This window comes from Amphibalanus amphitrite, unplaced genomic scaffold (genome assembly GCF_019059575.1).
Source record: "Amphibalanus amphitrite isolate SeventyFive unplaced genomic scaffold, NRLGWU_Aamphi_draft 000555F_arrow, whole genome shotgun sequence".
Lineage (NCBI taxonomy): Eukaryota > Metazoa > Arthropoda > Thecostraca > Balanomorpha > Balanidae > Amphibalanus > Amphibalanus amphitrite.
Window position 1 is genome coordinate 1 of NW_024882049.1, and position 144,179 is coordinate 144,179.

A 144,179-nucleotide genomic window follows, 5' to 3' on the forward strand; every position below is an offset into this window, starting at 1 on the left:
TTCCTCGCCTCTCCAGTCTTGCCATCCTGTGCCACCGCCGGCGGCCGGCGGCAGCTGACGCTGTCAACACCGTTCCGGGAGTCCTTAGTATGAGATTGCGCGCTGCAATCACTGGAGCCACCCGTGTGGACACCCCCCCCCCCTCCATACACACGCACACGCAATAACTCCCCCCGCTATGCGCATACACTGTGGAGGGGTCTGGCGCAACGAACACGATGTTTATCCAGAGCCGAGGTCGGCACTGTTATCATCCGAGGACACCGTGATAAATTTTAGGGAAGTGGAAAGCTTTCCAGCTCGCTTGGTAGGCATCCTTTGACGTAAAGCAGTCATCAACATGTTTCGTTGGTGTCGGTTCGTATAATAAAAAGATAGAGATAGAAAATAACTTCATCACTGATCTGTTTACCATTTTACTGTTCTACAAAGTTGAAACCTATAAAGTTAACCCGCGCACCGACGGGGGGCGGGGCGGATATCCGCCCCCCTCCTGAGGTTTTTCGCGGATAGCGGGAAAACCGCGGCGAAATTTGGTACGACTATTCTCTCATCAATTTTGCACATGGTGTGCAAGTTTGAACCTCCTAACTTTCAAGGTCAGGTCACCAGGTCACTTTGAATGACCCAACCTCAAGTCACTTTTTTTGCAACTTTGTCACCGTGCCAGAGCTACAGTAGATGTCGGAGGCCTTTGAAAGTCACAGGATGTTATTAGGTCATTAGTAGCTACAATTTGTATATCTCGGAATTTTGATGTCGGTGACCTAAGGTCAGGTCAATTTCGCGACCTCCCCATTATAAGTCAATGGGGGAAAAATCAACTCCCTGTTTTTACCACTAAAACGGGTCGGAATGGCCCCATATACCATACATGACTTCATATACGATCAACCTTCACTACCTTGAGGTCTGTTTTGCTGTTGGCCAGCTGTAAGGTCATGTGACGTCATCAAAGGTCACCAGCGGTTTTTTGCCAATAACTCCGTACAGGAACAAGGTACAGCCGCGTGGATGGTCTCATTGTGTTCAGCTCGTCAAGACGCATCGAATTATATACATGATGACTTCGAGGTCACGTGATCTGAGGTCAACCTTTGACCTTGACCTTTCGAGGTCAACATATATATCATTCGATGCGGATTGACGAGAGGATCACGGTGATGCCCTTAGTTTGTTCCTATCTTGACTAATTCGAAGTTATTCGAGAAAACCTCTCCATATCTAGCGCCGCCATTTTGACTTTTTCGACCCCTGTGACGTCATCTTTGACCTGACCTGAAAATGACCTTTGTAAAAATTGTAGACCTTGTCCGTGCGTATCCGATGCCGTTTACCGCTTGTCGCTATCTTGCTTCGTTCTCGAGATCTCAGGGGGGGGGGGCGGTCATCCGCCCCCCCCCGTCGGTGCGAAGTTGGCGCAGACCCCCGTCGGTGCGCGGGTTAACTATTTATGCATATATGCATGAACACTGGATACCAACTGTGTAAAGCAATAACTCATTATTTTTTTTTTTAATCAGCATTTTCTCATCGTTTATTCCAATTGGCCTCTCCGGATGCTATCAATCGTAGCAAAGCTCCTTCACATTGATCAGAGTTTTGCGATATTTTCATGAATGGAGTGCGTGCGTCGTGCAATCAGCAACACTGCTATCCTAATCTGACATTTTCAAACATCCTGCTCTATTTCCAGCGCCGTGTTTTATTTCTGTAGGCCATATATCAGTCACCTGTCGCGACGCTACGAGGTAATCTGCCGGGATCAGAGGGAATCTCCCGGCGTACCAGGAGCCTCAGATAGTCCGCTGCAGTCAAACACGGGACTTGTTCGGCTGAGCGGAGACTGAGCTGCGCTCTTATTTAGAATTCAGTGGCATCTTGCCACAGTATGGTAATGACTATCTATGCAAAAGTGTTTCGGAGGTGTGGCTCAGAGTGGGAAACCCCGGTCGTCACCGGAGCATGTCGTCACACCAGTGGACCCTGAACTACGAATATCGGACACATCTGTACGAGACGCAGGTCGCACGCCGCGCGGCCCTGGCTGAATACATATGGAGTATTTGCAGAACGTGGTGTGCCGCATGAGCATGGAATCAGAAATGAACCGCTTTTAGTCTAGTCAAGGATGTGTCACGTTCTTTGGTGCAATCTCGGTGCATCCATGCATGCGTAATGACGCATTTCCATGAGGATGGTCACTTGGCAGCCATGTCGCCTTTTAACCCGCGACCCACTGGGGGGGGGGGGAGCTATTCATAGCCCAGCTCCCGTTTTTCTGCAATAACTTCCAAACCGCTTGACGTATCGACACCAAACTTTCAGTACCTTCGGCTGCATCCATTTAACACCTTGTGTCAAAATATGAACTTCGTAGCTATCATAGGTCGGCCGGAAATGACGTCAGAGTGACGTCATGTTCGGCCGATTTCGACGCAAAACATTGAACCACGGTAATCGCTCCCAAGAGCTCAGTTTTTAAGATAGATCCAATCTTTGCATGAGAGGACTCAAAATAAATTGCGCTATCAAACTGTAATCTCGGATTTTGAAAGTTTTGAAAATTTCGAAAATTTTATATAATAAAGTTCAAAATTTATATTTTCATCTTTTTTTTCAAACATTTTTGACTTTTAGAAAAAACGAAACATATGTGCTAGAACGCATGCTTATGACTAACTGTAGCAAGTGTTAGCTAAATATCTTTAAAAATGGCCAAGTTATACGCATTATTGCAAAAAATCACAATTATTATTTTTTCAAATCAATTTTTCAGTACGTATTTGACATCGTAAACCAATATAAATAGCACCATCGTGCTCCTGAGCTCAAACCGCATCCAATAGACACCTTTTTTGTTGAAAAATTTTAACTTTAAAATTTGACCTTTTTTGACCTGAAAGTGACCTGACCTAAGCTAATTTCGACTCAAAATGACCTCGAATGACACAGACGACATCAAATTCAAAATCTATGGACTATATGGACCATAAAACATGTGTCACGTGACCGATGCATGATATAATATTTCCGTGACCTGTGATGACCTGACCCTGACCTGAAAATCAAAGTACAAGTTTGGTACCCTCAGCGTATCTAGAGAATCTGTTCACGAGTATGTATACCAAAAATGAGCCTGATCTGACTTGTTTGTTTGTTTGTTAATTGGGGCTTTAGGGCGCGCCGACTACTTAGGTCATTTTGCGCCCATAACGTCGTTTTAATAAAACAAGTGTGTCAAAAGAGAGAACCTCTTAGATACGAAGACTAAAAAGTAAAAGACTCGATATAAAAGAGCAAGGTAAGATAAAGCAGCGCAAGAGTGTCGTCCTAGACAACCGACTAGATGTAAGGACTAGAGAGAACAAATCACTCGGAAGTTGATCGAACGGATAAAGGAAAAGATGTCCCCGGATAAAACCCAGGGTGAGTCATCACCCAGAAGGTGGCGGATAGTGGTATCCGGAGCGATGCGCCCGCGGTAGCGTGTCCGGTTCGGTTCAGCGAGAGGACAAGATAAAAGCACTTGAGAGACAGTGAGAGGCATGGCACACCCATGCATGTGGGTTGTTCCTCTCCACGGAGGAGATAGCCATGAGTCGCGTACGTAACTATGACCAATACGTAATCTGCAGAGGACCACTTTCTGGTGCCTGTTGCTTTGGAAGCAAGACTGCCAGACTGCCAAGACTGCCCAGACTGTGAGCGTCTCCACAGCCTTCTCAGTTCTCACCCAGCACGGCCTGCAGGCTGTAGACCTGCAGGCTGCAATACCCGTCAGCCGACATACAGACCAGCCGGCAGTCTGCTCGACATTCTAGCTACTAATCGCGGCGACCTTGTCACTGGAGCCGGAGTGACGAGATGTCATTACGGCACTCCTCATGATTTTACCCGCCTGGCACTTCAGCTCACCGGGTCCCGTCGTTTCGCAGGCGCCGCGGCCCGGTACCGCAGCCTGAATCGCGTTGACACCGGAGCGTTCAATCACCAGCTGCTGAACGCTGACTGGGTGCCGGTTTACACGGCTGCTGGACCGGAGGAGAAGTGGTTTGTTTTGTTTGTTTTGTTGGGTTAGGCCCTTTCGGTCGACAAGACCATTGCAGAGCCGGAAGGATGATAGGAATTAGGGGGAGACATTGGTCTGGGCAGGCACCGTAGTGAGTCGCCGGGGCTGAGCCCGTCCAGAGGACAGGCCACTCAGCCCCAAGGCACTCACTGCACCCGGCTACGGGGTGCGCTCCCTCAGGAGCAGCGGTGCCGCTCCAAGGGAGCAGCCCGCATGAGATAAAGTTGCCTGTCCAGCCCGGAGGGGGGTTGCGGCGTGGAGGAGAAGGATTTCTGTTTCCTGAGGATAGAAGCACGGATAGGTGGGAGAAGTGGGCAGCGTTTGTGGGAACGTTTAAGCCGCTGCTGAACTCTGCAGCGCCCGTCAGACGGGTCCGCCTGCGGCCGCCTGGAGCGCCACCTGCCTCGCAACACACCCGCCACCTGCTGGAGCTCCGACGAGTCGCCCTCTCTGCCGGTCGCCGCCAATAATACAAGGAGCTGAAAAGGTCGTCACGCGCGGCGATCCGCGCCGACTGCCGACGCCACCTGCAGGAGCGGCTGGCTCAAGCGCGGCCCGGCGGCATGTGGAGGGTGCTCAAACCCATCATTGGCTCGAAGAAGGGCTCTGCAACGATCACGGGAGTGACGGCAGAGGCACTGAACAACTTTTACGTGTCAGTGGCGCCCCGGATGGCGGCGACGGTTCCCGCCCCGACCGCACCCGTCCACACACGCCTACCCAGAGTTAATACCGGAGGTCTCAAAGTTCAGCCCATCTCCATGGAAACGTTGTGGGTGATTGTTCAGGCCATGACGTCATCATCCTTTGAGAGTAGTGACGGACTCAGTTCGAAAATAATTCAAACATTTTTTTCTAGGTTTTGGTCATATCCTGCTGGATTTAGTCAACGCCAGTTTAACATCTGGCCGCGTGCCGGCGGCGTGGAAGCACGCAATTATCACCCCCCCATTCCAAAAGGGAAGTCGGCTGTATCTAACCCTGCCCAAACGCGCCCAATATCCATGCCTTCACGAAGATAACCGAGAGAACCGTGCAGCTGCAACTCACCGACTATCTGGAGTCCCACCACCTGCTCAGCGACGCTCAGCACGGCTATCGGAGGCACTACTCGTGTGAAACGGCGCTGCATGTGGTGTCTGATGACATACTTCGTGCCATGGACTGTGGCGAAATTACTCTCTGGGCTATGGTTGACTTATCCAAATGTTTTGACATGGTACCGCATGATAGGCTAATCGAAAAGTTAGAATTGTATGGCATTGATCATTTTTGGCTCTCTGACTATTTGAAAGGTCACACTCAACAGGTTCAGGTTTCTAATGGTGAAGGAACTGTCACCAGATCGACTGTGAAAGAAAACTCCGTCGGGGTGTATCAGGGAGGAATTCCATGAGCTGCATAAGTGCATACTGTGGTCAATTTTTGCTAACGATTTGCACTTACACATACCCGACACAGTGCGAATCGTTCAATTTGCCGACGGCACTCAGATCTGGACGATCGGTAAAAAGCAGGATCTACCGCTGCTAATTAGCAGGATTGAAAGTGCTCTCCACTGTATGCTTAACTGGTTTTGTGACGACGGGATGAAAGTTAACCCGCGCGGGGCTGGGGGGGGGGGGTAAATTTTACCCCCCCTCGCGAATTTTTGCGATATCTCAAAAACGGCGGCGCGCAGCGCCGCCGAACTTTCAGTATCTTTTCTTACATCAATTTGGCACCTTCCCTGAAAATTTGAGCGAAATCCGTCGGAAAATTTTTGAGAAATTGACGTTTTAGTGACGTCATGTTCGCCATTTTCGCCTCAAAAACGGCAAAAGTTCAAACGCCGCTAACATCTTCATTTTTAAAGGAATCAAGACGTAACAAAAAAGGTTATACGTAATTTTACTTTGTCTATCAAATGGCTATCTCGGTTTTTTGAACATTTTGGATTTTGGCCTAAAATTTTTCAAAAAACTGATTTTTTTGGGAAAATCATTATAAAATCCAAAATTTTGAGTCTATCGAAAAAACCGGAATATATGTCAGAGAAGTGGTCTATGCGCACCTACATACCAAAATTTAAAAGAATCGGTTCAAAAATGTGGGAGTTATTCAAAATTTTATGACGTCACGACACACAAAATTTTTGAAAAATGACTTTTTTGGAAGTTCTAGACCTCGTACGGAAACAAAAATAGCACCATTCGATTCGCCGTGAAAAACTGCATCAGATAGACACCTTTTTAGGCCTTAACAACCAACTTCAAAATTTGACCTCACTTGACCTGACCTTGACCTGACCTCGACCTGAAATTCATCCAGAGGTGGTCCATATCACTTATTGAGTGTGCCTATTGAATTCTATGAGTAAAATGACCCATAAAACATGTGTCGCACATGCCCTTTTCTATATTTTGTTTTTTGGTGACCTGACCTGACCTGACCTGACCTTGACCTTGACCTCTGAATGATATTGTATGCAACTAATATTGTCTTGGTAGCCTAAGAACATGTTTTGGGCGATCAGTCTCAGTCCATGACTCCATTCTTCGGCAACTACGATGCAAGGCCGATACTGTAGAAACTTGCAATTTGTTCCCTTGACCTGACCTTGACCTTGACCTCAAACTTTAAATTAAGTACATGTTTTTAGTAGTTCGTGATGAGAGCTTTCGATTGGCGTTTGAATTTTCCAAATCGGACCATTAGTTCGGGAGATAACAGGGGGGGTAAAATTTACCCCCCCCCCAGCCCCGCGCGTTCGGCTGGAGACCCCAGCCCCGCGCGGGTTAACGCTGAAAAAAAAAACAGAGTTCATGATTTTTGGTTCACGTCAAATGCTCAGAGATGTCCCCTGCGATATCAAAGTAAATTTCGTTGGCTCCACCGTTACCTGCTCAAACCAGGCGCGAAATTTGGGTGTGATTTTTGACAGGAACATGACCTACCAGCCCCATGTAGACCAGCTCGTTCCGAAGTGCACCGGTATATTGATTGCCTTGAACCAAGCGAAGCATGTTATACCCACTGGCACCCTGAGAACACTGATCACTGCGCTTGTCTTTTCGATCGTCCGGTATTGCATATCTGTATACGGTAGCTGCAACAAATCCCAGATTCATAGAGTTCAGAAGTTGGTCAACTTTGCTGCCCGTGTATTGAGTGGACGGCGTAAACACCAGCACGTCTCAGATGTCATCAACGATGTTGGCTGACTAACCGCGCGCGAGTTGTACCTGTACCACCGCATCATCGCTGTGCACCGACTCGTGACGCTACAGTTGCCCGCGCCGCTGGTTCGTACCATCGTCGGCCGGCCCGCCGCGCCGGTGGGGCCCTCAGACTCACCAGTGTGGGACCCTCAAAAGTCACCAGTGGGTGGCCTTCAGATGCACAGGTGTTGGTTGGGTCCTCAGAGCTGCCGATACAGGGCTTAATTAATTTTAATAGGCACTGGTGTAGGCACTCAGAGTTGGGGGTGTGAAACCCTCAGAGACACCGGTGTGGGCCCTCATAGGCGCCGATGAGGGCCCCATAGTTGCCATTATGGGGCCCTCAGAAAAATAAGTGTGGGACCATCACAGGCGGGAAATGCCCCTAGAACTCGCCCCTCATAGGCCGGTAAGGACTCTCGTAGGCCAGTAACGGGCCTTTGGTGACCACCGAGGTGCCCTGAAAAGGCGCAAGAGGCGCTTAGAAGCCGGCGTGGGGCCCTTATGGAGATTTTAGTGTGGCTATTTAGGGCCCATGAGGTGCTCTAACGAGCCCCATGGGGCGGTCAGCGGTTTGACATTCAGCGGTCAAATGGCGCCGCAGGGCCCCTCGGACCGGTCCCTTTGAACCCGATGGAGGGGGGGGGGGGTACGTGTCCCCTTAGACCCCTAGCTACGCCACTGTTTCATATGCATCATGTCAGGTATTTTAGGCTCACCCCCCCCCCCCCAACTTGAAAATCGTTCCCGGGCCCCTGTCGATTCGATATCGAACAACAAACTTAAATGAAGGCATCGGATCGGGATATAAAAAACCTGGTCATGGACATTGGACATGGTCACAGGCAGAGCACGTACACATTAACCTTGAGTTCGATATCTGGAAAATCATGGATAATTATCCGGCATCACCAACAATTATTTGGTATTGCAGGGACCATCGATGCAATGTCATATTTTTAGATTTGCTCTTGCTTCAGTAATGACTCTTTTATTCGTTGTCATGTCCGTTTTGCACGGTGTCACCCTAAAACACCGAATGAGCTTGGTAATCCCGGAAAATTATTCCTGATTATCAGGCAGTAGAGACGGAACAACTTCAATTTAGGGGGGGGGGGCATTGCCGACTTTTGGTCCCATTCTTTCCATGCAACGCCCATAGGGCTTATATTAAAATGCCCAAATCAAAGGGGGGCATGGTGCCCCGGTGCCCTCCCGCTCCCCGTTCCGCCGCCTTTGTTATTGATGCCGAATGCACGCTTTGGGTGCGTTAATTTCGGAGGCGGCTACTCTCAGCGTTGGTGTCTGAGCACTACTACTTTGATTCGCTGCCGTGTCAGTAGATGTCACCAGGGTAGAGCGTTTTTTTATTATTAGGTACCTTCCTTCTCCCCCACCTTATTTTATGATCCTTACCTTACGATAACGATGTTTGTTCACTGCCTTAAGTGCCATAACCGCTAGAAGGGGAGGGTGGGGGGGTCGTACGGCCGTCCGCGTTATGAAAAAGGCCCTGGCCTGGCGAGGGTTATTTTCTTATATACAGGGTGCGCAAAAAGTTCTGGCAGATTTATGTGTTTCCACAAACGCATGTAATCGCAGCGAATATTGTCAACACTAGCACCAAATACCTACTGGTTTGCAACATTAAACCGAATACTTTCATTTCCCTCATCATCTCATGCTCGACATAACCCTCCTCAGAGGCGATGACCTTCTGCAAACGGAGGCGGAAAGACTCGCATGTCTTGATGGATGATGTTGGCGGGGTCCTTTGTCTCCCACGTCTTCACGATATGCGCCTTCAGGGCCTCCAGATTGGGATAAGACACTCCCTAGCCTGGTCTTGTGGACGCAATACGCTCTAGATGCTTTAGTCGACGGGGTTCAGGTTGGGTGACTGAGGGGATAATACCGGGTGTCCACGTCAAAAGTGTACCCAGACTTGTCTCCATATTTTATCTTAAAAACATCACACTCATGAACAATTGCCCTTGTTTGAGAGCCAAGGCAATGGCAAAACATTTGCTATGCTTTTCAACTGTGCTCGGCACTCTGCTGACCAGCGCGTGCCGTCTAGAGCAACTGCTCTATATGAGCCCCTTTGCGTCGGGCCACCGCCGGCAGACGGACCGTCTGGAGGTGGGTGATCGCCTGGTCAACCATGTGGGAAGGAAGGCGACGGATCTCGTCGCTGATGGCGTCTTTCAGCTCCTGGGTCGACCCTGGATTGCCGGCGTATACACAGTCCTTGAGAAAGCCCCGCAAGAAGAAGTCTATAGAGGGCCGAGGTCGGGCGAGTGGGGAGCCCATTCCACCACGCTTTTCAAGCTGATGTGGCGGTCAGGAAAGTGCTCCTCCAGGAATTCCAGCGACCGTTTGGCGGTGTGAGGCGGCGCCCCGTCCTGTTGAATTCATTCTTGATGGCGACGGATCCCGCGTCTCCGCTTCAGCTCTCGCCAGAATGGTTCCAGTGCCGCCGAGACGTAACGTTCTAGCGTTACGGTGTTGTTTGTCGCTCCCCTGTCGTCTTCGAAAAAAGAAGGGGCCGATAATGCCCCCTCCATGCCTCATTGCCACCCAAACCATTACTTTCTTGCTGTGCAGAGGCATGGTCCGAACTTTTTTTAGGCGGTGGGATCCCCAGTGCACGGGGCATTGTGGGATTTCACATGCCACGGTCCGTCTGCCGGCGGTGGCCCGAAGCAAAGGGGCTCATATAGAGCAGTTGCTCTACATAGACGGCACGCGCTGGTCAGCAGAGTGCCGAGCACCCTGTATCTCCTTAAAACGCCTGCACAGCCGTTATGTTGAGGCCCCTCTTCGTCATAGCCTCGGCGAGGAAGGCGTCTCGCCGCCCGAAGCCGGTGGGTGCCAGCACGTCGCCCTGCGCCAGGTAGGCCGACATGTAGCCGTAGGTGCCGTGCGTTACCACAGTGTGGTTACACTGGGCCAGCAGCGCCATGTCGCGGCCGGCCGAGCCGTCACCGCTGGAGCCGGCGATCACAATGTCGGGCCCTCGCAGCCGCTGCCGCACCCAGGACAGGTTGTCGCTGCAGACGACGAAGACGGGCCGTCGGTAGCGTCTGCGGCAGAGCTGCAGTGCCCGCATCAGGTAAGCCTCACCCACCAGCGTGCCGTCGTACATGAGCTGCACCTGTTTGGCGTAGTCGGTGCGCCGCACGTGGACACCGATGAACGTGCAGCCGGGCGGGCGGCGACACTGGAAGTCCGTGTGCAGCCGGAGCCGGCGCTGCGCCTCGTCCCGGACCTCCGGACGGAGACGCAGCTGCTCCAGCAGCTCCGTACGGTGCTGATCAAAGTGCATCATGTCGCACGGGCTGTTGAGCAGCAGCAGGGGGCGATGCGGTGGTCCGCCACCGGTCTTCACGTACTGGAAGTAGGACACCTGCCAGAATGCCGCGCTGCTCCAGGGGTGCAGGATCGGGTCGTACCACGGCACCTGATGCCGTTCCAGGCAGCGTGCGGGCAGCGTGGGCAGCTGCAGGCCGGCGAATAGCGACCCGAGCGAACGCTCCATCTCGGGGAGGATCCAGGCGGGTCGGGCAGCTGCCGAGTCACGCTGTAGCGCCCACAGCGAGCAGTACTGGCACAGTTTGTTTCCCAGCCGACCACCGGCGTTGATGGTGACAAAACGACCCTGGGGACAGCCGGGCTCTGGCGGGCGGCTGGGGTCCAGCGCTGTGGACGTCCACAAGACCAGGCAGACTCCCACCATGGTCAGGCAGACCACGGTGTAGCGAATATGTCGCCAAGTAGACCACATGACAGCGGCACCATTTACGTTCATAGCTGTCCTATTATGTCTTATCTAGCATACCTGGGGAAGACGAAACCAGACACTGCGAATGTAACACTGGCCACCACTCTTGTCACTGCTCACTACCCACTATCACTTTTCAGTCCCAGTCCCAGTTCAGTCCCAGCGCTGCGCGCGTGCGGAAGCGCAGGCGGCTCTCCTCACCCCACTCCCCGCACCTGAGTGACTGTGCAATTGAAAGTTAGCCAGCAGCGGCAGTGTGACGGAGTGATAGTGCCGATTGCAAGTGGACTTTGATACCGATACCACGACAAGTACTGCCTATCCGACCAGCTGTCGACACTGTCCGACTCACCTTAACGCTCGCCCTGGCAGGGCATTTTTCATAACACGGCCTGGCAGGGGGGGGGGGTCGATGCGACCCCCCTCGCGATTGGCTCCTACACTGTAAAAAAAAGTTTAGCACCATAGAGGTACTTTTCAATTGACTAATTTTCAGTACCCTAGCGGTGCTAAGCTAAGCATTTTATTCGTACTTAACTGAGATCTAGTTTAGTATCAAGGTGCTAATATAAGTACCCATATTTGTTTAGCACCCGTGTACTAAATGTAGTACCCTACACCTGCTAGACCAATTTTCAGTACCCTAGCGGTGCTAAACTTTAAAAGGTGCTAAGAATAGCATGCAGTTAGTACCTTCCGTACTCACATATGAACCGTTTTAGCGCTATTGTTACCCCACGACAAGTAGAATAATGCTAACGAAAGCATTGGGGCTGAAAGTAGAATATCTATACTAGTTAAAGCTGCTGCACATGAAAAGTTCGCAAAAACTGCTTTCTTTAGCAGCACATACTTTCACTAGTTACTGCAAAAAGGACTAATCAATTACCAAAAAGGAAATTGTGTAAGGCCGAAAAAACGTGCAAAAAAGGTTATATCCTAGATAAGTGATAACTACAAGTCTCAATGATTGTGTTTTGCATTCTGCAATATTCCCGTGTAAGTGCATCTTTCAATCATCCAACACATTATAAAATTAAAAAATAATAATGGAACATTTATTAACACTTCATATCATCTGCATGAAAAACAAATGTAAATATATACACAAACAAACGCACGGGAAATAACGAAAGGTCGCTCATATACCTGCACACTCGCAGTGACCGACGATTAACGCGAGATCGACTGGGGGAGGCGGGGGGGGGGGGGGGGGCGTTGAACCAACGTTCCGTTCATGGCCATAAGTTCGACCTCATCCACGACCAGACGGCGTTTAGTGATAGACGGAACCGGAGACCCCGTGTTGTTGTCGTAGTTGTCCTCCATTGTAAGTGGTAGTCGACGGAAGAACTGACCAGGCCCCATGCCTGGAGCAAAAAAAAACTGGATCAGTTCCAAGATTTTTTTTTTCTGTTGGGAGCTATTTTCGCAAACAACACAACTTTCCTTCAGACCAAGAAGCGCGATTTGCCAAAGTCGGAAGATGAAGCACTTAAACAATATAAGATAATGTCAAAAGATACAACGTGTCAGACTCACCAAAGTCGATCAACGTCGGTGTCGGTGGCATGTGTCGGTGGCAAATGCTCATGTACCACCCGGCCCCGGAGAACTTCACTTCACTTCACTGCACTGCTGCACTGCACTTCCCTCCACCTCACTGCCTCCCGGAGCAGGGGCACGCACTCCCATGCCACGCACGACGGATTCCACCGATAATAGCTGATTTAAGCTATCATTCCAGAGCTATCACTCGGTGGCATGTGCCCGGAGCACTTCACTTCACTTCATTTCACTTCATATACCGGAGCACGTGCACACACTCCCACCACGACCAACGGACTCCACTAAAATGGCGCAACACGTGGCCGGAAACAGCTGGCACGCGCATGCGCATATCGCTCTGCGCCGTCAAAACGTGCTAAAGGGCTGGTGATAAGACTCCCAGAGATTTGTAAAGCAGGGCTTAGCTACTTTCTTTAGCGCCAATTTCAAATTTGTTTCCTCTGTAAGCATGTCCGGTTCTATTGTGATACTAACGTAAGCACCATATTCAGCATTACCAACTTCTAAAACACTTAAAATGGTTCTAATTAGAAATCCAGCTTGAAAGAGCACTCACTGATGGACTGGGTACTAGCAGAAGTAGACGTTAAGCTCAGTAGAAGAATAGGTGATCTAAACTTATAATATTTGATGGGAATGTTAGCTATCATTAGCACAGTATTAGCACCATGCTTCTTTGTAAATACGTCGTAGGGTTCTTTTGACGCTAAAAGGTGCTACGAATAGCAGCCGTTAGTACCCCAAATGCTAAACTTTTTTTACAGTGTATGGCACCTAGAAACACCAAATTTGGTAAGTAGGTGGGTCCCCTTGAGTTCTCGCCCCTGTGCAAATGTGGTTGCTCTAGGTCAATATTTAGGGTTTTTTTTGGGGTATAAAAGTAAAATTTCGCTAAGAACAGGTCAAAAGGTTTTCGCTTATAACTTTTGATCTAATTAAGATAGAACAAAAAGAAAAGCACCAGTGAACTCAGCACGTCAAGGCGCGTCGAATGATATACTTTTTAGCTGGCTTAACCCGGCAGTTGCTGGGGTATTTCGCCACCCGCCATTTGCTGGGGGGGGGGGCGTTAAACGCCCCCAGCCGATAACTCGAGAACCAATAGACGCAGCGAAACGCGCGACCCGGCAAACGAAAGAACGCAATGAGGCGCTTCTGATGATTACCTTAAAATTTGTTTTCAAGGTCACGGGTCAGGTCAGGGTCAGGTCAAATGCACAAAAAAAGGTTTTTACTAATATCGGCTTAGAAACGTGATGTTGCATAGCTCGTTTGGCAAAACATGCCAGGATTGTTCGAAAGGTATCGTATTGTTACCGTGTGAGTGTCAGGCTCACACAAACAGAGGTCAAGGTCAATTTCAGGTCACGAATTTGAGGTCACTTTGGTTTAGATAACAAATTACGCCTAAGCCGTATGACACATGTTCTATGGGTAATTTTCGACGTAGAATACGATGGTGATGAGCATCTTCTTATGTGAGGCTTCTTTTTTTGTGCCAGGCAACAGCAAGATTGATAAAATATGCAAATTTTCATTCAGCGTCGATCGAAGCGGACAAAAAAAAAACATGCTGCTTTCCAATAGTCCCAGAAAATCAACACTGGCAGTCTTACAGGGCAGTCAAAAGAGTATCAAAACTCCGTGACTTTAGATACTCAGATTTTTCGCTTCTTTATGTATTGCATAACAGGAATTCACGTAAAATGAAACGCGATTTTCATGACTAACTTGATCTTCGTGACACAAAACAGTTTTGCGTCCTAGCACACACACACAGCGACACATTGCACAATAGCGATGATTTGGTTATACACCAAGTAACACAGCGCGAAAATAGTGACACGCACTATTTGCACAGTACGACCCAATTCCACATTTCTCAAGCCATTTGTATAGGTTGAGGTCATACGCATCACACCATCTACTCATTGACACAGCTGGTGCACACCATTTTGCTGTGCGTTCCGCACACATAGTTTCCACACATTTCACATGGCGGCTTCTTGGTGAGCCTGTTCTTCTTCTCCCGGAATCCTGCAGAGCCGATCAGCTCTCCTAGGCACTTGACACAGCGGCCCCTCGACGTTCGCGCTGGCCTGGTGTGTGTCTGGCGAGGGGCTGGAGCGCCCGTGACACAGGCCATCGCTGACAGTGTGCCGCTGTTCAGGCCAACAGGATTGGCCGTTCGCTCCTGTAGTCTTGGTTTAGCCAGACTCTGACCTAGGTCGAATATCATTCTTCGACGCACGCCGTTGCTCACCTCCGCCGCACCCTGGCCTCGGTTCATCAGCAGGATGGTGGTGCTGTTGACCTGGGCCACGCTCAGCATGAAGAAGAACACTGCCGTTGGCCAGCGACGGAGTGGCGGCTTCCCCATGTATCTCTCGATCATTGAGTCGATCACATCGACTCCGCCCTTGGTCGCGTTGTAATATACGCCCGGTTATATATGACAAGATATAACCGGTTTTTCCGCGACACTACGAGCGTCTTCTCTGGGGCGGCCCCGGAGCCGGGCCGGCCTCGGCGAGCAGCGTTCGGCGGCAGGCGGGCGGCCGCCTGCGCCCCCGGGCGGCAAGGCCGCTAAGGCGGCGGCCTCCTCTGATTGGTGGAGCGACTCGTGTCACGTGACGGTGACGGCGCGGGGTTTGAGTGCATTTGCGCGGTCACTCTGTTCTAAGCCGCCCGGTCTGACGCAAGTCAGCAGTGTTCTCGCTCTGAAATGTTTTTGCGTTTACTGCGGTCGTGTTCAGTGGAAACTGGAAGACATCAAGGGGAGTATAAGTTCGGTTTTATATCGTTGTTATATTGATTGACGAGGATGTTTTTCCTTTCGGGTTTTTTATGTTTATTTTTACTGGTTTGTTGTTTGTTAGTTGTTTGTTTTTATTTTCGGCATGAGGTTTGGTTATTTTTGTGCTTATGTTGTGCTATCGAGGTAAGAAAGGGGTCGATGAGCAATGGGTCGGCAAATGCCTGGTATTATAGGTTCTTTGAAGGTTGGATAAAAGAATGAAACATGGACTGCTAATTTGCTTGGTGGTGTTTTTCAGATTTTGGGAGATTGGGTGTAGGTTCTTGCTATGTGTAACATAGCTGAAACTGTTTTTTTTTCTTCTTCCCTGGAACGGAACGCCGGACTTTACCATCCTACACTCAGTGTGAGTGAAATCAGCTCATGCTTCTCGGTGTAGCAGCTCAGAGTGCACGGCCTGGCCGGCGTGGGGTTTTTGGTGGCCACGTGGTGTTGGCCGGTGGTTGGAGTTGGCAGAATTGCCGTTTTGTGGTGCCTGGTGTTGGTTGAACTGTGGTTCCCATACAGGTGAACGGTTACTGGCGTAAGGTGTGCCAGGTGGGTGTACCCCGTGGAGGTACGCCCAGGTGGGCCAGGTGGGCCTGGCCGGCGTAGGGTTTGGTGGCCACGTGGTGTTGGCCGGTGGTTGTGCAGAGAGTTGGTAGAATTGCCGTTTGGTGGTGCCTGGTTTGGTTGAACTGTGGTTCCCATACAGGTGAACGGTTACTGGCGTAAGGTGTGCCAGGTGGGCGTACCCCGTGGAGAATGAGCTGCTGGTGATGTTGGCTCTGTCCGAGCGTGTCCGAGCGGGGTTTTCATTAGTGGGTTAGGGATTGTTGATAAGGGTACCAACTACCAGGTGAGACTTGAGAGGGTAAATGGAGTTCATGCTAATGATACCCAATGCAATGGTATTGGTCTAAAATGGTATTGTTACCTGGTTAGGTTGGAGTGAAAGGTTAAGTGGGTGATATAGGTACGGAGGTGCAGAGGTGATAGTGGAAACCACTTGTGTGGTAAGTCTCGGGAGTCGGGACTAGGATATTTTAGATTAGATGGGAAATTATGTTAGGTAGTTTGGATGCACTGGCGATAATATAGTAAGTTACAGGATAGTACCCAAAGGAAGTTTTCACCCTCATATTTAAAGACTGCATTAGGTATGCCATTTTCTATAACGATGCAGTTTTATGGTAGCCCGTGATTGTTTTGCTCTCACTCTACATTGAGGTGCGAGTTAACTGTTTTCAGTTTTTTTTTTATGGTAGTGGCGTTTGTGAATCGTTTTTTTTTTTGCCAGAGTAAGGTGCCTTTTTGTCGTGGTCAATAAATAGAGCATTGCCTAGGCATGCATAAGCGACATCAATCATCATGGTAATGTTGGTATGCAATATGCATATCCTGCCGATGTGTCATCGCGCGCATTGTCAGATAAATGGCTCCAGTATGTATAATCCCTCCCGATACCCTCCTTTGATACGAGCTTTCGGCTAAAAATGGTTATGTGACACAATCCGTTTTTTTCTTCCATGGCTTGGTGGGTGGTTGGCATCCGACTCTGAACGGCGACGGATCGGCACACTCGGCGGGGCCGGCCCGCTGGGCCAGAGTCTTCTTTGGCCGCTGGAGGATTTCTTCACAGCTCCCGCGTCAGCTGAGGGAGTTCCGACCCCTCCCAGCTCATCTAGCTCCAGTGGTGCTGCCCGTGCTGCCTAGCAGGTCTTACGGGACATCGTCAGGTATAGGCCAAGGTGGCCGGGGTTTTGAAAGGTACGTTGTTCCATGTATGCCGGGCCCGGTACATATCTGTTAATGGAGGTTCTAGGGGGACCCGATAGGGTAGATAGTGAACGCTTGGGCATGGGCGATATCGGCATTTTTGTGGGGATATTTGGTTCCACCAATAGGAACATGAGGGGCAATGCTGGTGGAAAGTAAGATAGTAATAAAATTCTGATAAAATCGTTACGAGGCCTGAAGGTATTAAAAAAAAAAAATGAAATCTAGTCAACTCTAAGTTCAACGTGTTTTCAACCTTGGTTTGCTGCTGCTGCTGAGGCTTGTTAAATCGTCTATAACTATATTCAAAGCAGTCTGTTTCTTTGATTTTTTTTTTCTACTTGTCGCTATAGGATATGGGATGACCTTTCTCCTGCAATCAGCAAATGAACAATACAGGTCAGGTGCTATCAATAATAGGTAAAAAGGATTTAGTCAGTATACGTTGTTAGGACTGGGGTACCCCTCGGTGTCCCTAAATTGTATTTTGGCTGGGGTGTCTGAGGAAAATTCCTGGGGGCCCGGGAACGATTTTCAAGTTGGGGGGGGGGGGGGGGGGGAGGCGAGCCTAAAATACCTGACTTGATGCATATGAAACAGTGGCGTAGCTAGGGGTCTAAGGGAACACGCACTCCCCCCCCCCCCAATCGGGTTCACAGGGACCCTCGGGTCCGGGGGGCCCTGCGGCACCATTTGATCTGAGGCTTAACGATGGCCATATTTCGACTCGGGAGGGCCCCATTCGGCTCGTTAGAGCACCGCATGGGCCCTAAATTGCCACACTAAGATCTCCTTAAGGCCCCACTCCGGCCTCTGAGTCATGGTCCCACAATTATTTTTCTGAGGGCCCAATAACGGCAACTGTGGGGGCCCTCATCGGCGCTTATGAGGACCCACACCGGTGTCTCTGAGGGTTTCACGCCTCCAACTCTGAGTGCCTACACCAGTGCCTATTAAAGCCCTATATCGGCGGCTCTGAGAGTGAGGACTCGAATCCCTACCAAACACCTGCGCAGTGCGCATCTAGGGACCACCCACTAGTGACTTCTGAGGGCCCCACACCGGTGACAGGGGCCTCTTGCCGGTCACTGAGAACCCCCTGCCGGCTTGTAGAGGGTTCGCGTCAGCAGCTCAGGTCCCACACCAGTCTGTAACTGCTCCACACCAGCGTCTATGAGGGCCCACAGCAACGCCTGTAGGACCCTCACCGGCGCCTCTGAGAGAGTCACACTGGTGCCTCTCAGCGCCCGCACCGGCACCTGCATGACAGTCCCACACCGGTGCCTCTACGGGCCCCTTACCGGCGGCTCTAAGGGCCCTACGCCGGTGATTCTGAGGATGCTACCGATAACCGGAGGCGCCATACAGGCCCAAGGTGTCGCTGAGCTTTAATCCCTACCGGCCTTCCGTGGGCGCCACGTCAGTGCACTCATTGCCCCACACCCCTCCCTCACACCCGGAGCGGGTAAACTGTGTTATACCTATAGCAACGATTTTACCACCGTTGTACGTTATGTATTTCTCAGGGTTGGCTCAAAATGGTCCAGTATATGTATGTAAAAGCTGACCTGCCAAACTACCAATCAATCAGGCCCAAACCAGTGGGATGACAATAGCAGATATCAAATCGATACTGTATCGGCAGAAACCATTCAGATGGCAAGGAAAGGCCGTGTCCTGATAAGATATATAAAGGAAACAAGAAGGAAAGAAGTCCGGAAAAGGGAGGAAAGGTCCTTTCTCTCTGCCTCAATGTTGAGGGGGCGACGCCCCCACGGCTCAAGTTGGGGGGGGGGGGGGGGGGGGGCAAGCACCCCCGCTGCCCCCCCCTGTTCCCGGGTCTATGAAAATTTCTCACCAAAAAGGAATAGTGTGGGGTGGAAAATTGATGGTCAAATAAGGCCTAAAAAGAGTGAAAAAGGATGCGCGGCAAAATTTCATAAAAGGCTGGTATAATGTGGGAAGTAAAATGGCTATCCATCCATGCGAACGCTTTTTCTGGGTAAAAATGGGAGTGGAAAATGGGCTATTAAAAATTGGAGGCGAGTGAACAGTGATTTTCATTTGGGTGACGTTTCCCATGCCTTAATCAACAAATTTTTGGGCACTGGTACCCCTCGCCAGCATCAGGGTTGACGTCACTCACTCAGTACTGACTGAGTGTTGAGCTGTCCAGATGGTCGCAGCTCGGTTGTGGCCGCCTTGGCCGTGTTTTTTTGGCGATCTAGTGCAACCGTCGCAGAGCAAAGGGAGTATGAAATTCAGTTTTTTTTTGTGGGTTCTTTCGCTAAGAAGTATTTTTCAATAATTAATGTGTGTTCTGTATGCAATATTGCTTTTGCAAGGACGTTGATTGTTTTTTATACTTTGATGGCTGATAAAGTTCGTATGCAATTTGTTAATAATGGAGGGGTTGGTGGGATGCCTAACTGGTCCGGGTGTATGGTTAGTAAGAGGTGGAAAGTGGGCTAGTTGCGGAGTTATTTGGAGTGGTTTATGGCTGGGTATGGTTTATTTCCAGTTAAAATATTAATTTGTTCTGGGAGGGGTAGGTTAAAAAAAAAAAACTCATCGGTTACAACTCATCATTTACAAACTAGGGGTCTTATTGTTTTCTTCTCTTAGATCGCTGGACTTAGCCGTTCCACACTCTGTATGGGTGAATTCAGCTCATTTTTTCACGGGATAGCGGCTCCAAGTGCAGAACCTGGCCGGGTTACGTGTTGGGTGGCCACTGATGTGGGCCAGTGCGGTTCACCAATGATGTGGTGATGGTGTTGTGAGCGGTGGTTGAATTTGTAGAGTTGTCCGGCTATGCCTGGCTATGGTTGAACCTTGGTTCCCATGCAGGTAAACGGCTACTGGCATAAGGTTTGCCATGGTGAGCGCACCCCGTGAATGGCGGGCTCAGCTATAGTGGCGTGGTGCTGTCGGAGCGATGAGTTTTAATAGTAGTTTATGGCGCTTCACTGGTCAACGTCAATTGCGCTTAGGTTATTTGGGTAAATGGGGGTTAGGTATAAAAAATGTAGGTATATGAAATAAAAAAAAACTAAAAGAATTGTATAGTAAAAATAAAAACAAACAAACAATATAAAAAACAATTTATTGATGGCGCTTCACTGGTCAACACCAAATGTTGCCCAGGATATTTAAGTAACTGGGGGGTTTACGTATTGCTCCGGTAGGTAGGTACTTGATCACTTTAGATGGAATTTGTTATACCTTTTTGCTTTTGCTTAGAACGCTGGACATTGGCATTCTACACTCCGTTTGAGTGGATTCAGCTCATTCTTCCAAGGGGTAGCAGCTCCAAGCGCGCGACCTGGCCGGCTTAGGTGTTGAGTGGCCACTGAGGTGGGCCGGTGTTAACCGGTGGTGTTGGTGTTGAGGGTTGGGAGTTGAGTTTGTAGAGTTGTCGTTGGTTATGCCTGGCTATGGTTGAAACGTGGTTCCCATACAGGACAACTGATACTGGCGTAGGGGTTGGCGTAGTGAGCGTACCCTTTGGGAGGTGAGCTGTTTTTGTGATGTATGGCCTTTTTCCAAGCGTTATATATTTTTTATTAATTTATTCGGAGGCGCGCTGTCAGGGGTCGCGCGCGGTCGCTGCTCGCGTTGTCGGCGTCACCGGGGGTCATTGAGTGGTTGGAATTTTAATTTTACCATACGATGTTACGAGTAATTTCTAACATTTTTATGATAGCAACCTGGTGTGTGTACTCAGGTTATGTACTCTTGTCACTCAGGACCTGCCTATGATTGGTTGGTGGGTGAGTTACTGTACCTTCTATGGGTGACATTGAGGCAGCTCGGCGTTTGGAGGCAGTAAACACCTCCAAAACGTGTCGAGCTGGGAAGCTACGGCAATTTTTACCCATATTGGCCTGTTTACAGCGTAGGGGCTGTCTGTATGCCGGTCTTTTGGTCCCTGATCAATCCGGAGCTTAGCGGGAAGGCAAGCTTGTTGCCCGTGGCGGGGGGATGCGGATACTATCAGATTTCAACAGCGTGTATTTTGGTATTCAGGTCGGGTAATTGCCCTAAACATTTGGAGAATCTTGGGATGCCCAATTCTACAAGTCCCGGATGAAGCTCGCTAGTCTGCCCGGGGGTATCCCCTTCTACAACGACCCCGAGGCAGCTCGCTAGTTTGCCCGGGGATATCCTCTCCTACAACGGCCTCGGGGCAGCTCGTTAGTCTGCCCGGGGGTGCCCCTTCTACAACGGCCTCGGGGCAGCTCGCTAGTCTGCCCGGGGGTGTCCCCTTCTACAACGACCCCGGGGCAGCTCGCTAGTCTGCCCGGGGGGGGGGGGTGTCCCCTTCTACAACGGCCTCGGGGCAGCTCGCTAGTCTGCCCGGGGGTGTCCCCTTCTACGAACCCGGGACAGCTCGCTAGTCTGCCCGGGGGTGCCCCTTTCACAACGGCCTCGGGGCAGCTCGCTAGTCTGCCCGGGGGTGTCCCCTTCTACAAAGGCATCGGAGCAGCTCGCTAGTCCATGCCCGGGGGTGTCCCCTTCTACAACGACCCCGGGGCAGCTCGCTAGTCTGCCCGGGGGTGTCCCCTTCTACGACCCCGGGACAGCTCGCTAGTCTGCCTGGGGGTGTCCTTCACAACGGCCTCGGGGCAGCTCGCTAGTCTACCCGGGGGTGCCCCCTTCTACAACGGCCTCGGGGCGGCTCGCTAGTCTGCCCGCGGGCGTCCCCTCCTGCAACAGCCTCGGGTGTAGCTCGCTAGTCGCAAGTCTGCCCGTGGTAGTCCCCTTCTTCAACGGCCTCTGGGCAGCTCTCTAGTTTGCCGGGGATGTGTTTTTCTACAACGGCCTCGGGGCGGCTTGCTCGTCTGCTCGTTGGTGGCTGCCGCCAGGACGCCGGTAGCGCAGGCGTCATTCCGGCGGTTTTGAATGTGGATGCCGGCGGGCGTTGAGAGCTCTCCCCTTTTGCTGGTCGGCTATCTATGACCTGATTACCTATAGTTTCGTGGTCACTGTTTTAACCTTTGCAAAGTTTTAGGTAACATTCATGGTCGTTATCATTGCCACGCATATCACAGGGATTAAGGTACACGTAACGGTAACTGTGGCCTCTGTTGTCAGTTGCCTAACAACCATTGGGTTACCATGCTTTTTTGGGGGGACGGCGCCAAAATAATAACAATAATAACAATAATAATGACAATAATAACAATAATAATGACAATAATAATAACAATAATAACAATAATAACAATAATAATTTTTACCGGTGGAGCCTCAGGATCCAATACTCATTGTATTTAAAAACGGTTTTCTGCAAGAAACAAAACACCAACAGGTCCATAAGTATGACAATTAAAAAAGACAGTCAGTAGCGATATAAGACGTAACCAAATATAAGTACGATAGAAGTAGTAACCAAATAAAACGAAACACATAGCACACAAACACATAAACGCAAAGAAAACTCACGGATTGTTTCAGGTCTGCAGCCACCGGCAAGAACTTGACACCGCCGATTTAACGTTCGTTCGTTGGCGTTCGTATAAGTTCGTTCGTTCGTATAAGTTCGTTCGTTCGTACAGGTTCGTTCGTTCGTACAGGTTCGTTCGTTCGTTCAGGTTCGTTCGTTCCGCTTCGCGCCGCTCACCCGCTCACTGTCCTTTGGTGATTTTGTAAACGGACGCAAAAGCATAAAACATAAAAATGACAAAAAAGCGATACCAAAACCTATAGAAAAATAACATAATCTCTGGCCAACGAAACAACAATTGAATCAGCAAATTAAATCTGACTTCACGAGACAAACGCTAAAAATATATATATAAGACATGTGCCGTTAACATAAGATACCTGCCAACAGAAGAAAAACTCGACAGATTAAGATCCATTTTGCAGCCAACATAAAAAGATACTCGGCTTTAACACCCGGCCCATTTGATACTATGGGATCAAATTTATTCAGATTGAGAGATTTTTAACTTTCCGTGATTTTAACTAGCTTTTGAACAGGCCGCCAAATCGTGGTACCTTTACACCGGATTTTGACGGATCGTACCCTCGAGTCAGTGCTTGTTCTGACCTCTTCTATCAAGCCAAGAGGCCACACACCCCGCGGGACTGAACTGTCAACAATAAGCACCACATCGCCTACCTGCAAATTTGTCTGGAGCCTTGACCACTTGGCCCTTGGCTGAAGTAATGGGAGATATTCCGCACGCCAACGTCGCCAAAACTGCTCTGCAAGGAACGATGCTCGTTTCCAGTTCTTTTTGCTAAACGCATCTATATCTGTCACCATTGAGGCTGGTAGCAAAACAGAACGTAAATGCAGCAAGTGATTGGGCGTTAGCGGCAGGTCGTCTCGAGGGTCACTTGTCACTGGTACCAAGGGTCGATTATTCATAATGCTTTCCACTTCACAAAGGAATGTGGTTAGTGTTTCGTCAGTAAATGTTTGCTCCCTGAGTAAACCGCTCAGTATCTTACGAACACTCCTAATCAATCGCTCCCATGCGCCTCCGAAGTGAGAGGCACCAGGGGGGTTCCAACGCCATTCAATACCTCGATTTATCAAGTCTCTCCGAATTTGGGCCTCATGCTGAACAAGAAACTCGAGCTCTTTTTTCAGCTCACGATCCGCTCCCACAAAATTTGTCCCGTTGTCAGAACGCATGATTCTTATTTGTGAGCCCCGCCTGGCCGCGAAGCGCTTGAGGGCGCATATAAAAGAGTCAGACGACAAAATTTCGACTACTTCCAGGTGGACGGCGCGAATGGCCAAGCATGTAAAAATGACACCGTAACGTTTGACCTGCCCACGCCCTCTCTTGGTATAGAATGGTCCAAAATAATCTACCCCGGTACTCACCCATGGCTGCTCACTTTGCTGTATTCGATCTGCAGGCAAATCAGCCATTTTTTGCGTCTCCGTAGTACGAAAAAGCCTGCGGCAGCGGAGGCATTGGTGGAGACATCTCCTAACCGCCGTATTGGCTTTGATTAGCCAAAAGCTCTTACGCAATTCCGCCAGGACACATTGACGACCTGCATGGCCAATCCTCTCGTGAATATCCCGTATGATTAATTCCGGAATTCGCCCTTTATTTGGAATGATCAAAGGATGTTTACTTTCATAGGCCACGCCCATCGCGTGCCCTAAACGACCTCCTACTCTCAGAAGACCATCCTCCAACGTGGGGTCCAAAGACACAAGGCTGCTGGACCGCCGCACTTCCCGTCCTGCTTTCAGATTCTCTACCTCCTCCGCATAGTACTGACCCTGAAGTTCCCTGATGATAATATTCTCGGCTGACTTTAGCTCTGTTACAGTCAGCTCTGATGCTCGTGCTGATTTCTGTTTACCAGCCAATGTGTCTATAACGCGTCGTACCCACGCAACTGCTCTCTTCAAACGCTGCCACGAGGAATAATGATCAATCAATTTTTGAATGCTCGAATTCTTTTGAATCTTTGTTTCATTTTCTGTTCGGCTGTTTAATGCAACAGTGGTCACTCTTAGTTCAGGGTCCTCTGCATTATCTTCTAAGACAGGGAATCGGGGCCATTTCTCCCGTGATTCAAGTAGAAACGATGGACCTTGACGCCACATACACTCTTTGAGAAGGGTAGTTCCATCGCACCCGCGTGACAAAATGTCGGCTGGGTTTAACTCCGAAGGAACCCATCGCCATTGGTCTATTGAAGAGCCGTCTCGTATAACTGCCAAACGATTTGCCACGAACACATGAAATCGCGCTGCCTCATTCTGTATATATTTCAACACTGTAGTGCTATCAGTCCAGAAGAAGATGTCTGGCTTAAAATCGAATGGAAACGCTCTTTGTATTTCTAAATTGACTTTGACAGCTAGTGTTGCAGCAGAAAGCTCCAGCCTTGGGATACTGAGAGGCTTAATTGGTGCTAAATGGGATTTGCTGACCAAAAGATTGCAAGACAGTTGACCGTCTCCATTGACGGCTCGCACGTACGAGGCCACCCCGTACCCCCTTTCGCTGGCATCCGAAAAGTGATGCAGCTCGAGGAGGACGGCAGAGGAAAGGCCACCGAAACATATGCACCTGGGAAGACTATACTGGGATAGACATTCTAGATCTGCTAACCATTGCTTCCACTGTCTGTGGTAGTGGGATGGCACCTCATCGTCCCAACCTAAACGAAGGCGAGTCAGCTCTTGTAAGAGCATTCGGGCCCGCATTACATACGGACCAACATGCCCCAGTGGATCATAAAGACCTGCTGTGGCGGACAGAAGCCCTCGTCTTGTGACAGGCTTGCCCCGAAATTTTTGCAAGTCAACTTGATATTCTAAGCGATCAGAACGAACGTTCCAGCCAACGCCTAAGGCTCGCTCAGAAGGCAAAGTATCTGATTTCAAATCTAGTGTTTGGATACCGGGCGAGTAGTCAACTTCTGGAATGGATTTCAAAACTGTAACGCTATTGCTAACAAACTTGGTGAGATTAAATCCACCTCTCAGACACAATTGCTTAAGATCAGATGCCAGCTTCACAGCAACATCTTCTTTTCCAGTCGATGCAAGACAATCATCCACATAAAAGTTATTAAGAACTGTCCTAGACACCAATGGGTCGTACAACCGTTCATTGTCTAGAGCGGTGCGACGAAGCGCAAAATTTGCACAGCTAGGAGAGGAAACAGCGCCAAAAAGATGAACTGTCATCCTATATTCCTTAGGATTCGAGGCGATGTTTCCATTGGGCCACCATAGGAAACGCAAAAAATCACGTTGTTTCTCGGGAATCCTCACCTGTAAGAACATACCCTCGACGTCCGCCATGAAGGCAACGGGTTCTTGTCGGAAACGAAGTAGAACATCTGTCAGGGTGTTGGTAAGGTCAGGTCCTTGTAAAAGCTCCTCATTTAGACTTTTTCCTTGAAAGGAGCTAGCGCAGTCAAAAACAACGCGTAATTTGCCTTTCTTAACAGGGTGTTCGACTCCGTGATGGGGCACAAACCATATCCTACCTTCTGCATTGCTCGAGAGATCGGGAGCTCTTTCAGCGTAGCCGTTGTCTAACAGTTTATCAATTTGCTTGGCATATTCTCTCAAGAAATGGGGCTGATTCTCGAATCTGCGCTTCAGTTGCACAAGGCGCCTATAAGCCACAGACTTATTGTTTGGAAGTTTAAGACTTGGATCACGAAACGGCAGGGCTATTTCGTACCGACCATCTATCAGCTGGCACGATGCCTTTACCATTTCGTGCCACCTAATGTCTTCTGCGGACAGACCCAACCGATATTCAGCCCTATTACCATAAACGTCGTCAAGAGCCACTTGCAATTGGTTAACTTTCAGACGAACTGGAGAATCCTTATCAACCCCACCTAGGACCCATCCGAACCTGGTTCTCACGGCGAATGGCCCGCCGTTCTGACTGGGAACCACCTCAAACGGCTCCATCACCGCCGCCACATTATTCCCAAGTAGAAGGCCTACGTCGTGCTTAAAGTTTTCTTCTAAGTATACCCCGTTTTGTCTCAAGTACGGCCATTTGTTTAAATCTCTAACGTTCGGGGCATCCTCGATGGACACTGGGATCTTATTTAGAACAAATAACGGAGGAAGTTCTAATTTATTGTTGTGTTGTAAATCCTCCATGGTAACCTTCGAAACAACGCATGTTTCAAATTTGTGATCTGTGTTGATAGTAGAAAGAGTAATTGAAGTACTTTCGGCTGGTTCAACCCCTAAACTAGCGAGTAAATTTCTTGAAATGAACGAATGTGTGCTGCCGGAGTCCAAAAAGGCAGACGTGAACTTCGTCACCCCGAATAACGTAACACACACTGGTACGACTTGCAATTTTGCTCCTCCACTTGATGCAAGATGGCCCAAAGTGACTGTTGAGAGTGGAGTTTGTTTTCGGTCAAAATGAAGGATAGTTGGGTGCCGACTCCCACATTCTGTACAAATCTTTTTATTTTCACAATATTTGCTTAAATGATTCGGTAACAAACAACCAAAGCAAAGCTTATTTGACCGTATAAACGTCATTTTGACATCTCTGCTCTGCATTCTCAACTCGGGACACTCGGCGACTTCATGATCCTGCTGACAATAAAGACACGAGGAGTGATGAGAGCTGACGTTACCGGCTAAAAGTGTCCCTCTCGCGTGATATTTGCTTTCATGTTTTCTATCTTGGTAATTTTTCGTTACATTTGTTAAATGTCTCCCATATGACGGGTTGGATGCAATGCGCGCCTCCCTTTCAATGAAGTAAACAAAGTCTCTAAAGTCTGATTTTCGCTGCTCTGTTTGTTCAATATCATCGACTTTGATCCGCCATTTATCCTTAAAAAACGAAGGCAGTTTGTCTAAGAGCAAACGGACGGTTTTGATGTCGACTGAATCCGTTCCGCATGGGAGGCTTAACAAGGCATTCATGGTTCCCCTCAACTGAATAGCAAACGTTTCTAATCCCTGGACGTCATCGAGCCTCACCGCGGGGCATTGTATCAGGGTATCGACCAGACCCGACGCCACCTGAAACGGACACCCGTAACGTTTATCCAGCAAACTTACCGCTTCCACGAACCCTCTCGTTGGTGGCAGGTGTAAGCATGTGGAGACAATCTCCCTTGGTCGTCCGGAAGTGTATTGGTATAAATAATGCAATTTTTCATCTTCATCATCTACCTTTGTAGCAATATTTGACTTAAAAGCCCGCATGAAACATTTATATTTACTTAAATCTCCATCAAACGTTGAAATCTCCAAAGGAGGAAGATGGAGTCGTCTAGCCAGGTCATAAGAAGGATTTATGTCGCTACGCACGTTCGATTGGGTTGACTGTGAGGCATGAACGTCCTCTAAGTGGTCCCTAGTTGCTGAGGGCGAATGAGCTGAGGGAGAATGAGAAACATATTGCATGTTTGGCGCGTTATCCCGAAACGCGGCGTCATCACGTTCAGTTTCCTGAAAACCCATTGCAATTCCTTCCTCCTCCCTTTCTAACGCTGCTTCCCTCGCACTGACTTCCCCAATTTGCATTTTCAACTCCAACATCTCCTGCCTAGCCTTAAGTTCCTGCGCTTGGCGATCTAGCAAATGTTTCTGCTCTAAATATGATGCCCTAGCCTGTAGTCCTGCACGGCGTACTCTTTCGGAGACTATCGAAGACGAGGCCGAAGCTTGTGAACTTACTTCCCAATGAATACGTGCTGCCTCGAGGCCAGAAATATCGGGAGGTTTTAATGGTGATCTTGTGCTAAGCCTTGGCACGTCATCAGCGTCCGGTTGTAAAGGCACGACTGGGCTATTTGAGCGGCATGCAGAATTATCTTCCTTTAGGCAAGTTTGAAGTCTCTCAATCAAAACAGATTTTGTCCCTTGTGTATCCTGTCCCATCTTATCAAGCAGTATTCGCAACTGCCCCCGAGTTATATTGTTGAAATTTCCCGACATGTTTAAAAGTTGGGTGTATAGCACCGGGTAGCAGTGTATGCTGACTTGCAAAATGGATGCTAAGCCAAATATGGTGAAATAGTAAACGATAGATGGCTAGCCGATAAGTGCTAATAATATGTTAAAAATAACAAGACAAAGAGAATAAAGGAATTAAGAATAAAGCAATTATGAAAAAACAAAACGTAAAAACAAAAAAAAACAATAACAAAAGGTTGGGCTAAAGGGATAAAAGGACAGTGAGAACGTGATTACATGTCACGCAAATTACCTACTAAAAGTTCAGTTAAACGAAATTACAAGACCTCAACATCAAGCAATACGTGATCTTGTTCGATCTTGTGTACATACATATAAGTTCGTTTACTACCGATCAGTTAGTACTTAGTAGCACTACTCGCCCTATGTCGCAATGCGCAATTCGTAATCGTATTCGTTAACAACAGAAAATCAAACCAGCTCAACAACAGACAGAGGCCTAAGCTGACCCAACAACAGAAGCCCGAACCCCTACCCAGCAGGTTCCAGAAGACAGCCGTGAGGTTGCTGAAGAACGCCGAAGAATATAATATGAAGTCACTGTACCTTAGATTTTGGGATGATAGATTTGAAGGTCTTGCAGAACTTACTGTGCCTCTCACACAGATCAGAATCGAATTAATCCACCTTGTTGATTCTTCTTGCAGTTTTCGTACTGACGAACATTGGATTCAACTTGATTTCTTAATTTCCGGAGTAAGACGATACCAAACCAATCCAAAACTTTTACCGGTGGAGCCTCAGGATCCAATACTCATTGTATTTAAAAACGGTTTTCTGCAAGAAACAAAACACCAACAGGTCCATAAGTATGACAATTAAAAAAGACAGTCAGTAGCGATATAAGACGTAACCAAATATAAGTACGATAGAAGTAGTAACCAAATAAAACGAAACACATAGCACACAAACACATAAACGCAAAGAAAACTCACGGATTGTTTCAGGTCTGCAGCCACCGGCAAGAACTTGACACCGCCGATTTAACGTTCGTTCGTTGGCGTTCGTATAAGTTCGTTCGTTCGTATAAGTTCGTTCGTTCGTACAGGTTCGTTCGTTCGTACAGGTTCGTTCGTTCGTTCAGGTTCGTTCGTTCCGCTTCGCGCCGCTCACCCGCTCACTGTCCTTTGGTGATTTTGTAAACGGACGCAAAAGCATAAAACATAAAAATGACAAAAAAGCGATACCAAAACCTATAGAAAAATAACATAATCTCTGGCCAACGAAACAACAATTGAATCAGCAAATTAAATCTGACTTCACGAGACAAACGCTAAAAAAATATATATAAGACATGTGCCGTTAACATAAGATACCTGCCAACAGAAGAAAAACTCGACAGATTAAGATCCATTTTGCAGCCAACATAAAAAGATACTCGGCTTTAACAATAATTAACATTAGCAATAATAAAAGAAAGAAGCAGCTCGCTAGTCTGCCCGGGGAAGCCGTTTCTCACGGCCCCTGGTGCTGCTCGGGATGCTCCCTTCTTCCACCTTCTACAACGGCCGCGGGGCGGCTCGCTAGTCTACCCGTAGGTGGCTGCCGCTAGGACGCCCGGTAGCGCGGGTGTCCTTACGGCGGCTTAGAGCGCTGATTCCTGGAGGGGGCCGAGAGCCCTCCCCTTTTTTGCTGGGCGGCTGTCAACGACCTTCGTTGATACTGTTCTATAACCCCTTCCAAGGTTCTGGGAAAATTCATGGTCGCGCTGATAGGCATGTGCATTGTGCATAGGTTCAAGGTCAAGGAAAATACAGCTTCTGTTGTCAGAGGCCTCAGAACTCATGGATGGTTGTTTTTTTCGGCGGGTATATCGAGGGCCTTTAGTTGGTGGAGGCTATCATCGCAGTAGTGGCTAATGCTACTGGTTGTTAGTCCTGCTGCAAGGGCTTCGGTATAAATGCCGTAATATTGTTCTTCATTGGTGACCGCTGTATCGCTCACATTCATGTTGGCAGGTTTTAGGGGATCGTGGCGTTTCTGGTAAGCTTCGGGCCAGGTTGAGGAAATAATTACCTACCTTCAACCAAGCACGTATTTGAGGGGTTCCGCCACTGGTCTCGACACTGGCGGCGACTATAGGTCTTTTTGTGTTAATTTGTATCCCCCATTCGGTCTGCTGGTCTCGGGAAGGGGGTGTTTTATTTTGGCGCATTGGTGTCTGGGTGGATGTATTGAATGGGTGGGGACACCATTGCGCCGCGCGGGGGGAGGGGTGGCGGCCCGTTGGCAGGGCAGTCTTGGTTGAGACATGTATACTTGCTAGTATGTTTGTGTCGTGTTCATTTGGGCTGAATATACCAATAGCCCCTTTTTGTACAGCTACAGTGTTTTCCTGGAGGGACTTGGTTGTGAGGTTTGCGCTGAGATTGGTAACGAATAGCATAGCTAATTGTTTCTATGTTTGCTGGCAGCTCGAAGGGGAAGCGGAAAATACGCCCGGTTATATATGACAAGATATAACCGGTTTTTCCGCGACACTACGAGCGTCTTCTCTGGGGCGGCCCCGGAGCCGGGCCGGCCTCGGCGAGCAGCGTTCGGCGGCAGGCGGGCGGCCGCCTGCGCCCCCGGGCGGCAAGGCCGCTAAGGCGGCGGCCTCCTCTGATTGGTGGAGCGACTCGTGTCACGTGACGGTGACGGCGCGGGGTTTGAGTGCATTTGCGCGGTCACTCTGTTCTAAGCCGCCCGGTCTGACGCAAGTCAGCAGTGTTCTCGCTCTGAAATGTTTTTGCGTTTCCCACCCACCCACCACCATTTTTGGGGCTTTTTTTTCACACGCACCACACTCTTAAATAAAGATGGGTTTTTCCACAAAATGTGGTTTTTTCCCCAACTAGGTCCCCCGGTTTTTTTTTCTAGTTAGGACTTTTTCCGGGGGAGGACACACACGACAGGGTTTCTAGTTTGGGTGGGGACACCATTGCGCCGCGCGGGGGGAGGGGTGGCGGCCCGTTGGCAGGGCAGTCTTGGTTGAGACATGTATACTTGCTAGTATGTTTGTGTCGTGTTCATTTGGGCTGAATATACCAATAGCCCCTTTTTGTACAGCTACAGTGTTTTCCTGGAGGGACTTGGTTGTGAGGTTTGCGCTGAGATTGGTAACGAATAGCATAGCTAATTGTTTCTATGTTTGCTGGCAGCTCGAAGGGGAAGCGGAAAATAATATTACCTCTGGTTTGCCCGTCTCTGTGTCGACAAAGGGCGCTTTGTGCTGGGTTGAAAGCGCCAGCACAACCTTCTTCTCCTTGGGGCTGTGTGACACAAGCGTGACGCCGTTGCGAAAGGCAAATACGCTCGAGTTGGGCGCTCGATTTTTTGCCTCTGTCAGCTCCTTGGGGAGTAGCTTCCGGCTCTTGTTCAGGGTCCCGACGACTGTCAGTCGATCCTCGGCCAGGTCTTCAGCGAGTGGTACAGAAGTGTAAAACCTGTCCATCGTGATGTTCCGACCGGTTCCAGCCACCTCCTGCACCAGATGTTTGACGATTTCTGGAACATTTTCGAGCGTCACGTTTGGGGGAGACCGCTCAGGCTCCGCTGGTCTTCCGGCATACGGCCACATCTTCCACATGTATCTCACGTTTGCGTCAGCCACAGTTCTCAGGAGGATTCCATATCTGCCTGGTTTGCTAGGCAGGTACATTTTGAATGGGCACCTGCCCCGGAACCGCAGGAGACTCTCGTCAAGAGTCAGACACTCTGTTGGAATGAAGTAGCGCCTCAGGTTCTCATCCAACATGTTGAAGAGGTCTCTGATGGGACTAAACTTGTCTCCCTTCCGTCGCTCTTCTCTAGACTCTCGGTCGTCGAATGTCAGATGGCGCAGGATGGTTGCAAAGCGCTTGCCTCCCATCGTTGCTCGAAAAATGGCCGGCCCCACTGATGGATCGAACAGCTGGGACACTTTCAAGTCACTGTAGAATGCGCGCAGCACGTTCAGGCCGATGAAGGCGCACATCTCAGAATGGGTGATTGGCCGGTACTGATGTTTCATGCTTTCGTGGGACTGGCTGGTACTTGCAGCTTTGAAGCTGTCTTCAGCTGACTGGAGCTTCTTGTTTGTGGCCTCAGTGATTTTTTCAATCATGTCATCGGTGATGAAAAGTTTGAACGCCTCGGCTTCAGTTGTCACGTTTTTAGCAGCTCCTTTCACACCGGACCGTTGAGTGAGGACGTTTTCTGGCGTCCGTCGCCGGCTCGTGGATTGGTGATCAGTAGTCCATTCTGCTACAACCGACCGCTTGCCGTTGTATACGGTGTACGTCCCTGCCGTCGTGGCTGAATGCAATTGAAAGTTTGCTCCTTGCAACTTTTTCTGTGACCGAGTTAGCTCAGCAGGTCTCACTCTTGCTGGCGGCTCCGGATCAGCTTCTTCTTCGTCGACTGGTGTCTCGTCGTCGACGAGCTGATACAGCTGGTCTTCGTCGCTGTCGCTATTCGTATCGTTGTCAGCACTTAGATCACTTTCACTGTCAGAGTCAGATATTCCCTGCAAAAGCTGCAGCGCCTGAGAGGCCGACAGTAGAACCGGTCGTCGAGGCATGTCGGCACTATGTAAATGGCTCATCAATCACAGTTTCCTGGCCTCCCCTGATTGTGGCGACACGTCTCACTGACTCCGCCCCCTTGACGCTTCCGTACAAGTAGATTCTTATCAGTAGATCATTAGCCGGAAATCCCTTTCCTTCCAACCACAGCTGTGTTTTAGACCCAGGCTCCCTCCGCGGGGGGCGGCTCGTTTGATCTCTTTCCCGTGTGGTCAAACAGGTGGCACGTGCTGTCTAGCGGTGGGCTGTGGCCGGGGATCTCACGACTCCGCCCTCTCGACGCCTCCGTATAAGTAGATTCTTATCAGTAGATCATTAGCGACCGAAATCCCTCCCCTTCCAACCACAGCTGTGTTTTAGACCCAGACTCCGTTCCCAGGCTCCGTTCCGCGGGGGGCGGCTCGTTTGATCTCTCTCCCGTGTGGTCAAACAGGTGGCACGTGCTGTCTAGCGGTGGGCTGTGGCCGGGGATCTCACGACTCCGCCCTCTCGACGCCTCCGTATAAGTAGATTCTTATCAGTAGATCATTAGCGACCGAAATCCCTCCCCTTCCAACCACAGCTGTGTTTTAGACCCAGACGGGGCGGCTCCGTTCCGCGGGGGGCGGCTCGTTTGATCTCTCTCCCGTGTGGTCAGACAGGTGGCACGTGCTGTCTAGCGGTGGGCTGTAGCAGTTCTTCAAACGCCATGCCGACAGCAAACTGATAACGCAAAAGAACTTCATCTCAAAAACAAATGTCTAACCGAGTTCCTTGATGAAACCACATGTGTTTTCTCGATGTGTGACCCTTCAGGACAGCGCTACCATTTTCAGTAGTATATGAACAAAAGCATAAAAACGCATAAACAACTCTATTGATTTTTGCTTTACTTCACTAGCATCAGCTAAGTATCAACTGAAAATATTCTGAAAAAATTGGTGTGCCTGCAACGCTTCAACGCAAAGATAAAACGCATCAAAAGTGCCGGGTTCAAGCGCCCCCTGTCGGGAAAAAAACACCCAAATAGCAAAATCGAAGATAGCCATCAAAACAATAATGCAATTTCCTTTTGATAGCTATCTGTGAATTGTTTTTATCTTATTCACACGATTTATTATCATTTTTCAATTATTGATCGTTTTTGACTAGAAAGTCAGAAATCAGTACGGCAGTAAAAGATCAATATCTAAAAAAATTGTCGACCGATTTTTCTAAAACTTGCACAAAGTATACTTCAATCAATTTGTGACAGGTACTGAAAATTTGTCGCGCCTGCGGCGCGCCATTTCAAAGATATAGCGTTGCGAAAAAAGTGGGGGCGTTTAACGCCCCCCCCCAGCAACTCGCGGGTTAAATGTACTTAAAGTTTTTCTTAAATTTTAAGTAGGGGAGAGTGGGGAAAGATGCCCAGGGTTTGACTATGTCATATATTATTCGAAAATGACGATGGGAAAGCCAAAACTCGGAGTTTCAACGGAAGCCGACATCATTTTTCTCCAAAAATATCACACTTTCGTGCCTGAAATATGATAACTTTTTTTGCTATCAAGCGTTTTCCTGAAGAAGTGAAAGGGGGCATCTTACCCCACAGGGTGGAAAAGACGCCCCCTGGCGCTGGGTAAGATGCCCCCTGCACTAAAAGTGACATAAATAGGCACGTGAATCGCCTGAACGAATCAGTAGTCCCTTCGAGCCTGCAGCAGACACCAAACGTCATCGTAAGGGCCCTCAAAAGTAGTCGTAAGGGGCTTCAGAGGTCATCGTTAGGGCCATCATAGTCCAGCGTGGCCAAACAAGCCTCTGTGGTGGCGTTCGGAGACCACTGTGGGGCCCTTATAGGTCTTCATGATGCTTGAGGGCCCTCGAGCCCATCGTGGAGACCTCAGATGCCAGCGCGGCCCGTGGAGCCAACGTGGGAGCCCTCAAAGGATGTCGTGAGGGGCCATAGAACCATAATGGGGCCCACAGAGGCCGTCGTGAGGGCTCTCAGAGTCAGATGCCGCCCAAAAAGTCGCTGTGTGGGCCGAGAGACCGGCATGGGGAGCACCCGACCGTACCGGACTCTCAATAGTCCCAGATCGGCTTTTGTCTCTCATCACAAGTAGGGGAGAGTGGGGCAAAGCGGCCACCCGGGGCAAAGCGGCCATCCATCGTTTTAGCCCTCCACAGCTGGCGTCAGTTCCAATTTATGATTTCCAATTATACTTCTCTTTGCGGTCGTTCGAATGAGCCAGACCGGGGTTTCAGGCCCATCGCCATTGTTTTGTGAAACACGGAAAAGCATTTCTTGCCAGGTTGCCAATTATGTTTACAATTTTTAAATGTTATTTTATTCCATAACCGTTTGGAATTTTTATAAGCGTTTTTGTCCATGCATTGCGTGGTTATCGTACATGCCTTCTACCAATTTTGATGCTTTTTACCCCACTAATAGCTGAGCTGGAATATTTTTGTCTCGGACGGTATGCGCGGGGCAAAGCGGCCGGGGCAAAGTGGCCAGCCCCCAATTGGCCATAAGTTGTTTCCATCTGGATAAAAACATTATTTATATTCAAATGTGTCGTCATGCATTCATCTTGGCCACTTTTCGGTTACATGAGTTACCAAATTATGCAATTAAATGTTTTTCCAAGAAAATTCTTTCTTTGTTTAGCAATAGGTGGGAAGATAACAAAGTAAACATCCATCTTCCCTTAAACCTTGCCACCATCAAATACCCTATAGTCGTGCATGAGGCAACTATTCTGTTTCTCATATCGGGACTTGAGAAGTCGCCAGTGACCGCTTTGCCTCAGGGATGGGGCAAAGTGGCCAATATGCTATAGGTTTAAAGTTTTGTCAATACATATATCCCATATGTGAACGCCTTTGGAAATGAAACGCAGTTGGAATAAAAGACAATTTAATAGGGATCACATTGGTATAGAAAGAATCTTTCCAAGTTTAAAAATCAAGCGTCGGCATCGTTAGAAACGTTAGGGTGGCCGCTTTGCCCCACTCTCCCCTATGTAATACATGATTTGACGGGCTGCTTGAAGGACAGCCTACGGATTTAGGGGGGCGTCTTTCCCCATCAGGACAGGGGGCATCTTACCCCAAGGTACCGAAGTAACATTAAATCAGCACAATTTGTTAGCCATAAAACTACACCCTGAAACAAACTGTTTGGGACACAGTACACGCATGTTAATGTATCACGACTATAGCAAGGGACGCAAAAAATGATCTACCTACCTTTTTTGATATTTACAATGTTTTGACGCCAAAATATTTTTTGAAAGCAGCAAATAAAAAACATGCAATCACCAGCCAGCCGTTGCCCAACTGAGCTTTGCAAATTTTTGTGCAGTTAACAAGGCAGGCTTCTGCTTTACGCCAAGACCATTAATTTCCAGGTTCGATTCTTTGTTTCCCCGCTAGAGGGGGTGGGGCGTCTTTCCCACCCTGGGCATCTTACCCCACTCTCCCCTAAACTTTAATTAATTAATTAAGTTCAAGTTAACCAAATTGCATCATAACGCATATCATTCGATTCGGCTGATCACCAGGAACACAATGATACCATTTTTAAGCTCTAGCGTCATTATGTGCCAAGTTATTGGCAGAAACGTCATTTGACCTCAGTTGACCTCATATGACCTCACCCATGGATAAGTAGGCACCAAACAAAGAAGCACCAAGTGACCTGCCGCTAAGTACTGTGGTTTCAAAGCACAAAAGTGATAGAACGAAGCGGATATCTCCAGTATTTTCCGAATTTAGTATTTTCCCATAGGCTTAACATTACGACGTAATGACCTCTAACTGACCTCAGGTCAGTGACCTCAAAAAACACGAACTATATGTTATACAACTCGGTGAACTTAGCACACCCTGAAAGTTTGAAGGAAATCAGTCCAAAACTGTGAGTTGGACAGGTGAAAAAAGAAAATTCAAATTTGACCATGACCTTGTACCGGTTTTTCTGACCTGGTGACCTGACCCAAGGTCACCCGGACTTAAAATTTTCAGGCCAGATGTAAAAAGGTTGCCCCATAGGCTGTGCCAAATTTGGCGGCGCTGCGCGCCGCCGTTTTTACGCTATCTTCGAAAAACCTTAGGGGGGGTCGCATCGACCCCCCTACCAGGGCGAGGGTTAATCCGAGCTGTGATTAAGTACCCTTCCGTCCGTCTGCCATAAAGTCCGAAAATATTCGTGCAATAATCTACTTACACCTGTTATCGACGATTTTGAGGTTAGCTCACCCTGCTCCTCACCCATGCCGAGCACGCTGCCACCTGAGCGGAGACCATCACAAATCCCCTAGACATATCTCAAAACTTTCCTTCCCCATCCTGCTCTTTGGTTTCGGTCTGACTCTTTGTTTGCGCGCAGTTTGACATTCAAGTTTAGTTTCTGCACTGGCCAACAGATCTCTGTGTCACTGATGTCCGGGCTGGGTCAGGGCGGCGAGGGAGAGCGGTGACGGTCAGGGGGCAGTCTGGTCGGGGCATTGAGAGCGAGGGCTGTTGCTTGTTGCCATCGTAGCTAAGCGGGATCAGAGAGCGCGACGTGAACATGGCGAGGAGGACAGTGTGAACGGGAGAGGGTTGACCGTTTCTCCGAGCGCAGCTGGAGTTCCAGCATATTGTTCGAGGGCGTAATTGTCGGTAAGGGTCGTGCTATTTAAACTGATTTAATTTCAATTAATGATCAATGTTTCGCTCGTTTAGGATCAGTTTGCTCCACCGCATATAAGTTTGAGCCAGACCGATTTAAACTATGTAATCACAAAACATTTAGAAGCGATATTTTACCGAGGTGTCTGTCTTCGGTGCCATGTGCTAGCCGCATCTTGTGTTGTTTCGCAGCAACGGCGCGCGTTGGCGTTGGTGTATGTCAATAAAGCCGGTAGCGGAACGCGCCCTTTTTGGTGGAGCACCGGGAAGCCGACTACAGTCACCTTTAAACTAACCTAACTCTAGTAATTACATATGGCACCAGTACGGACAGTGCGCCGATCGATAGGGTCACCCAGCCTCTCTGCGAGTGCAAGGACCCATTCGCGTAACTTTAACCTGCATACAGATATGCAGGATAACGTAAGACCCTATTTTGAGGCTTGCTTGCCATGCTGGTTGAAATTGATAATCGCTTGCCAGTTTGGTGCGTACGAATAGCCTAACGTTACCTGAATTACTGAGACCATTCCCTATCCAATTTCAATAAGTTCATGCTCGACAGTCGACACGTTTATCACACATTCGCTCGGTTAGCTAGCAAAATAACACATAAAAACGTTTTCCGTTTATTAAGCAAGCCACTTGCGGACAGCCAAAACACAGACTGAACCTCGCGGTTATCTCCAGAACCATCCAACATACCTACAATACTAGTCCAATTTACGACATTCTATTCAAATCAATGCACCGACCAGCAGCAGGGCACAGCAGCTTCAAAATATGGCGAGGAACGCATTGCGGGAACTCTAAAATCGTCACAAATACATTGGTTGTTAGACGTTGTGCAGCTTCACATTAAAACAAGACACTCTTTTCAACAACAAATAATACAGTTGGGAACAGACGGTGAGCGGGGACCGAAAAAACGCCATTTTCCAACGAGTTACATCCATCGAAGAAACGCTGTTAACACCCGTTTGTCATCAATGACATTTCAATGTAAAAACAATCTTAATAAATCAGAAAAGGACGAAAGCCGATAGGCACATAAAAGCTCGAACCGTATCAAAAATTGGCAAAAATATGCAACTCTGATGTCTGCAAATTTAAAATACTTTCAGTAGTTACAAACCTACCGGTAACGGAAAAAAGGCCAAAAATAAAAATAAATAAAGCATTAGACATGCTCCCCCTAAACCTATAGCAGAGACTACTATAACCGTAAACTATCACTAAAAATAGGCTCAGCTAATGGCATGCTAAACCTCACTCTTGTCGCCATATTACCACAAACATGAGATGCGTGGGGCAATAACGCTTGCCAACATGTGCTGGTGGTCTCCATGTGCCATGGCATACAAAGTTGATAGTGCAAATAACACTTAATGCTTAAAAACATAATTAGAGGCAACATCTAGCAGCTTTATCTCTTCCGCGCCATACACAGCATGCTCATGCAAACTAGTGAGTGGGAAGACGTGAAACTCCAAAGTGGCGAGATCTCCATATTCCAACGCATACAAACCTATAAGTCGCCACGGTGTAAAACTATTGGCAGCGTCAGCATGGATCGACCGAATGTGTCACACTTTATACCGAAAACTGTACAGTCATCACACACCACAAACATATGCACTTTACAAGCACATTCTCACCATATGTACTCACATTTCCTCACAAATTCACCGATAATCCGCGCGACAGCCTGCTGAGCTTCCACGTCCATCCGTTTCGCCCTCGACTCCAGCGTTGCCACCTCCAAAATCCGCGCACAGCACACTCTCTTACTCGCTCACAGTCCTCTCACTCGCTCACAGTTTTCTCACTCTCTCACGCCGCATCGCCACTGGTTTTCCGCCACAGTCTGACGCCGGCAGAGACGGCAGAGCGGCCACGCGCACTTTGTACCTACCGGGCGTCGGCGGCTGGTGCTTGCTCCTCACCTCTCCCCTCCTCCCTCCCTCTCTCCACTCTTCCTCATCTCCCCGTCTCTCCTCTTCACTTCCACTTCATCCTCCATATCCGCTGCTTACTTGTCTTGACGCCTGCCGTTCTTCTGTACGAGGCTCTCAGCCTTGGCATTGAACTGGAACACGTCTGTGAAGAAGGTTCTCGAACTGGCCGAGCGCGAGGCGGCGCTGTGCGTGCTAGAAGGACGTCGTTTGCCGCAGAGCAGCTGTCGGTAGGCCTTGCGGTAGTTACGGTTTGAGAAGGCGTAGATGAAGGGGTTGATGACAGATGACATCCAGGCCAGCACTGAGGCGATGACGTGTAGAGTCGGGTAGCGAACCTGGCGGAGAAGGGAAGAGTCAGTGAAGGAAAGTCAGTGGAGGGGAGAGTCAGTGGAGGAGGAGAGTGAGTGGAAAAGGGGAGAGTCAGTGGAGGGGAGAGTCAGTGGAGGAGTGAAGAGTCAGTGGAGGGGGAGAGACAGTCGATGACCGGGGAGTTACAGAGGGCGCTGCTAGCAAACAATAGACAGGGGGCGCTCGGATCACCACAGGAGACATGATGGAGAATGGAGATGCTGATGTAGACTAGCAAGTATTGAGAAGGACGGGGGTCGGGGTTCACGGCATGCTGTGCTTCTATTCTAGCTTTCAAACCAGCTCTTATTAAATCAAAGAAGAAATCAGCATTCGATGACAACAATGGCGTTTCATGCGAACATAACATCTATTGGCAATATAATGATGTAATGGATGACAAATAATAAGATTAGGGTTTGACCTACCCTTTTTCTTCTTTGACTGGGCCAAACAGGAGGACAGGAGTAGGACTTACATCATCGTCGTCAAACACGTTGACCAGCATCAGCGGGAAGAAGCAGGCCAGGAAGGCGAAGAAGATGGTGGCCATCATCTTGGTGATGCGCAGGTCCTCCTTCCTGGCCGCGGCATCTTTCTGCTGTCCATGCTGTACGGTGATGTTGGCCGAACCTCTGGTTCCGTGCATACTGCGGCAGAAAAACAAAGCTTTAGTTCACGCAATCGTCTATAGGTGTCGCAGCAAACACTCGGCCCAGTCGTTTCTCCCAACAATGTCATCTGCCAATTCCGGTCAATTCTCGACAGACGAGCGCTGTGGCGTCGTCCGTCACTTGGCGCCGTCTCTGTCTCGTCAAGAAACAAACCGATCACCCCGAGACGACCAGATCGACGCGACACGGCTATCGACGTGTTTGTTTTGCGCGGGCATCGGCCCAAATCGGGGTGACGACACTTCATGTCCCGGCGCACAGGGGCGCGACGCGACGGCCGGTCTCTGTTTACGCAGTTATACCCGTGTCGACACAAACCAGCCGACTCTCTGGAGCCGCCCTGGACTGTCGCACGAGAACGGGGGCTGTACGGCCGAGCGATGGCTGCCGACCGACCAACGGCGGCAAACACAGAGGTGTAGTTTTACTGGCACAAGGTCGGTATCCACCTCGAAATGAACCGGTATTGGCGGCAGCCTTTGAAAAGATTGTGCGTTGAAAGCTTTGGAGTCCGGTACATGTCTTGATGAGGAGATTTCTATATGCTTCAGATAAGCAACTGATGTATTTATGAAATCAGAGTCAACCACAGAAGCTGCGAAGATGTCCTTGTTTTGAAACAGCCGTTTCTCATACGTACATAAGGTTTCAGTAAGCACGCAATTAGGCTGTCATAGGATCACCAAGTATGTTCAACTAATCATGATAAGTCGTGCAATACCCACAGCGCAGCAAAAATTTTCGGGAAGTGCGGAACCTCACGATAACGCTTCATAAACAAGAAAAAAAAAGCAGCGATCAGCAACAAGCCAAACCGAGCAAATCAGATATCATCACAGCCATTTTTAAATAAATATAATTATATAAGATATCAGCTGAGATCTTCACATCGCAATACCTACGCTATCGGTATTTCGAATACATCTACGCATACCGACGGTTTTCAGAAACCTAAAACCACCATCTCAGCTTCCCTTCTCCCCTACAGCGCCGTCATCCGACGTTGGTCCGACGTTGCCAATGCCAACGTCGTCGGAACATAAACCCATCGCCCCTGTTTGACCAGCACACGTCTAGTTTCGCTCAGAAAAGGGTAAGCACGCCTGGCAGGGAAAATAATCGCCTCCCGGATGGTCGGGCGAGCGCCCGCTGGGCCGGTGGCGACCCGATAGTCTTCCCATGGGCGCCACATCTGGTAGAGATCAGAAGAGGGGAATCGGATTACCACGCCGGTACTCTTTCCTACCCTGTTCGTTATTGAGGGCTCCTTCCGCTTTCTTGGCTCTCCCTCTCTCTCTCTCTCTCTCTCTCTCTCTCTCTCTCTCTCTCTCTCTCTCTCTCTCTCTCTCTCTCTCTCTCTCTCTCTCTCTCTCTCTCTCTCTCTCTCTCTCTCACTCACTCTCTCTCTTCCTCTTCCTCCATCCTCCTTACTCTCCTCTTTTCCTCTGGCTCCCTCTACGCCATTCCCTCTTATCTCTCCATCTTTCCTTCTCCCCGTTCTAGTTACTGTTCTATAGTTCGCTTCTTCCATTCTTCTACTCCTCCCCTCCCCTCCTCTCCTCCCTCCCTCTCTCTCCCTTCTTTTCTCCCTCTCCCTCTCCCCTCCCTCCAACCCTTCCTCCCTCCCTCCCTCCTCTCCCCCTCCCTCCCAGCTCTCACCTGTGTCCTCGGATAGCACGCCGGCTGCGTCGGACCTTGATGAAGATGAGAGTGTAGCAAGTGATGATGATGACACACGGGATGAGAATACCGATGGCGAACAACATCTTCTTGGGCGACTTGCCGTCCTTCTTGAGAATGGTACAGGAGAAGGTGCGCTCGTTGAGTCCCAGCCTGCCCCAGACCTCCAGCAGCGGAGGCATCATCATGGCGAAGCTGCACGGCGAAGGGACGGAACCGACGTCAGACAGTGAGGATGTGAGCGCGGCTGTTCCATGGATGAGATAATGTTATCTCATCCATGGCTATTTTTCCCTTTCTGTAACTCGGTGGACACGATACGCCTATGAGCCAAGTCCTAGTAAAAATGTACCGGTTTATTTCTCCTTCTTTCTTTTTTTGCCGTAACAACGATTGTTTATTGAACATAAATCTGCCACCTAAACGTGCTGGGGAAGCATGTGCAGATGTCTCCCCTTCATGTTAAAATGAAATTGAAGGTTTCATAACAAAGCAATTCAGTTTTTTTTCTATCGTTATTACCTGCATTTGAAAATGAAACCTGACCTTTGACAGATGACTACACCAATGCAATGCTATTGCGTACGCACGCAATCCATATTTATGGAATCGGACTCGTAAACATTCCTTTTAGACCTTCCCATTTGCAAGTGACAGCACAGGTATGCAAAGTCGGTGAACGTGAGCGAGTGTATCTAAGACGAATATTCCATGACCAGCTATTACCATATTACATAACGGGTCACCATGAGCATTATTTTGCTCTTTGGTTATCGCATGTGTCGTGATATGTCCGATAATATTGCTCGGTGGATCCTGTGTTACCTAAGATTTAACCCTCGCATGTGTAGGGGGGGGGGTCGGATGGACCCCCCCCCCATGGTTTTTCGCGAATAACTCGCGTAAAAAGCTGCTGATCGCGACGAAACTTTCAGTACCCTCACATTGATCAATTTTACACCTACCCTGAAAATTTCATGACCCTGACCCAAATGACCTTTGACCTGTGACCTCTTTTCCGAGACCATGTTTGGCCGGAATCGCGATTCTGCGTATGTCGGCTCGCATTAGCCGCGCGTTTGCAAGCTTTTCGTAGTTTCAAACGTTCAAACATGTGATTTGATGTTGCTTCCATGCATTAGGGTGGGTGTCAAGGTCACCTGAAGGTCAGGTCAGGTCATTGACCTTTGGTGACCTCGGTTGACCTCGGTTCACTTTTTCGAGCTGTACATGTTTCTAGGCTAGTTTTTGGAGCTGAATTCGAATTTAGCAACCATTTGAACATTTACGAAGTAGTTTTAGTGCCTTCGTAACATGTTACGAAGCTGTCAGAGGCGGTTGACACGTACTACGAATACCCGTCACGACGCCTACTGGTTGACCTGACCTGACCCGACCTGGTCTAAATGCTTAAAGACATCAGCTGTGATCAAAACTAACACGATATTCGTGATCAGCACCCCGAAAAAACCCCTTAGCAGCCACACTTTACGACTTTCTAACAGGTCCCGATTTTCCCGACTTTGGGTCATTGACCTGACCTGGAAGGTCAACCAATGACCTAGGACCTTAAAATTGGGTATCATCGGCTTCCTCTCGTCACGGGCAACACGCTCGTTTTTTCCGCGAAGCTCTAGCTCGATCAGGGGCCAAACGGCAAGGGGGGGGGGTCCAACCGACCCCCCCCCCTACACATTAGAAGCTGGCAAACGCCGCACACATGCGAGGGTTAAGTTACTGTGTTGACGACAGGTCCACCTATACGGCCATGGAATGCCATCCTGACATTATGTCACGGCATTGTGTAATGCTTTTCGAGGGCGGAATATCCCTTTTAAAGAAAAGACAATGGGCTTTCTGAGCAGAAAAATGTTTAGGAATAACTGAAATGCAAGCCAAGTCGCATATTTGCATTTTCTGATATACCACAATCAATATAATGCCTGCGTGGTCTTCATCGATGCCATCACGCTATATTGGACATCAGAATGCATCATTTCAAGTTTATGCGTAAAAAGATCATGAACCCATTCCTCCTCTTTCGTAATACCCCACCCCTGTAACGCTGATACGCCCTGTGTGGTCCAGATCAAACGCAGCTCCTTATCAGGTCTGATAACGCGTTACTAAAGTTAAGTTTCACAGAAACGATGTAACCTAATCGGCAGATCACCAGTAAACGATTATACAACTCTAGATCGAAGTGCTATGAAAAACTATGTTTTTGTGAAAGCTTTTCCAAACAACGATGTTTCTAGTTTGACTTCAAATCAGCCTGTCATCTATTTTTTTTTTTTTCATTTCAGTAGCGGTACTTTCGTGAAGTCTGTTAAATAAGCAAAGGCTTTTTATCCGTTTGCCAATGGTTCCTGCAGACAATGATTTAGACGGATCGGATAGACCGTGCAATGAAGACTGCACGATTTTAGGTGATTTGTGACCATGTCGTGATTGCCAACAGCTTCAAAACAAGTAAATTTGCTAGTTTGCGTGTAAAAGCTTGTAAGCCTTGTAAGCTAAACGTGCTAATGATTCCACTTGGATCTTGTAAACGTGTTATCTTTGTGTGCACTGCTCATGCAGCCCAAGAAGCAAACATATCTGATCTCTGATTGCAATGTTAGTTTCCGGTCATGATTTTGAACATGTGGGCCTCTCTCAAGCAGGTCTCCTTTCCATAAACACAAACATCCGTTTACTTCATGACTCCATCTCCAGAAATAAACCTGTCCCAAAAAGAGTGCAAAATTCCGTGTGTATTTTTCCTACGTGCCGATGCCGACAAAGTGCCGTATCGGGCGCTCGTTACCACTAATTAGTCACCAGTCCGCGACACGCACAGTGGCACGCACGTCCAGAATGCCACAGAGGGCAACACTTCCGCATGGCACCGCGTTCCTTCCGCGAATAGTTACCGCTACAGACCGTTGTGCGGACCCGTATGGTCACATGGTGCCTGTATGCGGGTCTGACCCGGATTTTCTGTGTTTAACTGGCTCATGGTAACCCACCGAAGGACAGGGCGATCTGTAAGTCACACTGCGGCGGTATGGCAGTGTCCGGGTGGTTTTTGGATCTGTAGTCCGAATCTCTGTGTGCGTGAGCCAAGATGGGTGGGGCGTGACGGAGCTTCAGATCGAGTGAAACGGTCAAACGTTTACCTCACTTGCCGGGACTGCTTATGCTACAAGTCTGAGTTATCGCAAACATGGTGAACCCACTAAGAGCTGAGATCCTGGTGGGTGTTTACCTCCAGATCTGGGTCGTTCTCGCTTTGGCAGTGTGGCATGATCCAGCGCATTGGTAATATTTGGCGAGTCGCCGATATCCATAAACGATATCTGACAAATTTTGCTAAAAAAGGAATGCTGTTATCATGGTATTTTGATGCGTCGTTATAAGTGCATCAGTGAACGTTAGCTATGTCATATGCATACCTACAGATGTTTGTAATGCATCGATGGTTGATATTCTAACAAACAGCACCGTCCTATCAGAGAAGGACATGTGCTGCACATTTCAGAACGAAAATCAGACACGATCTTGGAACAGCTTTAGAACATTACAGTATATTTACTTTGTTACTTACTGAACAAATTCACTTCCCATCTTTTTTTGCGGTTGGATATTTTACAATGTTTGTCATAAAATGACGGCTTTAAAATGCTCACATACATTAGACACCATCTTTCTACTCACAAGCCATGCAAGGCACGCCAGGTCAGCCAAAATATATTCAAATCTTACACTGAACATATGTAGCGTTACATATTCTAAATTTTCCTTAAATAATGACACATGCATCCATCTTATTATGAGCGTCCCTTTTCCTGTAAGTTCTTGCTAGGAAATGTTGCACTTACCTGATAGGTACTTGTTTACCTCGCAAACGTCTCGAATGCATTACGTACAATGCATAATGTGTAAATATGAATATCGTATACCATCTCTCACACTCTTCCTGTGACGCGCGACGTCTGAAGATCTTACCTGAAGATCCACACGGCCAGGACCATGGCAACGATGCAGGGGAAGCGGTAGATCTTGTTGTACAGCTGGTTATGGCCGATGAGGATGTATCTGTGAAAAGACGAGCACTGACGTCAAAAGGAGCTCAAGAAGAGAGAGAGAGAGAGAGAGAGAGAGAGAGAGAGAGAGAGAGAGAGAGAGAGAGAGAGAGAGAGAGAGAGAGAGAGAGAGAGAGAGAGAGAGAGAGAGAGAGAGAGAGAGAGAGAGAGAGAGAGAGAGAGAGAGAGAGAGAGAGAGAGAGCGAGAGAGAGAGAGGGGAATGGTTTGACAGCGCCTGTCGGGACACAGTTATGCCTGCACCGCTGCACATTGCACACTAATGAAGACAAACGATTCCAATAAATATGACGTCATCAGCTAAGCTGACGTCATCACCAGAAGGCTGACAGCCCAGTATCAGTGCTCAGCAAATAAGGAGCCATGAATCGAATTACGTGTGGGCAGAGACGGCTAACACCTTGGCAATGCATAAGATGGGATGGGCAAGGTCACCAATGTCTCGCCATTGTGATGCTGATACAACTATCAGCCTTGCTGATGCTGAGTTAACAAGAATGCTGCAGTGAGCATGATGGACCGCTCACTAAAATGCATGGAATAGCTCATTTTCTCTGGAGATGCCCGAAATTCGCAAAGTGCAGGCCAGCACGGCTGTACCAAGCACAGCATTGACCTTGTCTAGCCTCTATCACGGTGTTAAAACGGCGCTCAGTGCGCACTCTGGGCACATCGGCATGCCACAGCACAGGCGTTTAACACGGTGGTCCAGCGGACTGACGCCGAAAGAGGCTTATCGGCGGAAAGTGTACACAGGCACGCCATGGGCGACGCTCCTCAAAACGGCTGGTTGTCATTCATCGAGCTGGACAAAGGGTTTGTCTGGGCACGGATAGGCAGCTGAATGATCAATTATCTGACCTCAGCATTGCTCCACCCTTGGGACAACACCTTTTTCATGGCAACACATGTCACACTCTTTGCGACAGTGGTTCAATTACATGCAATTGGATTGGTGGCAGATTTATAAGAAAATGGTCTTGCACGATGCACAATGCAAAAACCCTGCTAAGAACTACATCCTTCCCACTTATGCTGGTACATAGTTTCTCAAGTCTCGCACTCACGCGCAACATGCAACAGCTCTGTGTCATTGTAAATGAAGCTAACTTCCAGCAAAAATGATTCAAAACAAACTCCATACAAAAACATCCCCCGACGATATTTGCACCGAAGTGACTTATCATGGCCAAATTTAGACCTCTCTATCGTGGATCTACCGACGTGGCGACCACTCAAAACTCAGAAGAGGTTCTTACTTCTTACCTTGGACGCCATGACTGAATTGTGTAGCAAGTTACAAACCGTAATTTGGAGGTGCCACCTAGACATCCTGCCAGCCACTATTCTAATCACCTGATCGATCATGTTCGTAGATAACCGATGAGGCGAAGCGAATAGCCGACTAATTGAGCCGGAACAATCTGTCAAAGAAACTCCCCGTTAACGACCATCATCGCCGTCGTCAGGATGGTGATGCCGCAGAATATGACGGTGATGATGAGGCATGACACAAGGAGAGAGGCGGCATCACGACCGAGACTGTCACAGACGACAAAGCCGCCTGGGAGCAGGTCTGTGTCATCGGCCCTTCACGAGCGCAACTGTCAGTAGTGCATTCAGGGGGGTTGATTGCAATTCTGCTCTCCAACTGTCCACTGCAATACGTTCTAAAGTGACTGGGCGCCTGGAGGTCACGAAGATCTCTCGATGAGCACTTCTTGACTTTCAATTAGTTCATTCGGAATTGCAAGTCAGGGAGCCCTGGAGGGCATGCCCACTGAGCTGAGGGAGGTGGCCGGGAGACGTTTGCCCTTCCAGAGTTGTTGCGTAACGATATATTTTGCCGATTTGTTACATAAATGATGCATCTCTTGTCTGCTGTCTTCTTTATCTGATTTCTTGTTTGTATTACATAACTGATCCGCCCATCTCCTATGCCTTCCATGAAATTTATCAGGAACAGATCTATACAAGGAAGTACCGATAAAAAGGAAGGTTTTGTTCAATACCCCGAACGCCTTGGTGATGTGGACAAGGAGGGCCGGGTCCAAAATATATCTTAGAGTCAAGAAACAAACATAAACGCCTAAAACATCTCGATCAAAGAGTAACGCACAAACCCCTTGCATCACCTCGACAAGAGACGTCACTTGTTTGTTATTCTCGCCCGGTTGCTATGGTGTTTGCGGTGACCCGGACACCCGCAGAACAGGTCATGTTACCCCAACAGCAGGTGTTTCCATATCGTATTACAAAACTGTGTTCTGCTGTGAGAAAAACAAGGAACCTTCAGCAGTGGTCAGTGGTCACTGAATAAAGACAGGTAACGGTTACCCAAAGAAGACCTGAATACAGCAATGATAACCAAAAACGCATAATTATCGTAAAAGAGGGCTCAAGAAGCATGAACCAACTCATATACGATAAAAATATATATATTGACAGCATAGATACCCAATTCAAGGAATAAAAAGCTTATATTTTCTACCTTTACACTTTAGAATTAAAACGATACCTACACGAGCAGAAGCAAATTACATACGCTGCAAGATCAAACACGTGACCAAGAAATAAGACAATAACGCCTTAACCCGGTGCGGATGGTAGTAAAAACGCATTATAGTTGCATCATTTCCATATTCGGATCCAGTCGGCGATACAAAAACCGGACACCTATCTCTGCTATCTATATCAGATCAGATCGCGTTAATAGCTGGCACCCGCTGGCTTCCATCAGAATCACACCACCTCATACATATTCTGCGCCACGCTCGCCACCTAATTTACGTCCGAAGTCGACTCTAAACCCGGCCAAAGAAGCATCCTCCGGCCTCCCATCCAAACTCAAGCACTTCGCAGTCGACAAACCGGAATACCTAATCCCCGGGACAGACGAATTGTCGGAGGAAATCGCCCGCCACTTTCCCACGCTGGCCTGGCCCCAAGCGCGGACGGAAGGAGCGACAAACGCAGAGAGAAGGAGCACATGGCGGAATGGGGAGAGAGCCTCTGTCCGGCCTCCCTCCCTGCCCGGCCCGTACTGTATTTATTTGCCTTCGTTTGGGAACGATTATGGCCGTCCGGTCGTCTCGGAGCAGCTACAAACGACGGACCGCGTCGCCGCGGGGCACCCGTAAATCACGTAACAGACGATGGACGACAGTGGTCGGGACCAGGGCCGCCGGGGCGTTATTTTACGGAGTAGGTGTTCTCTGCCCGCCACCTAGCCTACATCCCTCGCCGGATGTTCTCATTCAGAGCTGGAAACTTGATACAATGAATGGTGTTGGTGACCAAAGCCAACAAGGGGGCTGGGACCGTCGTGGCCATTTTTTTTCTTCTAAAAGTAGGCGGAGGCGGTGTCGGTAAAGTTGTAGATTTGGGGGCCGCTCAACCGTCTATGTGTGGTGGATGGGGCGTGGGAACAGTCACAATGGTCAGTATGTCAGTTACAGCTGTCAGGAGACTGTCGCCGCCTTGCGGGCTGTCAGAAGACTGTCATCAATGTCACGATTTCGCGTGTGGTTTAGTCCTCGCTGAATCTTATCCGCTGCCCGAGACAAAATATCGGTGGGTGTCACAATCAGTAGTCATGGTGTCCAATGTTTGTTGGACGTCACCATAAACACAAAATCAGAAGTCATCCGTTATAATTTTCTACCATTCGATACGATCAGCTGGGCGATCTATCTCACTCTACCGCCCTCAATGCGGAGCTGATTATAAGATGTCTATCTGAAAATGTCTACCATTATTCTCTCTTAATGATTCGCAAATGAGACCACCTCCCATCTATGGAGCAGGTGGCGATCTGCTCTGCACAGACTCAACTCGGCAAACAAGCCGATCCGCAAACTCAACTACATAACCCACGGGCTCAACGAACATTTAATTACATAATCTGAGCTTGAGCCAACTTCATAACTCCCAATATACGGCACAAGTTCTTAATTTCACACACAATCGTCTATAACGCCGGCACGAGTCGTCCCAATTTTCCTGACAGAAAATCAATGGGCCGATTAGAATGTGGTTTTCATTGTGCGACCATACGCCGACCGCCACCCCCTCCGGCGCAACCTGCGTCAGCGGCGCGCCGCACGTGCCCCAGCAAATTGGGGGGGGGGGCAAAGGGGGGGGGGGATCGCGTGGATCGCCATCACTAGGCAAGGGAAATCGCGATCTCACTCTTTGACGGAAGATGCCAAAATGACAAAGTATCCATTCCGGGGAAGGCCTGACAGTTGACGCTGTGGTATCGGGTTGATAACAGGTAAGTCAGATAAATGACTTTTCTGTCGTATTTTATGCATAGTTGCGGGCACTCACATGCTGGTTATCTTCATTGTTACCAGCTCGCTATGGCTGTCTCGCATTCTTTGTCGTCCTTGGGAATCTTGAGGATGAAATATGAACCATCGCGGAAGGCAGAAAGACCGCACATGGGAAATTTAATGTAAAAATTCCCACCTGACACGGTTAATGGACCGCTAACTTCAGCATCCTTCTAAAAACGGTGACAAATTTACCATAAAACAGCGCTAAACGGTCCATATCTGCGAACACCACTGGGAAAATGGCCAGCATTCATCAATAAGAAAACCCCAAACGGCACCCAAAAGCAGAGAACCCACTCCAACGCTTCGTCTTTTCCCACGAAGTCTACTGCTGGCAGTAAATTCAGAGACAAGCTCCAAGCCTGTAAGAGCTGTCGAAGTCGCAGCTGCAGATTTTGCCAGCTCCCGCCACCCAACTGAGCTGCGGCAGCTCCGTGTCGTCCTTGAGCCGACCGCGACAGAGCTGCGACAGCTGTCGGCTGCAGCTTCCGCCAGCTACCGACACCCATTGAGCTGCGCCAGCTGTCGGTTGTCTGTCGGCCCGGGGCCTGCAGCACAATCAGAGCTCTGAGCCCGCACCACCCGCCGGGACAGCAGCTGTCGACAACGCGCGTGACCTCATACCGACCAAGGGCGGGTCTGCAGGACAGCATGAATGGAGCGCGCTCTCTCGGCCGTGACGGCAAAGGTCACATGAATGGCGCTGGAAGTACCCAATGGCCTCCGGGGGGCGTATGATCACCTACCGTTGACAGGTTGGATCAAACTCCCGGTTTCATGGTCAAAATTGAACCAGGTTTAGCCTGTTCCGTGACAGGCGATTGTGTGTCAATCGATTTGCACAATTGTGTAAGCATGTCACTTGTAAGGCGACCTTACGTAAGAAATAATTCATAACATTCACAGCGATACATTATCAGACAGGCGATCAGGTGCCAGCGCCATAAATTAATGATTTAACGTTCAAGAACAATAGGTGTGTGAAATATTACCGGCACTGGCCAGCAACAGGCTCTCCGTTGGATCATGGACAGCCTCCCGGTCCGAACGTCCCATGGTGACCTCCCGCGCGCCACCGCGCCGGCTCGCGCCATTTGTTCGCGCCATTACGCTTCTAACGGGGCGCGCTAACTCGATTTACAGCCCGCCAGCAGTGATTGTGACAAGGGCGCTAAACGGATCACGTGACCGGCGCTGCTTATACAGCGCAGAGCATGGAACATCGAGCCATCTGATCGGACGCAGACATGACCCCGAGCAAAGTAGGAGAGGCGGCCAACAATTAAAATACAATCTTCCCCTAATGATTCACACATTGCGTTGACGTCTATAAATCAGAAAACAACACGATGATTTACGGAGTGGATTCCCAGCAGCTCAGCCGAGTGTGTAGCCATTGTGATAATTTGATAACACGTATCAGTGCGAGAGTGTAACCGGTCTGATGAGTCGCCGTATGCGGCTTGCGAGTGACGACGGTAGCGGGTTCAGTGAGCGTTACAAAAAGGTGCTCCAGTGAGCTAAGATAGTCGAGCGGACTCATCGAGTGAGCTATAGTCTAGAGAGATGCGCGCATGGGCTAGCCCCAGGCGCGGATACAAGGGGGGGGCCATGGGGGCCATGGCCCCCCCCCCCTTGGCCGATTTTTTTTTTCAAAAATAAAATAAAAAGTTAAAAAGTTAAAAAGCTGAAAAGGGGGCCTCCTGAAAATAAAGTGGCCGAAATCCGATGAGTTTTTTTTTAACCTACCCACTTAGTTATTTCTTAGAAGACTAGCTGAGAAGACTTCTTTGTTAGAAGATTGGTAAAGCTTTTCATAACTTGGAGGTCTCTTATACTCACAGAGATGACCACTTTTACAGGGCCTCCTAACCTGCACAGAGGGCCTCCAAGCCTGCACAGATGTTGAGATGTTGCCTGAACAGCTAGATAAGCTCAATAGACGCTTTTTTTTTTTTTGGGGGGGGGGGGCCCAACAAGTGGGAAGATGGGGCCTCCAACAGGTGGGATTATGGGAGGGGGGGCCTCCTGGTTTCTAATGGCCCCTCCCTTGGAGATTTTCTGGATCCGCCCCTGGCTAGCCCTGTGAGCTTTATCACTGAGTTCAACTAATGGGCTATTCCGTTGGCTAGTCCATCCAGCGAACTAGACCAATGAGCTATACCGGTGACTGGAGCTATATCCAGTCAGCTTTAGCTTAGCAATGAGCTACCTTCAGTAAGCGTCCAGCGAAAGCCCAATCACCGTCCAGCAAACGTCCAGTGAGCGCTGATCTGATCCCACCCATCCCTGAACGGTGGGCGTATATCGGTCTCCAGCAGTGGAGGACATGTGTTCTTGACCGCTGGGTGGAACTGATGGCAACTGACAGGTCTTTGGTGGGTTGAATACATCGGACAAACCGATAGCCTGTCAACCGTCAGACCAGGAGGCCAGGAGGGGGAGGGAGAGGGAGGGAGAGAGAGAGAGAGAGAGAGAGAGAGAGAGAGAGAGAGAGAGAGAGAGAGAGAGAGAGAGAGAGAGAGAGAGAGAGAGAGAGAGAGAGAGAGAGAGAGAGAGAGAGAGAGAGAGAGAGAGAGAGAGAAAGAGAGGCGTCCGTCCACGGGGCAGGAGCAACACGGCGTGACCAACCGACATGACATGGAAACAACGGACTGTCGGTGGGACGAGGAGACGTTAAATGTTCAGAGGACATAGAGTTATCTAACAAAAAGGCTGGTCAACGGGGCAAGGAGGGCTGGACATGAGACATGGAGGGCTGACCATCAGACAAGGAAGGTCATCGGGACAAGTAGAGCAAAGCGGAGTAACGCCACAAGGAGGGATTCATTGAACAAGAGGGCTGGTCATCGGGACAATAAGGCTGGTCATCAGGAAAAGGAGGGCTGGCCTGTGAGACAAGAGGGCTGGTCATCGAGACAAGAAGCTGGCTAACGGACCGAAAACGGCTCGTCCTTGTGGTTGGGTGAGCGGGCGGAATGCTTATGGTAACCCTACGACTCCAAATCGTCGGCAAAAAGCCCGCTACCTGTCAGCGACCCAGTCCGAGCCGAGAGAGATGGGCGGCGCTCGCGATCTGATCTGACCCACGGCATTAATTCCTGTTCCGCTTCACCTTGCCACCTACACGATTTAGTTGGCACTGAGCCGAAGCCAACAGCCGATTGTGATGGCAATTGGGGTACTGAGATGGTGCCAGCGGCATGCCAGTGCATCTGAAACAGCCCCGGACCGATCGGCGCCCAGTGGCGATCGGAACTCTCTCGCCACGGGGCTCTGGACGGGTCGCGCGGCACCAGACCGCGCCTAAACGCCGGGCTGAGAAAATAAACCTCAACGAACTGCGCTCATGACTTGCTGCGCGTGAAAATATTCATGACGTCACAAGAGAATAAGGATGTTCATGATGTCGCCATGAGAGAGATGACAGCCTGCCGCCATTTGACGCGACAAATGATGTGGCGAATAACTAAAAAAAAAAAAAACTTAGCGTAAAAGTGATAAGACAAATGCGTTACTTGCATATAGATATCCTGAAACAAATGTGTCATCAGAATCCAAACCATATTAACATTTTTCTACTAGTCGCATTCAACATTGCTGATGACGTTGCCATCCAAAAGGCGACACATTCATACCAATTATTGCCATGAGAACATATCTGCGATTATTGGATTAATGACGTCATCAGCATCGACTGTTGAGCTGGCCCTGCGCCATGACACACTATCGCTGTCACTGGAAATCTGTCACTGACACTGTCGCAGTCTCACCCCCGGCGCTAAGTGGCCACATTTGCGCGAGTGCGTCTGCCAAAGAAAGCACGAGGTTAGCGTGCTGCGGCTGTCGGTTTGAGCGTCAGCGAACATCGCCTCGCGCGCAGAACATCCGTCGAAGGCGTCTGAACCACTCGCACGATGTACGGCTGATGAATCACGACGTCGACACCACAGCCAATTACATGTCGGTGCCAATTACACGTCATAAGATGTCGATGACATCATCGATGACATCATCAGCCGTGACCAGTGCAGTGGTCGCTCGTGATCTCATGGCTGGAGACAGTCTGAAAGATGTCATTTCTCACGAGCGTTTCAGTTTTTCCGGACGTTTTTCGTGCACTGTTGATTTCTGCCGCGAAACAAGTTCGTCATGTTTGTACAAAGGCGACCCAGAAACACGACAAATGACCAGACACAAAGCGTTGGCAAACATCTATATTACCAGTAAAACGCCTTTTGGGCGAAGAACGAGCGAGCGAGATAGTGAGCCCTGCACGTGCGGAAGGGCAAGAGGGTGCTTCCAACTGGCTTGCGCAAAGCACCCTTCTAACTGGTCGCTAGCGGTGTGCCAAATTTGAACGCAATCGGCCCAGCCGTTCCTGAGATCTGGAAGCGGCATTCTGCACGTGCGCACGTGCAAACGGGGTCCAAAATGACATTTGCACGGCACCCTACTAACTGGTCCCCAACCGTGTACCAAATTTGAGCGCAATCGGCCCAGCCGTTCTCGAGATCTGGAAACGCCCCCTGCACGTGCGCACGTGCAGTAGCACCCTAACCGCAACACATGGGAATGCATTGCCTGGTGGGTGCCTACCGTATGCCAAGTTTCAGCGAAATCGCCCCAGTAATTACCGAGTTACTGAAATGGGAACAAATTTCGCACCTCTTATTGTTGTATTTTGCACGTGCAATGGGGGTGACCCACATGCATCGAGAGTATCCTATTTGGGGTAGAAGGGATGCTGCTACCCTACAAAAATTACCGCAAGTCAATCGCCCAAGCGGCTGCTGAGATATGAGCCTCTCAAAATCACTACTTTTGCAAAACAGCTTGAACACCCTTGACTTTTCACGTGGCACGTGCCACGACGGTCACTGAGATGTATCAAAAGTAGTACATTACTGGGTAGAAGGGATGGGGCTACCCAACACAAAAGACCGCAGGCCAATCGGTCCAGCGGTTGCTGAGATATAAGCCTCTCAAAAGCGTTACAGGCCGGGCCGGGCCGGGCCGGGCCGCTCTTACTGAGATTTTTCCGTTATATTGAAAAGACTCACTTCGCTCGCTGCGCTCGCTCGCTCGTAACTATTTGTGGTGACGTAATTTCTGTCTATTACGAAGGTCGCGACATGGTGCTACGTAGCGCGGGTTACAGGTCACACCGTTGCACCTACCGCGCTGAAGTTTGCGCAACTCATAGAACAAGGATGGACAACGTGCCTTTGATGGGTCTCAGCTCGATCGGATCGATAGCGAGCGCGTGGCGCGTGCCCAAAAAGTGCAAATTCGCGTCATAGACTTTACATGTATTAATCGGCTGGCAAAAACGGGCGAAAACAGCCAAATTTGCCCGACACGGGTCCGGTCCCGGTGCAATATCTCGGTAACCGTGGGCCCGACCGGTGCGGGGAAAACAGTATCGTGTAGAGAATCGAACGGGCTATCGAATGGTGTGCGGTGCAGGGGTTGGCACCCGCCACGTGCACCGGGGAGGACACTTTCTTTTGAAAAATGGACGTTTTGGACGGATTTTGGAATTTATATTAATTTCAGGTGATCGTCAGACGGAATGAGTTGAAACAGCGCCTATTAGCAATAAAAATGTACCGTCTCTCATGGAAAAATTGTGAAAAGCTAATTGATCAAAAACAATGTGGAAAAAATCGCTGAATTAAATGGTATTTGTCCAAAATGTGCCACTAAATAATTACACGGATTTTGCTGCTTAACCTGATACGTTTGACAATTGAAAATGCTATCATTGGAAAGAGCATTCAATTCTCTCCAAGATCCAATCATCACGTTTGCATGACAAGCAACAGTATTCTTAAAAATATAAATGTTTCAAACCTCTGCAAAACGATTTTTAGTGAAAATTATCTACGCCTTTAATTTGTCATAAAACTACGCGCCTAAATCATAAAGCACATTTGACAGATTCTGAAGTGGAAAGCATGCTTATCAGACACGGGCACCTCGATGCGGTGGATATTTTTTCCACAAACCAAAACGTTTAGCCGTCAAAAAGCAATCGACCGAAATGGATAGATAACCCAACCGACACAAGAACAACCGAACACCCGCCGATCGAAAATATCCCTTTTCGCGTTGCGGAGCACGCGGGTCACCCTAGTGATTTTTCTAGAGAGGTAAAGCTATTCATAATATCTGCACAAAGAAACAGAGACGACGAGGGACAAATGCAGAGCTGAAATGACAAAAAGAAAAGGAAAGAAAATAACATGCATGGTGGAGAAACAAGTAGTGACATCGATTCATTATAACTTTTATCATTTTAGTGATGACCATTTAATAAGAACATAAGGAACATAAGACTCTAAGAAATACGCTTGTTGCACATATAGAACCGTTAGGCATTAGCTGTAAATGATATGCAGCATTCTGGACAGTCGTAGATCTGAACCAAGAAATGCTAACAAACCCGAGATAGATAACAAATCCAAACAAATGAAACCTTACAGAAATAAAAAGAGCTTCATATTAGGTCAGCATAACCGCACTGAAACGTATTCCACGTCATCAACTGTAACAAAACCAGCCGATATGAAATCGATCGCCGGCAAAACAGCCGCATTTTCACGGAACCGGCGACTGGCCGCGCAAGTAGGAGGTGCCCTCCGCTCCAGACTGGGGGGGGGGGAGGTCACAGCCGATCGGTGACCCGTGTGACCTCTGCCGGCCATTTTTGTGATGATCGGGGGTGACCGCAAATGGCGACCGCCGGTGTCTGGTGTCTCGCACGGCAGACGGGGGCGGCGCTACTGTGTGTCGCCAGGCGTGTCCTAATTAGTGCATTCCAAGCCGCTCACCCGCGCCGGACCTCGGTCAGAGTGCCAGTGTGACACATACAGCGCTACGTTTTGCCACAGACGCACCGCCGATGTCTCATTACAAGGATTCTCAGAAAACGGCGCGGGTCGCATTCCCCACGAGGAAGACAGAGATATAGCAGTGACTCGCTCAGAAATGGCACCTATAAAATGTAGATAAAATCGAGGCTAATTATTACCATTACCGAGGCTAATTGGCCGAAAAATTTTAGATTCACACATCACAGCACGTCTTTATTGGGCGATCCCAGTTCGCCTTGACGATCGAAAATGTGCTCCATTTTGACTGCTGACCATTGCTTGTTCATCCTTCGAATAAAAAGTCGGCTACAATCCAATGAGCTTAGAGTTATGACATGGCACAAAACATCACCGAACGTTTCAAATGCACCCTTTCTCACTCAATAAATACATCTCCTCAGGTATGGGGTGTGTCACATGTCCAAGTCATGAACTTCACCACCCCTCCGAGGAATCACCAGTCATGGTATCATCACTAGGACAGATCTGACAGGCTCTCCCTGAGGACTGGAGCCCTCCATGTCGTCGGCGTCATCGGCGCGAGACGGTACTGCACAAACATCGGCGCTTTCGACGAACGTTGCCTCTCAGACGCCGAGGGCGCTACAGAGGGGCTCAGTTCGGAGCGCGAGAGGCGCACAGTGCGGCGCTTCCGGCCGGCGCGGCGGCGGTCCGTTACCTTCTGCATGGTGTTGATAGCGTGGTGTCTGCAATTGCATGAAGGTGTTGGAGAGATGCAGGGATGAAGGATCGGAACGCGAAGTCAGGGATGGCGTTAGAAGTTAGAGCTGTATTTTATAGCATTTGTTTATCAAAGTGTCCTGCAATCGGTAATAGATAAAGAGGGGTAGGTACGTTTTGTTGCATGTCGCATTTATTGAAATGTCATGAGTGACGGATGTCCTTTCAGCATTTGTGTAGTGGGTGTATCATTCCATAAGCTTGCTAGCTTATGTGAGTCACCAATTTCCACCAATTACAAGCTGAGACATTCCCTGACGTTGGTAACCGTGCGTTGATTGATGACGGTGGTCGATGACATATGATGACGACGGATGGCTGTCAGTCACTCAGGACTCTGTGGTGATGTGACGTTAATCCGCCGGATAAATCGGTTTTGGTCAAGAGAGATTTACTCTAAGGCTCAACTCCATTCATTTTAGCAGATGTCGTTTCACGGTCAATGCTACCGCTCTATGCCGCAGGCTCGCAATAACTTGCATTAAATTACACCAATTATTCCCCTCGATCATCTGCTATTCTCATAAAACACGAGAACGAGAAGAAATTGCCGAGGGGAGGAAAACCCCGTATTGGGTTACTCGTTGGCCAGATGACGCTAAAAAACGTCCAGTACCGTAGATGATGGGGATGAAGGCGGTGGGGAAATAAGGGGTGCCACAAGGCCGTCCGTTATATGGCCAGTTGGGGGCCGCGAGGGGTCGATGGGGACCAGTCGTGGCCGTGGGTCATGACGAGCCTACCAGCAGCGGAGCGGTGGCCTCCCCCGCCGCTCCCGACGATCCAATGTCAGTCTTTGAATGGGCTGACTGTGCCAGAGCACGGCGGGGCGGGGGCGGGGGGTTGGGGCGACTGGTAGCCAGATGGGTCTGTCGGTAGTCCGGGGAGAGGGGTGACGGAGGGGGGTGACACCGGAGCCGGGTGCCGGGGAGCCGCGCCGACCCGTGTCATTGGGAGCGTATACGGCTCCCGGCGGGGCAGACGTGGCACCAGACGGGCGGGGCGGCACGGCCTGGAAATGCAGGCCCGCCCACTAGACACGCTACAGGACTGCGGTCAGGGATACAGCGCACATGTTAGTGAACTGGACACTAGCCAGTGCAGTGGCAGCAACTATTTGCATGCATGCATACGTACATACATTAGAGGAGTGGAGTGAACACTGTTCCGTTGGTACAGGTTATAGGAACACTGACTTTTCTCCAATCTATTTGGATTGGAGAAAAGTCAGTGCCTCACTAGGATTTGGTGTTACTGTTCGACGCCCACTCGCCAGTGGCTCCTGATTTCTGTAACCCAGCGTTGCGGGCACTCGGCGCTGTAATCAATGATCATTGGACGATGAGCTTTGGTTACCTATAAGCCAGCCCATTGTAAGTATTGCCTTTGTTACTTGTTGTTGCTACTTGCTAAGCATCAAAATAGACGTACGCCTTACACAAAAATAGCTAACAAGTGGGTGCTGGCAGCCAGAACTGAAACCGAAGTTCAATGACAACCCTGCGAATATATAAGTTTCAGCGCCGGCGGGCGGTCGCATAACGCACGCAGACTGACAAACATGTTTGTTTGGAGGAGCGCCGCCAGATAAGTGACATCATAGTGACGCAGTGCGTCGCTTTATCGTCCCATTCAGTAGGGAACCCGTCCCACCGATCATCTGAAAGTCATATCAGCTCTTCGCCAGATTGCTATTATTACGCAGACGGTGCCAGAAAATCTGCGACTAAGGCTCAGCAATTCTGCGATAGGGAGCCGCAAGCCCAATGTTACACCAAACTAAGCCAAGGTAAATGACACAATCGAAGCGTGGGAATAGGATACACGGTTGATAAAGCCGTGCGCAGGAGACTTTTTTCGTCAAACGTGCGTCATTTCTCTGGGCCGGCGCACGCGCAAAAAAGGTTATCTTCAGCCACCAGAGTAAACATCAAACAATGCCGTTTCTGGGGCACTATGTGACTTCTTTTCACAGCATAACCTTAGCATATACCTAACACCGGCCATGTTAAAGGGACAGTATCACCATTTTGATGAAATTTGACATTGCATAGGCCCCACCTTTCTGGTCCGGGAACTGAAGACCGATCCTCGAAGCTCCACACCGTTATCCCGCTATCGCCGCTCAAAGTACGAAAGGTGTACCACACTTTGAATCGTGCTTCACTATCTTCACTGTTTAAATGTTTGCGCCGTTTTGAATTGACCGCCAGTAGTAAAACTTTTACCCTGGTCATTTCATCAAATTTTATAAAGCCAAAACGTTTTTCGCACTTTTTCATCACCGTTAAATTCATTAAATAGTCGTAGGCAATTTCCGCTGTTTCCTTCGGATTCTAGCGGCTCAACAAAGGAATTCCTCCAGCTTGAATCACAATCTCCCTCCAATGTATGACGTTTATCACGTGATTGTCACGTGATATTTTCTCCCATTGTCAATTGTCACGTCCAATTGTCACTCCCTCCAATTGTCACGTTATATTTTTATAGGCAATACCTAAGGCTACCTCTCCCTAAGAACAACTCAATCAGAAGAACGACCGCGTAAGCGTAGCGTCAATAATGTATTATCTGCGCCAGTTCTGTAGTAATTTTGCATGCTTCCAAACTGGCGGCCATGCTTGTATAGTGGTGGTTCGCTCATGAAAATGAATCATGAAAATGAAATGTGGTTGCAATATTTTTCACCGAGTTCGGTCCTCAAACTATGTTTTTCTGATTCAGAAAAATAAGAAATGCTAGTGAAAAAAAAAATCAGCTCCATACATGGATTTTTTTTTTCGATGATACTGTCCCTTTAAACAACATAAACCTTCCAACTCTGACCAACTCAGATCAGCTCTGCCGCTAATGCGCTTGAGGAGCGATATTCTCCAGATTGCCTACAAGTACAGACTGACTGCCATATTGCCAGATTGCTCCAGATTGCCAACAGAGTGCGACTGAAATTGGGGCTTTTCAGGGTACTCAGAAGTTTTCTGAGGTCAAACACGTGACCTTACCATATGCTGCTAAATGTGCGCTGCCAGACCAGCATTGCCAAAGCTAGGAACTAGGAACTAGAATCAGGAGTAGCGGAGGCCTGCATTCACTGCTGAAAAATCCGCAGCGTTCCGGGCCAATTAGTGGCTGAGCCGGCTGGGTTGCGTGCGAAAACCAGTTCTGCTTTATCAAAAACTTTATCAAAATACCGCCGAGTCCGGCGCATACACACAATGGCGGCTCTTTACAGGCGTGCTAATGTTGGATGTTTAACAGTTAAAAGAACATGATCGCGACAAATCAACACCTTTGCGGACAAAGTGAAAGCTACACTAATGACCATATGTAGGAAATGATGTTTAAAATTCATTTAAGAGGATAAACCGTTGCGCTAACAAGGAACAAGCTACTGCAAGTAAAAGAAAAGCAGCTAAGTACGACCGTTTGCATCTACCTGATTCCTTGATTGATTGTTAAGTACGCACCTTGAACGTCATTCCAGATAGCATTGGTGGTAGTTTAAGATAAATACCGATGCGACTCTTTCATAGATGATATTGCTGTCCGGTAGACTGGTAGAAGGGTAAATCAAACTCCATTATGGGCACAATCATAAGAACAGTTTGGACATTAGAACGATGACACACCGACAAAACCGTTATTGTAATGTGGGCCCGAAACTCAACCGAACATTGATGAACGGGACAATAAGACAGCAGCATACGCCATCGTTGCAATGATAAAGAGAAAGACATAAACGCAACTCAATCTGTGGGATTATCGAGACAAGAACTGACGTTCGACACTTTATCATTGAAATGACGTCTCTTGAAAGGCTCCGAGTAAGGAAAATGACTTGCAGAAACGCAGATTGGATCGTGATCAAGAAGCACGAGCAAAACGTAAAAAAAAACGCAAGTTACACACTGCGGAAATGAATTCAACATTTGTCCAAAAGTTTAACCTATCAAAGAATCTCCGAGTTATCAAGAGGTCAATCACCAACTACCAGGACAGCTGTTTCGCCACCCAGGAGACAAGTAGGTAGGGGAAAACAGGGACAGCTCCCTCTCTAAGACAGTGGTACTAGGCTGGACGGCTCATGCTCTTCCCACACTGCCATCAGACACCCACTGAGATCCAGCTCAATGAAAGATAAATATCCGCCTCTGCATGGCTCTCAGCCAGCTGATATCAGACTGTAACCATGACCTTGCACGGATAGGACCGGTCAGCGCTCCTGACTGGGCGGCGACGGCAGGGCGTGCCTCGTCAGACCGCTCCTTCAGCGGGCAGGCGGACGCGGAGGGTGACCTGGCCTGACCCCGGATCCAGCGCATTGACTGACCTTCCCAGGCCGGTGCCTGGGCGCGCCTCTGCAACCACTCCTTAGAGACCCGTCCAACGTCTTCGTGGATAGGTATTCCGCTAACAGAAAGCACATTGCAGGTATGGCGCGTCCAACTCACCTCCCGATCGGCTCTAGGCGTTACTGCGGACTGAGGCCATCTTGTTGACCGAAACTGTTTGGATGCTTCTTAAAATCAAACTATCCATCATTGTGCTGCCTGCACTCCATCCCCAACCCCGTGCACGAAGAGCGACACTAATATCCTTCTCCGTGCAAAGAACGAAAGGCAGTCGTTCCTTGCACGGCAGCGGCAGCGGCAGCGGCAGCGGTAACCAAGGCAACTGGCCACGAGTAAGTCTGACACATGTGAGCGCGCAGTCAGCATGAACACAGGGAACCACTGCTGATTGCTGACAGGCCCAGTCATGGAGGCTGCAGAGTGAGTTCGGCGGTGGTCGTCAGAACTGAACACCCAGCGAGTGGTCTCTTACATCCGATGACGTCAACGTCACGGGAGACTCTGATTGGTCAGTCAGATGACATGGTCAGCAGGGAGCGACTGGTGTGGGGTCGTATGTCCAGGTCACGTGCACTTAGAGCAGCAGCATGACCTCATCGGTGTAGGTATCCGGGTATCCACCGCATGTAATCCAAATGAGAGGATTCGATTACATTAGTGCCACCCGTCTACATAGACGAGTAGTTGAAACCTATGCACTCAAGACCCAACTTACTATACAGAAAACCGGTCTCAAACGCCAAAACGACATTTCAGGAGTCATGTTTCGCGCCGAATGGAACACTTGAAACGTATGGATCGTCAGTAAAATCAAGGAAATCTCAATTTTCAGTGAATGTATTACTGGACAATGGACATACATGTTCCCCCGTCCATTAATGCTTGTATCCAATGTCTGAGATATCTTTGAATTGGAAAGTGTACCCTGGGCTGGTGCCATCCATTCCCTTACCCATCAGACAGGAATACAGTGGTACCCATGTTTGGCGTTTTTGCTCCATTATTAGAGATAGCGTTGACGATTTCTGGCTCACATATCAGTGTTGGAAAGTGTTTGGTGACATAGTTACTGACATTTGATCATGTCAGATTGTCGGGCCACCCGCAACGATATTGAAACACTGAAACGACGAAGTGGTGAGATCTTTACAGCACTGCTCGGTCAACATGACTAGTTCGAGCCGAGACAACTGGTTGCAACATATTGACCGCTTATTGCGGAGCCAGCAACGAGTTACGAAGGATTGGCGACAGAAGCTCAGAGCAAATTTTGCACGGAGGGTCAATCATTCCAAAAGCAGCGCAGACCAGCCATACATGTTAGGTCAGATACCAATTTAACCGTGAGTTTCACGATGCATTTCTCATTCCCTGACAGCTTCCGACAGGCGCCGGCATCCACTCTCGATCCCGAAACAAATGACCCAGTCACGCACGTGGCATGGATCGACAAAAACAAAACCTTCCCGATGAAAAACAAGGCGCAAGACCATTACAGAGCGCCACAGGCTCAGAGCTGAACACCCGGTTGAGAGAGACTGTCACGTTGAGCTAAATCGGTCACTGTTCTCTTCGCGGCCCGAGGCTGTTTTTGGTGTGGATTGTTTTCGTTCCACTCCAGCGGGCAAACGGTCGGTGCTGCCGCCATTTGCTTGGCTCTGTCACCATCTGTTGCCTTGGGGGAGACCGGAAGGCGCAGACGATCACCGTGAAGCAGCAGCAGAGAGTGGGATCTGTTGTGATAAGGAGTCCCGGGATGAGAACCTCTGAGTGAAGTCGGTCGGGCGCTCTTACAAGAACCAGGAACGCTGCGAGTCTCGGCCGGGCCAGGGAAATGTAGAAGACGACATGTGTCTGGGGGAGGGAGAGGAATGTGCGTGCTGCTGTGAGCCCTCTGCCAGAAGGGGAGGTACCGCATGCGGCGGCGACTGATGTCTAGCTACGCCATGGCACCGGGCCGTGACAACAGAACGACGCCCGTGCGCAGTTCGCAGAAATGACGCAGCGGACTTGGCTGGCGTTCAAAGGAGCGCGTGAGGCCGGGGCTAACATTAATTAAGAGATGCTCGCAGAACTATTGCCAGAGTCTCAGATGGGCGCAGAACAGGACAGAAAGAGGTTAAGGAGACAGAAGATGGTGTTTGCAAAGAAACATTTATGTCGTCACCCCATAAGTAAGAGGGGCGTTAGTGTCTGGAGAGGAAATTAATGGCGAAACTAGAGCACAATGTTTCGTAGCAAACATGTCAGGTAACGCTAGCCAATATTTGAGGTTGAAGGAGTCACCTGCACTTATTTCTAGAGATATAAGCAAATAGATGTCAATCGGATACCAACTTTTTGGTGTACCGATACCAAACCGATACCAGCTCGGTATTTGGTATTGCAATCCTAATGTGTTTGGTATTTTGTTGGTATCATGAACCCTCGCTTATGTTTAAAAGGCTAAGAAATCGGTAGAAGGTTGGTATTTTCCTCATGTTCCTAAGTTGGTTTGGTTTCGGTATTTCTCCACGGTTTTTGGTTGGTATTTGGTTTGGTATCGGTATTCCGATTTTCCGTAATTGACATCACTATAAGCAAACATAAGGTACCAGTGAAAGGGCATGACAAAATTATTTAACTAAAAAATAAGCCAAAATACAGCTGAATGCCAGAAACTGGCATTTTCATTTGGAAGGCTTCAATAATTATCAGTCAACTTGGCGTACCACAATCGAGTCAAGACCTTGCGATTTTTTCATGCATAGCGCACCGCCCGGGTCGCTGACCTGGCACGCACACCGGCTGTCAAAACTGACCAGTCACTTGGTAAATGGAGGGGGGAGGCAGTGGACGGTGTGGGACCTCTCCCCCCCCCAGCTGACACAAGAGCCGGCCACTTTGGTGTCGATGACGTAAAAGGTACCAGACGGCGCCGGCCGCTGTGTTCTCCAATACAGGGGCTAGATGGGGTCAGGTGGGGTCAGGTGGTGTCAGCGAGGGCCCCAGGGGTTAGGTCCGCTTACGCAGAGTTCAATGAGGGGATAGGCGTTATGCAAGGAAGATTGATTGGGTTATGAAAATATTAGGGTTTGAAAGATGTCTTTAACGGGACCTTTCAATAAAAAAAAACATCATTTGACTCTGATTGACAAGCCTTACATATTTTATTTCATTTTTTTTCTTTTTTGCTCACTTGATGGCTTGACTATGAGTCAATTCAGCAAACGCATGCCGAATTTACATCGGGATAATAGTTAGCAATGCAAGTTACATTATGTACATATATAATCTGGATCAACGACCTTATTTCGCAAGAACCAAGTTGCAATGTTCTACTTCATAAATGCTTTGAGTATTGTGCAACGCTTCCTCTTATCCTTCCCTTTCCAAAATCAATAAGCTTACGCAGGTTTTGCAAGAGCTCTGTTCTCGCCTCTTGCACCATGGAGTAATAAATGAAACCGTTGCCCGCAATCAAATTACTGATCACTGTCAAACTACTCGGATCACTGTTGGAGAGATTGACCAATAAACAATCAAGTATTGTTGAGAGCAGGCGCCGGGCAGTGTTTACAGTGGACATACCAGGCTACTTAGCCTTACAACTTTGCCGAGCTGCATACATACATATACACCGCCGTATACACTAACACAGACGGAGAGGGACACTGGCTGGAGACTGGAGAGACACTGCAGGCGCCGGGATCATGGGGCAGTCCTCAAACCAGACGTACTCAACTGGGACCAGACGTCCTCAGCCGGAACCAGACTTCTCAAACTAGACGTTCTCAAATGAGAGCAGACGTCCTCAACTGGGATCAGACTTTGACGTGAGATCATACTATAAACTGAAAACAAACGTCCCTGGGTGAGACCAGGGTATTATCAACTATTGTTGGCGACCTCAGCTCAGTCGAGGCTTGTTCTTGCCGCTCAGTCGAGGCTTGTTCTTAAGTAAGTAACGAATGTCCTCGAGCGAGGGAAAACTTTCAAGTTGAGGGATGAGGGTCTCTGAATAAATTTTTAGGTTGCCATCAGATAAGGAAATATCGTAATACGAGCGAATGCACTAAACGCAACAGAGGACGTTCTCATCAACAAGAAGTGTTTCACCCTCCAAACGGAAGTAATTCGCTCCTCTTGTCCCCCGCCATGAGGAGATAATGGTTTTAGTCACCAATTGACGAGGATCAAAAGAATGAACATAAATTGTTTCTCTTGCTTGAAAAGACGTCGTAAACCAGCTGGCTGGCGACAAAAAAGAGCTAAATCAATTGCTCTTAACGACGCTAGCGACTAAATTTGAACTTTGCCAGGAATGTATGAGTCTTGATACGGAAATGTCAACCCAATCTCAAGCTGCGTTGCTTGTTTAAACTTAACGCAGGCCAAAGGTTCACATTCACAAAGATATACCATACAGCGCTCAGCCCTCGCAGCTGGTTCACCCTGATTCAAATTCATTCAAATTGGCTGAATCAAATTGGCTACCCAGGATGCCTAAGGGGTGTGTCACCATGGGGTTCTTCAAACAAGAGCAAAGCGAACCTTATACGTCACATGTCACTCGGCGTCACCCCGCTCATGGCGAGTGCACGTGACCGGGTCATGTGACGTGCCAGTCAGCTGTGCACAGTGCAGTCCGTGCACAGTGCACAGCAGGCGTGCACCGTGCACGCGGGACCGCCAGTGGCTCACCCTGGAGGCGCTCGAAGGCTGCTAGCCAGCCGCCACGGCTGAACCTTACACGGATCGCCTGACAGCCGATTTGTGAGCGAAATTCCGACGAGAGAGCACGAGATCACACCACACGTTCACACGATGTGAACTGATCACCGATCAGTGATCTGAGAAGTAGACGTTATTCATTCCGTCACTGAGAGCCGTAGCTGCGGAATACGCCGCTGTATATGTAAATGCATCGACCTCCGAATGTCAAACACATGCGATAATTCATGAAATTCCGATGAGATCAGCTCAATCTCTATGCGTCACCATTTATATCCAGCGTACTCTCACACACATCTGCCCTGACGTCTGACGAGTTTCAAGAAATGCTGCCTCCTTCTCCGACATCCAGTATGTGCCGTGAGGGCCAAGGGATTTATAACGCCCGCTCCACGCGAGGTGTAATTTTATTGCATGCATTACCTCCGCAACATCCGGTCGCATAGGAAGACGCTCACAGCTAGCCCACGACTCCCCAAGTGAGCTCACTCGCGAGTTGTATGTGGTCGGCCGGCGGCGGCAGCGCGCGCACGCATCCGCCGCGTCGGACCGACCCTGGGCTGGCGAGCGGCCCGCCTTCGCCGGCCCAGCGTCACGTGGCCCGGGCGGCGCCGGTGTTATGTGCAGCTAGTGGGCCGCCACCCGAAAACCGGCATTTTGCCGAAAAACGGAGGTTCCGTTCGGTTTTTCCGCCACCGCGATTCAACCACGGCCGGGCGGCGGGCGGCGGCAAGCAGCTCTCACAACGGAGGCGACCGACCATAAAGGAACGGCGCCCGCCCGGTTCGCTGGCCTCGCTCACTCGCACAGAAGCCGCCCTAAGAAGATCCAAACACTTGACAAGGCTAACCCCTGCTGCGTTTGGCACTCACCGGTTGAGCGTGATGGCGACCATGTTGAAGAGCGACGCCGCAACATTTCCGTAGAAGAAGAAGGGGAAGATGCGACACGCTGTCTCCCCCAGCATCCAGCTCTCTGTTATGTACCTGCGGGGTGGGGGAGGGGAAAGACGTCTTAATCTCGTGAAGATTTACCTCATGTACGTACAGTTAATTTATCTTGTTGTTGTGGCAGCTATGGAGGTTTACGTCACGTAACCTGACTCGCTCACATGCCACGAGGTATTTGGGCAATTTATGCATGCCGCAGCAAGGCAATCTTGTGGCGTCTTTCTAATTTTATTGTTTAACGCCATCACGCTAGAATGAATAAAGCGGTGGTCGCTGGAGGTCGCGGCGATGTGGGGTTGGCGGTCGTTGGAGGTCGCGGCGATGTGGGGTTGGCGGCCGCTTGTTTGGGACCCTCCCTTCGGAATACCTCCCTACATCCGGCACGCCGCTGCCGGCGGTATCTGGCTTGCGATCCGCGCAGGGAGGACTGAAGGAGCAAGTTGATGTCCTGTGTCCTGAAACTCGCTAAACAATACCTCCTCAGCTTTGGGCTCCGAGTGCAAGTGAGCGCGCAATAAATCGGGAGACTGAACAAAACATCGTTACAAAGCCACAAACAAGTTTTTAGCGCCACCTCTATATCTAGTGCTGTGAGTCAAGCAGACAGGTAAACATCGTACAAGCAAACCGGCTGTGGTGTCAACATACTTCACCCCGCATGTATACTTAGGGCAGAAAACCAAAACGTGGCCGCAAAAACTTTGACAAATGTCGCACAACTTACCGGAAAACGGAAACATTTTCGCCCCATTCGGGTTATGTATGGTTACCGCGGTTATCCAGAGTTTGCTTGAGAATGTGCAAAAACTACATATGCAATTTAAAATTGCATATCACGATATAAGCATTTTGCGTGAGACAGCGATACAATCTGGGTCTGACACCGCCCCCTTTTCGACCCCCCCGCCCTCCCCCGGTGACGTGACGCCGACGTGACGCAGGACGTGACGCATCTGAACGCATCATCGGCATCATCGGCGGAACTGCGGTCGGAATATCTGACCAGCATGGGGTCTAGCCAGGCGACGGGACTGACAAGGTTCTGGGAAGTCGCGCTAATTCGCTGCAGGCGTTCAGTGATCAGTTCAGCGAATATTTAACGGAGGAGCAGGACCATGAAGTGAGAGGGCGAATGATAAACAGCAAGAGAGCAAGCATGGTCGAAGATAGCGACGGGCTATAGGGGAAGGCAGAGCCAAAAATAATTGCATAAAGTAAGAGAGAGAGAGAGAGAGAGAGAGAGAGAGAGAGAGAGAGAGAGAGAGAGAGAGAGAGAGGGGGAGGGAGGGAGGGAGGGAGGGAGGGAGAGAGAGAGTAGGGGAAAACGAGAGAAGAAAGAAAGAAAGAAAGAAAGAAAGAAAGAAAGAAAGAAAGAAAGAAAGAAAGAAAGAAAGAAAGAAAGAAAGAAAGAAAGAAAGAAAGAAAGAAAGAAAGAAAGAAAGAAAGACAAAAATGTAGAGATCGAAAGTTCAGGAAGATGTTGCTCCACTTTAAATATAAAAAACTTAATCGAAAGGATGAAGATCCGAAGGAACTTCACCAAAAATCGTCGATGAAGTCCACTCAGGGTGTGACAAATGGAGATCAGTATATTCTGCCAACGCATACAACGGGAATGTGACACGTCATCACGCATCGATTGCGTTTCGACACGCATCAACGCACATCCCACGAGCTCACCGCGCGTGGCTGATCGAAGGCCGGCGGCGTCGCGTGTGCCCTCTGACCCTGCGCGCTGACCCCTGACCTCGCGCTGACCCCTTACCGGCCGGCCACTCACCTGGAGGCTGTGAGCGGTAGGTTTATGGAGCAGAACAGCAGGTCCGAGAGACACAGGCTCACTACGAACGCAGTGGTGGCGTGAACCCGCAGTTTGATGGAGCGAGACAGCGCGATGATGGTGATCAAGTTGCCTGAGAAGGAGATGTCACGTCAGTGGTGCACGAGATGTTGGAAGGCGCGGGCAGAGGTTGGTGTCAGCAGTAGGTACACCGTACAGGAGCTCATGAATAATTGGTGGCCAGTGTTTTATCTCGAAGGAAGAGTGATGTCGCAGCTTTCGAAAAGCTTTTGAGTCAGTCAATATATCTTGCATTTGCATTCATTTACATGTGTAAGGAACGGACCAGTCACTGTGTCTTTGACTAAGAGATAGCTAGTCGAAAGCTGCAACATGACCGGCGATTTCCTATTGGTATGCACGAACAGCAGTACTGATGGGTAATGAGATTTATATCTAGCCACAAATGTAAATCAACTAGCAAACAAATGATTTTAATAACCAAAACAAGCGTCAAGCACCGCAACACAACACAAATGCCTGCTAAGACTCTTAAAGCAACGAATGGCGACATTAAAAGTCGATAAAAGTAGCTACAGTAGCAACTCTTCTCGTTCGCGTGTCACGATGACTTGTAAAAGGTCATAAATAAACGGCATGTCGCTGACACAGCACCTGTAGCTCATGTATGTGAAGGAAGGACACCGCTATGCGTGGGCCGACAAGGTGACATTACGGACACCAGTATAGCGACATAGACACCCCGCACTGGGTCAAGGGCACCTATTGCAGACGAGAATAATGCATGCATCGCAGGCGACAGTTCCGCCAAGCGAGATCTATTCTGCATCACATCAGCACATCAGATCAGACTTTGACGTGCGATTTGACAGCCGAAGCGGAACGGATCGAGATGTGAACCGCTCTTCAAACGGACACGCGCTCGACAGCGATCTACTCGACAAAAAGCGACCGGGACGTCCGACAAAGGAGGGCGAGGAGACGCCGCCATGGGTCAGAGTTGAGGACGGCCAATTATCCTTGAGCACCGGGACCGACAGACGGCGGTCACATTGGCCCAAAGTCGCCTCCTTCCGCTCTCAGGGATGGACGGAATGGAAGTGGTAGTTTAGAGACAGTTCAACGTTACAACGGCCAACACGCAACTGGATACATGAATTTGAGCTCGCCCAAATTATTTTGAAAGGACTGCTCCTGTAGCTCACGCGAATTTCCGGACAAATATGACCAAATATGAATAGATATGAAAAAGAAGTACAGTAAACAGTCTCGAGTGATGTTAAATTCAGCATTCAGATCTGTATACAATTACTGGAAAATTGATATCAGACCCCGATCCGAACATAAAGTTAATGAAATTATCATACCAAGATGCACATTTATAGCACTGGAGCGACATTTAGCTCTAGCATACTCCCACAGAGTGATAGAGCCTCCTAGCGACCGTTCTGAGAACGGTGACCGGGCCGTTTCCACCAGCCACGAGATCGTTTGTGGAAGGCATGTGTAAACTGTCCCTGACAGCGGCGCGACGGCCGCTGGCGAACAGGAATGAGTTTATCCCAGCTCGGGATGTGAGTCACTTCTGGCAGAGACAGGAAAAAAAAACTGAAAAAAACGGGAGCTGGCGAGGACGAGAGGTTCGGATCAGGTCTATCGTCCGGTGGGAGGGTGCTTCTGGATCCCGTTGGTATCACTTCGTTATCAGCAAACACTCGCGTTGATCGGTCAAACCACGGTGTCCCCAGTGAACTCGACAAACTTCGCGCCTCGTCCGCCGGACAGCAAGGCCTTCATCACGACAGACGTTGACCTTATCACGGGCGCATCCTCAGCGGGCAGATGATACAGATGTTCAGCAGATGTTGCAGCGGATGTGTTCCGGCGGCTTCTTGACAATGCTCGGAGGAAGGAGACCCTGTTGTGATACGCGACACGGGACAAATGCGCAGCATTACGGCTCGTGTGTCAGTGTTTTTGCATCCGCTGTTGCTGGGGGCTGGAGGTGGTCGAGGTCGTTCTTCTAAGAGACGAGCGTCGGTGGCCAAGCTGTATGCATTCGCCATTCATCGTGGATGACGTCAACACTTCGATGTACCTGACGATGCATTATCTAACCCACGAAACCGCGTGTCCTTCTTTGTACGCTCTTCTGCCCGAATCTTCTCTGGTGATCTTGCTGTGGACATTCACAAAAACCGAACAATAAACTTCAATGTTGATAACATCCTATCATATGCTATATCCAGCCGCCCTTCTATCCTTCCTTCCATTCAATTTCATTTTATGCATCCTCTTCCCGCCCACGCTCAACATTTCAGCCAATCTGACCAAAACCCTCCGAGCCTCCAGGCGACTGAGGGCCTGTTCTCTCTTCTGGCAGCGAGGTGGCCGCCACCTGTGTTTGTGCGAACGCCCGCGGTGTTCTGTAGCTCAGCTCTGAGGGCCCATCCTGTGCCCGACGACCACCGGAGCGCAGTGGCGGCTGCTGCCGGTCTGTTGATCAAACACGCGCTCCAAGATCTCCGCCTAGCCCACCCGGGTCCTAGAGATCTCGGGTAAACCTTGGCCCGCGTGTCCGGCTGCGAAAGAGCCGGCCAGTCAAGACCGCAAGGACGAATTAAGTCACCACTCACCATTGCACTGTCTGCTCCCGAAAGCGGACGGGAAAAGCTGAAGATGTTTAACTAGCTCTGCAAGACTGTGATAAGATTCATAGGACTTGTGATGTTGACCGAGGGGATGTCAAGCTAAAGTCGTGATCTTCCAACGTATATCCAAAATGATGTTGTGCTTGGTATATCAATCAAAGCTTATCGAAAAAGATGCATTGCAAAAAAAAACACAACTTAACCCTATTCCTGGCGGGGGGGGCCTCAGGAGCCCCCCCCCCTGAGGTTTTTTGGTTATTTCTCCCAAACGCGTTGAGCTAGGAAGCTCAAATTTTCTGACTTTTCCTAAAAGGCTTCAACGCAACATGTCTGCAAATTTTGAGTTGATCTGACCTCAGGTCAGGTCACCAGAGGCGGTTTGGTGACCCTACCTCAGAAAAGTTTGCAATCACGCCAGAGCTAGAGTTTTTGACCGATCAATTTCTTCTCTTCAGGCTTTAGTTAGGGTACCAGTATGTGCAATTTTTATATCTCGGAATTTTGATATCGGTGACCTAAGGTCAGGTCAGTTTCGCGACCTCCCCATTATAAGTCAATGGGGGAAAAATCAACTCCCTGTTTTTACCACTAAAACGGGTCGGAATGGCCCCATATACCATACATGACTTCATATACGATCAACCTTCACTACCTTGAGGTCTGTTTTGCTGTTGGGCAGCTGTGAGGTCATGTGACGTCATCAAAGGTCACCAAAGGTTTTTGGCCAATAACTCCGTACAGGAACAAGATACAGACGCGTGGATGGTCTCATTGTGTTCAGCTCGTCAAGACGCATCGAATGATATACATGATGACCTCGAGGTCACGTGACCTGAGGTCAACCTTTGACCTTGACCTTTCGAGGTCAACATATATATCATTCGATGCGGATTGACGAGAGGATCACGATGATGCCCTTAGTTTGTTCCTATCTTGACTAATTCGAAAGTTATTCGAGAAAAACTCTCTCCATATCTAGCGCCGCCATTTTGACTTTTTCGACCCCTGTGACGTCATCTTTGACCTGACCTGAAAATGACCTTAGTAAAAATTGTAGACCTTGTCCATGCGTATCCGATGCCGTTTACCGCTTGTCGCTATCTTGCTTCGTTCTCGAGATCTCAGGGGGGGGGGGCCGAATCGGCCCCCCCCCCCCGCCAGTTTCTTGTCCCGGCGGAGCCCGCCAGGAATAGGGTTAAATTTGAAGCAGTGCAACGATTTTGGGCAAATCACTCCTAATTCGTAAGGAAGCTGATCTGAGTCGGTCGCAGATACTTTTAGCAATTATAGTCACATATCCGTTCTCTTCTTTCTCCTCTGAGTTCTCCCCAACATCACATCCCCCTAGTGAACCTAGTGGGACGTTATTTGTGGGAAGCTGCCATGACAGGCTTTATTGACAGCCCACTACAAACATCCACCGAAAACTAACCTTCATTGCTGAAATGCTCATCAGTTTATACCCCTCACGGCATGTGACCAAAACATCATCCAAAGCGAGTTGGCAACAATATGTGGGTTTGACGCATCTCATTCTTGAAGGACGTCCTCTCACAGGATAATCGATAAAGTTGTGCTCGGGTAATGCATCAACTGACAGCAGTATACCGCTAGCCTGTTTGGCAACTTCAGCACTCAGCAGCTCACGATCTTGAGAGGATTTATGAATGAAAGAAGTATGAAACGCTTGAGATGTACGTCACTCACGCTGATCCGATAATTGCCTACAGCTGCATTTTCTGCACACATCCGAAAACTTAAGTCGTCCCGAAATCAGCTCTTCGTGACTTCTCGCCTTGTCGGTAGGGGGATACGGCGCGGGGGAGCCAAACGGAAGGACACAGGGACTGCCGCTCCGCCCGGGGCAGGGACCGTTTAATGCGTCCCATCAGTGCACCCCATAACCCGCCAAGTGGCACATTACGTAAAGTGGTAGTTATGGCTGGTCCCGGAACCGGTTCAGGCTGGCATTTGACGACCCCTCCTCAGACAAAAGGCGAGGGCATCGGGTCACAACAGAAGGCGTTTGATTCAGTTTCGAATGGACGATGTGGTGCTCCAACGGGAAACTCCGACAGTGTCAATGATAACTAGTCTCAGACGACAGTTAAACGGCCCAAACCATCCCCCAGACCCCCCGGAGTGAAAGAAAAATCACAACACATTGATTAATGGACCCAAAACAAGGATTGACACCCCGCCTTTTAAAGCTAGGCTCCTGACGCTAGAAACAATTATGAGTCAGCACCGCTGATGAATGAACCATCGCCGGCAGATGATGAAAGTGATAGCGTCCGAACCAAAGTCCATAACCAGTAGGCGCGCCAGTGGTTGCGTGAGAACTCATCAATCTTGGGCGGTGCGGTGACATGACACCTGGGGCCCAGCCCGGCACGCGTCCAAATGAACAGACCCCTCAGCGACGATTTACGAGCAGCGCGCGCAACTCACCGGCAATGCCGACAACGATGAAGATGATGCAGGCCACTGCGGCGAAGATGGTGGCGCCGCGGGGGTAGTGGATGATGCGGTCCTCCGCCTCCGTCGCGTTCGCCACGTCCATCACCAGCTCTGGGCCAACGTCCTCCACGTCCGCCATGACTTCTACGTCACGCTGGTGACTGTTCGCGTGACGAACGCGCGCTGCCTTTGTCCCCGCCGCGCCGCGACTGCCGCTGCTGCGTCACCTTTGTCCCGTGGCAACCGGGAGTGACTCGCCTGAAAGACAATGCATCGTTAGGCGCTGTCGGCGTCATGCGCAAGAAAGGACGTCGGTAATTGCTTTGATAGAGGGTGGATGGGGTGAGAATGAAGGGAAGAGATTGGGAACACCAACTGAAGGATATACGATGCCATAGGGACCACACAGGCATGAGAACGATGTAACATGAGAACCAGGCAGGTGGGATAACAAGACAATCTAACGGACCGACAGAGCAGCAGTCAACAGCGAACACGATACAAAAACAAATACAAGAGGTGCAAATAACTCCAGACAGCACGGGAAAATGGCTCATCGCACTCCAGCAAGATCAATGTTTTTACAGGCACGGATCGTATCGAAGCCGGAAAGGTTGGGTCAATGACTTGTCACCACGGATCAGACCACTAGCGGAGCCGCCCAGGGTAGATGACTGTCTGAAAGTGTGTGTCACCCGCCGCGGCAAACAGGAAATTGGCCTGATGTGTTGAATCACTGCCGGCCTGTGTAGCGCGGCGCCTGTCGACCGCCCTGTGTTTGTCTGACACCAGCTCTGTGCGTGTCGTGTATGCTCCAGGCATAGTCCGCTTCAGAGCGTTTGGTTCGACAAACAGCCGCTTCAGAGTTGATGCGACAAGTGGGCAATGTGACCACCCAACGGGCGCGCTGGCGATCGCAAACATCTTCGTACGAGCTCCGGGGGTGAAAATGGCTTCGATATGTGACTGGTGCATGACATCACGGGTGAGACCTCTGGCTATCTGGCGTCACGTCTGCGCCATGTCACGCAGCGTCCCCGTTCCGACCGCGAGGGGTCAACGATGAGGTCATGCCCTAGCATCATAGAGATTCAGCACCACCTCCAGACGCTCACTGCGTGCTGCAGCCACCCCTCGCGTGCATGGGTCTCCACGGTAGACCGCCCCTCTCAGCCGCTGGACTCATGACAGTCACCAGAACTTAGTGCGTCGGTACCAAGAAGGAACGTGTGCTGGTCTTTGCCGCGACTGTTTACTTCAGCCAGGCCAGAGATCATCCAAGCGACGATTCCAGTCACTCAGGCGGAACCTTAGCCGGCACCATCAGACCCAAAATGTCGTCGTTTTGTCCTCAGAACGTCGCTGTTATGCCTGAGAATGCCGTCGTTAGGTCGTACCACCGTCGGCGCATGGTGCGTCTCCCGGTCCGGCGGAGGTCGGAAGGTGGCGCCGGCCTATTGACCTTCGGTGGAAAGACGTCAGACGGGACCACCCCGCGGCGATGCTGCCGGCAGGGCCGCGCCCATAATGGGAAGGGCGGAGAACGCACCCGGTCTGATGTCATAGCGAGACTTGCAGTGAACATAAGCACTCGCATGTCGTATATTTACTACAGCGTCGACAGCTAATGGTGTCCGTGAGTCGTCAGACATTGCGGCAACTCATTCACGAGACAAATTGAAGTGCGCGATCTCATGAAGAGAAGAATCATGCTACCGTAACTTAAGATGAGTGATGTCCTGGCACCTTCTTGGAGGACGTAAACGGGTCTACGGTCATATTCAGCAAAGACCGTCCATGAATAACACACCTCCCTTGACTCTGTGACTTGCTCTGTACTCTGTACAAAACTTCAAGGCGACAGGGGCTGCCTCGTGGATCCAATCCAGGATCAAACCGAACCAATTAATGATGCATAAATGCCAGTGACTGAAATGCAAATGCGTAGCAATGACAGCAACTAAAACATCTCTAGTAGTTATTACCAGGTACACCAGGTATTGTTTAGCTAAGTAGCCAGAAAACAAGTGTAGTTACTTATGCATAAAGTTTCGATTATTTGCATATGCACCTGGCATCTATCTGTCATTCGTGAGGCCTCGTATTTAGAAACAACTGCGCACCATGTTAGCGGCCTTGTGACAACCGTCCGCCAGCCATCACTCCTGGTCCCATGGCTGGCGTCCGTCTGTCACAGGCCGTTATTTTAATGACCCTTGACCGAATGTTCACACGACGTCATGAGCCCCACGACGCCCCCTTCCATCACAATTCGTCAAACCTCAACGTTCAACAAACATCGCACCCGAGCGGCGCCTGGTCAAACAGACACCGTATAGGACAGGGACTGGGATGCATCAAAACAGCATCTGTCGAGGTCACGCCCGGTCTCCGAGAGCCTGGATGGAACGATGAGGCCTGCGTTTCAATCGCCGCGCTGGCCGGCAACGGAGCCGCCGCGCGTGTGTGTCATGCATCTCATCACTCCTACACATTGGATGGGCAACCTGATCACAATGCAGCCCGCAGCGCAACAGCGACAGTTTCGGCGCAGCAGAGACAGCTCCAGCGCGGGACGACACCCGGCACGGCGGCGGCTGTCGCGGAGTGCTGTTCCAAGAATGGGGCGTCGCTGAGGTTGACATCAGTGCACTGACAGGCGACAGCGCGCCTGTGTCGAGGTCCTCCAACACTGAACACGCAGGCGTACATCTCCAGGTGTTGGGATCACCTGTTGTTCAGACAGCAAGCGGCCTGGTGTCTCCTCCCGGAAAATGTTGGGGTGTCGTGTTGGTCAAGCACCTCGCGCTGGGGAACTATCCAGGTGCCGGAGTTTCGTGTCTGTCAGTCATCCACCTGGCGTGTAAAGGCTCCGGGACACGCTAAGTAGACAGAAAGGAGGGGTAACATGACGCATGAAACGATACCCGTCTGATGATACACCTGGCTTGTTCAAAATACAGTAGCATGAGGGACGAGGATGAAAACTGCAGGTTGACGACACCAAGAATGCATTTTAGGTTCTACATAGGCCTGTAAATACTTTTTTCATTTTGTCGAATTCGACATTGATCTAATGCAAACCGGAGAGGTTCGTTCGGGATGCAGCCGAGAAAACTCAAAAGTACAGCTGTTAGCTCGATTTAGAAACATGGGTGATTTTCTTTAGAGATAATTCGAAATGTAGCCCTTTTGACTAAACTCTTAATCCATAGGATCTGTGTACATTTACTCGGCAATAAATATGGGATCTCAAAATCCAAAATACCTAAGTATGTGGTATTCTGAATCGTATAACTATTCTTGTGTCTCTGACAAGACTGTCCAGGCATACATATTTTCTTGCTAACGAATATGTTTCGCACCTTCACAAAGCGCTGAGGGAGGTAAAGGACCACTGAATAATTGTAATAATATGACAGGTTTTATCACTGACCTTGTGCCAGTCCGTTAAACCCGCAGCTCACAGAAAAAGGCCATGGCACGAAGGCGCACAATGGAATTTGAGCCGATTAGATATGACACCGCAACAAGGCACAATGTTTGGCCTATAAAAATTGGATGATAATGTAGTTATAAAAGTTAGCCTTGATGTTTTAAACATATATGCTTGATATGACATTAAAAATGATCAAATCAGCAGCATTGTTCGTTTATGCGAACTAAGAGGAAGGGAAAGTACAATAATAGAAGACAAAGGGTGATGAATAAGAGGAACTAAAAGAAAAGCAAATAAGCAAAAAGGATTACCACAATAAGAGGATGTCATCCAGCCTTTTGCAACATGGATACCAGGAACAATGGAGATCAAATCTGCATGGGTGAAACAGTTATTGCTATTTCCCTGTGTCTGTTGCACATGTTGCAATATATTCATCAAATAACGACAAAGAGGTTCGTTGAAGCTGATAGGTATCTAATTCGAAAATTGTCCACGCTCTCGTCTCTCCCAAAGGGATCCATCCACCCCTCTCCAACTCACAAAGGAAGGATGAGCGGAGCCTACCCGTGACAAGCTTTTGTCATCACCCAGCACAACAACGGAAGGGTCTGCCCCGCTCTGGGGAGGGCCCAGGCTACGGACTTCCTCGGGGAGGGGAAGGCGTGATGTCAGCAGAGGTGAGAAAGACCACACAGACGTCGCGATCTCGATGACCACATCCTGTCTGGTAGGGTGTGTCATTTTGGGCACTTTTTTCGCAAAACATGGTGCTCCACTGATTTTATCGTGCCCCAGACACGTAGAAACCGTGTGACATTTTTTATTTCCCCCAAATATTAACACCCATGCGGCGCCGACCGCCGACACTTTGGCCTATCTCTCAGCATTAGCGACCTCAGCGCCACTAGCGGCAATGTTTTGAACTAACACGCCCGCTATGCTTTGTGAGCTTACGATCATCATTAAATGCATTTTACCGAAATGACGCCTTGCTGTTGGCTTGTCTGGCACTCAGAATGTTGGTGAAAATGTGATGTTATGCATCTTAAAGCAGGAAATAGTTCTGTGTTAATGTATATTGCATAGTACTACCCCCGATCCCCGTCCTGGTCTGACGGGATACGTACGAGCGCATGTTTATAGTGCCTGCTATTAGGTGTCACATGTTTTTTTTTTTTGTAGCGTCGTTCACTGCATAGACCCCGGGGAACAGGGGGGGGGGCAGTGGGGGCGCTTGCCCCCCCCCTCCAACTTGAGAGCCGAGTGGGCGCCGCCCCCTCAACATTGATGCAACGATGAAGGATCTCTGCTCACTTTTATGGACCTACATGTCTGTTTTTATATAAACATCAGCACGAGGTATTTCTCTTGCATGTGAAGTGAATGGTTTCTGTTGACTCGGCATCGATTTAAGAACACCTGCTATTATCATCCCACTTTGATTTTATCTGAACTTGATCATAACTTTGGTAGGTCAGATTTTATACTGGACTATTTTGGTTCCGGATGGTATTTGATTTGGCGTGATGAGAACATTATGACGTACAACGGTGGTAAAGTCGTTGATTGATACAGGTTTACTCGCTCCGGTGGGAGGCAGTAGCGGCGGAACACCTTCAATTAAGTGGAGGGGGGGGGGGCATGGCGACTTTTGGTCCCATTCTTTCCATGCAACGCCCATAGGGCTAATTTTAAAATGCCCAAATCAGAGGGGGCACGGTGCCCCGGTGCCCTCCCCGTTCCGCCGCCTATGGTGGGAGGGCGGCGTGTGGGACTCAGAAGGAGACTAATGGTTTGTGTTGTGCCTTTGGTAGGACCCTCAGTATCACCGATGCAGGGCCTTCAGAGCCTCCAATTAGGGGCCTTTAGAGGCACTGGTGTGGGGTCCTCACATACGCCCGTGTGGCCCCTCAGAGACACTGGTGTGGGTCCGTTACATGTGGGTGTGTGGCCCTTAGAGCTGCTGGTGCGAACCCTTTAAAAGTCGGCAGGGGGCCCTCAACGACCGGGGAGGGGGACCTCAGACCGGCAAGGGGCCCACAGAGGCCGGCGGCATCTTCAGAAGCCCTGTGGGGTCCTTAGATACCGACAAGGTACTCTGAGACGCTAGTGCGGCCCTCAGTCTCTGATGTAGGGCCCTCAGAGTTGCAGGTAGGTGGCCGTCAGATATGCTTTTGCCGAACCCTCACAGGCGCAGGTGTGGGTACCTCAGAGCCACCAATGTAGGGTTGCATAAATGGTGTGGCACTGGCTTGGGGGACCCTCAGTGGTGTCCTTATGGGCCCTTAGAACCACTGGTGTGGGTCTCTCAGAGGTGCTGGTTGTGAACCCTCAGAGGCCCTGCTGAGGGCCCTCACGGTCTCCGTTATGGGATCCTCAGAAGCCGGCGTAGACCCTGACGGAGATCTTAGTGTGGCTACTTAGGGGCTCATGAGGTGCTCTTACGAGACCTGTGAGGTCTTTCTCAGCTGAAATATAGTCAGCGTGGACCCTCAGAGGTCAGTTGGTACCGCAGGGGTCTTTATGGCCGGGTGGGCTCTCAGAAGCACCAGTGAGGGCCCTCAGTCTCACAGTCGTCGTAATGGGGCCGTCTGAGACATTGGTGTGAGGCCATTACTGATTACAGGTTGGCGTAAGGCCCTAGATATGGCCCCTCTTGGGCCGGCAAGGACTCTCAGAGGCACGCTAGCGGCCATAAGAGGCCGGTAAAGGGCCCTCAGAGGCCGCCAGTAGCCTTCAGAAGCCGGCGTGTAACCCTCATGGACAATTTAGTGAGGCTTCTTTGGACTCACGAGGTGCTGTTACGAGCCCTATTCTTTCTGAATCGAAATATGGCCAGCATAGACCCTGAGCGGTAAACTGGTGCCACAGAGCCCCTCCGACCCGAGGGGTCCTCTGAATGCGATAGGGGGGGGGGACTAGATGGCACGTGCCTCCTGGGACCCCCTGACTACGCTACTATTTCATATGCGTCATGTCAGGTATTTTGGGCTTGCACCCCAACTTGAAGAATGTTCCTGGGCCCCTGTGACAATATATTGTATTCATTATAGGTATTCGTCATTAGCTTGCACTCTCTGCAATCTGCCCATACTATTATTTGTCCCTAGACGCGCTTACAGAAAGCAGGGATAAACCCATACAGTCAACGGCCTGTTAGTTTAGCAAACAGCCGCCAGGGGCGCTAGGGTCGCCTATGTTGTGAGATAGGGCAAACTTCTCTCGCTCGGCGCCGCCTGGGGGTTAAAATTTGCGGGAAATTAACAATGCCACGCCCTTTCCACATGAGTGGAGCACAATAAAATCGATGGAGCACCTTGCATTGCGATTAGTGACACACCCTACTGTCTGGGCCTCCGACCTCCCAGCAGCTCTGATGTAATCGGATGGCCCCGATGGGTCCTTTGATCGGACCGTTTCGGCACTTTAGAACCATTTGTACGGGGAGCATAACAGAGGAACCTCCGACAGGAGAATCCATTTCAGTGGATATCTCTACTGATCATCTCAGGCAAATGCCTCGAAATTCCGGCTAGAGTATCACCTGACATGTTTTGAAAGGCAGACATGCTTTTCGGGATAACTTGATATCTTGGACGGCTAGCTTGATCTCACGCTGTAAAACTTATGCAGAAGAAACGACACAAATATCAACGTCAGCAACATTCTTTTGTGAAAATCTAGCATGGGTGGTTATTGGCATTTACGCAGCATAATAGGTACATCAGTTGCACATCAAAGCTCCAAAGTCCGCAGTACATCAGATCCATCGTTTCCTGTCACATCTCATCTGATATTCGTCTGTCATTCCGCCTGTCCTGCCTGTCATCTCGCCTGTCCTGTCTGTCATGCTGACTGTTCGCATCTAACCCACCGCACTCCTCCAGTGGGCAACCGAATATACTGTGCGATAGGACTGTTGAGTGTTGGATGGCAGAAGATGATGTCACCACGCTTCCTTCTAAGACGCACAGGAGAATGGGGAGGGGAGATATGCTCACTGATGATCTGGAGAAGTCTAAATAGTAGGTATCTCTGAGGCAGACCACCCGGCAGATAAACGCCTTGCAGCCTGTTTACCAGCGGACCATCAAAAGGCATACAACTATTGTGCATTAAAATCTGGTAGACGTTACGAAATTAGTTGGGATAGGAGTTCATAGCATGGAGCTCGAAGGGTTGGGATTTTTGAAAGAACTGGAAGACGCGTGAGGGATGGAAGCTTCATACAATCTACAACGTTTGACCGTATTCAGGCCAAATTGCGACGGCCAAAGCACGGAGATGATAATGACAAGTTCTGTGCATTTTCTTTGATGGATGAACCTTTTGTAGTTATTAACCCTTGCAAGCCACATACGACCAAAACTTTGGTCATCTTAGTTCAATAATCTCAACCATATCACATTGGACTTGTGATAAATAACGGCCCGTAGCACCAGTCGAGGTGCGATGAGTCTTCAGGTCGATGTCCTCTCTACCCCAGACTCGGCGCAGCAGCGAGGTCTATCGACTGGTCCTCGGACCCCGGTGTCTGTCCGATGTCATCCACACATAAACACTCATCAGCGGGTGTCGCCGAAGACATGTCATGCGCTCGCTGGTCCGCTGTTCAGTCTGGACGAGAGTTACTGCACGACCGAAACGGGCACACGGAGAAGACGGATGGCTCAGGAAGGACGTTGACCCCACGACAGGACCATACTGTCCTGAAGGCGGAACAGACGGAACAGGAAGGGCTGATATGATTGGGAGTAAAAGGAGAGCGGATGTGAAGGGGGCGCAGAGGATGCAAACTGCTCGTCGCTAAGACACAAAAAAAGAGGGCATCACTAATCGCATTTGCAGGCCTGACGTGCACAAGAGAGTAGCATATGATTGCAAAGCTGTACGTACAAACAAACATCGTTTTCCTGGACAGCAAGACGCTTTTCATCTTCGTGCAATTGGCGTTTTGTCCGTGTAACACATGGCTAATTTTACATCATCCGTAAGTCAACATTGAGGTATGTTCGCGCCAGTTTTGAGTCACTGTCATCATTCCAGCCTTGCTATCCTTGCTGACCTGGTATTTGGTCCCTAGTTATTTTTAACAAATCGTCATCTTTCCGGCTTTGCAATGCTACTGCCTGCTGAATCAACACCCTGGACGCTATCAAGTAACTATAAGCATCCAAAACATGGACACATCACTGTGGTAGCTGCCATGACCATTGGTGACTGGTGACACGTTACTGGTGTTGGTGACTGGTGACACGTGAGTGGTGACTGGTAACACGACCATCGGTGACACGTGGCCCGTGATCGGTGATCAGAAGCTGATGACTGGTGAGTGATATCTGGAAACTTGCAACTGGTGATCGGTGACTTGTAGGCGGTGAGTTGCAACTGGGGTTGCTCTGGGGCGACCACTGCGGTTCTGGCGATTACAAGAACATGTGTTTTGAGGGCCATCTGCAGATCTGCAGTACCGGGAGTTCAACTGGTGGTGATGATTTCACCACAAACGCGATCGATGGAACTGAGCTGCTGGGAGCTGCTCGGCAGTTGGGCAAACATCCGATCATCAGAGCTGCTTCGGTCATCTCTCTCACAGCTCTCATTCATCAATAGAAGGGAAGCCGCTGATGTAATAGAAGGAATGCAAATTTTCTAAGACTGTTCCCTTATGGAAGGTCCCGCATAAGGCTGCCAACCACCTAATACGGTTGGGCCTCTCGCTCTCCCTCTCTCTCTCTCTCTCTCTCTCTCTCTCTCTCTCTCTCTCTCTCTCTCTCTCTCTCTCTCTCTCTCTCTCTTTCTCTCTCTCTCTCTCTCTCTCTCTCTCTCTCTCTCTCTCTCTCTCTCTCTCTCTCTCTCTCTCTCTCTCTCTCTCTCTCTCTCTCTCTCTCTCTCTCTTTTCCCCTTGAGGCCGTCGGTAAGTGAGCATCCTCGAAGGGTGTTTGCTGTCCAGCTTTCTTAAGAACTGCCACTCGACCTGCAACACCCGTCCTGGCATCTGAAAGCGGCGATCAGCAGTGACTGCCGCCTGCTAAATGGTCGTAGGTCGCACCACCTCCTTCAGTGGACTCTGCCGCCCCTCTGCCACCCCGCGGTGCGTCCGAGCGCCACAGTGGATCCTCTCAGCTCAGACAGACGGTCCTTGACGCACGCAGCTCGCGCACAAGAGGACGGTGTTGGAGCTACATAAATAACGTGCGCACGCTGATGGCTTCAGCGTTATTTATGGTAGTGTGTTAGGATCACAGAGGTGTCATTTGTGAACGAAACGACAGATCCGAACGACGCTTGGTGTGATGCACGTTTAGCTCATTTGCATGTGAAGTAAGTTTGATGATAATTGTGTTTCGTGCACGGCTGGTGCAGTGGTTGCGCTGAGCGTTGTGACGTTCGCTTGGCTTCGAGGCAGGATAGTCGGCAGCATCGCATCATCAGGGATGCATGACTCTGCGTGGATAACTTCAAACTGTCGAAACAGGTCGCTTTTGGGCCTCCTGCTCCGTCATACTCCGTCAGCTTGTTATACAAACTTGTTATATAACAGACACACTGATATGAACGGCTGCATATGAAATTTCAGATTCAGAAGCAGGCAGACTGTTTCGTAACTGTTCATCTGTATCGATAGCTACACATTTGCACAGTTTGCCAGAGTTCGTATATTCAACTCTTCACTGCACATTGTAACTCCCGTAGGATTGACACAACCCCTGCATGCATATAACCGTTAAAGTGTACCTATTGCCTGCCCATCGCATACCCACTGTCATGTAGCAAAAGCAGTCAAATAATGGGCCAAGCTAACGATGTGGCTGGAGATTTATATCGAGATAAATCACAGCAGGCCAACCAATTATAAGGGATGTTTCAGCAAGCAGCCTATAGGACTTGTTAGTTTACATGCTATACGTCCCCGAGTGATAAATATTCAAGAAAAAATTGGTAGATTAATTAAGGCCTATAAGTGATAAAGTTATGTTGCTTTCACCCGGAGCACAAGGGTTGTACTTGTGTGACATGAATTTTAGTTACATGCTGTCCTAAACGTCTGTTGCATGTCAAATTCATTGCCGAAGTTGATGAAGATGAATTCGAGGTTTACATGGCGCACAAGCTACAAAAGCTAATCCGCTTACTGTCAACGTTAGTTTGGTGTTGGATGTGCAGTTGTGATGCTAAGCTCAAATCATGTTTACTCAAGGTTTGCTTGCAGGGGTCAGTTTTGGAGAAAACCATTCTAGCGGAAATGTATTCCAGTGCAGTCAGTCCTGTTGCCCTATCATTAAACATCCAAACAAACAACAAATCATAACAGATCAACGGTTTCATCAGAAAGGAGAAGGTACCAAAAGGACGGTGAACCGTTCTTTTTCAGGTCTGAGGAGCCGACGTAAAACAGCCCAGCAATATACCAAATATTGGGAACAAAATAAAGAAACGCCGAAATTCTTTGTGAAAATAAATAAATTTTGCTGGAAATTCCTTTCTTTTTCAATATCGATCACATAATGACATTTAAGTGGTAACAATAATTTTTGTCACGCATTTCTTCGTAGGTATATAATTTCTGCTCCTGGTTGTAGGTTGCACAATGCACGCAGCTATTGCCCAAAGCAATGAGCCTCTGGACTTCCTTGCTGAGAAGTGACCTCTGACCTTGCCTATTACGACCGCCGCCCCGCCTCTCCTGCGTTTCATGGGCCCCCGTGCACTGCTTCTTGCACGCATCGCCAGCGCCGGCGGCGGCGCGGGATCGTGTATTTGCTCAGCGCTGCTGGCCGGTCGTTCGGTCAGGCGGTGTTTATATAGAACTGTGACCAGAGGCGGCCAGGGGAGGGTGGCTGGCTCCCTCGGGGCAGAAGCAGAGCCGTTACTGGCTACATCGCTGTCAGGAGGGCGGCGTCTGGGGGCAGTGTCATAGGATGGGTACATCGCCCCTGATCGTCAGGAGGGCGATGTGCAGGATCGAGACACACAGGACGGTTAAATTTGGAACAAGACAGATGGACTTGCATGGACGGAGGAGGAAGCGTTGGTGAGATCTGATTGTTGATCGATAATGGTAATTGACAGAGTGATGTATCTACTATATTCGATCACCGTGGGGATGATGTCACGGACTGGACTCATCAGCGGATGTCAATGGTAAATAACAAGGTCGTTTACCGTCTGGGAAAAACAAGACGTTTCCTTCATCTCACGTTTCGCATCGGACTGGATGGCAGATGGAAGCATCGAAATCCGTGCAGCGAGGATGTCCGTGAGATGCCAAAGAGCCGAGGTTTGAGGACCGTGAGAACACATAACTGGTGACTTATCCAATTGCCTTATTCATATACTGACAATGTTTACCTTGGCGTCCACTTCAACCACCAAAATAAATACCGAATTCACAGATTCATCCCGAATTCAGATTCAACCCGTCTCTGGATTCGACGTTAAAATGACGCCACCAATTAGTCTTCTGTGTTTAACAAGCGTCAATATTCCACCCTCCAATCGAACTATGCGCCGATAAATGTATGCGGAGAGGTCCCTGTTGTTTGCTCACTGGATGCCTTTTCTGTTGGCATATTCGCGGCTAAGCACACACTTCATTGTCCTAGGAACCGGCTCGCCACCCCTCTGTTGGTCCCGTGTCACCTCCTGTTGGCTCTGTCCGCACGGACCCGTTATCTCCCACGCGGAATTACGGTTCAGCTCGCTGACGGCATCACGCTGACGGCCCAATGTTGACGGGTCCCCGCGCTGACGACCCCCCCCCCCCCCCGCGCTGACGGCTCGAATCCCGGGAGCCCGTGGTACGACCTTCCGGCGCACCCTTCAGGCCGTGACATCAAAGGACGCTGTCCCAGTCGGCTGCCATGCCAAATCGGACTCCCGCTCCAGATTCAGTACACTGCTGTGACGTCACGAACCAAAAACATCCGCGGGTGAGGCTCGAACCGGGCCACATATGGAGACGGAACCGCCCCGCCGCCGGCTACGGCCGACCCACGGCAACCGAGACTGACGGACTGACACGACATGACGTCACGGTCAGAGACGTGACGTCACGGAAGTCTCGCTCCAGCGGTGTGGGAGGGGGAGGGGGAGTGCAAAGGCCGGAACTTTGCAATCGGACGTCCGTCAGGGTCGCACAGGGTAGGCATCCCACCGGAACTGATAGGTGGTGAACCTTTGTGTTGCCACCTAAGCCTCATGGGGCAACTGGCAGGAGGCAACTTCGCCTGAAGATATTTGAGGTTGATTCTAGTTTCTACATTGCCAGTGGCGTATCCAGGATCTTGAAAAGGGGGAGGCCAAACCTGCTCAAGGGGCCCCACCCTTACCTTAGGGGCCCCAGTAGTGGCGTACTTAACCCCCGCCCAGGTGCGGTTCTTTGCCACTTTCACTATGTGAGGGAGCCTTTTAGGCACACTCGGCAATCTAAAAAAGAAAAGAAAAACGTGAAAAAGCCATCGATATCGATAGCTCTGTATGTAGTAGGGTGACACTTATTTGTAGGGAGAAATCCCAAAATGAAAATTTCAACGCGCGAAAGCCTGCACATGGTGTGAAACCACGAGAAAACACCTCCTGTGAAGTTTCAGGTCAATCGGACATATTTAAGAGGTGCCCCAAAGCCATTATGGCGTCTGATGCCCTCTTCTGCTTCCTCCCCACAACACGTCGCATAGCTCGAGCCTCGGCGGTGACCCCGCAGATTACAGCTGCGCTCGATCGAACAAGAACATCTGACCGGAGTGCTGTACACATCATCCATGCTGCTGCTGAGGCGTACAACCCAATCCCCCAGAACCTTGTAGTCAACCGGGAGTCGATCTGACGACACCGGAGCCGCGTCAGGGAGGATGTGGCGAAGGAGATCCGGAAGACGTTTGCTCCGGGCGTACCCCTCGTCGTCCATTGGGACGGAAAGATCGTCGCCGATATCACCAACACAAAGGCATCTGAGCGCCTTCCCATCCTCGTTTCTGGGGATGGCGTTTACAAGCTCATGGGAGTCCCACGCTTGCCCAGCGGGAAGGGTGACGATGTTGCCACCGCGGTTGTCAGCTGCCTGGAGGATTGGTGGAGGATTGGGGCGTCGCCGAACGCATTGTGGGAATGTCTTTCGACACTATCGCTTCCAACACCGGCGTGCGCGGCGGAGCTTGTGCTTACGTCCAACAGCGACTCGGGCGGGATCTCCTCCACCTGGCCTGCCGGCACCATATTCTTGAGATCGTGGCCGACAAATCGCTCGGCGCCTGTCTCGCACCGTCGTCTGGGCCCGATATCCAACTATTTAAACGCTTCAAGCCGAATGGGAATCCATCGACCAGGCGATCTTCAAGCCAATCGAGCCGATCCCGTCCACAAGTGACGAAGTCATTATGCTCTGCAAGGAGAAACTTCAAAGTACGCAGCCTTGGGATGAATATCGAGAACTCCTCAACTTGACGACCGTTGTCTTAGGTGGCGTTCCCCCTGGAAGAATCAGGATGTCCAAGCCCGGAGCCTACCACCGCGCTCGCTGGATGGGCAAACTGATATACGCATTGAAGATCTTATTCCGCGGACAGTTCAAGCTCACCAAGGCGGTGGAGAAGAACTTGGCCCGCTTCGTCCTCTTCTTCGCGACGCTGTATGTACCGGCGTGGTACGAAGCCTCGCTGGCAGCCCGTGCTCCGGCCCAGGACCTAGCTTTCTATACCGCTCACTCTTATCCTTCGAGGACGAGGAAATCGCAAGGGAAGCATCGAAGGCATTTGGGCAACATCTCTGGTACATCTCCGAGGAGCTGGCGTCGCTCGCTCTGTTCGACTTGAGGACCACGCTGGAGGAGAAGAGGCTGATCGTGGCTGCCTTTGGCCGCGACGGCGCAGAAGATCCGCCCAAGCGGATTTCACTGGAGCCTGACCTGACTGTACTGACGAGGAAGACGCTGCCGGACTTTGCTTCGTCAAGCTCCAAGTTTCTCGTGGACGCCCTTGGCCCGTGGGACTTCCTCGAGGTGAACCCGGCCGAGTGGCCGGAACGCCAGGACTACCAGCTCGCCCGCCGCCGAGCCGAGTCCCTCAAGGTTGTCAACGATTTTGCCGAACGGGGCGGGGCTCTGATTCAGAGCTACAGCGCCATCCTCACGAAGGACGAGAAAAAAGGCAGTTCCTTCTCCAGGTCGTCGAGGAACATTGACGTCGGTTCCCCGACGTCCGCAAGTCGACACTAGATGAGTAACTGCATTATTGGGATTTTGGTTCCTATGAGACCCCCCAGCGAGGGTCGAATGTACGCAGGTCAGCATGGTGTGCTTTTTTGTGTGCCAACTGCCAGGTGTGCCTTTTTTACTTTTTGTCGAGACCCCCATCGACGGTCTAATACACGCAGGTCAGCGTGGTGTGCCTTGTTGTGTGTCAGTGTGTCTTTTTGACTTTTTGTCGGGGAACATCGGCGCTTCCCAGACGTGCGCTATTCGACGTTAGCTGAGCAGCAAGGAGTGGGATTTAGGCTCCCATGAAACCCTCAGTCAGAGGCTGATACACGCCGGTCAGGGTGGTGTGCCTTCATGACAGCGCGTGCCAGGTGTATCTTTTTAACAAATTGCTATCGGTTGTTAGAGGGGAAGGAATTTTTATCGACGTTTTACGCCCCCAACGACTCGTTTAAAGCCAAATTGCATGTGTACTTTATCAAAAATTGAATTAAAATGCGCTATTTATTTTTGGTGTATGTTTCCAATAAATTGGCTTTGGGGCACCTCTTAAATATGTTCGATCGATGTGAAAATTTACAGGAGGTATTTTCGCATGGTTTCACACCATATCCAGGCCTTCGCTCCTGAAAAATCAAAAGTTCAAAAATAAGTGTCACCCTAGTATGTAGTGTACAATTTATTTTAGCATTAGGCATACAGTTTTTTTTTTTGCTTTGGTCGTCGCCGGGGCCACTAAAGATTATCAAATTCAAAATGTTTTGTCATTTTTTTTTACGATTGTAACATTTTTTTAAGGGCAGATGTCAATCTCTTAGTGTCTTGCGCTGGTTGAGGGCTGATAGGTACCCTTAACTTTAGAAGCGCCCGACTCGGGTTGAGCTCTGATCTAGACTCTGATGGCTCTATGTCGCCCACATTGGCCTCACTCCGACCTCTGAAGGCTCATTCTGGCCTCTGAAAGCCCCACACCGGCAACAACGTGAACCACGCTGGCCTCCGGGCCCCATAATGGCCTCAGGAGGAGACTCATGCTATGGCTGACCTCATAGGGCCCCCCGCTGGCTCTTGGGAGTCAATTTGAGTCAGTCTGACGACCCTATGCCGCTCTCGAACCCACGCCGGTCTCTAGAAGCCCATGATGCCCCCTGAGGGTCCCACGCCGGCATTTAAGGGCCACTCCTACCTCAGGGGGCCCAAACATGCATAAGATCTGAAAAGTGGCTGCCGAGGCCCTCGAGGTGGCCTTTAATGGCCCGACGCCATCCTATGAAGGCCCGCGCTGGCTTCTGAGGGCCCAGCACCAACCTCTGAAGTCTGAAGTCAGATGACAGATGGCCCCACGATGGCCTCAGAGGATTCACGCTGGTCACAGAGTGCCCCACACTTGCCTAAAAGGGCTCAGCATTGTCTTCAGAGGGCCCCAAGCTAGTCACGGTGGCCAATGGGCCTCAATCTGACCTAAAAAAGGCCCCATGTCGCTGAGCTTAAAAGACTCCACGCTGGATATAGACGGCCCCATGCTGGACATAGAGGGTCCCACACTGGCCTTATAAGGCCTCACACTGGCCTTAGAAGACCCCACAATGGCCTTAGAGGGCCCCACGCTGGCCCTAGAGGGCTGAGCGCTGGCTCCTTAGGGCTCTACACCAGCGTCAAAGGATCCCACGCTCGAGTCGAAGCTTCTTCATGGCCGCCAAAGCGACCTCTGAGGGCCCACGCTGAGCCTCTGAGGGCTCGACCTTGGCCTCTGAGGGCCTATGAGGGCCATCAAATGGCATTTTAAGATAGTTTGACGCAGTTTGACTTTAGTTATGCTTCGGCCAGTACTTTGGATGAGGCCCTGAAGGTCGTTTCTCATGGGACACTCAAGCAGGCACGTACCCAGGATTTCGCCCAGGAGGGGGCCGCCTGCTCTCAAAGGGGCCCACGGGTCACCCGGATGCCGCTGTCAACCCAGGCAGGGGCGTATCCAGAACCATAGACCTCTGTAAACAGAGGTTTACAGAGGTCTATGCCAGAACCTTTCGATGAGGGGATTGGGCACAGTGGGTCCGGTCCCCCTTGCAGACGGGCCCCTCTGTCCGTCTGTCTGTCTGTCTGTCTGTCTGTCTGTCTGTCTGTCTGTATGTCTGTCTGTCTGTCTGTCTGTCTGTCTGTCTGTCTGTCTGTCTGTCTGTCTGTCTGTCTGTCTGTCTGTCTGTCTGTCTGTCTGTCTGTCTGTTTGTCTAAGCCCTGAGAAAATGTGCAAAATTGGCAGGTAAAAATGTCATTTTTTGTTTGAGAAGTATGCATAAAATGCACGGTATTTTATGAGGAAGTGAAGCGAGCGAGCGCCTCAGAGTCACTTGTGTTAGTCCCTCAGAGGTGTCGGTGAAAGGTCGTCAGATGCGCTGGTGTGGGATCCTCACAGGCGCTGTTGTGAGGGCCTTAGGGCTTAGAGACACTGGTGGGGGCCATGACTTAGGCGTGTGTGGGGCCCTGAAAGTTACTGGTGGCCCTTCATAGGCCGGCAAGGGACCCTCAGAGGTCGGTAAGAGGCCCTCAGAGTCGCTGGTAAGAGACCGTCAGATGCGCTGCATAGGTCCCTCTGAGGCGCCGGCGTGGGGGCTCTCAGAGCCGCCGAAGTAGGGCCTTAAGAGGCACTGGTGTGGGGCCCTTAGAGGTGGCAGTGGAGGCCCTCGCAGGCGCCGTTGTGAGGGCCCTCAGAAACACTGGTGTGGCCCGTGGGGCCATAGCAAACGGGTATGGGGCCCTTACAGCTGATCCCTTATTGGCCGGCAAGAGCCCTCAGGGCCGGCAAGGTCCTTCAGAACCTGGCGTGAGGCCCTTCTGGAGATCAGTGTGGCTACACAAGAGCTCATGGGGTGTTCTCACAAGCCCTGTGGTCTCCTATCCAGTTGAAGCGTTGCCAGCGCGAGCCCTCTGCTGCCAATTGGCACCGCAGGGCCTCTCGCGCCCGAGGGGACCCTAAACCCTAAAACGGACACGCGCCTCCTCGCCCCTGGCCATACCATTGAATCCGAGTGATCACGGACCGTTCAGATAATCAGGGGCCTCTCAGGTGACCTGGGGCCTTTCAATTGACCAGGGGTCTTTCAATTGACCAGGGGCCCACCAGGTGATCAGGGGACCCTCTGATAACCAGGGGACGGTTATACCAGGGGCTCCACGGGTAACTAAGGGCCTTTATGTGACTTGCAGGGGCCCTTCATAGAACTAGGTACACCCCGGGTAAACATGGGCCCTTCAGGTGACCAGGGTTTCTTCAGATCACTGGCCAGGGTTAACCCCGGGGGATCAGGGGCCCCTCAGGTAGCTAGGGGCCCTTAGATAACTAGGGGCCCCTCAGGTAACCAGGGGCCCCTCAGATAACCAGGGGCCCCATCATATACCAAGAGGCCCACTGGTAACCAGGGGCTGCTTGGGCCCCTCAGGAAACCAGGGACCCCTCAGGTAACCATGGGCCCCTCAGATAACCAGGACCCCTCAGGTAGCCAGGTCCCCCGTAGCTAGGGACCCCTCAGGTAACCAGGAGTCCTTCAGATAACCAGGGACCAATCAGGTAACCAAGGCCCCCTCAGATAACCAGGAACCCCACAGATAACCATGGGCCCCTAAGATAACCAGGGGCCCCTCAGATAACCAGGGGCCCCTCAGGTGACCAGGGGGACCCTCAGGTAACCAGGGCGCCCCTCAGGGCCCCCATGGCCCCCTTGGGTACGTCACTACACTCAAGTGACCCAAAGGGCCCACTTGCATGTTTGATCGCCAAAGGGGGAGGCCATGGCCTCTTGGCCTCCCCCCTGGATACGCCACTGTACATTGCTGTAAATGAAATCAAGCGGTGATAAATATCTTCTGATTTTCGTTATGAAGGTGATACAGTTATCCAACATCGGGTTCTACATCGGATATTTAATACCTTGAAGTATAGAAAAGAAGACGCACAAGTTCGGCATTAAATGTGCTATTCCTATGCTCGCAAAACCAGTTGTCTGTCATTTTTTCATTTCCTTGCAGCTGCCTTCCCACGGTTCAATGTTTCCAAGTGGAGGACAAAGCCTACTACAGGCAACTGAGCGGTAATGAAACATTTTTCTCTCCCTTGTCTTGTTCAGCGAGGCGAGTTATTGGAGAAAAGCAGCAAAGGACACTTAATCATCAATGACGTGTATCGAATATCTAAGCTGACTGGACGACTTTCATTTTCAGCATATGCTCCCCAAGGTATCCCCATCATGTCAGTAAAAAATTGATCCGGTTCGTGTCTCAATTGGTGACGAATTGCGCAACACTATTTGATCGTCAGTGCAGTGACTGCTCAGACGGCCAAAACTGGGTCCGAGGACCAAGGTTCGCCCACGCGACCGTCAAATGTCTGACGGCCTGGACTGCACTGCGCGTGGCAAACCAGCTACCGCGATCAGTGACTGAGGGAGGACAGGGAGTCGTCTGCAAAGCGCTTTGATCCCGATTCGTCAAGCGTTACATCATTCAGATTTCATCCGGTAACCAGCAACTCATCCTTTCCTTCCAGCGATCGTCTCTGTCATCCAGAACTCGCTGGAATCCCAATCCAACGTCAATGAGGTGACAGCCTGCTTATCATCGACAGCCAGTCTGTTTGTGCCGTCAACAAAACATTCAACAATAGCAAAATCTGACATGAGTTACTCATTTTTGACACCGCGGTGCATGATCAAATAACAAGATTGTGTGCAGATTCGGTAAGCACCTGGCAATGGGCATTCTCACCCTTCCAATGTGTCAGGACTCGCCTTCTCTTTCGGACGTTCTTCGACGGGCAGGAATTTGTATGCGAGTCCCCTCGCTGAAAAGACACCACGACCGATGAAATTGAGCGACATCAGAATGTCACCGTGGACAGTGAGGACAGTGACGCAATTGGGAAAGGTTGGCTCACAGGAGGATGTAGAGTGATGGACATGTCTGAGATCCCTGTAGTGACACAAGAGGTCACAATCGGAAACGGAACTCCCGAACTAGGAAAGGCGACAAGGGGTTGCGCCGAAAGGGCTTGACGTGCGTGGGAGGAGCAGTTCCGAAGAAATTGCTCCATTTCCGATTTCACATCTTCTTGAAACCGATCTAGCCAACCGAATTCGTTTTTTGGTTTCACCACATTTCACCACAGGCAAGTGTCAATTTCCTAACACATTTCTTTACATTTTGCAGCATTATTTCCCACAGTAAATTGTGAGTAGGGCGTTAATAGCCACAATAAGCAGTATGTACGCACCATAAATTTAGTTTAGTATTTTAAGAAATTAGTTCAAACAAATATCCACTGGCAGTCTTGACTGTCACAGTCCATTCAGACGGGCTAAGGAGTTTGAAAGAAATCCCGTTAGGTGCAACGGGTTTCAGCCCCACCCAGTGGATAAGAAGCAAGTTGCGGAAGAAATAATGATGCAAACACATTGCTCATTGCATTCGAAATCAGAGCCGCTTGACGAGTTCTGCAAGCTATATGGACGTGAATCAGTACCAAACCATTACCGAGCGTTTACGGGTCACATTGACACTTTGCGGGCCAGTTTCAATGTGTTTACTCTCGTGGTAGCATGCCACTGATAATTAAGTGCTCGTTAATACTGTCTATCGCTGAGAAGTTGGTGATTGATGATGAAATGTAAATTTGTCGCGAGGCTACCCGACACGAAGCTACCAATTTGTGACATCATCCAGATACAATCGCGGCTGCTGGATTCGACGTCCTAATCAAAATTAGCAAGAAATGTGTAGTATGAATTCATCAACCAGACTTTAACGAGCGTGAATGGAATATGATACTTAACTGAAAAAAGCGCTGCAATAGGGGGTGTGTACGAGGCTGCGTACTTACATCTTCTTTTCTTTATGAGAGGTTTCAATTACTTTTCGTGGCAAACACACACACAGAAACTAAATTTGTTTAAAAGCTCATTTACATTTCGAAATTCTGACTTATGATTATTGAACAGTTAATGCCTAGTTGATTTGATTTCAAAACCGCAAAGCCACACAGCAACAAGCTCAGCCCTTACAAAGACAAGCTGAGTCACCCAGACGGTAACCTTGCTGGCTGCCACGAAGGGCAGGGAAGAGTTGCAGAGAAGGGGAATATTGCAGGAAAATGGACGCAAGGAGACCGCTAAAACAAAATGGATCGATGATCACACGAAAAAAACCTGGCTGGTATATCACGACACCACTATTTTCCGGTGCAATCTGTTAGAAAACGTCGCCGCTTTATTAAGAATCAATACACGTTTCCAGAACTGGTGAAAATCACAATCAATGTGAATCTATATTCTATACCCAAACCCAGATTCATACTTTCAGTCCACGCCAATGTCATGAGCCACCTGCAGATCTGCACCACACAATGCACAAAGCACACGCATGACTCAGGCCTGTTGCGATCGGTGATGGACACCACGACATGTCATTTGGGGAAACCAACAACGGCCATTCGCGGCTTTCGACTTCGAGGCTCCACAACACGTTACCGGTTCTGTCAGCGACCTTGAGAGTTCGCCCTGTCGGTCCACATAACCGCTGCATTTCCCGAAATTGCGACCAGGGAACCCTTCACAACCGAGCCCTCATTATAAAACTGCATATACTTATCGCTTCCTCGTTATTTAGCCTGGCAGTGCTTCTTTTCCGCAGATTATGAGACTAACGGAGTGAGCCATCCTGTTCCGTTTTCCTTGCTGACCTCGTGGCACTGTCACCATCCGCATTCCTGCGCCCATTACCCAATAATCTGACATCCATGTGTTGCCATTCTTATGCAGCATCTGTTCCTGACCTCTCCCCCTACCCCTCTTTGCCATCCCTAACCTACCGCTCTCAACCTTCTCCCTAATCTTCATCCCCAGCCCGCCGCTCTTAATTCCATCCACTCCACAGTCATGATCTACCACAGAAAGCTCCCTCGTCCATCTCAACACGCTTGGCCAGCTCGAGATATTCGGAATTCCCCTTCCCCGGTCAAAGCAAAAGTCGGGCTAATCTACACCCCTCGTTGTCCGGTTGAAACTACGACAAATGCAGCCTTGGCGTAGATAGCAACATGAACACTGAGCAGCGGTCACAACAGACATGAAATGAACGCCAGTGGCCGCCCGCTGCAGACCGCTGCGTTTCTGCAGCCGCACTAACGCCAAACTCAGTCGGGTAATATGGGTTGTCTGTCTAGCCAGGCTGTCTGGCTATACTGAAGGCTGTCTGGGAGACTGTCTGACAAGGTTACCTGGCAGACGGAGGTCTGTCTGGGAGACTGTCAGACAAGGTTTTCTGGCAGACTGAAGGCTGTCTGGCCAGACTGAAGGCTGTCTGGCCAGACTGAAGGCTGTCTGACAAGGTTGTCTGGCAGACTATCTGATCCGGACAATCTTGCAGCTGGGGTAGGACCTTGCTTTCGGCGGTGCGGTGACGACTATTAGGCAGAAATGGCGGTGTAAGCCGAAGAACGATTATGAACGAAAGGTCACATAAATAGATGGATGGGTGGCTGGATGAAGTAGTTATGCTTCTTTTTCAAAATAATGCTTTGTCTTTGCACACATCTTTTTTAGATAGGACCTTCTGCTCGAGCTCGAGCGTGCGTACACAATCTTCCTGAGTTGTCAATTATCGGACACGCGAAGTCATACTCGTATTCGTAAATGTGCACAGATTCGCCAGCAGCGTTCTGTTTCATTTCCTACTTCTGCAAAATATCAAACTGTACAGCGCACACATGTGCACGTGACGAAACAGCTAAGGTGGAGTGCTGAGCACGTTGACAACGCTCAGTTACGGACGCGGGCGTAACTTGGTGTGTGTTTGATTCGGAGCTCACACCAACATAAAACTGCGGTAGATTTGCTATGAAAATAGGAGACTCGTACCTATGTGGTTTGCTATTACGAGTAACTTTCAATAACTGCCGTATATCTGTATCTTATTATTCATATTGTGATGTATTGGCATATGATATGACTCCTCACCAGCGTCGAAAACAGACACACCCATAGATCCAATGAATGCTCATCTCAGCACGACCTCGACCGCTCCGTCGGACAGCTCTCATCCAAAACACGGTCATAAAAACAGGACCACGCGCGAGCCGAATAGTGGGTCCGGGGGGGGGGGGTCTGGGTATAGAAGAGCGACGGACAGTAGCCACTAGGGCCGCCATCTGGTCTATAAACACGGGCTGACCGGGCTGTGCCGACCGCCACACAGCCGGTTGGGGACAAAGGGACAATGGGATTACGGAGGGTGTGTCAGCTGCTGAGCACGGGGAAAGGGAGGAGTCCACCGGGTGGTGGATGGGAGCGTGGTGGGCGGTGGACGGTGGACGGTGGACAGTGAACGGTGGGCGGTGGACGCTGGGCTATGGGCGATTGGCGATGGGTGGCGGGCGGTGGGCGTTGGACAGAAATGGTGGACGATATTGCCAAATGAAGCGATGGAAATGGACACTTATGGCATGTTCAGCCACACTCTTGTGAGTTGTGCAAGCAAAGAACAAAAGAAAATCCCTCAGGTAACTGAGAAAATGGCATAGAAATTAATTGAAGGATCTTTAATACAGCAGTCTAAAAGCGTACAAAAACGAATCCATTTCCTCACAACCGACGATTATCAGCCACCACGTGTTCTAGGATTATAATTATTTCGCAATTCAAGGCATCTGCGATTTATCATAAAAGGGCAATGATCTGAAGAAAGAAAAAGGAGCATCTCGAGTAAGCCCAATTATGTTGAAATATTGATATATAATGATGATAGCTATCCCAGCGTCGGTACTTACATCAATTATTCATTGCTATGAACTGTGCGGTGTGGCTGTGCACTTGTGCACCACAGGTGAAGTCCTGTGAGGATGTGATGTGAGCTTACCCAAGACTTGAGTGTTCGCTCACTCCTCAAAGAATGATTCTAATTATTTCGGACAATGGCTTGATATAATTGATTGGCGTGCCACATGCGAAGAGTTCATTTACGTGTGCACGTGCAGCGCAGGTGCATGGTATAGTATTTCGCGGGTGAGCGGAATGTTTGCAATTCCAAATCTGACATTCATATGATAATACGGCACTGAAAGTCAAACCGAGTAAGCAGGATTGGTGATACAGGTGCAGCGGTAATGCCGCGTGGCGCGTAAACTTATTATTGCATGTCCATATGGATAAATATGTGGAGAAATGGAATACAGAAATCTATAGAACTATGGATGTATTCGCCGTAGCATAGAAATGCTGCTGACCAAGCTCGCTGACCAAACCAACCATGGCCACTCGAGCATTGTATGCAATCGCGAATGATAACATAGTCTACGAAACCACTCTCTAGCTTACCACAAACGGGAAAATCATTTGCTCGACATTTCTTTATCTCTACATGGCATGCAGTGGTATCTAAGCTGGAGGAGTGCATACAAACTTAACCTCACCTCTATTTTTGTTATGCCCACTAGCATCTCTCCTCGCTGTTGATAACAGCGTAAGCCTCCTGCAGGGGTGAAGATGCCGCACCACCTGACTGACCACTAATCAGGTGATCGCTTTTTGCACACCCTCCCCGGCACCCCCTTAGATGCAGGGTTAAATCGGCTCACCACAGATCGCGCGCCGTGCACGGAGTATAGCGTGCAGAGTGCACCGTGTGCACACCGTGTTTGGAACTCAAGTGTCGACAGGTAGCGGTGCCAGAGGAGGGAGTGATGGGTCATTCATTACTACGAGGATGTGGGGCGGTCCATGGCTCAAGCACATGGGGGTGCTCCCGAGACAGTCTCATCTATCCCAGTGACGCCGTGGTGCACTTGACCCACAACCAGCACCGGCCGCTGCGTCGTGCGGAGCTCCACCGTGCAGGATTAGTTTGGTGCAGCGGATGGGCGGTGAGGATCGGCACACACAGCACGGCCCTCCTCTCAGGCTGACACTAATCCTACGAAACACCCGTCACCGTCGCACTTTCAGAGAGCACTGACCACACTTGACGCCGCTGTTCCCAGCGTCCGATGGACGACCCACAAACCTACCTGCACGGGTCCTGCCGCGCCGAGCCGAGACGAGACGAGACGGAACGGAGCGCGGTGCGGAAGAGCGGCGGAGCTGCGACGACACCCCACTCAGCGCGAGCGCGACCCACTGACTGCGGCTGAGCGGGCGACCGGGCGGAGTAGCGGACGGCGCGCGGACGGTCGGCCCCGGCCGGTTGGCACGTCTGCCGCCAGGGGGCGGACACTCGAGTAGTGAGCTCTCATACTTGCACCCCTGACCAACGCTCATAGACGCTGTATTCTGTAAGTGCCGGCCTAGAAGGTGTCTTTACTCTTTCCCCACCCGCTATTTCAATTATGGACCTGACACAATTAAGTCGAGATAGCTATATATTGGATATTTGATTGGAATCCATTTAATTGGACCAAACGAAAACTACTGGCGCTACTGCAGCGCGACGCTCGGGCCAAATGAAAATGTCATACCGCCAAAAATTTTGAAATGCGTCATGCCATCATATACTGATGATGAAACTAAGATTTAACTTGCATGATAAAGCAAGTCCCCATAATAAAGCATGCACTATTCATACGTATGTTGTATTAGTCCTTTTTAACCAAATAACTGACGCGTTTTTACGAGGGAAGCATGATGATTATAAAAACGACAGCACTCAAATGTGACATAAAAAGTGTGAAATTGCTTGTGTAATTCAAACTTCTTTGACGTTTTTCGATTTTCAATAGAAACTTGACCGAGAGTCAAAAACTTAGCTTCCAAATAAAGGACTATATATGTCGAAAATGTATTATATATGTCTAAACTTTTTTTCTGCAACATCGTAACCATTTATTCCACGAACTATAAGTCGCATTGTAACGAAAGATCAAATAAAACATAATACGACAATGGTGACATCTGTCGGGGTGTCGGCATTCTTGAGTGTCGACCAGCCGACGACCGGCGGTGTCGGTCTTCAAATGCTCACTGATTGCAGCCACTGAGCTTTCCAACTTGTCAAACCTCTCAAGAAGGTTGTTGAACTGTTCCTCCATGAGGAAACAAGCCGCCTCGAAATACCGGCGGCTCGCGTAACACGGAGCGTCGCGGCTCGTGCGGAGCACCAACGCAGACTGACCCCGCCCGCGACCTCGGTCACGGGCCGGGGTCAGCCCCTGGCGGCGAATGTCGTAACTACGGACACCTGTATTTTTCTTATTTCAGGCACCATCGTAATCTCTCCCCTCTTTAACCTACTTTCACATTCTCCTCCATTCCTCGTCCACAGAAGCCTGACAAAGTCGACATTCCGGGGCTCAGATGTCCCGTCTTCCGCAACACCTAATCCTCCCGGCGAATGGAGCGATACGACACAACACAACATGTGGCTACCGCCCGCTAGGCTGGCTACATCCCTCCACGACCTCCAAACACCGGCTCGGTGGAGCCGTGGATCTTGCTCCGTCATACTCTCGAAGGCAGGGGTGGAGGGTGGAGGACACGAGCCTCATCTGTTCCTGTCCGCGGAGAGTGTCATCATCATCATCAACATCATCATCAGGAGCAGGGTCGGCACCATGTGAGTCGCGGAAGGCTAGAATAACGGAGGGTCGAGACATTATAGCTGAGCATCTGAGCAATTGTGGTAACAATCATGGCTCTACACGCTTCGTACTCGCAGCATGCTCAAATTGTGTATAGGAGCTGAAAAGCCATATGACATGCTACCTAGAATAATCATAGACTCTAAACCATAGAAAAAGTCCATTGCAACAATCTGCATCGCTTATATTAATTGCTATTGTAGCTATGTGTTTAACGATCATGCATAGCTATATTGAACAGTCTTGTCAGCGCAGAGAGACGCTTAACCCTATTAGTGGCAGGGGGGGTTGTTTTTATCCACCCCTCAGGTTTTTCGGGAATATCTCCGAAACCGCTGAAGCTACGATGCTGAAATTTTCTGACTTTTCCTAAAACTAAATTGGGCATATTCCCTGAAAATTTCAAGTTCATAACTTTACCAGGGGCGGCTCCAGAGCACTGGGAATTGGGGGTCCTATTCGTGAAGCTAGTCATTTGGGCGAAGATCACGATGCTGCACCAGTTTTACGAACAGTGAATGAAAGGTATCATGTGATAACATATACAAAGTTATTGTGCATCCTCTTTTGACACGTTTTTGTTATAATAGGCGGATCCAGGCGTCCAAAAAGGGGGGTTATTTTTTACCTCCCAACATAGGTGCCCTGACACCGCCTATGCATGACCAATACAATTTTAGTCGTTCTCTCATAAGAAAATTGTAACATAACAGGACCATTGCCACCCTTTTTAGAAACAGTACCAACAAAAACCTTATTTACTATACTTTTTGTGTACCCCCAATCTCAATGATCTGTATCCGCCTATGATTTTTGAAAATGCATATTTTTAGGATCCATGTGAATTCCTGGTTCATTCTCTATCGATCGGCAAAAGTTGCGTTAAGATTGGTTCAGAAACCTGGCCGTGATAAACAGTCTAAAATGTATCTGCAATTTGCCCGTTTTTACCCCCCTCTACCCCTCTATTGACATTTTTTAAATTTATTTTTTTTTAGAAATGTAGACCTCGTTGAGCCAAATCGAATGCCGTTTGAATTTTTGAAAATCGGCCGGTTAGATCTCGAGATATCAAGGGGGGGTCGTAAACAGCCCCCCCCCCTGCCACTAATATGGGGTAGCCAGGAGCCTGCCACTAATAGGGTTAAAACACTTGTCACTGCATCATTATTTCATACATAAGTAATACCGGGTCCGGTCGAATGAAATATAATGGCATTGCAAATTCAACAGTAAAAAATGTGGTGCATTTCTTAAATATTATTTTTTCTTGTGTCTTATTTTTCTCTATTATTCTATTCTATTTTTTTCTTATTAGCCCTATTTCATTTTGTTCTTGTTATTGTTGTATTTTTTTCTCACATAAGACTGAATTGTTTTAGCCTGAAATATTGCATGTTCTCTGCATTGTTATTCGTTTTTACGTTTTATGCATGCATGTTGTACAGTAGTTTCACCGAAAGAATCATGTCACCACCCACTGACACCATTCGACTTGTCATGTCAGTTTGCATTGGATGATTTATCTGCATAAGCAGCGCGTGTACAATTTCAAGTGTGTTTTACAATGCATGCTTCGATAAAGCATTCCTGTCGTCAACACAAATATTTCGCAAAGTCTGACCGCATGGACTAAGGATAAGATGCTGAGTGCATTTCAAAATGTATTTAAAATTTCGTTATCGCCTCATAGGAATGCCGTGGCTGGTTCACAAGAGAAATTAAAAATGCATGTTTCATGGTTATCATGTAGGTTGTATCAAAACGGCGTTGCGAATCTAACAAGTGGTTAATTAAATGAGAATTTCAGTAAGCAGGAAACAAGCATTTTCAGTTGAATCCTCGTATATAAATTTTGTTTTCAAATCAGATGCAGGGCATGCTACCTGTCAATCTACGAACCACGAGTATGTTTCCTTGACATTGGAATGCAACGCTGGAAGATATCTAACTAAGGGTTCTTTGATGCAGCGCGGTTTTATGTAAGCTGACATCGTGAAAATCCCAGTTACTGTTGACTTGTAGTTTCATGAAGTCCAAGTTTTTTGTAACTATGCGTTTAGTAAATTTATTTTAGTATCACATGCATAGTTCCATCCACACTCCTTCCCATAAAGTTTGACAGCAGAAGTCCTGTCTTCGCTTCAGCAAGGAACATGGCCGGAAGGTAGGTATTGCATGCAAAATGCGCTTTCATTACCGACGAACTTTATTTCAAACAAACTCTTATACTCGTGAGTTACGTTGTCAATCGTTGAAGGAAGGTATAATAACAATCTAATGCAGACACATCGTAAACTATTTCATACTTCAATTCACAAAAGTGGCACAACTGTCCTTGCACTCATCCTTTACCCATCGCCTATGCTTTACCCCTCACGAAACGAAATACCTCAGTTTATCTCTGTGTGATCTGCTAGTGACCTTTGACACCTCTTCGGTCGACCTCTGCTGCGGACATCTGACCCCTGCACCTCTCGATGGGTCAGAGGTAAGTTGTGATATATCAACTGATCTCCCCGTCAACTCCCCTTCCCTGATTTATCCAATATCAGCTGACGTAAGGCGTGTGTGTTGTTATGCACTGCTAATTCCTTTTTATGGCTGCTCGTTGTGGCTGGTCACTGGGACCAAACTAATGTTGCTGCCGAAACAATCAACATGCGCTGCATTGTCGGCACGATTGAGGTTCGTAAGCAAGTCTTGTTAAGCATCGTTGACAGTTATGTACATGAGCCAGAGAGCATTTCAGAGCATATTTGTAGGTAAAAGGCTGTTTTTGGAGTTGGACATCTTTGAGGATAACGCATTCCTAAGTGTGTATCAAAAGATGCAGACGCATTCGAATTCATGCTTTGTATTGCCCATCACCATTAACCCGCGACCGCCTGGGGGGGGGGTCGGATCCGACCCCCCCCCCCCTCCGTTTTTCTTGAATAGCTCATGAACCACTTTAGCTATCTACTTGAAACTTGGCATACCTTCTCCCCCATTAATTTGACGTCTCCTGTGCAATTTTTAAGAAAAAATGTCCAAAATTTTTTGAGATATATCGATTTTAGTGACGTAACTACATGGCGTTTTTAGTCAAAAAGTGGTAAATGTTTAAAAAATCGCCAAAAATCAGGGTTTTAAGCAAATTGCAAATTAAGGACATGAAAAGACGCAGCTCAACGAGTTCTTTAAAATGGCTATCTCGGATTTTCCATAAAATGCGTTTTTTACCCCTAAAAATTCAAAAAACTATATTTTTTGGAAAACAGCTAATAAAATCCAAAAATTGGGAATTTCCAAAAAACCGGAGTATATGTTGTAGAGCTCTATTAGAACATTAGATGCCCCAAATTTCAACTTTCTATCTTGATTTTTGACCCACAAATTGTAAAAAATAGCTCCAACATGTATAGGGCATGGTGACGTCATAAGCATTTTCGTGAATTAGAGGTACTTCTGAACATCGCATGTGAAAACAAATGGCACCACTAGATTCCTGGGACAAAGCTCGTCTAGAAAAAGGCATTTTTATGTCAAAAATAAAAAGTTGAAAAATTGACCTTTTTTCTCAGCCCTCGTATAGTATAAACGATTTTTTATGCTTTCAATGCACACTTATCACCAGCACAGTGACTTAGGGTCACATATAACCATTACCATCGGATTCGGCGTGAAAAATAAGCCATAAAACATGTGTCGCACGCCCATGTAGCAGAAATTGAGAACCGTGACCTTTCGTGACCTGACCTGACCTTGACCCGTACTTAGTATGACCCCTATACACACATGGTACCTTCACTAGGCCTTTGAGGTCATTTTTGGTGAGTTTCGAGCAGCAGCTATCGATTCCGCTGTCCGTAAGCCTAATCATGCAAAACCCCTGAATTTGACCTTTGACCTGACCTTGACCCGAAAGTTGACCTCAATCTTAAAATCTTAAGAGTGCTTTGGGAAGGTCTCGTAGAGACCTTTCGAACGCCGCCTCGCGGGGCTCGATACGACCATTGGTTCTCGAGATAACAGGGGGGGGGTCGGATCCGACCCCCCCCCCCCCCAGGCTGTCGTGGGTACGGAAATAGCCCAGGCGGTGCCGGGTTAACTTTTGGGCTGTATAACTTCCAGTTTCATTGATACATTTTCATTGCAATACGAGAATGCTGATTAAAGGCTTAGATATAGCAGCTGCTCTAAACTAGCTATGCATGTATACAAAATAAAGCACTCATGAAATTATATTTTTCGCCAACTCCAGCAAAGGTACACTTTATTAACCCGGCACCGCCTGGGCTATTTCCGTACCCACATCAGCCTGGGGGGGGGGGTCGGATCCGACCCCCCCCCCCCCTGTTATCTCGAGAACCAGTGGTCGTATCGAGCCCCGCGAGGCGGCGTTCGAAAGGTCTCTACGAGACCTTCCCAAAGCACTCTTAAGATTTTAAGATTGAGGTCAACTTTCGGGTCAAGGTCAGGTCAAAGGTCAAATTCAGGGGTTTTGCATGATTAGGCTTACGGACAGCGGAATCAATAGCTGCTGCTCGAAACTCACCACAAATGGCCTCAAAGACCTAGTGAAGGTACCATGTGCGTATAGGGGTCATACTAAGTACGGGTCAAGGTCAGGTCAGGTCACGAAAGGTCACGGTTTTCACTTTCTGCTACATGGGCGTGCGACACATGTTTTATGGCTTATTTTTCACGCCAAATCCGATGGTAATGGTTATGTATGACCCCAAGTCACTGTGCTGGTGATAAGTGTGCATTGAAAGCATAAAAAATCGTTTATACCATACATAACTAAACGAGGGCTAAGAAAAAAAGTCAATTTTTCAACTTTTTATTTTTGACATAAAAATGCACTTTTCTAGACGAACTTTGTCCCAGGAATCTAGTGGTGTCATTTGTTTTCACATGCGATGTTCAGAAGTGCCTCTAATTCGCGAAAATGCTTATGACGTCACCATGCCCTATGCATGTTGGAGCTATTTTTTACAATTTGTGGGTCAAAAATCAAGATAGAAAGTTGAAATTTGGGACATCTAATGTTCTAATAGAGCTCTATAACATATATTCCGTTTTTTTGGAAATTCTCAAAATTTTGGATTTTATGAGCTGTTTTCCAAAAAATATAGTTTTTTGAATTTTTAGGGGTGAAAAACGCATTTCATGGAAAATCCGAGATAGCCATTTTAAAGAACTCGTTGAGCTGCGTCTTTTCATGTCCTTAATTTGCAATTTGCTTAAAAGCTCGATTTTTGGCGATTTTTTAAACATTTACCATTTTTTGACTGAAAACGCCATGTAGTTACATCACTAAAATCGATATATCTCAGAAATTTTTGAAAAAATTTTCTTAAAAATTTCACAGGAGACGTCAAATTGATGGGGGAGAGGGTATGCGAGGTTTCAAGTTGATAGCGCAAGCGGTTCATGAGTTATTCAAGAAAAACGGAGGGGGGGGGGTCGGATCCGACCCCCCCCCAGGCGGGGGGTCGGATCCGACCCAGGCGGTCGCGGGTTAATTGATTCAACCGTAACGTGGACTTGCATGCATATTACATATGGCCCCTTTCGCTGATTTCTGGCTACGCCACTGTACATATACATATATTTTTAAACTATAGTCGCATATTCTTTGGTGGGGTTAACAAAAAAGAAGACGAATTATTGATTACAATGGCTTATGAGTTATGATGCAGGAGATGATCGACAGATTATACAATATTCAACTCAGATCAACAGATGCTGCCTGTCAGCTAACATTGTGATCCAATAGGGATGTCCATAGGGATGATCCAAGGTACGAAGACAATCCGGAGGTTACATGATCCAGATCCTCCTTAGGTAATAGTTTTTTTTTTCGAAGTCATCACCTGTGACCTCCAGGCCCGATCGCTAAATATTTTTGTTGCCCTAGTACGTAGGTAATTGTGGTTCATGTGTACAAATGGTAAGTACTAGGGTTACCCGCGTGCTCCGCAACGCGAAGGGGGGATTTTTTGACCCGTGGGTATTGGGTTGGTCTGTGTCGATTTGGTTGGTAGATATCCATTTCGTTCGATTGCTTTTTGACGGCCAAGCATTTTGTAAGAAACAAAAACATACATCGCATCGAGGTGCCCGTGTCGTATTATCATGCGTTCTACTTTAGAATGATTCGAAAACTGGCGTGAAGTCTTTTGAGGGCCATCGATGAATTTCGCTAAAAATGACGATGCAATGGTTTGGAAAATTTACGTTTTTAAGAATACTGTTGCTCATCATGCAAAAATGAAGACTTAACCTTGGTCAGAATTGAATGCTCTTTCCAACGGTGCCATTTTTGATTGCCAGATACATCAGATCATGGAGCAAAGCCATTTTGATGAACAAAGTGACACAAAATTGACAAACACCATTTTCTCCCGTGATTTGTACCACCTTGATTTGGATCAATCAGCTTTTCACAATTTTTATATGATAGGCGGTACATTTCTCTTGCCAACAGGCGTTGTTCCAACTCGCCCTGTTTAACGGTCACCTAAAAATAAAATCAATTCCAAAATCCGCCAAAAACCGCAATTTTTCAACAAAAGTGCCCTCCCCGGTGCACGTGGCGCGTGCTATCCTCTGTATCGCACACGATTCCATTGCCCATTCAATTATCTACACGATGCTGTTTTCCCCGTGCCGGTCGGACCCCTGGTCACCAAGATATTGCACGGGAACTGGACCCGTGTCGGCCAAAATTAGCCGTTTTCGCCCGATTTCGCACGCCGATTTATACATGTAAAGTCTATGACGCGAATTTGCACTTTTTGAGCACGCGCCACGCGCTCCCTATCAATCCGATCAAGCTGAGACCCCTCAAAGGCACGTCGCGCATCCTTGATCTATAAGTTGTGCAAATTTCACCGGGATAGGTGCAACGGTCTGGCCTGTAGTCCACGCAAAGCACGACCAAGTCGGGACCTCGGTAACGGACAGACGCACCCTCCTCAAATAGTAATATAGACAAGCGGCTGCGCCACTTGCTTTGCTGCGTGGTAGGAAAAATTGCGGCACCAGCCAATTTGCTTTCGAATGGTGTTTGATTTATGTCGATGTGTCGTCTAGAAGCATAGATATGGACGGAAATGTGAAGAGAATTTAAAAAAGAACTGTTCTGAGGGCGTTGTTGGATGAAATTTGGGTGATACGGGGTCAAGACGGGTCAAAGGGGTCAGCCCCGGTCACTTTGGGTCAGGCCAGGTCACAAAGGTCACCTCTCGTCCGCTGGGATCAGCCCGGGCCACTGTTCTGCTTTTGTCTCCACCACTACCCCTACTCCTACCACTACCCCTTCCACTACCCCTACCCCTACCCCTACCACTACCCCTACCACTACCCCTACCCCTACCACTACTCCTACCCATACTCCTACCCCTACCACTACCCTACCACTACCCCTACTACTACCCCTACCACTACCTATACCACTACCCCTACCCCTACCCCTACCACTACTCCTACCCATACTCCTCCCCTACCACTACCCTACCACTACCCCTACTACTACCCCTGTCCCCTACTACTACCCCTGTCCCCTACTACTACCCCTACCACTACCCCTACCCCTACTACTACTCCTACCACTACCACTACCACTACCCCTACCACTACCACTACCACTACACCTACAGCTCTACCACTACCTCCTACCACTACCTCCTACCACTACCACTACCACTACCCGTACAACTACCACTACCTATCACTGGGTCATGTCAGGTCACGGAATAATTGGATCCAATCAGTACTAAAAAATATCAGACTTAAAGTGTTCCCAGCCCTGCCCCTATTCGTGCCATTCCATTACCGTTACTCGATTTTGCCGGAAATGGCGCTTTGTGACAAATGTGGTGCATTGCGGCAAACGCGGCGCATTTTCACCCGGGATTGAGCATGCATCCTTGTACCAAATTGCACCCATATCGAACCATATTTGACAAAACTGTGCGATTTGCGGCAAAAATGACGCCCTGTGACCAATGTGACGCATTGCGGCAAACACAGTGCATTTGTATACTCGTATCGCAAACTGTTCCCATTGAATGAAAATCAACACATTCTCTCGCCACTTTTTATTCAAATTAAAAACTTGCCCATCCGCCAACGCGAGGCACCCGCCACCGATCGGCATGCATTTAGCTCACAAAGGTCGTCGACTCCGGCTCTCAATGAAGATCTACGAACCGATCAAAATTTCATTGGCGTTCTTCCGGCGCGCCCCACGCGCGAACCGTGCACCCCAGCGAGCCGAAACCTAGAAAAGGCACTGACCCGCTCTGTCACCTATAAGGTGTGCAAATTTCAACCCCCTACGATATACCGTCTGCCCTGTAGGCTGGCTAAATTGAACCCACTACACGGCGTGGCGGACAAACAGACAGACAGACAGATGGATCCTGTTGAAATAGTAAGATAGACAAGCGGCTGCGCCACTTGCTTTGCTGCGTGGTAGAGAAAAAGCGGCACCAGCCAATTTGCTTTCGAATGGTGTTTGATTTACGTCGATGTGTCGTCTAGAAGCGGAGATATGGACGGAAATGTAAAGATAAAATTTTGAAAAAAGAACTGCTCTGAGGGCGTTGTTGGATGAAATTTGGGTGATACGGGGTCAAGACGGGTCAAAGGGGTCAGCCCCGGTCACTTTGGGTCAGGCCAGGTCATATAGGTCACCTCTCGTCCGCTGGGATCAGCCCGGGCCACTGTTCTGCTTTTGCCTCCACCACTACCCCTACCCCTACCACTACCCCTACCCCTACCACTACCCCTACCACTACCCCTACCACTACCCCTACCACTACCCCTACCACTACCCCTACCACTACCCCTACCACTACCCCTACCACTACCCCTACCCCTACCCCTACCACTACATCTACCCCTACCCCTACTACTACTACTACCCATACTCCTACCCCTACCACTACCCCTACCACTACCCCTACTACTACCCCTACTACTACCCCTACTACTACCCCTACCACTATCCCTACCCTTACTACTACTCCTACCACTACCCCTACCCCTACCGCTACCACTACACTACCCCTACCACTACCCCTACCACTACCCATACCCCTACCCCTACCAACACCGCCGGGTCATGTCAGGTCACAGAATAATTGGATCCAATCAGTACTAAAATATCAGACTTTAAGTGTTCCCAGCCCTGCCCCTATTCGTGCCATTCCATTACGCTTAATCGTATTTGTCGGAAATGGCGTTTTGTGGCATATGTGGCGCATTGCGACAAACGCGGCGCATTTTCACCCGGCGATTGAGCATGTATCTTGGCACCAAATTGCACCCATATCGGACTACATTTGACAAAACTGTGCGATTTGCGACGAAGATGGAGCCTTGGGACAAATGTGACGCATTGCGACAAACGCGGTGCATTTGTAAATTCCTATCACAAACTGTTGCCATTCAACGAAAATCTACACAATCTCTCGCCACTATTTATTAAAATTAAAAACTTGCCCATCCGCCAATGCGAGGCACTCACCGCCGATCGGCATGCATTTAGTCCACAAAGTTTGTCGACCCCGGCTCTCAATGAAGATCTACGAACCGATCAAAATTTCATTGGCGTTCTTCCGGCGCCCGCCACGCGCGAACCGTGCACCCCAGCGAGCCGAAACCTAGAAAAGGCGCTGACCCGTTACGTCACCTATAAGGTGTGCAAATTTCAACCCCCTACGATATACCGTCTGCCCTGTAGGCCGGCTAAATTGAACCCACTACACGACGTGGCGGACAAACAAACAAACAAACAGATGGATCCTGTTCAAATAGTAATATAGACAAGCGGCTGCGCCACTTGCTTTGCTGCGTGGTAGGAAAAAATTGCGGCACCAGCTAATTTGCTTTCGAATGGTGTTCGATTCAAATTGATGTGTCGTCTAGAAGCATAGATATGGACGGAAATGTGAAGAGAATTTAAAAAAGAACTGTTCTGAGGCCTTTGTTGGATGAAATTTGGCTGATACGGGGTAAAGACGGGTCAAAGGGGTCAGCCCCGGTCACTTTGGGTCAGGCCAGGTCACATAGGTCACCTCTCGTCCGCTGGGATCAGCCCGGGCAACTGTTCTGCTTTTGCCTCCACCACTACCCCTACCCCTACCACTACCCCTACCACTACCCCTACCCCTACCACTACCACTACCACTACCCCTACCCCTACCCCTACATCTACCCCTACCCCTACCACTACTACTACCCATACTCCTAACCCTACCCCTACCCCTACCCCTACCACTACCCCTACCACTACCCCTACCACTACCCCTACCCCTACCCCTACCACTACATCTACCCCTACCACTACTACCACCCATACTCCTACCCCTACCACTTCCCATACCACTACCCCTACTACTATCCCTACTACTACCCCTACCACTACTACTATCCCTACCACTACCCCTACCCCTACTACTACTCCTACCACTACCACTACCCCTACCCCTACCCCTACCCCTACCCCTACCCCTACCCCTACCCCTACCCCTACCCCTACCAGCACCGCTGGGTCATGTCAGGTCACAGAATAATTGGATCCAATCAGTACTAAAATATCAGACTTAGAGTGTTCCCAGCCCTGCCCCTATTCGTGCCATTGCATTACGCTTAATCGAATTTGTCGGAAATGGCGCTTTGTGGCATATGTGGCGCACTGCGACAAACGCGGCGCATCTGAACCTGTTGGTTGAGCATGCATCCTGGCACCAAATTGCACCCATATCGGACCATATTTGACAAAACCGTGCGATTTGCGGCAAAAATGACGCCCTGTGACCAATGTGATGCCTTGCGGCAAACGCGGTGCATTTGTAAATTCCTATCACAAACTGTACCCATTTAGCGACAATCAACACATTTTTTCGCCACTTTTCATTCAAATTAAAACCTGCCCATCCGCCAATGCGAGGCACCCGTCGCCGATCGGCATGCATTTAGTCCACAAAGTTTGTCGACCCCGGCTCTCAATGAAGATCTACGAACCGATCAAAATTTCATTGGCGTTCTTCCAGCGCGCCCCACGCGCGAACCGTGCACCCCAGCGAGTCGGAACCTAGAAAAGGCGCTGATCCGCTCTGTCACCTAGAAGGTGTGCAAATTTCAACCCCCTACGATATACCGTCTGCCCTGTAGGCCGGCTAAATTGAACCCACTACACGGCGTGGCGGACAGACAAACAAACAAACAGATGGATCCTGTTCAAATAGTAGTATAGATTTTGAGACGCTAACTTTATCGACGCATAAGCTACAAGTTCATTCAACAGTATTTCACCTGGCGTGGTCCCGTGGATTCGGCACAGAGACACATGGTTAAGTAAATCAATTCTGCCGCCACCATAGAAATGGCCATCGCTATATGAAGGTATTTTATACTGATGACTTTGTCTTTAAGTTAATGGAAGACTCGGTCCTGTCATCAATGCTGGAATGAAAATAGCGCTAGCTTTTCGTATAAACATTAAAGGCAAATGTAAGAGGTAATTTTGTGGTATGCATATGCTGCAGTTTCATGATGATCCGTTAAAGAATCTGCATGCAGTTTTGTAAAAAGAAGTTGACCTGGCCCATGGTCATACACGTTGTTATCGTTAACTATGTCTCGGGAAGGAGTTACCACTGTCGGAATGTTGCCTGTAGAGTCAGTAAACAACAGTTTCGGTTGAACCACAGGACACGCGACATGACGAAAGCTAGCACATCTTTTTATCGCTACGAGGAGTTACATCAGCTGTACATACAGTATACACTGTATATGACCATTGTGACTAGTGGGATTCCCTTTCCAGCTGGTTTTCACCAATGGTATACAAATGCGCTGGCAACAGCATGATGGCTGAGTCTCAGTTGTGTCACGCAGATTTGAAATGATGCTAACTCACTCACTGTAGACCCATATTTTTCGATATTCTTTTGCACTTCAATGTCATGGCAAGTGAAACTATGCATGAAAAAGTTGGCAGGTGTGAAGAAATGAAGTAATGTGTTCACTTTCCAGGGCTTTAAACTTGCAGTTATTGCTATATTGATGAAAGAAGTGAACTCAGATTAGCATGAAGACAGCTGTAAACAAAGAAATATAAGTTATGACTGAGTTGAATCCGTAAAATAGCATCTACAAACCTATCCCTCGCATGGCCTTGGCCGAGAGGCAGCCACATGACTCCAATAAAATCGAATAACGTTTATACTTTATCTGTGAATTGTATTGCAGACGTAGGACTTTTGAAAGCAGGAGCCTCGCCTGTAGAGTGTAGGTATATGAAAATGGCCGAAACCGGCCGAACATGACCTGGCGTATGACGACATAGCTAAGTGACCTGATCCGGCAGCAAAGCGAAGTTCTCGGGAAAATGTCTCAAGGAGAAACGTACATACAGAGCAACTATGCTAACTGCAAGCCCAATTCGTATACGCGTTGCCGATATATTTGCGGAAACCAGCGGTTTTTGGTTCCATCAACACCGCCGCTTAGACTTGCGACGAGTCCCTGCACAAGTATTTCCTGTCCTAAAAGCTCTGTTTGAAGCGGCATAGACGCTTGCATAATCGCCTCCAAAAGTATCAGATATACATCGCGTTTAATATAATGCCGGGAACACCAGTTGTTGTAGCACAATAGCGCCAAATTCCACAAAGTAAGCACGGTATGCAATATGCATGTCATGTGACAAGTCCATCCTGAGCTTCAGAGAATGATTGATTGTTCCGAACTAAAACAAATTGAACAAAAGAGACGAACTGGCGGCAGAAACCGTAATAGATATTGATGATATATTCGTTATATTATTCATTGATATGGGCATTAATAGAAACCCTCGATACGGCTAATGGCATACCTTCTTATCGATACGCATGTAAGCAATATGTGCTGTAATGACTTGATTGCAATAACGGCAGCAATTTCCAAGGGCTCCGCCACCGGGGGGGACGGGTGGGACATGTCCCCCCCAACCAAAATGTTGGGTGGGACATACTATCTTTTGTCCCCCCCAATAATCGGCTCTCCTGCTGGTAGATAAATCGGCTCTTGTTTCTGACACCGAAAACAGAACATAGGTACAAAGATTCTCTGAAGAAAAAACGTGATTATAATCTAATTAACCTGTCGTCGATAACTATATTGTCGCTGTGCTTTTAGTCTTTCTGTTATGGGGGCCACGGATCTCAGTTTTTTTTTTTAGTAGACCATATCGACAGGCGTTTTCGCATTAGGTATATCAACGTGAGTCTACTGACGAATGTTCGCAATCACAAGCGCCATTCCGATGATGAATCCAGTAGGTATATCCGGATCCAGATCACATAAGGATCTTTCAACCAATTAAATTTTCAACACGGAGATAATATTTTCTATTTTTTCGGGAAAATGCGTTCGTTCTTTTAGAGGAAACTTCCAGATCGGTCAAATAAGAATATCGCAGAACTATATTTAGGATGAGAGAAGCTGTTTATTTCCAGTGTTTGAGAGGTTAACCCTCGTTCTTATGGTGGGTCGGATTGACCCGCTTCTCAGTTTTTCTAAAGTAACTCGCGTAAAAGGTGCTCTATTGTGACGAAACAGTATACGAATACTGCATGGGGGAGCGGGCAATAGCAAAAAATATTGCCCGATGTGACGTCACTGTCGCCCGAGGGTGAAGACTGAAACAAGTGCTATTGCCCGAGGCGAAGCCGAGGGCAATAGCACTTGTTTCGGTCTTCACCCGAGGGCGGCAGTGACGTTACAGAGGGCAATATTTTTGCTATTGCCCGCTCCCCCATGCAGTATTCGTTTTATTACATGGCCAACTCTCGGAATCTTTACTTAGTACCTACTCATTCATCCCGTAATAAAAAAATATCCAAACACAAATATCATGGTACAATTGAATGTATTGGATACCTATACAATCATAGCCACGTCACATGTCTACGGCACACACTTAGTTGTTTTCTGTTTTCTGTTTCTGTTTTCTGTTTCACGCCGTACTTGAGAGTGTGGAGACTCTTCGATTTGTAGCGTTCGCGTCCTTGCGTTTTACAGTAATGAAGAACTCCTTCACAGCGTTGTCCAGGACATCGTTGCTGTGCATGCAGCTTTCAACAGATATGCCTTTTACTTGTAAGACCTCAATGAAGACGTCTTCTGCTGATTTAATCACCTTTTTAGTGCCCTGAGCCCTGCGCGATGAAAATAGCTCATCCAATTCATGCGGCTCCAACAAATTAACCGGCGCCGTGCTGGTGGCCTGAACTTTCCGCCGAGTGCTGGGGGGGGGGGGGGGGGCGTTTTCACGCCCCCCCGTCTAACTCGGCTCCTGGTCCACGTAGCGACACGCGGTAAGCGGCAATCGAAAGAGTGTCAAAAATAAGGACGAAAACACTTCGGTCATTTTTTGGATCAGGTCAAAGGTCAGGTCACCAGAGGTCACCAAAGGTAAAATGTTGACTATTTCAACATTTTGGAAACTGCCAACGGCTATCTCGGGAACCGATAGAGCTACAGCGCCGCGGAAAAGCGCATTCGATAGCCCTTTTACAGACCTTTCTGAGTAATGTTCTCAGATTTGACCTCAGGTCAACGGTTTAGCCTCCAGAGGGCAAAAACTCCAAAAATAGCCGTTTTTACGAAAAACGTTTTTTCGTCAATAACTTTTGACTCATAAGCGCCATGACATTACTTTTGCCAGCATCGTGTTCCTCTCGTCGAGACGCGTCGAATGAACTATTTGTTGACCTTGAAAGGTCATTTTGAAAATTTGACCTCAGGTCAAGGTCATGACCTGACCGAAAAGGGTCATGTTGCATATCAGTCGATCCGTATCGTCGAGCTGAACACATCTGACGTGTTTTCACCGCTCTAGCACGTCTCTATCAAAAGTTATAGCCAAAAAACTGCTGGCGACCGTTCATGACCTGAGATGACCTCAGGGGCACACAGAGGGGTCACAGGTGCATTTTTCCTATTCAGTGTGTCATGTTTACCTATGAACCGATGTTTGAGAGCGTTTTGAACGATATTCGTCCAAAAGAGGCGCATTTCAATTTTCTCCCATTGACTTATAATGGAGAGGTCGCAAAATTGACCTGACCTTAGGTCACAGATATCAAAAATCCGAGATATACATTTTATACATACTGTTACTCATATCAATCGCTGAAAGTTTCAAAGTGATCGTTCAGTCGGTGTAGCTATAGCGAGCCTTTGAACTTTTTCTGAGGTAAGGTCACTTGACGTGAGCTGGTGACCTGACCTTGAACGGCCTAGGTCTGAAATTTTCACAACATGTGCGGAAATGATGTAGGAACACGTGTACCAAAAACGGCGGCGCTGCGCGCCGCCGTTTTTGAGATATTCGCGAAAAACCTGAGGGGGGGGCGTAAAAACGCCCCCCCCAGCACGGCGCGGGTTAAATCGGGGCATTTGAACGGACATGTTCAAATGACGGCCCAGTTTTAGATGACTTGACTAGCCAATCACGAAATCAAACTGAACAGTCTGAGAAAACGACGATAAAATTACGACATTTGAATTTTTGTTCAAACACCACTGCGCGAGCAACTTACTATTGACCGTTGACATGGCAACCGCTTCTCACCTTCAGAAAGGTCAGTAACCTGACACTGAAAGGTCAGTAACCTGATGCCGGGCAATAGTAAAAAATATCTCATGCCAAATTAACACAGGAGCCATGTAATAATTAGTATTTCCCGGGAATTTTACACATCTCCTGAAAATTTCATGATCCTAGCCCCCATGACCCTTGGGCCTGTGGCCTATTTTTCCAGACAATGTCAGGCCGAAATACCGATTCGGCGTATGTTAGCGCACATTATCTAATATCTACACGTTTCCAGACTTGTTATGTCATAAAACCGAGCCAAGATGTGAAATGACGGTAGACACATGCATTATGGTCGGTGTCAAGGTCACGTTAATATCAGGTCAAGGTCATTACCGTTCAGATGAATTTGGTTCACTTTTTCGAGTCAGGCATGTTACTAGGAAACTTTGCATCCATTTGAACATTTGAGAAGTAGTTTTGGTATCAATGCAACATGTTACAAAGCTGTCTATGGTGGTTGACACATTGGCTAGCCGGCGGGACACGCACTTGTTGATTTCACCTAACCTGACCCGACCTTCGCCAAATGCTAAAAATTTATTCAGATTCAGCGCAAAACTATGAGCCAGATACCATTAAAAAATTGAGGTTTGTTTTTCAAGTTTTTTCCGTCTGGTGTGACAATATGAGGAAGATTGGGTAATATTGCATGAGTCAGGTGGCCTACCATTTCTCTATTTTTTTTTTTATAGTTAAAAAAACATCGTATCAGGGCTGTGACGAAAAACAAGTGGCCTAAATCCGATGAGAAAACTGGATTTGGGGGTACCCTAAGTTTAGAGGAGACACTAGGGCGATGGGCGAAAAGCAGACCGTCCCCCCCAACCAAAAGTCCGTGGCGGAGCCCTTGGCAATTTCGTACTTAAAATCACTTAGGTCAGAGACAGTTGATAATTGTTATTTGGCAGCTATTCTTCATTGACATTCGCTGGTATACATTAGTACAAGATGGACTTGTCTGATAATAAGGCTATGAAAACGTCAACACAAAATAAATCAAACTTCCATCAGAATGTCCGACCACTGGCATTTTAACTTGAAGCTTACTGAAGCCTTTTGCTTATCAGCGGGTGATTTTAATCACTGATGACTGATGATAAATGTTATTGCTACTTGTCTCAGGGTAGAAGCAGAAGCTGTGTCGCTCAGTCATGCACAAGAACAACTGACGATTCAACGACCCACGTGTTTGGCAGGAGTGCTGAGTTTTGTGGTTGCGAATCCTGTTTCAGGCATGCTAATACCCAGACCCACACAATATGTAAGGCATTGAGCATGGCTCGAGCTTCACTCATAAATACCTATACCACATTGCGATGAATTTTAACTAGTATCCGATGTTCATCCCATTCGCCACGTTGACATATATCACACCTCCTGTGTTTAAAAACACAGTAACTTTGTGATATTTATGTTACAACTTGTGGATAATTGTGGAACGCACAATGTAGATAAGAAATTGTTGACATTTCTTCCTCGTCAGAGATAAGATGTGAAAGCCACTAAAGTTCACTTCATGCTCTTAGTGAACCTCAAATATGGTTCCAACAATAATCAGAATTATCGTTGTGCTTTGTGAGCTACTCCAATCACTAGCCGTCATCGTTCTTAAGGTTATACGTACACGTAATCGCACATGGATCGATGCAATGAAAATGTTGTCTGATTTCTTTCAAAAATCTGTCCAACTGATTTCCTCTTTTATAACGATGCATGGCCGCAAGACACAAGGAGCAAGCGTTCGATTATATACCTACTGCATTGCAAATTTTCGCCAAAATGTTGCAGAGTGCTAGCTGATAATAGGTATTCCTTTTCAAGCTCGTAAAAACGATTGCCGCGCATGACTTTACGGCGTTTATCAAATGCTTTATTAGATCAGCATTACCAGGGAGATATCGCTTTGATGTGCCGCATAGCTTGTGTCATCGAATATTCACCGCTTGCAGGACCTGCATATCGTCATTTATTTTCACGGCCTGATTGACATCTTTATGACTTTTGGAGATGGTTAAAAGGCATGCTATTTTTATGTTCTGCAACCACAACCGGGGAAGTTTTTGGTTCTAGGTGATGTGTTATGCTAAATACATGCTGTCTTGACAAAACTGCCGAAAGATACGCAAATAAAATTGACACCAGGCGATAACCCACCGGTCTACAAATAGTGTCTCGCATCTGACTGCGCTGGAAAGAGGAAGGCACGAAAGTGAGAAGAAGACATGTGAAGTGAGACATTTTTATAGCAGCCTGCAATATTCCAGCAATATACATATTTTCATTACAATATATGCAGCATTTCCAGCTCTTAAGGAAACACGCTGTTTTTTACATTTAAGCCTGTAATGACAATGGGTTTGCAGATATTTGCATCAGCGTGGAAATCCAAAACTTGTACGGTGTAGGTACAAGTACATCTCAGTTCTCACAGCAATGCATTTCATGCATCGATCATGCATCAACAACATGTTTTATCGAAACGCTCATTGTCAGTTTGTGCTTCAATTGCATGTCATCAACACTAGTGCTGGATAACAGTCATGGGTCTCACCCGTAGTTAGGATGAATCCGTCCTGAAGCATCATAAATTATATTTTTTTTTTTGCAATGGGGTATGCATTCGAACATACAGGTAACGCACAACAAGGAACAGTACAATCAGGGGTGGATTTTTTTGTTTTTCATTGGGGTTGCACAGCCCTGAAAGGGCGCCCAAAGCGGTTCCGAGGGGCGCAATGGTCCGAAAGTGGGCGCCACCAGGGGCGGTCATAAACTTGGCGTTGGGGGTGGGCAAATTGGCAAAGGGGCCCCTGTCGACCCTCGGGGGGAGGGGGCGGTGTTTTAGCTTAACCCGCGCCCTGATGGGGGGGGCCATTTTGGCCCCCCCCTGTGGTTTTTCTTAAATAGCGAGAAAACGGCGGCGCGCAGCGCCGCCAAATTTTGGATACCTTACCGGGCATCAATTTGACACCTTCACACAAAATTTCAAGTCACAGGTCACCTCAGGTCAGGAGTTATTGAGGTCAAACTGAGGTCATGTTCGAGTAAAAATGAGCAAAAAACATGACATCTTGAAACGCTCACCAATTCTACAGTTAACAAGCAATTTTAAAGTTCTTTATGTGGTTGTGTAGAGAAAAGACGGCGCTATAAAACTGCTATCTCGGATTTTCGAAATTTTGGGATTTTGACCCCCAAAAATCAAAAAAATTGATTTTTTTTTAGAAAAACTCAAAAAATTTCCAAAAATTTTTCGAATGTCGAAAAAAAACGGAATATATATGATAGTCCCTGCGCTCTTCGATATACATACCAAATTTTAGATCGATACCTCTTTTTTTGGCCAAGTTATAGCGAAAAAACTGTTAAAAATTGATGACGTCAAATTTTTGAACTCAATTTTTAGCAATTCTAGATCTCGTAGCGCAAAACGGAGACCACCATTGAACTCCCCGTGACGAGCTGCATCGAATCGATACCCATTTTATGCAAAAATATCAACTTTGAAATTTGACCTAATTTGACCTGACCTTGACCTGACCTTGACCTGACCTTGACCAAAACGTGACCTAAGCTGGCCCTTAAGTCTGTCTGACCCACATAATCGCATTTGTCATGTAAAATGGACCATAAAACATGTATCACACGACACTTTCATATTGTGACCCCCCCAGTGACCTGACCTCTGTGACCTGACCTGGTATCAGTGACCTCAAATAGCAAAATATGTGTTTGAAGAACATTTCCCCATCGATGATTTTCAATGAAATGCATTTTACACGATTTTACAACGCATTTCTTGAAATGCCTGTAAACGGTGAAAATTCGACCTTTGACCTGACCTGTGACGTCATCGGTTTGACCGAGGTCAATGAAATTGGGTCACAAGGTAGTTCCCCGTTGGGGCTATCCAACACCGTTTACCGCTTGTCGCTATGTTGCGTGGTTCTCGAGATCTGAGGGGGGGGGGGCCAAAATGGCCCCCCCCATCAGACCACGTTGCTCGGCAGACCCCATCTGGGCGCGGGTTAACCCGCGTACCGGGGGCGGATATCCGCCCCTCCTGAGGTTTTCGTAAATAACGGAAAACCGCGAAATTTCGCATGACTATTCCCCCTATCAATTTTACATAGGTACTGTGTGCAAGTTTGAACCGGCCTATCTTTCAAGGTCAAGTCACCAGGTCACTTCGAATGACCCGACCTCAAATCACTTTCTTGCAACTTTGTCACCGTGTCAGAGCTATAGTAGATGACGGAGTCCTTTGCAAGTTGCAGGATGTAATGAAGTCATTGGTAGCTACAATTTGTTTATCTCTTTTTTTATACCGATGACCTAAGTTTAGGTCAAGTTCTTGGCCTCCCCATTGTAAGTCAAAGTAGAAAAATCAATTTCCTTATTTTCCCCCTAAAACGCGTCAGAATGGCCTAATATACCATGAATGACTTCATATAAGATCAACCTTGACTACCTTTAGGCCTTTTTTGCTCTTGGGCAACTGTAAAGTCATGTGAAGTCATCAAAGGACACCAGATTTTTTTTTTTTTTTGCAAATAACTCCTTACAGGAACGAGATAATGCCGCGCAGATGGTCTCATGCATCGCTCCTCGGAGATCGGCATGACTTGTCTGCGTTGGGCCTAAGAGAACCGAACCGATTGGGATGCTTGAAAGCCGCCTTGAGGCCCTTTGAAACCCGTAAGAGTCCACCTGAGGATTATTTGCGGCACGTTGAGGACGGCAAGGAGTGCATGCCTATATAGGCTAGTATGGATTCCTAAGAAGCCAGCATAGAGCCCTAAGAAGTGGGTGGGGGAGCAAAAAGTATAACTTTTGTTCCTTCAGAGGCCTATATAGCGTTTGGAGAGACCTGCGTGGGGCATTAACGACCCACGTGGGATCTCCAAGGATCGACGTGGGGTCATCAGAGGCCGGTGGGGCTCTCATCTGACGGAATGGGGATGGTCCTTAGAGAGCGGAAAGGAGCCATAAAAGAACAGTTTTGCCCCTCAGGAGCAGACAAGAGTCTTCTGAAACCAGTATGAAGCCCTTATAGGCATAAGTTCGGCGTTAGATCATTTAAGGCTAGTATTGACCCTCTTAAACCGGGTGAGAACTCGCGCAGCAGTATGGATCTTAGACCTCCAACGTGGGTCCTACAAGACCTGGCTGAGCCATCAGAGGCCAGTGCGGGGTCATCAAAGGCCAGTTCGGAACCTCTGAGGTGATGTGAGCCCTTGGAGACCAGCGTTGGGCCTTGACAGGTCAATGTGGGATTCCTTGACTGGTATGGGCCCTAAGACATATGTGTGGTGCCAATGCTACCCACAATAGACACAAATAACGACATGGGGTCTCAGAGACTAGCAGAGGCCCTTAAAGACCAGCATGGGCCAAAAAGATCGACAGGGGCCCTCCGAGACCGGCAGAGACTAAAAAGATTGCATGAGGCGCCCATGATGCCATCAGAAGCCTCAGAAGCCCATGATGCCTCAGAAGCTCGGGCTCTCAAGGACCGAAATGGAACTATCAGAGACCAGTGTGGGCCCCATGGCAGCAGACATGAGCCCTCAGAAACCGCATGAAAACAGAAGAAAACAGAAAACAGAAACGGCATGAAGCGCAAAAAGTTCTTCCTTGGACCACAGAGACTAAAGATGGGACTCTCAGAGCCTGTTGTTGAGTCCTCTGAGGCCTGTTTCAGGCCACCAGGGTCCGGTTAGGTCCATCAAATGCCGGTCATGCCCCTCAAAAGCCGGTTTGGGACCCTGAGCGGCCAGTACTGGCCCTCCAAGGCCAGTTGGCCATCAGAGGCCAGCCCAATATGGGCCCTTACAGGTCAGTGTGGAGCTCTCGGAGGTCAATGTTCCTCAGAGCCCAGTGCGAGATACCCACCGGAGTGGGTTCATCAGAATTCAGAGGCTAGTGTGGGTCCCTCCAAGGAGCCCGGTTCGGCGCCCTCAGAGGTCGGTGTAAGGCCCTCAAAGGCCATTATTGGTTCTCAAAGACTAGTATGGGCCAGAATGGGCCATCAGAGGTCAATGTGGGCCCTAAGCGGCCGGCAACGGGCCTTCAGAAGCCAGCACGGGCCCTCAGAAGTACCCAAGGGTCAGTCTTTGTCTGCCAGAGACAGAAATTGGGCCATCCGAGGCGGTTGTTGGGCCCAAGCAGGTCAGTTTGGGTCCCAGCAGGTCAGTTTGGGCCATCAGAGACCAATTTGGACCCTATAAAAACCAGCGTGGGTCCGTGCAGGCCAGTGTGGGGCCCTCGGAGACCAGTACAGAGCCTTCAAAGGGCAGTTTGGAACCACCAGAGGCCGACGTGGGCCCTCAGATGCCGGTGTGGTATCTTACAGGCCAGCGTGGAACCCTCAGAAGTCAGAGGTCGGTGTGGGGTCCTAAAAGACCAGCATGGGTCGGTGTTGGACCCCAGAGGTCAGCAGAGGGCCCTCAAAGGCCAGTAGGACCAGTGGAGGGCATGGCCCTGATGCCCCCTGCGACCGCCACTGGGCCCCACCCCCACCCCCACCCACACACATACACACGCGCACACGCACACACGCATATAATATTATCATTTTGGTACTTGGCTAGGTAGAGCAATGTCTCAATGATGACCAGTCACAAATTACATTTCAGCTGGGCGGCACGTTTACTTGTGGGGCGGCAGCCGCACCTACATCTAAAGAGCATGCAGCCTGTACCTACACTTAAGGGGCGGCACGTGTACTTGTGGGGGCGGCAACTACACATAAGGGGGCGGTACTTACACTCTAGGGACGGAACCTTCATTTGAGGGGGCGGCATCCACACTTTAGGATACTTAAAGAGGCGGCACCTACATTTTAAGGGGCGGCACTTACATTTGCTGGGGTCGTCAACTACACCTGAGGGGGCAGCACCTATGTACATTCGAGGGGGCGGCACCTACATTCGAGCGGGTGATACCTACCTTTTAGGGGGCGGCATTTACATTTGAGGTGACAGCATTTACACTTTAGGGGGCGCCACCTGCATTTTAGGGGCGGCACTCACACCTGACAGGGCGGCACATACATTTTATAGGCGGCACCCACACATGAGGGGGCGGCACCTATCTACATTTGAGGGAAAGGCACATACATTAAGAGGGCGGCACCTGCATTTTAAGGGGTGGCACCTACCTTAAGGGGCGGCACCTACATTTGAGGGGGCGGCAGCTACACCTCAGGGGGCGGCACCTACATTCGAGGGGCGGCACCTACACTTAAAGGGGCGGTTCCTACACTTAAAGGGGCGGCACCTACACTCAAAGGGGCGGCACCTACATTTGAGGAGACGGCACCTACACTTGAGAGTTGAGGGGTGACCCTTATTACATTAAGGGTGGAGCTCTTGAAGATGGTGCGAAGTCAACAGGCGGCATTGAGTTTTGGTGTGGTAGATGGGTATGGGGGCGGCACACTTTGAGTCGCCCGCCGGTTTCCTTCAATTTTGAAGTTGGGGTTGCACAAATTGATGTTGGGGTTGCACAATTCAAAGTTGGGGTTGCACGTGCAACCCCAACTTGATATAAAAATCCACCCCTGAGTACAATGCTATAGTCACCAGTTACGTGCAGATTGACGCCTTAGAATTGAAAAAAACGTGTAAGTGTCTAACATTAGGTTCACAGTGGCCGTTTTCACGACGGCCATCTGGTACACATTTGGTGCACTTCTGGTACAGATTAGGTGCAGATTTGGTCAAATCAGGTTCAGCGTGTCTCTTAGCAGCTATCAGCTGGGGTTGCACTAATTGCTTATATGTCTGCTTTGTCATATTATCAGAGAGCATCATCGATGCTCTCTGAACACTGAAATAAATTCATAAAATGAAGATATTTGCTGTAAAAGAAATAAGGTCCAGATTTGGTCAAATCAGGTGCATTCGCCGGATAGCCCGTCGTGAAAACGGCTAGTTTAAATTCAGCAGTGGTAATGCATTCTTACGTGTAGACTAAGCATGCCTCCTCTTCCCACGGCGCGCTGGCGCTGAATATACCTGTCTGTCATCACTATCATCACCAGTCAGTCGCAAATATCATCACCAGTCAGCTACCAGCATTATTACCAGCCAGTCCGTCAACTCAGCAAGCCAGAACAGCGCGTAGTTCCCTGTCCCGTCGTTCCTCCAGAACCTCAACACTCACCAACTCATCGCCTCTTAACTCATCGCCTAGCGCCGGAAATCCGAGGACTTTTCACTCACTCGTCAGGAAAGGGAGCAGCACATGTGGAGAATCCCCTGTAGCGTGAGGAACAACAAGGATCGCTGTCCCCAGCTTCAGTCTTCACATTTGTAAAGAATAAGCAGGCCGCAAAAGACGAGTCGACGATAGGTTAGTTGTGTCTGTGGTGAAAGAGGAAACGTCTATGAGGTATAGTGAGGGAGGAGAGATATTTTGAGCTGAGGCCTGCATCTGATTTTGTTGAAACACGTGAGGGCGAAATGGAATTCGATGAGCTGACAGGTGATGTTGCATTTTACGATTCTGACCACTTCTTTCTTAGCATAATCCAGATAGCTGGTGTGGTGGCCACAACTAGGTACAGTATGCATCAAACTTCAAGGTCAACCTATTTTCTCTGCTCACTGGAACGGCATAGCTCACTCACAACTCACAAGACATTAGCTTATCACGCCAAAATACAGCCTATCACCCCAAAATGTAGCTGTAAGGCTCTGGCCCCTCCTATAGGTGGTATACCCGTAATTCCTACGCTGCTTCTCTGCCAAGTATTGGCATTTTCACGGCGCTCAGGTGTTCCCAAATATCGACTGGTTTTGTCCACAGGTGTCCGTTCCGTCGCGTGCCGCTGGGGATTGCCTCAAAAGCGGCCTGATGTGAGCGTCGTCGGATCTGAGACAGCCTATTGATGAAACCGTGAGACATCGTGGAACAGGTGTAAAGGGCCGGGGGAGGGGAAATGTGAGATCAAGTGGTGCATGATCTCCTAATGGGCTCAGTGGGAGAGAGACGCAAAATTATTGTTGCAGTGTTATCCATGACCTGTTGTTGGTGCTTACATAAGTGCTGAGTTGGTAGGACCCTGTGTATTTTCCTGAACTGGAGCGAATTATGGAAACACTAGGGGGAAGCTGGGGGGGGGGGGGGCGCTTCCAACGGGGCTGAATAACGGATAACTTACATTGACTTTCAATGCATTCAATGAAATGCACTACAATGCACGAATGCATGAATAAGCCGCCTGGCTCTTGTATCCACCTGGTACCTACTCTCCCCCAGTGACGTCGGGCACATCAGTGTCACATCATTGCCGCCTGCAGCTCCTGATGTCATGTTCTCAGCATGTTTCTCATACATCACGACGATAGTCAAATGTACGGCACCTCATCAGCAGTGCTGTGCGGCGTAAACATGAACATGTCGTTGATGTAACAAATCACGTCAGGTTTACTACCATCAGATGGTCTGTCCGGCAATGCATCTTGTAGGAGCGACTTGGGTTTGGATGGCTGTTGCCATGTGAAGGGCCTTCAACATGGTTTAGGTTGCCGTGGGATTTGTATTATGAACTGGGAGTCTGCGAGTTCTGATCTTTACTGTGGAAATGAGAACGGTTCTTCTAAGTGTGTGTGTGTGTGAGAGAGAGAGAGAGAGAGAGAGAGAGAGAGAGAGAGAGAGAGAGAGAGAGAGAGAGAGAGAGAGAGAGAGAGAGAGAGAGAGAGAGAGAGAGAGAGAGAGAGAGAGAGAGATAGAGAGAGAGAGAGAGAGGGAGAGAGAGAGCGAGAGAGAGAGAGAGAGAGAGAGAGAGAGAGAGAGAGAGAGAGAGGGAAAGAGAAACGGTGTGGTCGCACTAGAAACAACGTCTTTAGCGACCAAATAAAACATGTTATGCGTCGCAATTAAATAATGCATACCTGCACCCTGCTAGAATATGTTTTGACATAACATACCAGTATAACGCCTTTTGGGGCGACTAACGGAGCGAGCGAGAGGGTGGGCCTTGCACGTGCGAAATTGCGAGGGGGTACCTCCAACTGACTTGTGCACGGCACCCTACTAACCGGTCTCTAGCGACGTGCCAAATTTGGGCACAATCGGCCCAGCCGTTCTCGAGATCTGGAAGCGGCACCCTGCACGTGCGCACGTGCAAGATGGGTCCCAACTGACTTGTGCACGGCACCCTACTAACCGGTCCCTAACCGTGTACCAAATTTGAGCGCAATCGGTCCAGCCGTTCCCGAGATCTGGAAACGACCCCTGCACGTGCGCACGTGCAGCAGCACCCCAACTCTGGCACATGTATATGCAGTGCCTAGTGGGTGCCTACCTACATGCCAACTTTCAGCGCAATCGGCCAAGTAGTTACCGAGATATTGCAACAATTACAAAACTGACACCTCTTCGTTTTGCACGTGGCACGTGCATAATGGGTCACCCACATGCATCGGGAATAGTCCAATACTTGGTAGAAGGAATGAAGCTACCCTACAAAAATTACCGCGTGTAAATCGGTCAAGTGGTTGCTGAGATATAAGCCTCGCAAAAGCGTGACCACGGCCGGCCGGCCGCTCATACTCAGAAATTTCCGTTAATCTAAGGAAAGACTACGCTCGCTTCGCTCGCTCCGTAATAACCAGTATAACGCCTTTTGGGGCGACTAACGGAGCGAGCGAGAGGGTGGGCCTTGCACGTGCGAAATTGCGAGGGGGTACCTCCAACTGACTTGTGCACGGCACCCTACTAACTGGTCTCTAGCGATGTGGCAAATTTGGGCACAATCGGCCCAGCCGTTCTCGAGATCTGGAAGCGGCACCCTGCACGTGCGCACGTGCAAAATGGGTCCCAACTGACTTGTGCACGGCACCCTACTAACCGGTCCCTAACCGTGTACCAAATTTGAGCGCAATCGGTCCAGCCGTTCCCGAGATCTGGAAACGACCCCTGCACGTGCGCACGTGCAGCAGCACCCCAACTCTGGCACATGTATATGCAGTGCCTAGTGGGTGCCTACCTACATGCCAACTTTCAGCGCAATCGGCCAAGTAGTTACCGAGATATTGCAACAATTACAAAACTGACACCTCTTCGTTTTGCACGTGGCACGTGCATAAGGGGTCACCCACATGCATCGGGAATAGTCCAATACTTGGTAGAAGGAATGAAGCTACCCTACAAAAATTACCGCGTGTAAATCGGTCAAGTGATTGCTGAGATATAAGCCTCGCAAAAGCGTGACCACGGCCGGCCGGCCGGCCGGCCGGCCGCTCATACTCAGAAATTTCCGTTATTCTACGTAAGACTCCGCTCGCTTCGCTCGCTCCGTAATGAAATTTATTTTAATTATACACTGCTAAAATATCAAATGCGATTTCTTTCGTTTCTGTTCTTCTTACATCACTCTCAATCAGGGTAAACCCAAGACTTATGTGCTCGAATCCTGCATAAACAATGATCGAAGTGAACATCATGTATTTCACCGAAATGTTTGGAGCTGGATATCGAGACACTCAGTTCGCAAACAGTTTTTGCTGACCGAGATAAACAGACGCTCATGAACGGATGTCGACATGAACTGCATGATGTTTGTGGTGCAAACTTTGACTTTCGGCCTAAATTTCTGTCAGTTTGATGGTAGATTATTGTTATTAGAATCTTCTAATCTCTTTTGGTCCATTCCAACGTGCACTGAAAAAAACTTACACCTAGAGAGTTATTTTTGGAGTTTTTCCACTCCAGTTTGGCGAATAATCACGCACCAATGGCATATAATGATTATGTTTTGTAGCGTATTCTTACTCTCTGCATTGCATTAAGGGCGTTTTTGAAAGTTATTCTTAAACCTGGTACTATAATAATCTCTTTTGTGTTTTAGCAAGTGGTAATTTTATCTTCTAATTTTATCACGTGTCCTTTTTATTCTTTCGGGTTATAAATTTATATCAGTCTCAAAGAGGCATGGGGTAATTTTAGCTTATTTCACAGTGATAAACAAGGTCATTGGAATATATTTGTGCTGAACTCCCATTAGATGGTAATAAAATTGACAGCTAGAGTACTTTTATCAAAAATGCATAAAAATAAACCGCTGTGGAGTAATTAGGGTAATTTTTATACTCCATTACGGCTGATAAATTGACGCGACAGAATAAAACTATTCTCATGTAGGTGTAAAAATTACTTCCTTCGTGATTAAACTATCATGTCCGGACAATAATTTTATAACCATGGAGTAATATTATGTGGTAGCATTACTAACATTATTCTTCGGGAGTATTCGGGAGCGTATTTCAAGCAATACTGTATCACTTTCTTGATAATCCTATTCCGTTGTGACATAACTAATCTAAAAGTGATTAATCTATTCGTCCAGCACAGTATTATTCCAAGAATAATATTTTCGGAACGTCTCTTCAGTTCGCGACCATTCGCGACCGCCATTGTGCTCAAGTCGTCAAAACCAAGGCCTTCTGTCAGAGAACCGAGCAAGCGTCCCAGTCCTCGAAGGTAAGCTGAAATTACTGTATACTTTGTGTTTTGTTAGTATGACTTAACAGTAATCCGTAGTATGACCATACAATCCAAGAAATGCGTTGACGTAGATTTGCGGACGAAGATTTCCGCGATGATGAAATTCTGGAAGACAAATTGTCAAAACAAATTGACAAATTGTTGTTACAAACAAACAAAACAAATTGTTAAAACGGTCATATCCGGACATCTACTTTTTGTTGTTTCTATCCTCCCCATAAATATCACGATAGAAGAAAACACGTTTAATGAACGTATTTATATCTTGTTCAGTGTTCACTGCCTGATAAAGCTGTCCATGAAATTTAAAAAAAACGGTTCTTTTCTTTCTCAAAGGTGACTCTGCGGAAAAACAGCTTCCGACAGAAACTTCGGAACAGATTCAAGAACTGTCGAAAGCCATTGAGCATTGCAATGCTCAACGGCGTTGCTCATGAGCAACGCCGTCATCGACACGGAAAGACGAGCCAGGGGCATCGTTGTGAAAAAGCGTGCGGCAGCTGAAGAGGGGATGCCGGGGTCGGGGATGTTTCCCAAAACGAAGAAGTCGCAGCTAGACATCTGCACCGAAACCGCCAAGTTCAGTGCCAAGCTAAAGCACGCCGATGTCACTCACAAGACATCTGTTCTCAAAGATTCCTTCGAGGTTCGGCGGATATGCCTCACGAGCAACCGAAACCGGAAGACTGGCGAGGAGATGAAGGAGATATTCCCGGATATGTACAGCGAAGCTGCCGTAAGTGTTGCTTTATTCGGTATTTAAAAGTCTTGTCTAATGTTATGTGCGATTGAACTCGAGATTCCTTTACTAACAGGGTAGTTCAGTAGGAAAATTTGACCGCCACGGTGACGTCACAGTGGCTATGCGTAAGCGTGGTGTAGTTAAAGGAAAAGGGCCACCTTTAACATGGGGATTGAAACTGAGATAGCCATCTTGTAGCCCGTGTCCGAAAACCTACTTGTCTACCCCCTTACGGCCGATTTCGGCCTCCATTCGTAGTTATCGGCAATTTTAAAAGAAAATATGCCAGGAATGCGTTCTTATCCCAGGAATGCGTTCTTATCCGACAATACAGCCACCCGCGGCGAGGCTTTGGTTTTTAACCAATCAGCTTGCAGCAGTACTGATCAGGCACGGATCCCTGTACTAGCGAGCAGACCACGAGCAGTTGCGTTATTTTTCGTTGTCTGTTCTGGCAATCGGCCGGCGGATGAACATCCGCAATCGAATCTTGAAATCCGTCGCGCTGATTGGTGATGAGTTTCATGAGCTACTTTCATGAGGTCTATGAAAGTAAACCTATGCTATGCCCTGAACAGATGACATCTCGTTTGGTAGCCAATTGCTAAAATGTATTTTTATCTTACGCAAGGCAGTATACCATATTTTATACCGTGGCTCTGATCCGAAATCAGGGCATTTTTGTTCGAACAAATACCTATAATAACGATGAAGAAGTGCGTGATCCGCGGAGCAAACGACCTACGTCGGGTCGGGACTGATATGCGTGTGACTGTGCACAAGTAAGTAGGTTAAGGTACCTAGGTAGGTACCTAAATTCTTATTTATTGCAATGGCTCTTCTATTACTTTTGTTTTCACAGAACTCTCCCCTGGATTAGCAAACCCTTTTGAACTGTTCAGGCTTTCACAACTGAAATATGCCAGACTGGATAAAAAAACACAAGTTATGCCAAATATGTCATGTGAAGTGGCGTGATTGCGGTGTTGCCCCAAAAATTTCATCGCACATCCGGCATAATTTTGCATGCGTCAAATTCAGCGCATGGTGGCAGCTGAATTTTTAGGCGCAGGGTGACCGCATGGCGCATAATGTTTATGCAAATGGCTGTCACTGAATTTTTTGACACGCTGTGGTCAATCTAGCAGCAAACTTGCCCTGCGGGCGCTGGCAGGTCTGAAGAGAGTCGGAACTTCCGGCCTGGGCCTTGTTTCACCTTAAGATTCTACAGTGTGCCACACAAATTGTGGTATTGGGTTTTCATGGGAACATTAACTAATTCAGACGCTCAGAAAGGGAAGAGCGTCTGACTCCGAGGCCCCGGAACGATCTGTCTGGTTGATATAGCCTTGGTCGGTAGATATGCACATGTGCTTTATGTAAAAGTGGCTTAATTTTGGTGCAAACAGGCACCCAACTTTCAGTGGAAATCATGCACTGGAATTTCAGCTCAAAATTGCTTGCTTCAAATTTTGGCGCATGAGGGGCTCACGGGCATCCGGCGTAGTGTATGGATGTTTTCCAGTCTGGCTGAAAGGCAGAACTCAGACACATTTATCCAGCCCTTCAAATCCCATTTCCTGGTTGTGGTAACACCTACCTTTCCATGGGGGTTTGGTTCATCTCTTGTCTACACAGTTTTCTTTCACTTATGTGCTGACAAGAAAAGGAAACTCACCAGAGCCCAGTTTCACCAAGTGCGGTAAACTCAATTTGGGGTAAACTACCAAACTACCCCACTACTTAACTACAAAAACTACCCCAAAATTAAGTTTACCGCACTTGGTGAAACTGGGCTCAGTGGAGCTATTCAGCTTAATACACAGAGTATGTGTTGCATGGACTAAGCATGTGTTGACCCTTTTTTACTTTTAGGTTCCCGCTAAACAAAGAAGTACAGAGAAAAGTGGATGAGGGTGTGTGGCATGACCAATGAGCCAAGACCACATGACCACTTAAACTTAACAAGAAGTGCGCACCATGATAAGCACAGTCAAAAACCTTTGCGTCTAAAGAACAGTGCTGTGCCGGATCAGAATGTAAGTTATTTTTTAAAAGTGATGAAAATGCCTGCTATATTGTTTTAAAAAAAGTTTCAAAAGACTTTGAATATTGTTTTTGTAACACTTCACTCTAAAGTTATTCCTAGTACCAGACATTACAGCTTTAGTGCAGAGTCTTTATTTGTGATATTTTTAGCCAAAAATTATTACTAGTACCGAGCCCTTACAGCTTTACAGCCCTAGTACCTTGCCCTTATTTTTTTATATTTTTTAGCCATTTCAACCTAACCGAATATCTGTATGTTTGTATGTTATTGTTTTGATCTGTATTTTATGCTACCTCCCTATAGGTAAGTTTTATTAAAACATGTGGTAACGGTGTGCTGATTTTTTACAGATTCCGTATACGCCTTGGGTTGCTGTCGCTGCTCGGTCACCCACAGATGAAAGTGATCAAGAAATGGACATCACTTAGGTAAGATTCAAGCGTCCTTTATTTTACACATAATACACTAAGCAGTTATAGCACCCTAACCGCAACATATGGGAATGCATTGCCTGGTGGGTGCCTACTGCCTACCTATATGCCAAGTTTCAGCTAAATCGCCCCAGTATTTACAGAGTTATTGAAATGGGAACAAATTCGGCACCTCTTCTTTTTGCATTTTGCACGTGCAGTGGGGGTCACTCACATAGATCAGGAGCATCCGACCTTTGGTTGAAGGGGTGCAGCTACCCTACAAAATTTACCGCAAGACCGCCCAAGCGGCTGCTGAGATGAGCCTCTCAACATCACTTCTTTTGCAACTTTTGACAAATAACACCCTTGACTTTTCACGTGGCACGTGCCACGACGGTCCCTGTAATGTATCAAGAGTAGTCAATTACGGGGTAGAGGGAATAGGGCTAGCCAACAAAAAAAGACCGCAGGCCAATCGGTCCAGCGGTTGCTGAGATATAAGCCTCTCAAAAGCGTTACAGGCCGGGCCGGGTCGGGCCGCTCATACTGAACTTTTTCCGTGATATTGAAAAGACTTCGCTTCGCTCGCTCGCTCGTAATTAACAATTCATGGTTGACTATATGGATTAAGCTAAGTGATTGCGCTCTATTAGCACACTATCTAAGTAGCCCTTAATTGCTGCCGGTGCGTGGACTGTGAAAGTGAGCCGAGCTGTGACGCAAACCGTGCGCCTTTTTCAGGTGTGGGATCACTCGTGGAAGTTCACGGCGGATACGGAGCCGTGCATGCAGCTCTGGTTCGATCCTGCTCAGGGAAGCCCCAATGACGCCGTGGCGCGCATCTGGGCTGAGCGGGTGGTGGCGGCCGGTGCGCGGGCGCTGCCGCGTGGCTGGTGGCCGCGGCCCTGGCGGCAGCGGCCCGCTCCTGACCCGGTCGCCCTGTGCCGAGCACAGAGCGCCGACTGAGGTCAGTCTTGTGATCGAGCTTCCGCGCCGGAGGTGGAACAGGTGGAGCTGGCGGTCACCTGCGCGGGCTCGGCGGCCTGTAAGCCGTGCCGAGACGAACCGCGACACTCTTGCTAGATCTGCACCCCATTGTAATCTTCTGTAGTCGATATTCGGTAGGTACTCAATGCTCATTTTTCTGATATTAGACGAGTGGCGTGTTTTGATGTTACATTGGAGACTGCTGTCTCGGGTGGCCCGACAGTGTTCGATTGTGGTGTAATGTAGATACATAGACGGGATGCCGCGGCTCGGATTCGTAGCTGGACTACCATGTGCCTGTCGATTGAGATGCTTTGCCTGGCGATTGAGATGATTCGGGGCGCGGCCCCACACTGACGCCATGGTGCAATGAGTGACTGGCGACAACTAAGCAATTATGTACTTTTGTAGAACACATGTTTTCATGGATACGAGAGGCAGTCCTTTTTTCGCTAGCAGTCATTTGGTTCACGATACTTTCGATACCGACAAATATGTTCGGGCGGCCGGTCCGTCTACAGCTAATGCGTGCTTGCCCGCCGATGCCTAACGGAGCGCTGTGCTGTCTACGCTCACTGGTCGCTGGCCCGAGAGCCGTTCGGTTGCTGCTGTTAAAACAGTTCTCACAAAAACACGCTGGCTGGCTGCCAGTTCTTCACCAATGAGAGACCCAGTAGCATCAGCAGGTAGCATTGTTTAATATTACTATTCCATTTTGTTTACCCATATGTCCGACCTAGAGCCGACTGGTAAAAAGCGGCAACCGAGCAGCCCTCCGCAGCGCTGCAGATCATGTACGCTCGATTATACACAATATATGTGTCTTTCTTGCACACAGAGACATGACGTTTTATAGAGCTTTTATATCGCTTGCGGCTGAAAGGAATATTGTACATTTTAGAGCTTTCATATATGCGAGAAAATATGGTGCAAAAAAACATTTATGAAGCCTGTTGAATTTTAAAGGTTGTTGGGGCATTTCACAGACTGTGTCGGTGGGCAGGGCAGCCCGGCCCCCGCCGCCGCCGCCTCCTTCACTGGTATGTGGCAGGGACGGAAGCTTCGTATTGATATACCGGGGTGCAACTCAAGCAGCATATCACCTATCAAACAACCTTCGGTTATGAAGTGAATGAAAACTAAATATTATGTATAACTGTGGTCTGCGCTGCGGTGTTTCCACTTTCCAAAGTGGAGGAAGTACGGGGAGCTGGACCCAGACTCGATGAGCCCTCTACTACGGATCTGGGTCTTCGCAGCTGATCGTCTGTGAATGAGAGATCATATGATACCAATGCATACCGAACGGATCAAAAACAGTGCCATTATATATTTGCAATTCTACAGCTTTACGTAAGCCCATCCTAGTGAATGCATTAATACGCGTTGATTTGACAACTGACATCCGGTTGAAGGCGTTTTTTTCGGCCAACAGCCGGCCAGCAGTTGTTGCAGGCCGGCCTCGTTGGGAAGCAGGTTCATTTTCCGACAGCCACTGCGTGCGGAAGCACTCTCTGATGGCGCGGACGGCGCGCGCCGGCTCCTGTTTCTGTAACGTGTAGAGGCGGGTGTCGAGCAGCTGGGCGCGTAGCGGGCGGTCCTCGAGCACGCGGAACGCGGCCGGCTGGCGCGGGTACAGGCGCTCCCTAAACAGCAGGCCCGCCGTCTGTTCCAGCTCGGCGTCGGCGCGCCCCTCGGCGAACAGCAGGTGCAGCTGACGGTCGGCCAGGCAGAAGCCGCTGATGCCAGGTGTGCTGACGTCGCCGGGCCGGCGCGGCGCGGCGCCCTCGGCCGCCGCCGGGCTGGGCGGCTCGTTGAGCTGCTGGATGAGCTGCATCACGCCGCTGCGCTGCAGGCCGCGCTGCGAGACGACGGCCAGCAGGCGGCCGTAGGCGCAGCGCGCCGGCGCCGGCCGCGGCAGCAGGTCCAGCGGCACGGCCAGCGACACGGAGACGGACAGCTGCGCCGCCGACTGCAGCAGCTGCAGCGGCCCGAACGGCGGCGGACACGTGCCGCGCTCAATGTCGGCCGCCGGAGAGGCAGCCGGTCCGGCCGGCACCGCTGTCAGCGGCACCTCCACACTGAGCAGACGCACGCCGCGCGTCAGGGCAGAGACGTCCACCACCACCAGCTGCCGCGCACACAGAGGGCCGACAGTGGTGACAGCGCGCGGCGGGTCAGACCTCACAGTGGGGATAGCGGCAGCGGGTCAGACACCCTTATAGAACAGCACGGGGCGGAGCCGACAAAAGAGGACGAGGAGACGGTCATACAGCCGACTGAGGTCCGGGCACCGACTGACTCAAAGTTCTGAACATGTCACACATTTCTAAATGGCTTCTGTAGGACGGAATAGTGTCTCTTCCTTCCAAGGCTTACTTGCAGAATAATATGGAAAGACACAATTTTACAAGTTGTGTTTTTATGACATAAGTTCTTTATAACATTTCAACACGCAAACATCATACCTTGACAATTGTTCACGATGAAGATCATGGAGGAACATTTCATATTTAGTCACCCTTGATTATTTTGTTGATAGTGATGCGAAAGGCAAATTACCAAAGTATATATTTGCAATTATTTGAGTTAATAATTTCAACTTTTTTGTGTTGAAAATTGACTTTTGAAACAATAAAGGCAAATGAATTATCAGTGTCTGGAAAGGTGCAATGCTGAAGGCTTCTTATTACATTCTAATTTATATCTAAAGCTTTGTGATATCCAAACTCTCAGAAATAACCAAGGACGTAACCAAGGAGAGGGGAGGGGCACGGGAGCCATGCCCTCGTGCCCCTTCCCCCCTCGGTGATGGCGATTTTTTTAAAATAAAAACAGCTGTGACACACCCCCAAAATAGTGGGCCTAATCCGAGAAATTTTCCTTTTTTGGAGGGGGTACAACACTAGGCCACAACCTGTGACCCCCCCCCCCCCTGAGCAAAATCCTGGCTACGTGCCTGGAAATAACAAAGCACATCCTATCCTTTGATGCCACTTACCAGCAGCTTTGCGCACTACCAAACAGACACCTTTGGGCCTTTGTTGTTCTTGTTTTGGGCATTGTCAGTGGTAACTGGAAATAATCAGACATGATGGTCAGAGTAGGGAATGTGACTACAACAAAAATCATTTGATTCCTATAATATAGACATGATTTAATAGAAGACCTTCTTCTTAAGAAAGTGTGTCATGGATACCAGCTAATCTGTATGGTATTTATCTCCAGTATTATCATATAGGTATAACAATTATCACCACCCGCCACCATTGAATGTAGGTTTTATGTTGTAGGTTGTAGGTGGTAGGTTGGGTATCGGTAAAGCTGGTGTCACCGTCAGCGCTAATCGGTAAATGTGTAGATAAAAGGAATCTTAAAAACAATCTAACCTAACCTAACCTTACCTACTGACCTACAACCTACCTACCCACAACCTACCAAACTAATATACGCTGACAGTGATGCCAGCTTTACCAATGCCGTACGTTGTAGGTTGTAGGTAAGGCTAGGTCAGGTAAGATTATGTTTCATTATATATTTACTGAGAAGACGGCTGAATGCTCTTGAGACGTGGCTATACATTTACATTTTGTAAGTAATTTTTAGGTTTCAATGAATATTTCCTAGTGGAATGTTTTGAAAACCATTCTAAATGATGACCTTTAGCATTCCATAGTACTTTAAAGCTAATTAACCACATCGCCAATGCTAGGTCACATTGCGTGCCTACTTCCACCGGCAGCTCCATGGGATATATGATAGGCAGGGGTAAATGGAATATTTTTTATTAATATTCTTGAAGAAAATTATAGGCATGAAAAGAAGATGATCTGCCTTTGAGATTGATATGTGATGCCTACTTTGGAGGAACATAATCATAATAATTACACAATCATAAACAATGCAATGTAACCAAACAGCCGCTTATGCCGCAAAATGAGAATCAAGCCAATCACTGAGGACAAACAATTTCAAACCACCAAAACTATATTCTTGCTATTCACCAATAATCCTAAAATAGCGTTCCATGGCCATTATATGCATCTTTCACCCTTACCTCCGACAGATAACTAGCGCCACGGGCAGACACACGGGGCGACAAGTTGTTTACAACCGCTACAGTCCGACGAGTCTATCCTCCTCAAGGCTGATTGGCTTGAGTGTGACGTCATTACTATGACATCATACAGTAGCTGCGGTAGAGAGTATAAACATAGTACCAATATGTTAAATAGTTTGAAATACTTTTTAGCGAATTATGCACTTCTGGCACCGGTTTTGAAAAGAAAATGGAAAATAATAATGTCAAAATAAAAACCAACGATATCTTCATATTTCAAGAAGGTGGCACTTTTCCTTTAACCCGCGCCGTGCTGGGGGGGGGGGGGGCGTTTTTACGCCCCCCCCCCTCAGGTTTTTCGCGAATATCTCAAAAACGGCGGCGCGCAGCGCCGCCGTTTTTGGTACACGTGTTCCTACATCATTTCCGCACATGTTGTGAAAATTTCAGACCTAGGCCGTTCAAGGTCAGGTCACCAGGTCACGTCAAGTGACCTTACCTCAGAAAAAGTTCAAAGGCTCGCTATAGCTACACCGACTGAACGATCACTTTGAAACTTTCAGCGATTGATATGAGTAACAGTATGTATAAAATGTATATCTCGGATTTTTGATATCTGTGACCTAAGGTCAGGTCAATTTTGCGACCTCTCCATTATAAGTCAATGGGAGAAAATTGAAATGCGCCTCTTTTGGACGAATATCGTTCAAAACGCTCTCAAACATCGGTTCATAGGTAAACATGACACACTGAATAGGAAAAATGCACCTGTGACCCCTCTGTGTGCCCCTGAGGTCATCTCAGGTCATGAACGGTCGCCAGCAGTTTTTTGGCTATAACTTTTGATAGAGACGTGCTAGAGCGGTGAAAACACGTCAGATGTGTTCAGCTCGACGATACGGATCGACTGATATGCAACATGACCCTTTTCGGTCAGGTCATGACCTTGACCTGAGGTCAAATTTTCAAAATGACCTTTCAAGGTCAACAAATAGTTCATTCGACGCGTCTCGACGAGAGGAACACGATGCTGGCAAAAGTAATGTCATGGCGCTTATGAGTCAAAAGTTATTGACGAAAAAACGTTTTTCGTAAAAACGGCTATTTTTGGAGTTTTTGCCCTCTGGAGGCTAAACCGTTGACCTGAGGTCAAATCTGAGAACATTACTCAGAAAGGTCTGTAAAAGGGCTATCGAATGCGCTTTTCCGCGGCGCTGTAGCTCTATCGGTTCCCGAGATAGCCGTTGGCAGTTTCCAAAATGTTGAAATAGTCAACATTTTACCTTTGGTGACCTCTGGTGACCTGACCTTTGACCTGACCCAAAAAATGACCGAAGTGTTTTCGTCCTTATTTTTGACGCTCTTTCGATTGCCGCTTACCGCGTGTCGCTACGTGGCCCAGGAGCCGAGTTAGACGGGGGGGCGTGAAAACGCCCCCCCCCCCCCCCCCCAGCACTCGGCGGAAAGTTCAGGCCACCAGCACGGCGCGGGTTAAAATGTCACATTTGACTCTGTGCCTTTTAAGGGTGGATTATCGAGAAACGGGGCTTCAAACATTCATGAAAACGTGTTTTTTTATAAACTTCCCAATTATAAGCTCGCCCGTTGACCCAGATGATCACCATCTTCCTATGTATTATGAATGCGTGGGAACTTTTTTCCCGCCAGCGCGGCAGCGTGATGTAACGGTAAAGGAATTTTGAAACTCTTTAACGGGGTATGGTTGAACTGAACTTACTATATAATTAGTGGCACCATTTCATATCCGCGCTATCAGGGAACAACATTGGATAGGAAAACATCTGGAAAATTTGTATAATTTTTAACCCACTCCCTCTGGTTTTTCTACCGCCTGCTGGGAAGTCACCCCCCCCCCTCCCATCTAACTTGGCGGGTCCTAAGCAACGTAACCGTAACGAAACGCTCAAGGCGGAGTTGGGAATCTTGTCACAAACCATGACGAAAGCATTCCAGTCATTTTTATCAGGTAAAAGATCACCAGAAGTTGACACTTGACGTGGCGCGCTTTCAAACTTTTTGTGAGCTGGAGTAACTTACCTGACCTGACCTTCCACAATGATATAATGTTCACTTGATGTTGCTTGATGTTAATTCCATTCATTAATGTGATTTTGCGATGTTTCCAGGTGTGGACTGACTTGGGAATGATCATGGGGCTCGAGGAGGACGTGAAGGAGCATGTCCTGCACAAAATCAGACATACCGCGAAGAAGTGTGCCCAGACGATGATAAACGTGGAGCCGGCCGACAAAGACGGTGAGTTTTGAACGGGCACAAGCACACCTTTTCGGATGAGGTGTTCCGCTAGCAACAATCGTGCCGGGGGGGGGGATACTCTTCTTCTATATAACTGGGCTCGAGCCGATCATCGTAGACAATATATTCCTGGCCAGGGCTGGAATAATGTTTAGATCTGACTGATTTTTTTTTAGCGAATGCAAAGTTAGGCCCGAGGTATTTTCGATAAATACGAGGTCAGGCCAAAACATTAGCCAAGACCAAGTGTAGGAAGGTATTTCCCACGCATGCTTCTTCCTGCACGATGGAGAAATGACGTTTCACATACCCCAATGGCGTAATACATTAATAGTAGAGGGCAGGACAACTGTTTATTTTCTTGATGATTTTTTTTTTTGGCTTAAAGGAAGACTGCCACCTTTTTTACACAAAACGGTTTTCACTAGACCTAACCCACCTATGACCATACCCTGAAGTCTGTTTCCCGAAATTCGGCCTAGTTTTCAAGATATCCGCAATTGGACTTCAGATTATAAAGCCATCACAAATGTGTGGAATATGGGAATGTAACATTACTATGTTAAAATCCCATCTCCCACACTTTTTGTGATGGCATCAATGTGAAGTTCGAATGCGGATATCTCGAAAACTAGGACGAATTTCGGGAAACGGACTTCAGGGTAGGTCATAGGTGGGTCAGGTCTACTGAAAATCGTTTTGAACCGAAAACCGTAAAAAGGTGGCACTTTAATTAACGACGGGCGGGACAACATGTTGTACCTCACCTTTGGACAGCCAATCGTCGTTGGTTTTGCTATTAGTCAAAAAGTGTTGTTTAACTCTAGTGATATTGAAAAGTCATGGTTGTCTCCATTCAGGTTGTCTCCATTCATGGTTGTCTTCATTGTCTCCAAATATACCACAGTTACATGCAGTTTGATACCTACTTGCACTCCATACTTAACCATGACAGCGGAACATCGGGTACTAATTTCTTATTTCACTGAAATATTTTAACGACGTATAATTATTTTGTAATTATGCACCACGTTTAGTTGTAAGAGTGTATCGTACTACGCAAACGTACTACGCATCGTACTACGATTTTGAGAGTGAAAAGAAATCAGGAAGAAGCGAAGAATCGTCTCCAGATACTGTAGATGGCATAGCCAGCTACTGTACGAACGCGGTTCCTTGTTTCTCTCCTAGGTTTCCTTTACGTTTATTTGTACGATATGCATTGATGCCAACTGACTGCAATATGCTTTTTCACGGCAGACGACGAGCTGCTAGCTCTACTTGCCTATGGTTGTGGAACAACCATTGGCACCTTGGCGGATCCGAGAAACGGGGTTCGTCAGGCAGGTGAGGAACTATCGGTGGACGGTGTGGTGGTCTGCCAACTGCCGGCCACCAGGTTGGAGGCCGTGGCCCTAATGACGGCCGCCCACGCTGTCTTCTACACAAAGTTCACGGGGCCCTGCAGGGCCCTGTTCGAGATTCTTTACCGGAGTGTGCGATTCGATGTAAACCTATCTGGCTTATCACAGAAGGTGTGGGAGGTTACCCAGGTAGTGTAGAACCAGCATCGGAGATGCCCACTTCGAATGACTGGCGACCTGTGGCTCACTTGTGGTTCAAGTGACTCGTGACTTTTGGCTCACCTGCGGCTCAAGTGACTCGCAACGTGTGGCTCACACTACTGGAGCCTCTGTATTATGACTAATTCAGCTGCGGTGGTCTCAGTACGCCAATGAGTCTCAGTACGTCTTTCATAGCCCAGATCACGCTCGTTTTATATGCCATCCGTGGCGGTGGTTCTGTGCGCAGATGTTATTCGTTAGCCTCAGTGTTAACCATACACGCTCGTTTTATCTGCCATCCGTGGCGGTGGTTCTGTGCTAAGATGTTATTCGTTAGCCTCAGTGTTAACCATAACGCCCTTGTGAGTTGTGACCTTGAACATCCTTCCAGTGATTTCGCATTGCGGCCGGCAGACCTAAGTTTTGCCTCCCAGTTGAGACGCCGCTTCTCAACTAGGAAGCAAAATTACGTCCCTGTCGGCCGCAATGCGCCATCACTGGAAGTGCGTCCAAATTAAGATGTACCTGCTGATGCTCAGGTACCATTCGTTAATCAATTGTTGGTGTTTCAATACATTGTTTAAATGCATTCCTTATTTTACACTTGGTCATAATATTATCACATCACCCCGCATTATCAGGGGTGGTACTTTTACACCGGGGCTTGATTTTACCGGGGAGTTACTCCGGGGTAAAATTATCGAAAAAAGGAGTGCTTTTTGGCATGGCAATATTATTCCCCGAATGGGAGTAATTTTAGTATTAAGTTAATAAAATTATCATCTGGTGTAATTTTATCCAAAGATAGCATACTTTTATCCTCCGTCATAAAATTACTCCCTAGTGCGAATAATATAAGCGTTCGGATACTAAATATATTCTATATGCTAGTTTTATTCCCCAAAACTCCCCATTTTAGGCGCTTATGCCAGGTCATAAAATTATTCGATTGCAGGAGTGCTTTTTGGCATTCTAAAATTAGAAAATGGGGAGTAAGTTTTTTTTTCAGTGTGTTGTGATTGCAACGTGAAGCTGTCAGTGTGCGAGTCATCAGTTACATCGCACGATGAATGTGTTACTTAAAGGGAGATTATGACCTTTTTCCACAAAATCTGAGTTAGGACCATTTTCTGACAAAACACAACAAGTTATAATGTAAATTAAAACCATTTTGCTCAATTCGGTACCTTGCCGCAAATATCTCAACTTGAAGTCACGTTAGCGGGGAGCGCTGAAAATGACCGTTGAATAAGTACTTACATCACTTTTTGGTACTTGCATGTAATTTTGTAAAATGAGCGTATTCCTCACATTTGATCTTCATCACATCTAGTTAGTTAATGGTCGTCTATAGTGCCTTCAAAAGATATTAATGGTTTGGGGGTGGTTTATGTCTAAATTTACGCAACTATTTTTCCTGTTCATCATCTGTCGCCATATGCTGCTATTTTAGTAGCAACGACTCAATTTTGAATCGGTCCCGCCGACTGCACAATAAAAGAAGATAGATACAACACTTTTGCGGCATCACTGAAAAACTTATGCAGTACTGTTATCAAAATTCTCATAACACCGTTCGACAAACCTGAAGTCTTTTTGAAATAAATATGCTTGTATTTTTCGCTTCAGGCTCTGAGGCCAAAATAATGAATTTCGTAGTCGCAATCGCAAGATTTGGCTGCGTTTCTGGCGCATGCCGTTCATTTGTGGCGCAAAATAATACTTGGAAACAAAGAAGAGTAGGCACTATGTACCCCCGAATTAGAATCTAAATAATTCTAAACCGAATTAACTCTAATTCAAATTAGAATCCTTACAACCAAGCAACGACAAGGCGATAACATAAACAAAAACCCAAGCGTCGCTGTTTGAAACAAAAGCGCCATATACTGCGACTTTTTTATAGAGAAGGACAACGCATTTCGGTGGGTGTTACAAGTACTGCAAGTACTGCTTCTTTTTCGCAAAAATAAAACCTTTTTCACATACGAAAATGTGCTAGGAAATTTTCATATTTTATAGAAACTACAGTAGAAATAGTATAGATGTCGAGTAATTTTTATTTAAGAAAAAAGAAAGCTCATTATCTCCCTTTAAATAAAAAGAAATAATCATTACTAGGGCGTTCATCCTTCCTTCACTCAGTACAGTTTTTCTCTTTTAGTAAATTTACCCATAC

General features: G+C 48.6%; 4 protein-coding genes and 3 long non-coding RNA genes across 7 annotated transcripts; 2 read left to right on the forward strand and 5 right to left on the reverse strand.

Annotated features, from left to right (window-relative positions):
* Nucleotides 1-10,057: 10,057 nt before the first annotated feature.
* On the reverse strand, nt 10,058-15,005 carry LOC122393815 (galactoside alpha-(1,2)-fucosyltransferase 2-like). The gene is made up of 2 exons (XM_043390217.1): nt 14,889-15,005; nt 10,058-10,933 (listed from the first exon to the last, which is right to left on the reverse strand). The coding sequence occupies exons 1-2, from the start codon at nt 15,003-15,005 to the stop codon at nt 10,058-10,060; spliced, it is 993 nt and encodes a 330-aa protein (XP_043246152.1).
* Nucleotides 15,006-15,409: 404 nt separating this feature from the next.
* LOC122393816 lies at nt 15,410-17,642 on the forward strand. Its single transcript, XR_006258757.1, has 2 exons — nt 15,410-15,854; nt 16,038-17,642. It is a non-coding gene; the product is annotated as an uncharacterized LOC122393816 (long non-coding RNA).
* Nucleotides 17,643-22,437: 4,795 nt separating this feature from the next.
* On the reverse strand, nt 22,438-29,211 carry LOC122393817. The gene is made up of 2 exons (XM_043390218.1): nt 22,650-29,211; nt 22,438-22,491 (listed from the first exon to the last, which is right to left on the reverse strand). The coding sequence occupies exon 1, from the start codon at nt 28,630-28,632 to the stop codon at nt 23,155-23,157; it is 5,478 nt and encodes a 1,825-aa protein (XP_043246153.1). The 5' UTR covers nt 28,633-29,211; the 3' UTR covers nt 22,438-22,491; nt 22,650-23,154.
* On the reverse strand, nt 22,438-29,955 carry LOC122393818. The gene is made up of 3 exons (XR_006258758.1): nt 29,607-29,955; nt 29,218-29,448; nt 22,438-22,839 (listed from the first exon to the last, which is right to left on the reverse strand). It is a non-coding gene; the product is annotated as an uncharacterized LOC122393818 (long non-coding RNA).
* An 8,517-nt stretch (nt 29,956-38,472) lies between these two features.
* LOC122393819 (protein trapped in endoderm-1-like) lies at nt 38,473-100,451 on the reverse strand. Its single transcript, XM_043390219.1, has 8 exons — nt 100,176-100,451; nt 75,480-75,746; nt 70,357-70,489; nt 68,499-68,612; nt 46,507-46,596; nt 42,496-42,711; nt 40,641-40,812; nt 38,473-40,149 (listed from the first exon to the last, which is right to left on the reverse strand). The coding sequence occupies exons 2-8, from the start codon at nt 75,625-75,627 to the stop codon at nt 39,889-39,891; spliced, it is 1,134 nt and encodes a 377-aa protein (XP_043246154.1). The 5' UTR covers nt 75,628-75,746; nt 100,176-100,451; the 3' UTR covers nt 38,473-39,888.
* Nucleotides 100,452-131,773: 31,322 nt separating this feature from the next.
* On the forward strand, nt 131,774-134,944 carry LOC122393820. The gene is made up of 3 exons (XR_006258759.1): nt 131,774-132,687; nt 133,049-133,126; nt 133,853-134,944. It is a non-coding gene; the product is annotated as an uncharacterized LOC122393820 (long non-coding RNA).
* Nucleotides 134,945-135,293: 349 nt separating this feature from the next.
* Nucleotides 135,294-142,006, reverse strand: LOC122393822. The gene is made up of 3 exons (XM_043390223.1): nt 141,985-142,006; nt 138,156-138,214; nt 135,294-136,226 (listed from the first exon to the last, which is right to left on the reverse strand). Exons 1-3 carry the CDS (start codon nt 142,004-142,006, stop codon nt 135,336-135,338), a joined length of 972 nt encoding a protein of 323 aa, XP_043246158.1. The 3' UTR covers nt 135,294-135,335.
* Between the last annotated feature and the right edge of the window lie 2,173 nt (nt 142,007-144,179).

Excerpts from the sequence above, each read along its gene's own strand:
- LOC122393815 (XM_043390217.1), bottom strand. The coding sequence starts at position 15,005 with ATGGGGAAGCCGCCACTCCGTCGCTGGCCAACGGCAGTGTTCTTCTTC. Across the intron at positions 10,934-14,888 it reads GAGGCCAGGGTGCGGCGGAG|GGTCGTTTTGTCACCATCAA; the intron begins GTGAGCAACGGC and ends GGCTGTCCCCAG.
- LOC122393817 (XM_043390218.1), bottom strand. The coding sequence starts at position 28,632 with ATGTCGGGAAATTTCAACAATATAACTCGGGGGCAGTTGCGAATACTG.
- LOC122393819 (XM_043390219.1), bottom strand. The coding sequence starts at position 75,627 with ATGGCGGACGTGGAGGACGTTGGCCCAGAGCTGGTGATGGACGTGGCG. Across the intron at positions 70,490-75,479 it reads CATCGTTGTCGGCATTGCCG|GCAACTTGATCACCATCATC; the intron begins GTGAGTTGCGCG and ends TCTCCTTCTCAG. Across the intron at positions 46,597-68,498 it reads GTCGCCATCACGCTCAACCG|ATACATCCTCATCGGCCATA; the intron begins GTGAGTGCCAAA and ends GTCTTTTCACAG.
- LOC122393822 (XM_043390223.1), bottom strand. The coding sequence starts at position 142,006 with ATGCTGGTTCTACACTACCTGG. Across the intron at positions 138,215-141,984 it reads GCTGGTTCTACACTACCTGG|CGGTTGTAAACAACTTGTCG; the intron begins GTAACCTCCCAC and ends GTCGGACTGTAG. Across the intron at positions 136,227-138,155 it reads GCGCTAGTTATCTGTCGGAG|GTGGTGGTGGACGTCTCTGC; the intron begins GTAAGGGTGAAA and ends GCGCGGCAGCTG.